We start from the raw sequence: 130944 nt of genomic DNA, 5'->3' as shown, positions 1-130944 counted from the left end.
TGCTTACTACACTGACCTTTTTTGGACATCCCAACACGGCGGCCACTGACCTCAATATTCTACATAAAACTTTAGGAGCATAAAATGGCAGTTAATGATGCATTTTAAATGTGTAATTTTTTGCTAATACTTGTTGCATTGTTGGAAGTATTTAGTGCAAAGAAAAACCAAAATGAGAACTGATCCCATGCCTAAAAAGTATCTTCATTACTCCTCAGCGTGTTTAATTTTATCTGAAGTTGAATAGAGGAAGGTGAATGAAAGAAGGAGGAGTGGGAGCTGTTTTGAATTTTAGATGTGGCAAATTTTCCCAATGCACGACAACTACAAAGTTTGTAGTCTATATATAGCTCCCAAACTTCTTTTTTCCACAATTTCTCTATCTTCCCTTTTCTTTCATCCCTTTCCGTGTGGAATTGATTCTTTGAAGTTAAACCAAAGCATAAACTACAATGTGTGTGAATAATAAAACTGCAGAAAAAGCAGAGAATTACCAAGGTTTGAACGTTATAATAGCATATAAGCGTACTAAACATAATCTATAGTTTACTTGTTTTTTAATGAACTAAGGTCACTAAAAGCGTGGACTCATAAATATACAAGTACAAAATCATGTCTGAAGCAGTGGAAAAATGGTGATTGAAATACCCCAATGTCAGCCGCTGAATGAAGACCAAACAGCTAAGAGTTATTGGGAATGCTGACTTGCAGAAACTCAACCGCTCAGGTTTTAATGAGGAGCATGATGGAAACATTCATTGTAAACAAGATAAAGATTTAGAGGTTAGTTACTTTGGTGACTCAGAAGAGCTAGCAGACATCTGAAACTGGATTGAGCATGCCACTTTTAAATAGTTTTCATTATAAGATTAGGACTTATTAAAAGGCGTTTTAATATATATTGGTTATTTAGGTATTTGAAAAGCTGTATTTATTAGCTATACTTCTTGTAACTAAAGCTGAAGACTAAAAAGCGCTGTCTTAAATTCTTAAATTAGAAAGCCTGTACTTTACAACAGATGCTAATACAGAGCTTTTTTCCAGTACGTTCTCAGCAGCTCTAATAAAAGCCTGGAGCTCTGACAGCCCTGTAAACATCTCAGCCTCTGACATATATTGTGCTGTAAAACAGACATAAGCATTCTCAGCATCCTGCTCTATACATATGTCTGTCCCTGATGCTCTTTTAGATCTGAATATCACAAAAATTAAGAAATGTTGCGTGTGATGGCAGCATACCCTGCCACACCCACAAACAACATGGCGGTAACCTCCCTTCAGCATTGCACACTTTCTTTTTAATTTTATTATTTCAGATTCTTTATTCTTAAATAAATGCACACATTTCTTTGAGTTAAAATATACATTTATTTATTTTCAATAATTTCTAGCACATGGACACTTGTTTAGTTTACTTATTTTGGTTTGTTTATTTAATGTCACCTGTTTTTGAGTTGCCAGTGCTGAGGGGGCTACTGGTCTCTACGGGTGTGGCTGAGGTTCTGCTCCTGGAACTGTGCTGTGAGGACTGGCAAAGGAGGAGCTCAAGTCTTCACAGCCTTTAAATACTCCAGCCAGGCAATTAGGAAGGCACCATCTACTGAAGCCTCCAGGGGAGAAACCAATGGACTTATTTAATGTTTATTTGCTTTGCTTCTGTTGTTCATTATTCATTTTGTTCCACTTTTGATGATTTTTCTCTTCCACTAAGAGGCCAAGTTTTGTGTTTAGTCTTGTCTTTATAGTCTTTGTTAAATGTCTTTTGTAGTCATGTTAGTTCCCCCCCATGTTTCTCAAGTGGTCTGATCAGCCACTATATATGTTCCCCTGTTGTGTCTTTGGTTAGGTCAGTTTGTTTCTGTTACTTGGTCTGTTCAGTTGGTTAAGTTAAAGTTATTGCCTGAGTGAATTATGTTTCTGTTGACCTCTTTTACGGGCCCAGTTTGTTCATCTTTTTACATTTTTTGAGAAAATTAAAATTTTCATTTTTGAGAAACTTCTGTTGTCCTCTTTGGCCGCTCGATCCCTCACATGTGGTGTCAGAAGCGGGATCAGCAATTGAGGACACAGAATGTTTTTTCTCCCCTTTTTTGACACCTGCAGTTTATTGTGGAGTGTACAATGCATCGTGGAGGAAGAGTTGTGAGACCTCAGACAGAGAGCAAGGACATTAATAGTGGACTTGGAGACCGTGAAGAGGAAGAACATGAGGCTGGAGCTACAGGGGTTGCACCAGGTACTGAGGGTGGAGACACACATGAGCCAACATTGAAAAATCTGACTGATATTCTCCAAGCTTTCATGGGAAAACAGGAAGCCAGAGACCTGCAACTTCAGGAGGAAGCTAAACAGCAAGAACATCGTCTAAAATCTCTGCAGCACCAGTTTCAGCTTCTTCAGATGGAGGTGCAGGCCCGCACTTCTCCTATCCCAGAACTCACTTCATCAGCACCTGATCCTTCAGATGTGTCAAACTTTGAAAATCAATCTTCACAACCAACATCTGCTCCAGAATGTGAACCACCAGCACCTAGTCGACCTAATTTTTCTAGAGAGCCAAGGTTGGAAAAACTCACAGAAAATGATGATGTTGAACATTTCCTTGTAACATTTGAAAGAATTGCTACAGCTTGCAAGTGGATCAGATCTGACTGGGTTTTCCACCTTATTCCACTGCTCACTGGTAAGGCTAGGAGTGCTTATGTTGGCATGGATTTTGATGACTCACAGGATTATGACAAAGTGAAAACTGCCATTCTGCACAAATATGACATCAACCCTGAGTCTTACAGGCAACGGTTTTGCTCCTTGGAAGTTGGACCTGAGGAGACTCCCAAGGAGCTGTATGCCAGACTGAAAGAGCTGTATGACAAGTGGATTCAGCCTAAAGGTAAAACAACAAAAGAAATTGCTGAAATAATAATCATGGAACAATATTTAAGAATGGTGTCACCTGAGCTTCAGATTTGGATAAAGGAACATGGTCCTAACTCTAGCTGAAGTGGCCTCCCTGGCAGAGGTTTTTGTGGCTGCTCGAAAGAAAAACCTTCCATGGAGCAACATTGCATGGCAGGCCTCCAAAGACACTCGAAGGTCAGCAAACCGTCAATACCATCAGAGGTCTGCCCCAGGTACGAATAGAACTCCTTTGGGGGAAGAAAAACAGACAAGACCGGCAAAGCCTTCCAGTAAAACACCAATCTGTTATTTGTGTGGGCAGGAAGGACACATTAAACCATTATGTCCGAAAAATCCAGTGAAGCTCACTCAAATGTGTCTTGTTCCATACCAAAGTCTTCCCCCAGAAACCCAAGAAGATGAAGCCATGAAACTGACCACTGTACGAATTAATGGGAAGAGTCATAAGGCTCTTGTGGATACTGGCAGCACACAGACTCTCGTGCAGAGACGGCATGTACCAGCTAATATCATTTGTACCCATGAGACCATCTCAATCTGCTGTGTTCATGGAGATAGGAAAATATACCCCACTGCTGAACTTTATATTGAAGTCCAAGGTCAGACATATTTGTTAAATGTTGGCGTTGTGGATGATCTGCCTTTTCCAGTGGTCCTAGGTCATGACCTTCCTGTTCTTTTTGACTTGTTGGAGACAAAAGGAAATAGCAATGTTGCGGTTACAAGGGCACAGACTCAACTTGAGGAGGCGCAATCCCAACTTCTCAGTGCTTTGCCGTTCTATGATGCTGAGCTAGAGACAAACCCGGGAAAGTCTCGCAAGCCACGTAGTCAACGGAGGCAAGAGAAATTTAAGCACACAGCTGTAAAGCCAACAACTGAAGCAACTCCAGACAGTGCTTTGGGTTTTGAGTTGCCCAATGACATCAGTAAAATGCAGCATGATGATCCAACTCTGTCCTTCTGCTTTCTGAAAGCTAAAGAGTCGACTGAGTTCAAGAAAAGGAGGGAGTTTTTTCTGAATGATGGTGTTCTATATCATCAGCGTGGTCAAACAAAGCAGCTAGTGGTCCCTCAGAGTGTCCGAGATGTAATACTCAACTTGGGCCACTCTATTCCCTGGGCTGGCCACTTGGGGAAGCACAAGACTACTGCTCGCATTGTTAAACACTTTTATTGGCCTGGCTTGCATGCAGATGTTGACCAATACTGTAAGAGTTGCCCTCAGTGCCAGAAGACATCCATGAAAAGTTCAGTGAAAGCTCCGCTCCAGCCTCTTCCAATAATTGGGACTCCTTTCGAACGTTTGGGCATGGATGTTGTTGGCCCTGTAGAAAGAAGCAGAACTGGAAATCGTTACATGCTGGTGATTACAGATTATGCTACAAAATACCCAGAAGTCTTTGCTTTGAAATGTGTCAAGGCAAAAGCTGTTGCATTCTCTCTGGTGCAGTTTTTCTCAAGAGTGGGTTTCCCTAAAGAAATCTTAACAGACCGGGGGACTAACTTTATGTCTACACTGCTTAAACAGGTTTACCAGCTCCTGGGCATAAAGAGTATTCGAACAACCCCCTATCATCCACAGACGGACGGACTGACTGAGCGGTTTAACTTAACACTCAAGCAGATGCTCCGTAAGTTTGTCAATGATACTGGTTCTGACTGGGATCAGTGGCTTCCTTACCTCCTTTTTGCCTACAGGGAGGTTCCTCAGGCCTCAACTGGGTTTTCCCCATTTGAACTTCTATATGGTTTTGAAGTAAGGGGACCTTTGACCTTGCTGAGGGAGACCTGGGACAAAGATCAGGGGAGGGAGGGGCCTGTTAATGTAGTTTTCTATGTCCTACAGATGAGAGAAAAACTGCAGAAGATGAGTGAGCTGGCTCAAGACCAGATGGCTGATGCTCAGCGGTACCAGAAGACCTGGTATGACAGGAAAGCGCGACACAGAAGCTTCCTCCCAGGTCAGAAGGTTCTTGTGATGCTCCCAACAAGCGACAGTAAACTGCTGGCCAAATGGCAAGGTCCTTTTGTGGTGCACAAAAAACTTGGAGCCACGACTTACCAGGTGTCTACTCCAGGTCATACACGTTCCAGCAGAGTGCTTCATGTGAATCTTTTAAAGGAATGGTTCCCAAGAGCTGAGGAGGAGGCCAAGGTGCTGCTCATCCAGAATGTAAAGGAGGAGGAGGTTGAATTTCTGCCAACATCAACTGCCACCACTCCGGATTTAAGCCATCTACCTTCAAACCAGCAATCTCAGGTGAAAGCACTAATAAATCCTGAGGTATTTCAGGAGTGCCCAGGACGCACCAGTCTTGTGGAACATGACATTGTGCTGAAAGACCATGCCGCTGTAAGGCGGATGAGCTACAGGATCCCAGAGCGTCTCTTGGTTCCATTAAAAAAGGAGGTGGACTTCATGCTGTCTCTTGGGATTATCCAGCCTTCAAAAAGTGAGTGGTGTAATCCGGTGGTTTTGGTTCCAAAGAAAGATGGGTCGATTCGATTTTGCATTGATTTTAGATACCTGAATGCAATGTCAAAATTCGACTCGTATCCCACTCCTCGCATTGACGATCTCATCGAGCGTCTGGGTAAAGCAAAGTACTTGACCACCATTGACCTCTGCAAAGGTTATTGGCAGGTACCCCTTACTGCTCGGTCACAAGAGTACACAGCTTTCCGGACGCCCTGGGGCTTTTTTGAGTTCACTGTTCTACCGTTTGGATTACATGGTGCCCCAGCAACTTTCCAGAGACTCATGGACCAGGTACTCGGTGGGCTTGATGGCTTTGCATGTGCATATCTGGATGACATTGTTGTTTACAGCACAACATGGGACGAACATTTGGAAGATCTTAAGAAAGTTCTGGAGTGTCTACATTCAGTGGGACTGACAGTCAATCCAGCCAAGTGTGTTCTTGCCCAGACTGAAACGGAGTACCTGGGTTTTACTATTGGAGGGGGGTTGATAAGACCACAGGTTAACAAAATTCAAGCAATTGAGTCCTGTCCTCTTCCCAAAACCAGGAAGCAGCTGAGGTCATTTCTTGGCATGGCGGGCTTTTACCACCGGTTTATTCCAAACTTCTCAGCCCGAGCTGCTCCACTGACAGACCTGACTGGCTCAAAATCTCCAAATCAGATTCGATGGACCACCAGGGCTGAGGCGGCCTTTCGGGACATACAGCGTTCATTAAGTACCAACCCAGTACTTCACAGCCCAGACTTTGACAAACCTTTTACTCTGCAAACGGATGCATCTGAGAGGGGCATTGGAGCTGTGCTTCTCCAGGGAGCTCCAGGAGACCAACATCCAGTGGCTTACATAAGTCGGAAGCTGATGCCCAGAGAAACTCGCTATTCAACCGTCGAGAAGGAAGCGTTGGCGATTAAGTGGGCCATGGACTCGTTCAAATATTACCTTTTAGGGAGAGAGTTTACCCTGGAGACTGACCACAAGGCGTTGTCCTGGCTGGAAAGGATGAAGGATACCAATGGACGGATCACAAGATGGTATCTTGCCATGCAGCCCTTCTGCTATAAAGTGAAGTACATCCCGGGCAAGGACAACGCCACGGCGGACTACCTCTCTCGTTCTACCGGCGAGAGTTTGGAAGGGGAGGGGAGTGTGATGGCAGCATACCCTGCCACACCCACAAACAACATGGCGGTAACCTCCCTTCAGCATTGCACACTTTCTTTTTAATTTTATTATTTCAGATTCTTTATTCTTAAATAAATGCACACATTTCTTTGAGTTAAAATATACATTTATTTATTTTCAATAATTTCTAGCACATGGACACTTGTTTAGTTTACTTATTTTGGTTTGTTTATTTAATGTCACCTGTTTTTGAGTTGCCAGTGCTGAGGGGGCTACTGGTCTCTACGGGTGTGGCTGAGGTTCTGCTCCTGGAGCTGTGCTGTGAGGACTGGCAAAGGAGGAGCTCAAGTCTTCACAGCCTTTAAATACTCCAGCCAGGCAATTAGGAAGGCACCATCTACTGAAGCCTCCAGGGGAGAAACCAATGGACTTATTTAATGTTTATTTGCTTTGCTTCTGTTGTTCATTATTCATTTTGTTCCACTTTTGATGATTTTTCTCTTCCACTAAGAGGCCAAGTTTTGTGTTTAGTCTTGTCTTTATAGTCTTTGTTAAATGTCTTTTGTAGTCATGTTAGTTCCCCCCCATGTTTCTCAAGTGGTCTGATCAGCCACTATATATGTTCCCCTGTTGTGTCTTTGATAGATAGATAGATAGATATATCTAGATGTTGTGTCTATCTATCTATCTCTCAATGAATAAATGTTTTCATAAACAGTAAAAACAAGATTTGAAACATTGAATTAAGACCTTCTTTTTCCAGTTTATGACTTTTCTTAAAGAAAATGTATGAACACTAAAAAAAGTTACGAATCTAAAGCAAGTGCAACATCCACTTATTAAAAAAATGTTTAGCCATTTTAACAACCTGTCTCTCTGTAACATTGTTGTGTGTTTTTTTTGCGTTTTCTGTCCTGTCAGAGCTCAATTCAGATGCAGACGTCCTGCCAGCAGAAGTAACATCTCGCCTCTGATTCCAAAAAAAAGGGCGAAAAAAACACCCTGCAGGCACAGCACATTTTCCTGTCCAAGAGGGAAAAGTAAAGAGGGTGGCAAAACGCAAGGAGAAGAGATGAAAGGGGAAAAAAGGAAAGACTTGAAAAGCAGCTGAGGACAGGAGGAATCAGAAGAGGAGCATGGTGGGCACATGAAGTGAAGGGGATAAAGGAGATGCTATTAAACTACAGACGCTGATAAGAGGCCTTTCTATGTTTTATGATTCTATTACAGGACGACAGCCAGACACATTCGTCAGTGTGGGTGTCCTCATTCGACCTCATAAAAAGAGGATGAAGGTCTGCAGGTTTGGATAGTCATCACTGCATTATTCTGAGGTTCTCACAAGGATATCACTAAATCCAGTTCATTCTTTTTGAGGTTTCCTGGGCCGGAGCCAAGTCTGGGAGTCACCGAGTGCAGCCTGGATCTGATCCAAGGCCGATCACAGATGAACAACCACAGATTCAGCCAAGAAACTCATTAGTTAGTCTGATTTAATCATTTCTTTATGCAATAAAATGTTAAAAGGATTCTTTAGAGTAAAAAAATCTGATTGAAAAAAAAAAAACTGTTATTTATGCTTGTTAGCTCAATAATAAAATTCTTTGACATTTTCTGAGATATTTCTTCTCACTGCCCTTGCTCCCCTCATCAAGTTTCTGTTTTTTCTCCTCATGGTACCTCCCTCCATGAGTGGAGCCAACGCCCAGTTGCTGCAGTGCAGCTCCCTTCTCTGTCTCCCTCTGTGTCTCTCTGCAGTGAAGCAGAAAGACAGGGGGGGGGGGGGGGCATGTTTTACAGTTACTTGGTGAAGGTCTTATCATTTGAAAACAGCATTATTGTGATTTTCTGCAGGTGGGCGTTTACACATTGAATTTACATGTTTACACATGAATAAAGATATGGAAGGAAGTTGATCAAGGGTTTCAACTTTTTCTGGGACTTCAGGTTCTAAAGCTACAGACTCACCGGACATGTGACACGTATTCGAGGACGCGCTAAACACAGGTTCTTAAAGGTGCTATTCGCATATGGAGTTGACACAGGAAAGCAGGGAGGGGCTTCTTTTTCTTTTTCTACTCTTTACAAGTGCATGTCCGCCACCTACAGTTAAAAAAAAGTTAGTGCGAAATGCAAATCTCATAAATCTTGCTCCAGACTTTTTCTTTCAAAGCTGTATTCTGATATATGAAAGACTGGAAACAAATGTAATTATTATTCTCATCTTCATGATCAATTTTCAAACAGTTGGCACAAAAGGAATGCCATGCATACTTCACTACCAATTCCGAGTCTCTGATTGGTCCAAGCTCGACCTGTCATAAAAAACTGCGTAACCACGTGTGGCGTGAAGCTATGTCTACACACCGAGCAGGTAATGTGGGTTCAACAACACTCTACTTCCGTTTTGTGAAAAGGACGCCATACAAATGTCACTACCAATTCCGACCCCTTGATGGGTCAAACTGGTTTAAGACTTGACGCGTATTCACGCATAGTGTACGTAGACTCAAAAACGGACTTCTAAATTTCGGTTTTTGGGTCTATGTATAACATGCCAGAAAGGTGCAATCAGACTTTATTTGTAGTTGCTTAAAAACACATTTCCGATCTGGATGTGAACGTAGCATGAGAGTTTTGAACGCGGAAGCCCCAAATCTGCATTTCACTTGTGTTTCCATAGCCTTTCCTTTGGAAGTGGTTGCTGGAACGCACGTTGCTGAGGGGTTGTAAACGTGGCATCAAGCACGCCCAGAACTTCCGAAACACTTCCTCTGACATTTCATCTGATGTTCCAAAATGCAATATTTTCAGTACTTCACATTTGCTCCTAATTTTGGCACTTAGAATCAAAGTGGAGCAGCTGCAGCCAAATCTAACCAAAAAAAAACAAATCTTCTTAGGTATCTGAGCAACTAGAATGAAAGATCTAAGTCAAATTCATGAGGTAGATGAATCGAGCATTTCTTTTTAAGTACCCTGTCCTCAATGCAAGCTGTTTATCAGAGGGTTTCTGCAACAACTGTCAATTTTTGCCCAGAAACTCTGCGTTAGATGATTCCCTTAAAAGAAACACTGCAGAGGGCAATAAAATGTTTTTTTTTTTTTTTAACTTGTTCTGTCCAACAGCTGAGCAAACAGATTAGAGCTGAAGGCTTTTTGTGTTGGACAGGTTTTACTATCACAAAAAGAGGTTATATAGCTTCAAGAAACTAGAGTGTAGATTTGTATAAACCCCTTTTTGTCGTATTATTTTTTATTTATTTGTTACATTTAGTGTGTGTGGGGAGGGAGAGGGGAAGAATGTGAGGGGAGGGTGGAAGAGAGTAAAAGGAAGAAAGGTGAAAAGGTGGGGGATACAAGCACTGATTTGACTAAGTTATTAATTTAAGCTGTAACAATTATACCAGATCTGCTGGAAAGACGAATGTTACATTTTATTACAGGGCAATAAAATGTTACTTGCAGCACTCCTTCCTGCCTGCTGGACTCGATCCCTGCTGCTGTTAAACTCAATGACCCCAAACAGACTTATGTGACTGTTCAAGATGAGGGTTTCAGTGTCTTCTTTTTTTTACTATTCTATATTAGAGAGATGTGAGTCAGTGTTGAGCATGTGGGAATAACAGAAAGGAGGCTTAAAGCAGACTTAGACATTCTTCTTTCAGAAGGGTTTTAAGAAGGTGCATCAATAAGTGAAAAGCGACTTTTTCAGAAAAAAAGGGGGGGGATGGTTCTTCATCTTGAATTTTAAACCAGTTCCTACAGATTGCTGTGTTTTTATTTATTTAATCCATCATTAATAAATGTTGTCAGACTACTGTCCATCTTTAAAACCTGATATGTGCATCTATAATTCATGGATCCAAATGTTTGTATGCAGATTAGTCAGATCTAAAAACAGATTTATTTTTATCTGATAAATCTTTAATATTGATCATTTTATAAATCGATTGACTAAGGATTTTGGGAATGATACCCTCAGGTTCAAATTACCAGTTCTTCTGACCACAAGATGTGAGTTTACAACCACTAATAGTGTAGAATGACAACAATTGATCTTTAAAGGCTATAAAATTAAGCTATTAAAAATACAGTCCGAAACATAAAATTGTAATTGTGCTACATTTTCAGGAAATTGTAACATTTTCCTTTAAATAAAACAATAAAGCTTTGCGGGTTTTTTGTGTTTGCTTTTGGAACAAAACGTGTCTAAATTCAAAACCATCCACACATCATTACCTAGGGACAATTTTAGAAACACAAAATAACCTATGAAGCCTGTTTTTGGACTGGCGGAGACGCATGCATGGGGAGAACATGCAACTCCAACCAGAAAGGTCCCAGCTGAGATTTGAAGCTGGGTCGTCTCATGATGAGGCAACTAACCACTGCACGGTAAACCAAAACCATTTTTTTCAAATCCAAAGGTGCAATTTTTACATTTATACTGTACACACAGCGGTTTAATATCCTTTATTTTCTTATTCCCTCAGTAAATGTTCACTTTTTTATGAGTGATTTTTGTGTTGCTTTTAGTTTGCTTTATTTTTTTAACAGAGTGAATATTTTCTTCCTATGTTTGCTTCTACTTTGTTTGAAGTCAGAGTAAATTTGAAAAATATATACACCTGAGCTTATAGCTTATATTCATAGAGCAGCTGGTTCAAATATTTATTCAGTAGCTAAACTATATGCCTTGACTATTTATAATGATTGGACCTGATTGCTTAAGTTTTGGTTGAGTGAAGAGACAAACAACTTGACATGGGGGTGGCAGGACAAACCACTCCTCTGGGAGCCAGGGGGGAGGGGGGTGGACCACAGTCACAACAAAGACAATGTAAACCAGCTGACGGTTGTGGGACGGACTCCCTGCACAGCAGAGATGCACCGCTGACGGACCAGTGTACATCCAGGTTAAAGCACGTTCAAGAGTGTCAGTTTAACGTGTTCCTGAACACGCATCCCATGCCCGGTGTGTATGTAACATAACATGAGCTATACCTCTGATGGTTTCATTCCTAATTCTATTTGGTCAATCACTTCTGCTACTCTTTTCCTTAACCTCATTGAGTGATTGATCCGCTTTATTTTAATGAGGAGAGATCCTAGGAATGTAAATAAAGATTTATTTGAGATACAAAAATGTGCATGAAACAGTCTGTAGTCTTTTGCTGCTTAGGCTCTGAGTCGATGACGTCTTTGTCCCGGTGGGATAAGCTCGGACCATATGGATTAACCCCAGAGCCTAAACGCTGATGTTGGTAGAGACCAGTCCTTTCCACTTTTTATCCTCACTTCATTCATACAGATTTTTGCTATATCTAGCTCCACAACAGCCACCTCTTCTGTTCTGTAGTCTCTAACATTTTCCTCATTCATCAGTTCTACAAAGTTCTCCATCCATCTTTCCATCACACTGTGATGGAGCCACGATAGTGGCTAAGGCGGTTGAGTGGGTCGTCCAATGATCGAAGGGTCGGCGGTTCGATCCCTGCTCCCACCAGCCAAAATGTCGTTGTGTCCTTGGGCAAGACAATTCACCCTCCTTGCCTCCAGTGTGGCTCCACTGGTGTATGAATGTGTATGAAAGATCACGGTGATGGTCAGAGGGGCCATAGGTGCGAAATGGCAGCCACGCCTCTGTCAGTCTGCCCCAGGGCAGCTGTGGCTACATCAGTAGCTACCATCACCAAGTATGAATGAGGAGTGAATGAATAATGGACACACTGTAAGCGCTTTGAGCGTCTGGAAAAGCACAGAAAAATCCAATCCATTATTATTATTATTACTTGTGGAACCTGTCGACACATTTTTTATCCCTGTACTTTAATCACCTTAACCTGCTGCACATCCTTTCCTTTCATGTTTTTGATGTCCTTCTTGTTGTAAAGATTTTAAAACAAAAAAATTGATTTATAAAGCAAAGAACGTGTTCAGATACAGAATTTTAGTTTCAAGGCCCATAATTTGGTGCTTAGTGTAGTAGCACGGCCTTTGTTTCATGCATTAAAAACGACTAAACAGCAAAAAGGAAAGCCAGGCTTTCACGTCCAGAACGCTATGCAATCTTTCATGTCTAGTCGCGGGATCTATGTATGCTGCTAGATTGCGACAATGCTGAACTATGAGCAATCAGGGACTCAGATCTGGTGGTGACGTGTATGCAGCATCCTTTTCAAAACTCGGAAGTGCCAACCATTGTAAACAAGATCAACAATAATTCCGCTTATTCTCCCCTGCCAGAATTTTATGCCACCAGGTCTTTCTTATATCAGAATAGAGATTTTAAAGAAAAAGCCTGGAGCAAGATTTATGAGATTTGCAAAGCTTCAACATTTCGCTCCAAGCCGTTTTCAACTGTAGATGGTGGACAAGTGCTAGTGAACAGTAAACAAACAAGAAAAGAAGAACCCCCTCCCTGCTTGTCTATGGTTTAGCGCATCTCCGTCACTTACAGTTTGAAAAGGCTTGTTGAGAAATATTGAAGCTGTGCAAATCTCGCATATATTGCTCCAGGCACAACCGCAGAAACTTGCGTAGCCACACGTGAACATGAGAATTTTTAACATAGAAGCCCAAAACACACATTTATGCGCGCATACATAGACTTTTCATTGAAAGTGGCCGTTTGAATGCCGTTGAAAGTAGAGAACATAGTTTGATGCATTTTGAAAGTAATGAGTGTGAAATCACTACAATACAGTGTCAGTAAAACCCATCTCTTAATCCTAAAGACATTCTTTATTTAATCCCTGCTGCAATCTTTGGAATATTTACGAATGTGGTGAAAATATGGGATAATAACTTTTTTAAGGGCCAAGATTTTTGTGACCCACCACTTAGTGGTCTGATCAGCCTCCCTGAGGGCAGAGCAGGCATCTGCTGTCTTGTTCTACCGACAACCTCCAAAAGAAAACCCGCCAGCTACAGTACGAGTCAGCTGTACCCCCTAATCTATGGAACAAGCTATTTGGCTTCCCAATTTGGAGAAACACTGCAAGGCAAACACATTTACTGTAATGTAACTCTTTTTTGAAAAAAAAAAAAGGAAGAAGAGGGAGCACAAGATAAGACACGATCGATGAGTATTGACTTGGAGCAGTGCAGATTTCTTTCTCCACTGCTCCTGAGGTGCTCCTCCAGGCTTGCCGGGTAATTCAAGCCTCAGAGGTCAGCAAATTTCCCGGCAAGTCGAGAGAGGCGTGGCTGCAGCCCTGGGGATAGAACGGACGCAGGTACGGGGCCACAGCTTCAAAGTTCATGCTTAACAAGCACCTTCTCTGCATCCGGCTCCTCTTCAGAGGGTCTGCGTTTTCAAAGCAGCACCAATAAAGCTGATTAGCATGCGTGCTGCACTATCATCGGAAACCCACGGAAAAGGCTTTGACAATGAAAAAGGAGCCTGTATTATAACCAAAGAAGAAATGCAGTGTCTGCAACTCTCCACATGAGCAATCCAGGCGGGAAGAGAGAAAGTTCCCATTATTCTTCCCCTGGAAGGGAAGATGGTCCGCAGTGCTGTGGTGTCATGGCTTTCAGCAGGGGTGACTCTCCCATCATTTTTTATTTTGGGTGTCTGCCACTGCCTTTCATCCTCCAGCACTGTGATTGTATTGACTCATCAAATCAGGAGAAGGAGAACGTGTCACCGCTGTCAATGTCTCATTTTTTTCTGCCACAGACTTTGGGATTTTCAAATGCATCCCAACACACAGACATTATTTGACACACTAAGTTTTGAAACTCTCATTCAATCTGTTTTTGTGAGCACCTTGAACATTTTTATCCTCCTTATAGCAGAGTTTTCTGTATACGTGGAGTTTTGACAATATTTCTTGGGAAGCCTTTTGAGTATTTGTGTTATTTTCATTTTTCTTTTTTTAAATATTCATGTGTGATGGAATAAAATATTACAGATCTAGAAAATGCCTTACTTCCGGCTCCAGTGAAATTAAGCCAATTCAGTTGCCATTTTTCTGTGATACGGACGTCGCCATGTTGGGGCCAGACAATTTAACCTTGTGCTATCTTAGATGACCCCACCCTTACTTTGACATGTTCTCCCTACCATGACAAAGGTGGATTAAGGTGGAAAGATTTCATGTAATCCATGGTCACCAGTGAAGATCACAAATCATTGAAGAAAAAAGGTTCAGCGCACTGTCTAGTGGGTCTAGATGACCCAACTCCCAATGTTAAAGTGCCTAGGATAGCACAAGGGTTACATTGGTTGGTCTGTTTCTATGGCAACTACTTGTTCTAAGTCCACACCCCTTTCACTGGAAGCTGGCTCAGGAGAATCTGTCAAACATTTTGAACGTTCAAGGTGGGGCACAGAGGGCAAAACATACTTTTACTGAGGCATCTGATTGGTCAGTTTATCACTTGAATAACTTGCAATAAAGAAATAAAAGTGGGGAAAATAGATTATTATGAAAAACATGTCAAAGAAGGCATCAGAGCAAGAATGGTAATTCTGACAAATGACTGAGTAAAAGCTGTTCATTTCTCTATAGATGTCTATGTGATTATGGTTTCTTGGAAACAGTGGGTACTTACTATTTGGAACGAGAGGGGGGAGAGATCACTCGGTGCAGTTGTCTTATACAGTCAATGATAGCTCTCTATCTAGCTATAGAGCTAACTAGCTTTTTAAAATTTCATATTACACTACTGTTTTAGTGTGTACATTTAGTTTTATTTTTTAGATTCAGTTAGACAATTGTATAGGACTAGTCGACTCGCTGTAGCCTGCTTTCAAAAATTCATTCTCTAAAAATAAAATGAACATATATCTTACAACAGTGTAGTAAAAAAAAAAAGTAAAAATACAAAAATAAAAATAACTTGTCTATTATGTGTCTGTTGGTGCCATTTTATGTTTACACCCCACTAATGCTAATAAAAATGTGTTTTAAAAGTTCTTACAATTGGTTGATGGTTTCCTTAGTGGCCAAAAAACTCTGTAACACCAAACAAGCATCCTGCTGTTCTGCGGTGCAGCACTCAAATGCTGAAGTAGGTAAAAAATATTTATTGCACCATATATCTGCATTAATGCACACATACCGGTGAACTATTTGTCCCTAGTACGCATTATTAAATAGAGCCCCAGGTATAGTTCTAGAATCAGCAGTATTGTAGTTGATGCAGGGATTTGGCTGATTAGAGCTCACAGTGTTTTAGAGACTTTGACAAAAAAGTTAACAAAGAAATAGGAGCATTTATAAAAGTTAAGTCGTTTTAATTCAGGCAATAATTTTTAAAGATTTTTTTTATGTGTGTAATTTTTTGTTACTTCTGTCCTCTCAATATCCTATGGTTGGCACATTGCTGCCATCTACATGTTAAAGTGTGTAAGTGTTTGGTTGCAGCATCACAATTAACCGAAAGCTGTCCAACCATCCAATGCAACCTTTTTTGCATGAATCCTTACACATTTCACGGCGACATGATGCACATCTGTGCAGGAATGTTCTAACATTAAAGCTCTCAGTTTAATTCATGGGAAAACATTCTCCAACCTGCTCAAACATCTTGTTTTTGTGTTCTAAGAAACACGCGTGAGGAGCCCTTTTATGATGAGGAGGAGAATGTCAAACCTGAACAAACATCACAGCTCTGGATGAGCTGCCAGCTTTTTGCTGAGGTAAGTGCAAGCCAGAGTCAAGGGCACAGGGAGCACGGTACACGGTATGTTTTGGAGTTTGGCCAGATGGCATGTGACACAACTGGAAAGTCATTGTGAAGGATATTTAGGGGATTTCAGGGAAACGAAATACACTCAATAGGTTTATTGTTATGCAATATTTATTAGTTTTGTTACTTTTTATCCTTTGAAGAATCCAAACCGAAGTTATTATTGATGAAAATGTGAGGTGAATCAACATTTCATGTACAAAACTGAAAAACATCAACAAATAATGTATATGTGATGCTTTAGACTTTTATAAATAACATTATAACCCATTAACCTATGAATATAGTTTTGAGATACACTTTTCATTACATTATGAACCAAAGCCTTTTATGGAAATGAGGTTTTAAAGCAATACCAGTCTGTAACCACCTGGTGGTGCTATTAAACAGACAATGGTAGCTGACTCACAGCAGGGTGATCTAGTTTGAGTTATGGCAGGATTGTAAATCAGGAAGAGCCCTTCACTTGAAAGACTCCATTCTGAGATGTAAAGTGTAACTTGGAGGCAATAAATACTACACTCCCTGACTGCTCCATGTTAAATACACACGGCACGATTTAAAAAGCACACACACATCCTCATTCTACAACAGAAGTTTTTGTCTTGCGAGGAAATACGACAAATTTTCTGCGTTCTAATTATCAATTTCCATTGCATTCATTTCCATTACAAGCTGCATGCGTTCATGAGGGCGCGACACGGTCGCTCGCTGGAGCATTTGTTTTTTTGTGGTGGGGGGGGGTTATTACTGTTCTCATTCACTCCGTAACACCAAACATGAACGCGCAATGTTAGATTTTGATGAAAATCACTACATGTTTTGTCTGGGAACTATTTTGTGCGGCGCAAAATTACATGTCAGTATAAATAAAGGCGGAGCCTCCTGCCCCGTGTTCTTCATGGGTGTCAGGCTCCATGGCTACCAGAAAGGTGACATAGTGTCTGCAGTCTGTTTATTACTGGGCAATATATAATATTCTGAGAAGATGTCTGTACCAGAGAGCACAGGTGAAGCCTTGCGTGCAGCTCGAGAGCGGTCTGCAGCAGAAGAATCAACATGTACCCCCAACACACTAGTGTGCACTCCTTCCTACACACGCAGCGCGGTGACACACATACACATACTCATTCTGCAACACCTATATGGTTAGTTCATTAATAATAATAATAGTAATGCATTGGATTTATCTGCGCTTTTCCAGACGCTCAAAGCGCTTCCATTGTGTCCATTATTCATTCACTCCTCATTTATATTTGGTGATGGTAGAGGCGTGGCTGCCAGTTCACGCCTACGGTCCCTCTGACCATCACCGGGATCATTCATGCACATTCATGCTGGCAGGTAGTAGCGTTACAGGTCTTGCCCAGGAAACCCCACTGGGTGATGTTTATTGATCGCCATTGATATGGTAAATGCCCCCAGTACCATTGTTTATTCCCCTCCGGGAATCGATTCCTGCGTGGCAGCCCTTTACCTTACCAACTGAGCCACCCAGCCGCATTACTTAGATAGTTTTTACTGTTATCAGTTAATAAAGAATACTACATTGTAATTGTATTTATTTGCGAAGCAGCCGGGGGATTTTCTGTTTTTTTTTTTGGTTTTGTTTTGTTTGGGGGGGGGGGGGGGGTGTTAACTACGCCCCTGCTGGTTGATGTGATCAGAAATCCCACACTGTCACAGCTCAACGCCACTATCAGTTTCCTATTATCTGTTATATCAGAGTTTGTAACAGCCTGAAACTGTGAACTGCCGTCCCTGTAGCTGCTCCTGTCTCCTGTCACACGCGGCTCGCGTGTGTGAGAAGGAGAGGGGAGGGGTAGTGGGCTCAGGCTGCCAGGTGGAACGGCGCACACTGAGCGCTAACTCTGTTGCACAACACCAGGATCATCTCGTGCCTTTAGATTCCTCAGCTCATGCTAATAATGTCATTCTTTATTAACTATTGTAGACATTTTAGTGACGTGTCCTTTATTTTCCATAAATGTATTCTTTGTCTGCCTGTCATTTAGTTGGTGTCAGTTTTTGACATAAAGACAGCAGGTAATGCAGGAAAACAACTGCACTTTATGAGATCATAAATAAACAATCCGTCATTTAGAAAAAAAATCAGCTCAATGTTTTTATCTATTTCTTCAGACTAAAAACCTTAAATATATTGGTGCTGCTGTGTTAATATTTCAGATCAATTTACATTTAACATTATCTATTGACTGAATTATTTTTGTTAGCATCAAATGGTTCAGTTGGTCAAAAATGTTTCTAGATTAAATAAGGAATGACAGATTTTCTTTTTCCTAGGGGGGCCTTGCAAAAAATAATTGAGAAGCACTGGGCTACAGGAACTTCAGAGTCTTCGGGCCAAACAAGAGGAACAGATTTATTTGTTTCTGTCATTCAAACCACGGAAGTTTGTACTTTTGAAGAAAATAACTATTCTGTTCACTTGACTTATAGTGAGGATTTAATAGAGAATAATATATAACGTTTTAAATGAACACGGATTTAATATTAAAAAAAAAAATCTAAACAGACTTTTTCTTAACTTTATTTCTGGTCTTCAAATCAGATTTTCACAGTAGATTTGGTAAAAACGTATATGTAATATATAAATTTAAATATGTTTATGCTCTGTGGGAAGAGAAAAAAAGTATACTACTGCAACCAAGAAAAAAAAGAACAAGGTCATTAGCATTTAATGTTATAATAAGGGTTAAAAAAAATGCAGGCTGAATGTTTGGCCCTCTAAATAATGTTTTCACCTCATCAAATCTGGCTAGCAGCTGTCTTTTGAATTTATTTATCTTTGGATGAATTTAGTGTTTCTTTTAATAAGCAAATCTTACAGTGAAAAGTGTGTACTTGTTCAAATTTTTATTATTATTGCCTTTTTTTGTACTTCCAATACAAGGCTTACTAATTTTAAAATTATTATTTTAGGTTTTATGTTTTTTACTAAGTTGTAGATTTCTTGTTTGCATGCTAAATTACCATTTTTAATCATAAAAAAATACTTAACATTTAAACAATGATTATTTGATTTTTTTTTTGTCATTTTTAATTTAACCCCTGAAGTGTGAACACAAAGACAAGCTGTCTCATTTCTATCACATTTCCCTCCCATCAGTAATTTATTCATATATTTGTGGAAATAATTGACCAATACATAATTGATCTGTATTATTGTTTGTTTAAATAAACCTATTTTTATGTTTGCGTCTATTATGTCTGCCCTTTCCTCTATTTTTTGTCTTAAATTATTCCAGGGATCATTTCTGCTTTTGAAAGTTTTAACTTGCTGGTTTCTTCTAAAGATGGAGTCGCCATGGAGACCACAATAGTAATGCATCGAGGTATACAGGTATAATAACAGATAAACAGGTATAATAAGACTTTCCTCCTCACTGTAACTCTTATAGTAGCTGTTGATGTGTGGTATTTCAGACTCTCACAACCATCTTGGACTTATTTGTGGACTCTATGAGAGGATTCCCAACAAGGATCTAAAACTGTCCAATTCTGGAAAATTATGCATCAAATTTTAAAATTGTGATACAAACCTGATAGTGAGATGAGAAGTGTTCGTCTTCATGCTGAACTGCAGCATCAGATGTGCGGGAAAAGTCTCTTGACGTGGTGGAATGAAAGGGGGAAGAGAAAACATGCAGTTTTAATGAGGAATGGTGTTTTTGTTCCTTTTCTGCATCACTCTAAAAATGGGAGAGTGATGAGGGTTGCTGATGATATAGGACATCTTTTTTTGGCTTGGATATGATAGTTTATATGAATTATCCCCCTTTCTTTTTATTTTGCACGTCTGGCTTTCTCCTCGTCTGCTTGTAAAAGAGGGAGGTGCCGTGGAGAAGCCACGCTTAGAGACGAGAAAGACATCAGAAGAAAAGCAAGTTGACAGCCTCCTTCCTTTGTGCATCATTTATGCAACAACAGCCATTGTGGGATGAATGCCATCCACTGAGAAGTAAAGTAGAAGAAAAGACTTCGGCAGAGAGGGAAGCTCTGCAGCAGATCCCTCACTGTGCTAAAGACAGAACTGCGTGACTCGGCTCGACAATCAGAGAGGGGAAAGAAGGAGGCAGGAGAGGAGGGAGGAAGGAGGCAAAGAAAGAAGGGGGAGGGGAGGCAGTCCATCGCAGCGCTAGCTCAGTGGATGAGCAGCAGCCGTGGCTCAGGCGGTGGCAGCATCAGCACCATCCGCTGCAGCATCTCTCTTCGCGGATGCTGCGGGGGCCGTGATCTGCACACGCACAGGTATCCGGACGGCGGGACCTCGCTTGCTTTTGCGCACACATGTGGCCATCAGAGAGGAGGCGTTAGGAGACGGGGCTCGGGGGAAAGAGGGAGACGGGGTGGGGTGGGTTTGGGGGGTGGGGGGACAGAGGAAACAGGGACAGCTGGTGGTATAGCGCAAAAGAGCGGAGGGCTGGAGCAACGGTGACTGGAGCAGCAGAAGCACCATGGCGCAAGCCGCCAAGCAGCTCCGCAAGACCAAGGACCTCGCGGAGGCCGCCGCCCAGGAGCAGAGGGAGAAGGAGGAGGAGAAGTTAAAAAAAAGGAATCGTTCCAGGGACCGCAGGCGCAAGGTACGGCTCAGGAGACAAATAGGGGTGGGGGGGTGGGGGGTGGACGACGACTATTCTAACATCATCATCTCCATCTGCCTTCTCTTCTGCCTCCTTCACGTCAGAGATCATGCATGGTTAGTCAAAACGCAATCACACACACATAATTACACAGTTTGTCTTGTGTGTGTGCAGTCTAGTGAATCCACTGTGGTACAGGTTGTGTTTGCTCTGACAGATATTTGGCCCCTGGGGGAGCAGAGGAAACAGAGCCTTATGACGACTGTTAATACAGCTGGGAGTGTGAGAAATTTACACTGTTAGTTAAACAAGAGGGGGTGTCATTTACTCTAAAGGCAAAGCCTTCAGTGGGTGCACTAAGTTAGCATTATGCGTACATTTGAACTTGGAAGAGGCTTTGCATGCTCCCCTTGCACTCAACAAGCTGCCTTGTCCTTATAGCTTTAGTGTCTCCCCCCATACTCCTTTTTCCCCTCATTTGGGAGCTGTAAAATGGAGGGGGGAAATGGAGGTACACTAATAATAGATGCATTTGTGTTTCTTTGTGTTTTGTGTTTTATAATATCTGGGCATGTCGTGCCATATGTTAGGGGAAAAAATTGCTAGCTTTTGTCTAATTCAGATAATTTAAAACTGCTGTTATGATGTAAAGCAAAGATGGAATCGTGTAGTGAGAAAGGAAGCACCTTATTCACCCACATATTGCATGTTTTGTGACACACTGCTGCTCTGGCTAAGCCATTGGGTGCAGATATTGTTGGGGTGGTGCTGCTGCCTTGCACCCATGCTTTGATGCATGGAATTGATTTAGGGAAGTACAAGTTGGGCTGTGAAAGATGAAGAAGCTGCTTTGGGTTGAGTTGCACCATTTGTAGACGATGGACAATGTTGTGGTCTTCATAAATGTGTTAGCTGTGTGAGGTAACAGTTGTGTTTTGGTTAAAGAAGACATAACTATTATATACTATTATTATAAAAATAAAGGAGTGAGTAGACTCTGACATTACAAAATTGCTGGAACATGACCTGTTGACCCCAAAAGGAATATGGTAGGTTGAGAAAATGGATGGATGGATGGGTGGATGGTACAAAACTATGAAAAAGACTACTTACTGTCACAAAAACATTGTAAAGTATTTTTATGTCTTTGTTCATTTCAGTGTATCAGGTTTCATTGTGGAAATGGAACCTTGTTTCTCTAACTGTAACACACTAACATTTAGACTGTGTTGAACCAACTAAAGGGAGGTATACATTCCAATAAGACCAGTTTCCCTTATAATAGCATCCATTTTCTGAATCCCTTTTGGGGGTCTCTGGGTTTCTACTGTTGAGTGAAGACGGGGTACACCCTGTACAGAACGCCAATCCGTTGCGAAGTGTCAAAATACCAAGCATTAAAGTTTAGGTTATGGCAAATGTGGCAGATCAGTGCGGGACGCTTTTTTACAGTGGGGCCAAAAAGTATTTAGTTTAGATTTTTATAGGTAGAATATTAGAAAATCTGAACTTGTATATGATGACATTTCCACACATTCTTCTACCAGGTTAGTACAATCAGCATCAATTGATAACATTAACAATCAAATAGATTAGACAACAGAATTTGGTGTGGAAATTTGCCTTAAGACCTAATCAGAGGTGAGTTATTTTAGGAAAACTGTAAGCTACAGTGTGGCTTTGTTGGTGTGATAGTAAAACATTACTAATTAGAGACATATGAGGAATTAAAAAAAAGCTTTACTTTTATCATTACAGTATTTTCTCCATTTATATATAGATTCATTCTGATTGTTTACTGATGTCTAAGCGATTTTGAGAGCTACACGGCGATCTGTAAAAATGAATGGTTGCGTGTTATTGTGAATACTCTAATGTGACTCATGTGTGGTGGTGTTGGACTGCGTTTTTTTGGCATTACTTACAAGGCTGGGAGTGAACATAGTCACAGTACTGTTTGTTGTATCAGTCTGTTTTTAAATGTGTTGCAAAGTTAGAGGCATTGTGAGTACAATGCTTCATGACCGAAAGAACAAGGTCCCAAATGCAAGTGGATGAAATGAGCTTCCTCTGTAGGGTTGGTAGAGATCAGAGATAGGGTGAGAAACTGAGAAGTTGAGGTGGCTCGGGCATCTGGTCTTTTCAATGGCTCCTTGTGGAGGTGTTCCAGGCATGTCCCACTTAGCGGTGGTCCAGAAGAGGACCTGGGACACGGTGGAGTGACTACTTTTCTAAATGGTCTGGGAACACTTTAGAATCCCCCAGAGGAGCTGGAGCTGCAGTGGCTGGGGAGAAGGGCGTCTGGGTATCTTTGCTTAGACTGCTGCCCCCATGACCTGGTTGGATAGTAATATAATATAATATAATATAATATAATATAATATAATATAATATAATATAATATAATATAATATAATATAATATAATATAATATAATATAATATAATATAATATAATATAATATAATATAATATAATATAATATAATATAATATAATATAATATAATATAATAATAATAATGGATGGATAAATGGATGAATAAAACCATTTTGATTGGGAAAATCCCCCAAAAATATAATTAAACTTAATTATTCCCTACAAAGTTAACATTTTTGGGACACGTCAGACTTCAAACTTTGTAAAGAGAGTTTGTTTTTCTAAACTCTTGTGGACTACGTGCTGCAAGGCCACATTCCGTGTCATCTGGACTGACTTTTGTGATAAACAGTTTAATTCTGGAATATAAGAAAAGAATTCTATGAATAAATAATAAATGCACTTAGACCAAATCCCTTTCTGTTCTTCGCATATCTCCCATTCTTAATTGGAAACTTTCTGAAAGCAGCTTCTTGTAGTCTGATTTCACGCACCAGTGGTGAAAAGCTCACTGCAAAAACGATTTTTGCCTCGCAGCATTTGACTGATGGGCTGATCTCCTCCACCCTCATATCATCAGCCATTCTTTTTCACAGTGTGAAACTGCCTTTCTTCGACAGAGGATTATTGCTTTGCTCCGAGATGTAGTGCACAAGCAGGTCAGAAAGACGGAGAGGGGACCAGAAGGCCTTCTCAGGTCCTGAAACTCAGGGATTTTAATTGGTTACACTTGGTGTAAATCTAACTCGGCAGCATGGAATCTCTCTTTCCTTCTTCCCTCTAAAGGTTACTCACTACATCGCCAGCACAGATCTTGTAATAGCTGTGGACAGGCTGGACAGTCGTGTAGTTTGGGATTATGGAGGGAAATGTAGGTCTTCTGGCTAAACTCTACCTAGCAGCTGCATGTATAGCTTTAACTGCAAAAAGAGGTGGCCTAAAAATAGGAAAAGAACACTAATCTAAAGAAGAAACCCACAAAAGTAAAATTATCTGTTCATGCAGCAAGTATTTTTACTTAACAAGAAATCTTTTAAAGTATTAAAATTTTGAAACAAGGAGTTTGACGGAAGCATTAAAAAAAGGTCAAAAAGGGTTTAAAGCTGACTGTCAGATAGAATGACTTCAAATTGAATGTGATACAGCCCAATAATAGGTATTTGTTTGCTAGTTCTAACCAAGGTCGGTATTTTGGGAGTTTTTATGCACCTAATTGTAGTTTACTTTGATTTGATACAGTGACAGAAAACTAGTGTAACAAGCAGAAAATGACTAATTTTAGGACAAAATGTGAACAAAATGAGAATAGGAACTTTGTACAAGCTGGCCCATCTTAATATATCCTCATAGAATCTAAAATTAGCTTGTATTTGTGGAACATAAATCTGACCTTTTGTTTCCAAAATAATGACAATGAATGCCAGGCTTACATTTATTAAACTTTAAAATAACATCCTTAATTTGAATTAAAAAATTACAGTTTGATTTGAGTTTTTTTAGTCTTAAATCAAGTTTTTCTATTGTCAAGAGTCTGGAGCGAAATCATTTAGAAATTGACCTTTTTCCCATAATTTGCTCCATTTAGTAAAGGTTTAGAAAACACAAATGCATGATCTGGAGAATAATGACACATTTAGCATGTTTAACTCTGTTTTTATCAGACATGTTACAATTGTTATTGTGGTTATTAATCAATCAGGTTCTTAACATTTTAATCTCAATGGTTGTTTTGTACTTGTAATACTGATTCTATTTGACTTTCAGCTAGATGGCCTGATGATTTATTATGAATCTACAGAGTAAAACTACATTCACACTGGGCATGTGTGGCGTGTTCAAGAACGTCGTGTTTTTTATGCGTTTTTCGCATAAGGTGTTCACACAGGTTTCTCACTACCTCATACTAGTGCATGTGCTGACAGTTGGAAGAGCCTTGGTGGGAAAAGTCGAAGAGGGGCAGATCTGGTGAATCTTGCTACAGCTCTTTCACAGCTCTAATCAGATACATGAAAGACTTGATGTCATAGAATTCCAGCCTGGCACAAACCGCATTTATTATTTTCTAGTCCATGATCAATTTTTAAAGGTTTACACTTGCGTGTTTTGAAACGGATGCTAATCATCGTTATTTCCAAATCTGAGTCCCTGATTGGTCAAAGTTCAACTAGTATAAGTCTCATTGGCTGCATGTTTTGTACGTAGAGCCCGCAAACTGACTTTTATCTCTGGACTATAGTCAGCTGTTTTTCAGTTTACTAAACAATAATGTGTAATGAGACAATAAGCTGGTACAAACTCTGTCCATCAGAAAGTTTCCCTTCAAACTGCACCTGTTGTGACTTAGACCTGTTCAGGAGTGGAACATTTCACTCTAATGTTTTTAGCATTAAGCTCTGTGGGCTCCTGCATTTTGCCGTTTCCTGCAGGCTTGCACTTTCTACAATGATGGATTTAAGAGGTCTCCTAATGGACGCTGCAAGCTCGATCTGCATTTGTGTGTTGCAATTATGTTTATGTTCTAAAAACTGCTTTTCCTTTGTACCAAACATGGAGTCATTTTTGCTGAAAGTATCTAGTCTGTGTTGAATTGGATGTTTGGTATATAGAAATTTTGTCTGCAAAATGAGAGTTATCATATGGTTGTGTTTTTTTTTTTTCTCTAACTCTGAACAGATAGATAACAGAATGGGACAAGGTCGAGGGGAGCAAAGCAGCACTTCCTAGCCCAGAGCCACCATGGGCTATATTTACCTGACTGCCTTGAATTACACTGCAGTTGAGACCTAGAGTCTACACACTACTATTGCCCGCCAGCCGAGCACCTCCCCTGACATTGTATGTGATGTGTTCCTTGATCTGTATACCTGCAAACACGACATAGAGCCTTCCAGAGAGGGACAAGGATGATCAATGAATCTTAGGTTAGTTTGGGTTGTCAAACCACTTAGAAAATCAGAAATGTCTTTTCTTTTTTATTAAATTGATACTTCTGGTATAATATTTGGTGTTTTACCATTTTCTTGTAGCATTTTTTTGATGATAGAGGACTTATTTAGAGAAAATTAAGCTCAAAATTGCATTTTTCATTGCTTTTTAGTTTAAAGTGTAAGTCAAGAGCAGAGAAAAAATACAGTTTGAAAAAGTGCCTATTTGTGACATAGAAAATATGCTGGGCAGACCTGCAAGCTCCCTGCCCCACCCCATTCTGATGCATCCACTTGTAGATGACTAGATTCATGTACGTCTTCATTTTCCTCATCTGAGCTGGTGTCTGGCTCAAAACTGTAGCTTTGATGTTGCTCGCCATTTTTGTTGCACCCATGAGAGGATTGTGCCAACAAAGGCATCCAAAAAAAACCTGAAGCAAAATCATTTAATGAATGATTTGTTTGGTGACCCTTAAAGGGAGCAGCTAAAAGGAAAAGAAGGAGAAGAACTTGCTGACAGCAAATCTTTTGTGTGTACAAGCCTTGTTTATGAAGCATCTTGTTACACAGATGAGTATCTAGACACGTAATCCATGAGTCAGCTTGTTTCTTTCCATGTTTTCCCACTTTGACTACTGCTGGATTACAGGACACAAATAAACATCCTATGAGATTGTTTGATCTAAATCAGCAAGACACCATGACTCAAACATGATATCCTCTGGTAGTTCCTCTTTACGAAAAAGCATTTACACTTAACACAAAACACTTAAAAATATTTCTTTACATAAACACCTATGTTTGGAAATACCTGCAGCAATGATGCACTGAATAGATCAGAGCTCATCAGGAAAATAATAGCAGGACTGTTAATGCCAAAGAAGGTGAAAATGATGCAAACTGGCACAATTTCTAAAATCCTGGTATGCAGACACACTGTGTAGCAGAGAGCCTTATGTAATGGAATTAGAGTCCTGATGATCTGTAAAGATCATGTGGCCTGCAGGATCCTGCTAATGCGTTTACTCTGCCTCTCTCAGTCCCACCCCGACTCCATCAAAGCATCTTTACTGGCCTAAACACCTTTCATAGTGCAAGGGCTGTCTGATGGGGTGTTGGCTTATCAACAGTTCAAATTTTCATATCAGGAGTTTCTATCAAAACCTTTAACTTTTTAACCCTTGTGCTATCCTAGGCACGTTAACATTGGGAGTTGGGTCATTTAGACCCACTAGACAGTGCTTTGAACCTTTTTTCTTCAATGATTTGTGAACCTCACTGGTGTCCATGGATTACATGAAATCTTTCCACCTTTGTCCACCTTTGTCATGGTAGGGAGAACACGTCAATGTAAGGGTGGGGTCATCTAAGATAGCACAAGGGTTAAAGGGACAAAACTGCATGTCGGGTAGCTATTTATTTATCAAGGGGCCAACCTTCTGCTCCCTAAATACCTGGATCAGGTGTGTTTAGAGGGCAGAGGAGAGTCTGTCAATTAAAGGCTTTGAACATTCAACGTGAGACCACATACTTTTATTAAGGCATCTGATTGGCCAGTTTATAACTTGAAAAACTTGAACTACAGAAAAGATTTCATGAAGAAATTTAGAATTAGCAAAAACATGTTGAAACAGTGAATTCTGACAAATTGACTAAGCCATAGCTGTTTATTTCTCAATAGAAGTCGAGGGGGCGGGATCTCGCTGTCCAGTTCTCATAGACAATCAAGGGTACACCCTAGTACAGTTTGGTGTTCTGCAAAGCCTGGTGACGTACAGTCTCATTGTTGTTTTGGAAACCCTAGTATGTCATTATGTGCAAGACATATATGTTTCAGAGAAAAGAAATGCATGTTATTAACAGCAGAGCATGTTTTCCTGCTCCAGCCCTCCATGCAATTTACAGATCTGTACAAGCAGGGAGTTAAAAAATCCAGACTGTAAATGTAGAAATGCTTCATTGCTAATTCAGTTTGAAAAACAAGATGGATGATGGGAAAGCTTACTGCATGTTCTTCCATGAAGCTGTTAGCTTTTTTCTTTCAGAATCTGCTCACTTTTCTGCCTGTTGATGTGTCTTACTGCATCTTTTCCATTCATAGACTCCTTCAAATTTTCTCTTGTCCTGATATGCTTTAATACTCAGCATTAACAGATTTTTTCTTTTAATTATTTAGCTTAAAAATAAGATTGTTTGTTTTTTCAAATTTTTTGTTGCTTATTCTAGGCATGAGAAGCATTTGTGTAACTTTTCATTCTCTCAGCTTGAATGTCTTTTTAAAGATGTTTCTGCAGTAGGGCTGACAGTCATGAGCATGAACCATAATTCATCAGTCCAGTTTTTCTGCAGCATAGTGTTGTGTGAGAAAGAAAATCTGCCCAAAAACCAGGAACATCCACTTCACTTCCTGAGAGGATATTTTATTGGGACAAAAATCTTCTAGTTTCATCTATGTTTAATGTTTGTACATGTCATTTGTGGGCATCTCCAGAAGAAAATTTAGGGGCAGATCATATACCTTAGATCTTGATTCGAGTTTATTTGGATTCGTGTTTTGATGATTGACTGACTGCACCTCCAAAGAGCTCGACTTACTCTAGTCTTGCTGCTGCTGCTACCTTAGGGGCCCAGACACTGTCTTGTCTCTACACCCTGCATAGAGATGCCATAGTGGTAAGCTGGAAATGCACCAAGCCACTTCTTGGCAAAGAAGGTGGTGAGTTGCTCCAACTTTTCAACCTTGTAGAGCAGGATGGGGTATATTGTCAGTGGGCACATCAGACACTTGATAAATGGAGGCACTGAAGCTTAAATCTCCTAAGTACATGGGTCTCATTAGAGACATTTCAGCCACTTTTGGTATCCTCCCTAATTTGGTCCAACTGTACTGTGTCTTTAAGGGTTGCATTGAACCCTGGTCCAGTGTTCTTGATCGTCCTCTCTGCCACTGTTTTACCTCAGTGAGGTAAAAGCGGTGCTCTGCTGGGTTCCTTTTTACGTCTGACCACTCCTGGGTTTGCTGGGATTTATTTTCATCCAGATGGTCTTGTAGCTTGTCCAAACATCACCTGGTGCAAGCTTTGGTGGTTTTAAGAGTGTTCAGGTCATCCTTGTATGCACTTATGGGAGGCAGCCTGAGGCCAGATTTTGTAAGCACTCATCCGACCACCCATGGAGAGGTAAGGATGATAACCTCCATAGCCATCTACTTAAAAGGGTGAATGCAGGTGAAGACAGCTAAACACAAGTGACAGGATGTGCATCTTTGGGTTCCTCCCTGGTTTGTTGGAATGTCAAGAGATTCACCTTTGCTTTGCACTTTCTCATTCAGACATAAAAATAAGTCATGGCTGCACATTTTCTTACCAGTCTGATCAATGAGGAAAATAGAATTAAAATACAAAAACGAATTTTGGTCATTCTACCTGTGCCAACTGCTGCTGTTAATTTAAAATCATGGTTCCACCATACTATACAGACTATCTCTAGCTAGTTCCAGTTGAAGCCAAAACAAGCAAGTGTTGCTCATTTACCCCAATAAAGAAAATGTGACATTTTTGCTCAAATAACCGATGTCTCTGATGTAATGGAAATATTTCTTACTGAAAATGTTGCCTTCTTGTCTGGTCTTCTACCTCCTTTTCCACTCAAGTCTAGCAATTTAACCTTTAAAAGATGTATTTCCTGGAAATACATCTGTTTATCTTTCTAGGTATATTTTTCTAAATAGTTTGAAGATTCCATTACTCCTCCCAGTTTTGGAGATGCCAGCAGTTGTCCCTTCAGAAGTCATTGTCTTTTCTTTCCACTTTGGTAAACATAAGTCGACCCCGAAAACATTCATTTATCAAATTTAAGCTTCTTACCACTTTGATATTTTTCTTAATGAATGGATAGAGTGTCCTGGTTTGTGAAATCTGTGTGATAAACAATCACATTATGGTCATCTACTGTTTTTCTAAGGTTGGATTCATCTCCCACATTTTCTTCACTATAGGGGGCCCCGAATTATAAGGTGCACCCTCAAAGAATGCTCTATTTTCAAACGTCAATTATAAAAAAGGGCACCAAACTATAACGCACTTTAACCAAGACAAAATAATTAGAAAAGTTTGTCAGTCAGACTTTATTAACTGGGTTCACAGTGATTCTAGAAGTTGATTGTGACAGGCTACACATTAGCCCCATTATAGAAGCGTTAGCGTATTGACAACACCTGTAACCCCAACCTTGTTTGTTACCTTTATCTCCTGTAGTTTTGAGAATTATGGTATTTAGATAGTAAAAAATGAAAATTTAGAGTCTCAGGAACCTTGTATATGACTGAATATTGTGATGAGTATTTAGAATGAAGAACCTCACTCGACCAGAAAAGTAAAACACTATTTTTCCAAATGGAAAAGGATTTAAACAAGGTCTACACAGTAAGAGCCTACCTTTAAAACTGTGGATTTTGGGGATGCAGGAGCACACAGTATGCTCACATGTTTAATGTGCAGAACAGACAAATAAGTGTCAGCAACTGTTGAGGGATGATTGATGGTGCTCTGAAAGAAGTGCAGCTTTCTGCAAATGCAGTGTGTCAGCTTGTCTATCCCATATTTTTAGTCCTCCCTGGTGCATAGGGTTTATTATAGCCTAAGCTCTGAAAGAGCTCAGTGTTGTCTCATTTTGACAAAATGTCACACAGTCATGCATTGTATCGATGTTCTGGATTAGCTTAAAATATGTTCATTTTTTATGTTTATCGACTGTGTTTCACTTTAGGCTGAAGGGTGAAACTGTCAGACTCTTTGGTTTGGAAGTGTTTTCTAAATCAGTCCAAACGAGAAGCAAATACTTTGAAGAAAAACACTTTAAAGAAGCTTCTGCATTCACCCCATTGCAGTGTTAGTTGAGCTAATGTTAGCTTGTGATGTTAAGCTACTGTATGAGCCAGAATGCCCTTCATGTCATGCAGCTGCACAGAATGCTGAATCATGGCGAGTTCTTAGTATTGACTGATTTGAGGAAAGGTCACTGTCCCTTGAAGTCTGTCATTGACATTCATCTTTGTCATGATAATTAACCACTTCAGGAATTTAGCAAACATTTGTGCTGCAGTCATGGAAACTTTATCAGCAAATCTTTGATTTTTCAAAATCAAAGATCAATTTATAATTGATCGTTCAATTGATCATACTCGCATAAACAACACTTAAATCAGTCATCATCACTCGAGGAGAAGGTTGACGCATCTACAACTACACAGGCAGTTTAGTGATCCTACAGTTGTCAATTTCATCAGTAATCAGATGAGGATGACCTCCTACACAGTTACAGCATGATGCATGAGAAGGGCAGGATGAATGACTGAGTGTCACTCTGGATTTGGGCTTTGATAATTACAAAAACTGTGTTTTCTTGTAATAACGAGACCAACTTGTTATTACAAGAAAACAACAGCAGAAAAGTAGGGTAGGCCAATTTTGCCTTCTGTATATTAGGGCCACCCAGAAAAAAAACACGAATAAGAATATAAATAAAGATATAAGATTATGAGGGAAAAAACTGATTCAAAATTAAAGAGGATAAAATTGATGCAACTATATTCATCAGGGCTGGGAATCACTGGGTACCTCACGATACGATTTGCGATACATTGCTCACGATAACGATACTATCATGATATGGCGATAATGTGATAATCAATATATATATATATATATATATATCGTCTCTAACAACTCACGATATATCAAACTTTAAAAGGAAGAACTTGAAAAACTGTTTTTTGGAAAATATTTCCCCATTTATTTTTAAGTTTTTAAACACAATGATAATGAACAACCTCTGTCCTATTTGGTGTAATGAATAACAGACTTTTGTGTAACATTGCTGAAATCAGTAATACTCTGTCTTTGACAAACAATGACAATTTTTATTTAGAACAGGATAAAAAAGGAATAAGTCATGTAGCTGCCAGGCATATTGTACCAGTGGATGATTAAAATAACGTTTTACAGGGTCTTCAAATGTAAATAAAAGGTCGATACTTGATGAAGACGCATCGAGAATCAATCACGGGACTAAACATCGCAATATTTCACCATATCGATATTTTGGCACACCTCTAATATTCATTTCTTTGGTGGCCCTAATACCCTGTTGTGTGTTTATAGATTATTGTTATCAGTCTGTAATTATTTTTGTATTTTAGCAAAACCCAATAACTAGTAATTTATTGTCTCCTAAAAGCATACAAAGGTAACAAACCTATCTATCTAAGTTCTTTGTGTTTCATTTTGATGATTGTAAAAGGTCCTTTTTAAATAAGAGTCTAACACTACTCAAAGGGATGCTTTTTCCCATTTGGCCAGAATTCTGCAGAACCCGGGAGGCGCCGTTTGTGCTCTGTCATGGTCACAAACATTGTCACGTGCAGCAGGTTTTCCTGTGTGTGTGTTGGAATCCTTGTCCTGTACAGCATATGTCATCTTCTATGACCATTTGTTTTTGCTGCAGGGTTGATGTAGCATGTTATATTGCATGTATGTGCATGTTAGCATTCAGTGTGACTGTAGATATGGATTTTTTGGGAGCACATAAGTGTATAAAACATTCCAGTCATTGTGCTTCAGTGAGTTAATACAGTTTGGAATAGAATCTAAATTTCTTCAAGTTTTATTTATGATATAGGTTATCATAGTCGGGTGTCCTTTGTGGGCTACACTGCAATGAAAACTATTAAACGTAGGTTTCAATTAAAGTTTTCAAACTCTACAGGATTTTTCTTTAGATGGTAGTCCTTTGCAGCAGTTGATAGTTGCTGTTTATTTACCAGGTCTTTACCCAATAGACAAAACTATTCGGTATTAATGCATACAGGGCATTATTAAAGTTGCCTAATTCCATAAATTTGCATTAAGCACAATTTAACTATGTTAGTAAATTTATTAGTAAAGCTTTGATAATGAAGTGGTCCTTTACTATTGTTATTCGTTTGGAGTTAGGAAACAGTAAGTACGGTGTTCCTTAGCGTTTTCTTTGCCAAACATAACCCATAATAAATGTTGAAGACTCACAAGCAGGACTTTAGCATCACTCTACTAGTAATATGAATTGATTATGAAAGGAATCTTATTGTAAAGGGTGAACAACTATCACGTTGGAAACCTTTAACAAATTTGAACAACCTCGGTTAATCATTATAAAAAATTTGTATTTAATTTTTTTTAAAAAGGGTTACATAAGCCTTACTTATTCACTATCACTTCTATCAATCACAAATCAAACATTTAACACGTTTTATTTAACTTTCATTATTACATTTAGTGGGGCAAAGTAATGCATATAGTCAAATGTTAATTAATGCTTAACTATGCATTAACTAACATTATACCATGGTCCGGGTGAATACTCGATTCTGATTGGCTGCTGGGTGTGCGTTAAAACCTGATAACTGCAAGGTGAAAAAGAAGTTCCGGTCACCTAGCTTAAATGTTTTGTATCACTGCGCCGGCTTCTTTAAAACAACCTTTTGCTTCATCTTTGGACAAAAACAAGCGGTAAGAGGTGACCTTTCTCTCTGAACTGATGCTTTATTCAACCCATCGGAAAGATCAGCATATATATATCGCTGAATCTTGACTGCGGCGGTGGTGCGGCGCGATGCTGACTATTTGTTACGTGATGCGGCGCATCGCGCCAAATAGTCCGCTTTTTGTGAGAAAAGCGATCCAAATTGGAAAAAAACAAGAATTAAGGACTAAAAACTGGTTAGCAACCGTCCGACGTGAAGCTTCAGGCTTCCACAGCGTGCGTAAAAAAGAAATAACGCACAATTCGTCGGCCATAAACCCTTACTGAATGAAGGGAACCTCTTTGTAGTGTTAACAAAAGGTTTTTAAGCATGTTTTTTAAAGCTTTTATTGGTTTTTCCCTTCAATAAATCTAAATGTTTTAAAAAATACTCGTGGTTTTGTGTCAGAAAAGAGACAACAAAGCATTTTTAACAACTTAGTTGTCATATCAGAATAAAATACGAAATGGTAAATTATGTAAAATCCTATAATAAACGTGTGATTAATGTTTCTGCTTTGTTATGCAGAGGTTTCGTATTAGTGTTGTAAATGTGCAACATTCTTGAATTGGAGCCCCAACAGATGACTGAAATGAAAACTGCAGTTTCTCCTACTGACTTGTAAAAAATAGAACAATGTAGTGCAAACATTAAAAAATAGTCACTTTCTGAGTTGAACTATGTGCACTTTAATATTTTAGTTTTTGTTCCTATCAAGTGAAAGTATCTTAAGCCCTCTTTTAGATATTTACTTGTGATTGAAGTGACTCAGCCTGTTACTCGTCTTTCTAGTGTTCAAAAAATATTTAGATTTTTTAATATATCAACTGCAATGTTTACATTTTCATACAGCAACAAGGTAAAGGATAACAGAGCATCTGAACTAAATTTAATCCAGAAATGCTTGTAATTTTCTACCAACAGGGTAAGAAATATTACAGTGCACGTAGTAAAATGAGTGTTATAAATTTGTTTTAGTGTTCCCAGAAATATGATGTGACATACTTGCCAAGGCCCCGAGCAGTGGCATTGACCCCGGTCTTGGCCTGAAATTTCCTTAAAATGAAAAGCTGGTAGATTGATGGTAACCATTGAAACCGTGCTGGAAACCAGAAGTTATAGTCGCGCGTCCTCTGCTGAGATTTAGCAGCTTATTGAAGCTTGTCCCTTCGACAGGCAGCAATTTCAAGGAGCATAACAAACAGAACTTTATCTGCTCTGTGCTTTAAATCTGATTTGAAAGCTTTTCCTTGTAAAACTTCAACATGTAAAAAAAAAATACACCAAAGGTAGTTATGATTGAAAAAAGATTGTATGATTACATGCTGGTAAAATAATCCAAACCAATATCCTTTGCTCTACAAGACTATAAAGAGAATGATTACATATTGTATAATCCTGATAAGACACCAAACAATTTTGGCTTTAAGTTAAAAATCGTTTCTGTGTAGATTCTCCTTCATTCAGGTTGATTCTATTGGAGTTGATAACATACAAGCAGAATTCATAGATACCCTTGGAGAAATCTCTTCAAAAATAAAAGATACCGTATTTTCAACATTGAGGCATACATAAGCCTTAATTTTTTCAAAAGTGCGCCTTATAAATGGAATACTTCTAGTTGTGTTTACTGAAGTGATTTAAAGCAATTTAAAGAAGTACACGGCGCTCTGTCAAAATGTTTGATTGGGTGGTATTGTGTAGCGATGTCAGACTTTTTTCATTTTCTTTTTAAGTGTTATAAATAAGTTTTCGAGTTACATTTATTGTGAATACACTAACATGGCCATGACTAATGTGTAGCGATGTCTGACTGTTTTTTCTAGGCGTTACAAGCAAGGTTGGGAGTTAGAGTAGTCACAGTAACTTTTGTTTTAGTGGTATCAGTCTTTTTTTTATATGTTGCACACAAAGTTGGAAGTTACAGATATTGTGAGTGGACTAATGAGGCTAACATGTAGTGAGTTACAAATAAATTTTAGAGTTATGTAAACGCAGTTAAAAATGGTTGTGTCCAAATTCCTTCACTATTTAGTGCACTTTATTGTGCGTACCATTTTTAAGGGATATTAAAATCTGCAATTTCAAAACTGAGTGCCGTAGAAATTCTCCCGAATTCTCTGTGAAAAAACAGAGAATTGTACATATCTATATATATATATATATGTATATATATATATACAGCATATGACTTGTGCTGTGCACTCTATAGTGGGAAAAATATGGAAACAGTTGACAGTTTTTTTCACCTCATTGATCAGAGTTAAGAATGTAATTTTTTTGCTGCTTCATGGTCTTATCCCCCCTACCGTCCTATTATCACCCTCCTACCCCCCTCTCTCTCTAACATCCCTCCATTTTCTTCCCTTCTTTCCTTTTCCGTCCGGTCCAACACCCAAGATTTTCAAACATGGTTGAAATTAATAAAGTTTGGCCTCAATTACAAAAGGGGTTTATTCAGACATACCTCTGGTTTGTATGAAGATTAATAACCCCTATTGTTAAAGTAAAATATGTCCAACAGAAGAGGCCGTCAGCTCTCATCTGTCTGCCCAGCTGTTGGACAGGACAAGTTAAAAAAAAAAAAAAAAGAATGTAATTTTTTAAACTTAATTCTTTCTTTACATGATCTGGTCTTTATATTTGTGTGTTTGTTAAAGTAGGATAACGTCTTTTTTGCTCACTGCAGCGGAGGCTGCTTCTTAAAGTTTTATAATCTTCCTTTTGTTTTGATTGATTCAAATGTGTTCTTCTTTTCTAAACATAGATTGCATTCACTGTGGAATGACTATGCAGAATTTGAATGTTCTTTTGGGCTGTCCTGCTGCTTCGACATCATTAGAAGACGGCTTGATAAATTTACATCCACAGCAGTATCTACCATGGGTAAATCTTCTCATTGGCATATTTTAGCAGCCGGTCTGACTGATCAAGTTTGAACTAATGTGGCCAAGAGCTGTTATGATTATACAAAAGCTCCCTAATGCTATTTTATTAGGCAACCGCTGACCTTGCTTCAGTTTTCTTGAGCAAGACACTTCATTGAAACCAGCCTCTGGAGGAGCCGCTCCACATCCACACATCCACACAACCGTGACCTCCGACCTCCCCCTGTCAAAATCTTGCAAGTTAGAAGAAAAACCTCTCTCCGGGGTGGCATAGCTCAAAGACCGGTATATCTTCTGTCCCACTCAGATGAGTTACTTTACCACAGCACTAGTATCTCACAGCTCTTGGACACTTTCAAAAATTTCTGTCTGCTTTTGGCTTTTTGAGCATTTTTAGCAGCCAAACCAAATGCTAAAGTTCTGTTCTTGAGAATGGCAGTTTTTTACACACTTAGGATTTTTGATAAAATGTTATACATGTGGTGTCGTGTAGTTTTTACAGCTTCAGGAAAACACTACCTCATTCATTTGGAAAAGAGCACTATAAGAGGAATTTCCGGTCAATTTCTGCACAAGACTTTTAAGCTATTTTCACACTAGAGAATCATGTTTAAGTATACGCTTCTTGAACCACATTTAGCCCGTGGTGTTCACACTGGACTGGACTGATAGCTCAAATCTGTCATCAACTTATCATACTCAATAGTTAATAGCCTGTAATCTATGTTAGCGTGTAGCTGCCAGCGCTCAGAAGATGCATAATAACATTGGTTTTACTACTTTAAAAAGTCAAGCAAAAACAAAAAAATGTTGTTCTTCAGAGTACACCCACGTGAGGAAATGGGTTTCTTCTCCGCGCCACAAGCAGGACACGGATCACCCTACTGGCAGAGTGATAGCCAGCCCCAAGTCGCTACGACTTCTCCTTAAAAAAAACCAAACACCTTTGGACACCACAGCTCCAAATACCCCTACAATTAGAGCAATAGGGAGGAGCCTGAAGGGTAGGGAAGCAATTAGGAGTCAGCCTTGGTGTTATTTAATTCCGTCTGGAATCAAACCGCAAATATGAATTTCTGCTTCATGGTCAATTTTAAAATAGATGAAAAGGGAATGCCTTCCATTTGGCACTTCCAAATCTAAGTCCCTGATTGGTCAGAGTTTGACGTGGTTTAACTTTCAACGCAAGTTCAATGGCCCTGCGTTTTGTGCCTAAGGCCCAAAAACATTGTGAAAATTTGCGTTGCTGCACGTGAACACGGGAGTTTTAAATGCGGAAGTCCAATACACGCATTTACGTGCATCTATGCAGAGGTTGGTGTGAGCGTAGCTCTGGGTCTTTTCCACCATCTTTAATCCTGTCTCTGTTTAACTCTCATATTACCCCCCCTGTCTGCTTCATGCCTGCCTTTAGCGGTGCTTCACAGGGACAGACTCTCAGCCCTTCCTGTCTTCCTCTTTCCTATTATCCATCCCCTCTGCTCCTCTCTTTGCTGACTGCCTGTCTCCTACATATTTGCTTGATGGGAAGTTGTGCAGTCAATGGTCATGTGCAGCTGACTGCTTCATGTTAATGACGCACACAACTTTCCGACAAAACGGCTCCCAGTTTGCGAACGTCTCTCTGCTATATTGTTTCTGCATGTTTCAATGCAAATTGTACTACTTATAGTTGTGAGGGCATTTATTCTGTCATTAATTGTTAAAAAGTCTCACACTTTCCACTCCTTTTTTATAAAAATATTTTATAACATTTAATTAATTTATGTTAAAACAGAAAGAAATCCTCATAGAATCGCACTGAGCACAAAACCAGTTATGTTTTTCCTCATCCATGTTTCCATCCATATGTTTGTTCAGAGGAAAGATGCTTGAGCAGATTTACGACGGAATGGTCAGGAGAGGAGCACAGGACCACAGATGGCGCGCGTCATGATGATTTATTATCCAGATGTCATTTGATAACATAAAAGATTTCGAGATCCAGTGAGAATTTTGTGCCCAAATGGAGCATTTCTTTCAAACCTTAAAACTTTATTTGAAGAGGCACAAAAGAAAGATCTTCAGCTTTACGCATGAATATGGCACGTTATAAAACCAAAATATCAAACCCACCATGATACCATGATAAACAATGTAAGTGAACGTAAATGTATATAGTAACTCTAAAAAATCTTACTGCCTTAATTTTCCTAGAACAATTCAGGCATTGTTTAATATTAGTTCTTGTGCGGGACCTCATCTGTTCATTCATGAGTAAAACAATTCTGTGCAAGTTACTCTATAAAGACTTTAAAGACCCACTCTGATGAAAATCATGTTTTTGGTGTTTTTTGCATGTTCTTGTGGCATTCTCATGATGGAGGATCTGTTGCTCAAAATTTCATTTCTGAGTATTTCTATATTCAATGAATGAACAAGTAAAAATGCAGTGGCCTGCAGTGAATAAAACATGGCCCACTTCCTGAAAACCTCCGATTAGTTGTTAGTTCTGTGTGTTTTTCAGCTAATCTTGAATGAGCTGACAGCCTTCTCCCTGTGTGTCTCTTAAAATGTGCCTTTCTAACATCAGCAGTGCTGGCAGTGTAGCCAAATTTCACCCAAAATACTAAAACGAGGCAAAGAGCCAAGAACATTAACAGTCCGATGACGTCAGGAACAGACTGAGAAACAGCTTTACCCAGCATGCTTTGCTGATAGCTTTCTGCTTATAAATATTGAAACATGAGAAGAGAGAAAGTGGGGGCACAACAGTGATGGGACGGGGAATCAGACAAAGCTGTACAAAGTCTTTAGAAAGAGGAAGCTAGAAGCCTGGTAAAGATATGTGGAATGGCTTCCTGTTACTGGTTTACAGTTTACAATCTTACACATTTTTTTGCAACTTTTTTTTTTCTCTCTTTTTTGCCATAATTAAGGTTTATAAGAAGAAAATCTACACTGTCCACACTGCTTAATGTGTGTTATTCTTATGTTTACCCAGTTTAATTAACACATAAAGGTGTACATCTGTCTCGTCATACACATAAAGAATTCACCCAAAATAAACAAATATTTTACCAAGCCCCAGACAGGCGGCCCACCACCACCCAGGAGTCTTGAGCATCCCCCGCCCCAGCCCCAAGCAGGGCAACTATAAAAAAGGGTGATTTGCTCAGTTAACCAGAGCAACTCTGATGCATTTGCACATTTATTTTTGTAACAGAAATTACGCCTTTTTTATTATTAGAGAAATGTTCCATCTTCATTAATCTAAAGGATTTTATTTTTATTTTCAAAAAATGTTAGCTTCTGAATCATTTTTTTGATCATCTATCTTTGAAAACATCCATATGTTTATAAATAAAATAAATAAATGTGATTATAAATGATAAATAAAAAAGAAATAACAAAAAAATCAATAAAAATCTCAACTTTTCCATTGTGCAATTTTTATCTCAGTACATAAAAAAAATACTTTTGAAGTGCAGGTAATTATGCAAGAAAGTACTTTGCAACAACAAACACTAAAAAAGAACATTTTTTTCTCTCTAGTATGTCTGTCTTTCCTCATCCCTCAAACTTTTTTTAAACCATATAATTAAATAAGAAAATAAATGTAAACTCAACCCAATTATAAACCATAAAAAACTGAATTATGAATTTCTTTGATGCTACACGTTATGTATTAGTCAGTAACAACATGACTGCGTGCATACATTTGTGACATTCCCTGGGATAGTCTTTTTTTTTAAACACACTTACATAATCTTATATTGGATTCAGCAGTGGTGTGCTCATTTCCTCCTATAATTTACTGTATGTGTGTAGATTTAGGATATTTTGCTACTTTCTATTGTCACAGGAGGAGTGCTTGAGTGTGTGAGATGTTCATGTTTTTGGCCATTCCTGTAAAAAGGCTGAGGAAAAGCATCCTTTGATTGTAATGGGCTGCAAAAGCAGGGGCCTGACAGAAGCTATAAATATTTTAGAAGCTCTGTTTTAGTGCAGGAATAGAGAAGACAACAGGAAGTCTCTGGTTTTGATGTGTCTTATCATTTAACTGTGAAGGATTTTTGTATTTCTGCATAGCAATAACATTATTTAAAGCATTAATCACTCTTGAACTTTTATTTTGAAGGGAAATAGATAATAATTATTTTATGATTATTTACATTTTAAGAAAACAGAAAACTACAACTGGCTGAATCTAGCCACAGGGGTTGCAAGCCAGTAACTTCTGTGCCGGTCCCAAGCCCGGATAAATAGAGAGGGTTGCGTCAGGAAGGGCATCCGGCGTAAAAATTGCCAAAATAACCATGCGAATCATCCACAACACTTTAGAAAACTACAACTGGCTGCATTTGTCATCAGAGAAATGTGCTGCAAGAAAGACAATATACAGCAAAAGCTGGATATACGTTAATGAGAATGATATTCCTTGTTGCTGCTGGCAGTGTAACGCTCACAGAAACCTTTAATTACATGTTCACAACCATGTTGCGTGTATAATGCACACAAATCTGCCTGTTTTTAGTGTTAGCTCTGAGTAATAAGTGCAGGATGACCTGCATCTGTCTGCAATGAAAAGGCTGATTAAAGCTAAAATGTCTAAAAAAAATGACATTTTGAATAATAGGAACGTAGAAAGTCAAGTGATGGACAAACTGGATTTCAGTGCGAGTGAAACACCGATTTGACAGAGAATGAATCTGTAACAAAAATGTCTTATCCAAATTCAAGATCTGCACACTCCACAGTTTCATTGTTGTCTCTTGAGAAGAGCTGTCTAAATTCAAAGCAATCCTTGACCGTGACTCCATCGGATGTCCATCACATCCTATTATAAGATGAGTGTGGTCCTGGAATTTGGACTCTGACAGAAAATCAATGCCAAAAATCTTGAAATAAACTAAGAAAACGCAGAGACATGCTGTCAGGCAGATGGTAGGACAAAAAACTTCTTAAACATGCAATTTATTTATTTATTTATTTATTTAGAAGAGAACCTCAGGTGCAAAAAAAAAAACCCACTTGGACTCTTTTATACTGGGAGCATATTTCATGTGTTTTTTCGATGCGTCTCTCCTAAGTTCCCACTTTTCCTGCTTCATACCATCGTATGAATCACACCAACAAATTATACACTTCAAAAATAGATGAAAGATTACAAATACAATAATAAAAAGCTAAGCAGATAAAAATGTAAGAAATCAAAACATAATCCCAGAAACCAAAAAAAAAAAAAAAAATGGATATATTAAAAAACAAAACACAACAAGAAACCGGAAAAAGTAGGTACAGTGGGACATTGCTGATTTGATGGTAAGGTTTGAGTTTTTTTCAAATGCTTCTTCAATGTCTGCATTCTAAGGAGTTTTATGATTAGTAGGGAGCATATCCAGCATCAGTTCATGCCAAAAAAAAAAAGATCAGTTGAAAAGATAAACACACATCATCCAATCACCGATTTCTAAAAAAATTAGAAATCAAAATGAAATGTAAAATAATGGATATTTATAAATTTAAAAATGTGGTTTCTTATATTTCAGTTTTGATTTTCAAAATGTAATATTTTTTTAATTATTTGTTTTACTTTTTTATTTGTTGTTGCGATCTTTACTATGCATTGAGTGATTTGTTGATGTGAATTGCACTTCAGGGCCACCTCCATGCTCCTGCTTGTTGCAGGGAACAGTTTCACACACTACTGAACTTTTCCTTCACTTTTACTGTATCAACCGACACAGATCCAGGAAGATGTGCCTGCTGTTGATGAAGAAACCTGGTCTGTTAGTGAGCTCACATCCTGGCGGCTCAGATGCCCTGAAATCGTGCCCCTTTGTAGTTATGTAGATACGGTCTGTCATTACCGCCGCTGATTACATCTCAAACCTCAAGTGGGTTCGAATGGAAGAGGGAGGTGAGAGGAAAGCCGAAACGTTTGTGCAGAAGCAGTTTGTTCTGCCTCTGCTCCGGTCTGAAGGGACCTTTAACCCTTGTGCTATCCTAGGCACTTTAACATTGGGAGTTGGGTCATCTAGACCCACTAGACAGTGCTCTGAACCTTTTTTCTTCAATGATTTGTGATCTTCACTGGTGTCCATGATTACATGAAATCTTTCCACCTTTATCCACCTTTGTCATGGTAGGGAGAACACGTCAAAGTAAGGGTGGGGTCATCTAAGATAGCACAAGGGTTAAGGCTACCGAAGCCTTTTGGGTTCATAGACAGAGCAGTACAGTCACTTTGCCTAATGTACCAGTCTCTCGCAACCAATTATCCTTCATGCTGCCCATTGTTGCAGCCAGTCTCCCACTCTCACATCCATCTTGCACTCCTGCAATGTTGTTTATCCATTTATGTATAAGTCTGGGGCAGATTAGGAGCATAAAAAGCTCCCGTCTTTCAGGGCTTGTGCATTCCGCATGTGTGGTATACATGTCCTGCAGATGGTTCATGTTTGTTTCGTTCACAGATTTTCTCCATCTTTCAGTTGAACCTGAAGGAGTTGGGTGTTAAAAAGTACTTTCTTCTGCACTGGATAAGAATGCAAAATACTAATACCATATTTTCCCTTTAGGGCACACTGGATTATAAGGTGCACCGTCAATAAATGGTCTATTTACAAATTGGGTCATAAATAAGGCGCACCCAATTATAAGGTACATTAAGCATCAGTCTGTCAGACAGACTTTTTTAGCTGCATTCAGAGTAACTCTAGAACTTGTTCGGTCGGAGTCAACATTTTTATGGCAACCACTCTTGTCAATCAGTAGTGAGTTTATTGGAAGTCCACTCCTCTACCACTTAAAAACGGGCTTAATCTGTCAATCAAACATTTCAAACGTTTAACATGGGCCCAGCGGGCACAACATGCTTTCATTCAGGCTTCTAATTAACCAGTTTATGACTTGAATAATTTGCACTACAGAAGAAATACCATGAAAAAGCACGGGGATTAGCAAGAACATGTTAAAAAAGGTAGTGGAACAAAAATTGGGATTGGGATATTGAATTTATTTCATTTTTGCATTATTTTAAGTAGTTTGTTTAAGTTGGTCTTTTGCAATTGGAAACTCCATTGTTTGCATTTCATTTCATTTGATATTTCTTGGTCCTTTTCCGTCTTTTTCCTTTGCCTTCCTGCAGTGTTTCTAACTCTTTTGTTTTCCTGTCATTGCCTTTGGTGCAAACGTCCTACACTTTCCTTTCTGCATCAGTGTTTCTCACTGGGAGCTAACATTCCTGTGTCTGTCCCATTATGGGTCTGAGGTTCCTTAGTGTTGCTGTCATCTGTGTTAGTGGACTGTCTTTGTAAAACCATATGAGGGTTTATTAGTGTGATCCATCTTCCCTCCTGATGGTGCCAACCCAAACATACTGTGCGTCAGTGCAGGTATTTTTAGTTTTGAACTGCATGTGTGTTGGTGTGTGTGTGTACGTGTATCATGCTAGTTTTTTTTTTTTTTTTTATCCTTTGTGAATGACTTTTTTGTCATTGCTCTTAGTTACAAAATATTCTTGCTCTCTGTACTCAGGTGTTAGTTGTTACTCACCCAATACCATTCAGAATAAACTCCCCAAAAATTACTTTTTTACTTAAAATATTAAGAACAAAATCATATTTACATGATATTTTCTGGACTGTAAGGGGCACTAAAAAGCCTTAAATGTTTTAAAAAAAAAACGAGGTTGGATGTTGTTATGAATACACTAACGGGGCTAATTTGTACGGAGCCCGTGTCATGACATTAAGATATAAAATATATCTTGTTCCCACAGATTATTATCTCGTTCGCACGAAATACTATTCCGTTCCCACAAGATACTATTGCGTTCCCACAAGATACTATTCCGTTCCCTCAAAATACTATTCCGTTCCCTCTAAATGATTAACTCTTGCGAACGCAATAATTATGTCGTTCGAACGCAATAATTATTCACGTCATAAGTCATTTACGCGGACATGCTCTCTGTACGCCGGCAAAAGCCGCTTTCAGCGGTAACTTCCGTGTCTCTGTGACCCATATTCGTTCAAAAAAGGAACATGAAAAACAAAAATTGTCACTTTATTACTGTCTCAATGAATATAAGAAAAATATCAAAAGATTTATGATAACTAGGCTGCTTTGTCATACGATAGCTCCTGCTAAGCTACTACTAACTCCGCCGCAGAGCTAGTAGTAGCAACTGGCTGGTCGGTTGACAGATAGCTGATATTGTAGTTTAGGGTCGAATAGGAGTAATAATATTCAGGACTTGTCTTTTATTAACTTTAGCAGTCAGTTGCTTTACATTCGAAGGCTGTTAGGCTACATGCTAACTAACTAGCCGATCATTTATCCTGTTATTAATTTACGTCATAGATTTACAGCAGATACCTTCACATTTCTGTATGTGTGTGTCTCATTACATTGCATTGAAGACACGGAGGATGTTTAGAGAACAGATTTATTTATTTTAAAAAGCACAGAAGCATCCATCGTATTCACATTCATTCACATGATGATGATCTGGTACGCCCTCAGTCATCTTGCTGCAAAAGCCGCTTCCTGCCGCTACTTTCATGTCTACATATGTATATATATATATATACATATAAATATATTTAGGGAGAGAGAGAGTCACATACGGTATACATAAATATATATATTTATTACAGCCAAACAACAGGAACATAAGGAAGGTTTGTTTGGCGTTGACTAAGTCATGGTGCTGAAGTGAAGGGCTGCATGTTAAACTTTGAAAAACTGTTCCAGAACTGGAGCAACACGAGGAATCATTTAAACCGCAAGTGACAGAAACTGTCACTTCAATGAGAACTAATATTGAGTTTTGTCAAAAAAGAACCACAGAGCGAATAATTGTCAAAGGATTTCAGGAAAGAGCATTTTTGGTTATTTAAATTGACAGGCCTTTTCGCAAAAATCCAGACAGTGGCTCAATCTACTATCATGCAGTCAGATGCAGACTTTACTCAAACATGTGGTCATTGTGTTTAGCAGCCAGGATTAAACAATGACATTTTTAAAAATGGAAAAAAAAAACAAATGTAAATAAAGTTTTATTAATTAGGTCCGGCTATCATTTCAATCAGAAAACATCCCTTTGGAAGCTTCCTCCATCTGACCTCACACCTCATTGGTCAAATAAATATTTTTGTTTAGAATTATAACCAAAAACATCATTACCACAATAAAAAAAAAGAAAAATTGGACCTGATACTACCACACAAGTCCTTTTATTTATAAGTTTGTACTCAAAGGCCAGGAAAGTGTTTTTTCTTTCCCCAATTTCTGCTAACTGGAGGTGACCCCTGAGGAGTTAGATTCTGACACCCCTTGGTTTTACTAGATCAAACAAATGACAGTCAATAAACCTTCATCTGCTTCGACACTCACACAGACTTCTGTTTGATTTTCTGGGAATTGATTAGTCTTTTCACGTCTGTTACTAAAACTACCTTCCTTGACTGTAATCATTTCCTGGCTTTGATGTCTGATTTTCGTCCACTGCTACAGAAATTACCTTCTCAATTTTTTTTCACTGCACTAATTAATACAGGAAAGAACGATCTGATCTTTTTGAAATGGGAAAAAAAGATTATTTTTTTCTGTGGCAGGGTGCTTCCATCACTTCATCTCTCATTCATGCATACACAAGGCTTTGAGACTAAATCTAAATAATATAGCGACACCATAGATGCTGTGCTGTGATGTGAAAAACTATAGTTTTTTATTTTTTAAAAATCTGGCAAAGTTCTGAATCCTAACCAATAGCCAGATCACTCGAAGTCAGACTGTGAATTAGCTTAGTAATCGATCAAGGTGCCAACATCCAAAGTATGTTAAATTATTCAATAGCACTTGGAACAATATTACAGTTTCATTGCTATTTTTCTCAGTGACTGTCAGCTCAGTTCACTGAAATGGGGAAATTAATAAGAAATATTGAGTAGAAAAGGAATCTACATTAATGAGAGCCCGGTTAGACGAGGATGGCGTCTTTGCAGTGCTGAGTGTGCATGAAGGAGTTTGAGTTATTTTATTATTTGCTGCAACTGAAAGTATAAATATAGTAGACGAGCAGAAAGAGGAATAAAAAATAAGTATAAAAAAAAGACTGCAGTTTAACAGCAACACGGATGAGAATCATGGAGTTAGCTTCCAGAATTTGATGCCAGAATTCTCACTCCCTGCCTAATTTTGACACAAAGCAAGCCTCATAAAATACTGCCGAACAAATATCTGACAAATTCAGGAACATAAAAGCGGTTTTAAGATGCATTGGTATTGAGTCGTGAGGAAAAGGATGAACACAGAGAGACTTTGTAAAAAGGAGTGCAGCACAGGGAAAACAATGGGGAAAACAGTTGAAGAGTTACCTGGGGAGACGTTCGGATGCCTAATTAAACTTAAAACTCATATCATGTAACATAAACATAGATTTATTTGAATGATTAAAAAATGCAACATTGAATTAAACACTTAGCATTCACTTTTGATGTCTTTAAATACAGGACAGACAAGTGTGAATTTGTTGTTGTAAACATTTCCTATGAAAGGTTTATTGTATTTTTATTTAGATTGACTGATTTTATAGTAATCTTGCTTTTTTGAAAATTTGGTGCCCCCATTTCTTTTTATTTCCTTTAACTTTTTCTGGTGTCTTTCAGTGGCTGAAAACTCAAGTTCTGCAGAACTTCACCAATGTTCTTTGGACACTGGCCGCCTTATTTTCAGAAATGTGCACTTCTATTGGTTTGCTTTTGGTGCTGGCATATAACACTAGTTTAACCCCATTGACTGTATATGAAAACCAAATGAGTGCGACTTCACCCATAGAAAATGGTTTACTTCCTGTTCCAATCAAAGGAACCCATTCATTTGCCGTTTTTTGAAATATGGAAGCCGCCATATTGGAGCCAGGCATCCTCAGTACATTTTTACGGAAATCACTCTCGCCAATCAGGAGTGAGCTTGTTGGAAGTCAATTAAATGTTTTCGAACATGAGACATGAGGCCACATACTAGCACTAGAGAACCAATATCATTAAAACATGAGGATGAGCAAGAACATGCTAAAAAAAAGGTATTAGAGCAATAATGGTTACTCTGACAAATAAAATAACTGAGATAGAGCTGTTTATTTCTCAATATTAGTCTAAAGGATTTTGGCTTTTTTGGAGCCAGCAGGTACTTCCTGTTTGGAATGAGAGGGATGGGGGCTTGCTCAAACCAGTAACCACATACAGTCAATGTATTTGGTCAGTTTATGTATTTGTCTTATTGCTATTTATTAATTTGTTACTCAGTACTTACTTAATGAATAAGCTATCAGCAGCAACAAAAACAAAACAAAAAACACTTGCAAAACGAAAAAAAATTATGAGCAGACAAGTAAATGAGTTTAGCTTTGGTTTTGGGAAAACAACCTAGGCATAAAACAATATTTATAAAAAAGGAAGAAAATGCAATACAAAAAAAGTGTATAAAGAATTTCAGAGCACAATATATGTAATGAGTTATCAAGGAGAATTGTTCATTGTGTTATGTAAAAGATCATTATGCAAATATAATCAAATACACATATAGATGTAAATTTTAGGTGTCAGTTTAAAAAAAACAGTTACATATAATATAATAAATGATATTATGCATTGTAGTTTATTACAAAATTATAAGAAAAATCTTATGACAGAGATGTTTTTTTGTTTTTTTTAAATGCGTATCTTTCCATATAAATCCTCTTATTCACAGTATTCTTAATAGATGCATCCATTTTTCTTGATTTTACAACTGTCTGGACTGAAATATTTGTTTTGGGGTCAACGGTGAGCAGGTGGCTGACAGAAGTAACCTCATTTGTTTGTCATGTTAAATCGAATTCAGGGCAGCGATCACAACATCTGGACCAGGGGGCATCCCCCCACGAAAAACTGGAATCTTGAATGAAAATCAGAGGCATGAGAAGTGTCCGTCATTTAAAATGGCAGAGGATATGTTTCAGCTATTCAGCATAATTAAGGCACTAGGGAATGGCAGCTCAAGCAGATCCATCATCATCCTTGTTACAGGGCTGCTCGGAGGGTCAGGAGAACGGCACGGTGCGTGTTATCGCCCCCCCTTGGGCATTTAATAAATCTCATTGTTGAGGTCAGCGTATTTCCATCTTTGGGGAATGAATGGATTGCAATGTGGGCGTGCGAATGCTGACACACGCCGACATGCAGACCAAAGAAACATCCCGTCTGAGCTCAGACAGACAGCGAGCTTTGTGGCGGAGTTTGCTCTGAAAGCTTGCCAGACTGATGGTGTGGGCGAAAATGTGCAGCAAGGAGTCATTTTTCTGACTCTTGCTAGTGGAAGAGGAGCTGTGGATCCACAGTAGTATTATATTTCCGCCACATCTCTTGTTGTACAGCCTCAAAGCAATGTATAATCATTGCAACTGTTTCAATAAATAAAGTAATGAGGCTTTTAGCCAGACTTTCGGGTTTTGAGAGCATGTATGATTTGCAGTGTTCTTTCAAATCCCCTATTGTTTATTAGTCCTTCATAAAATGTATTCATTTTAAATAAAAAATAAAAATAAAAAACATATTCTCTGAGTTACTTTGCAAAACTGTTTGTTTTTTTTTGTCCTGAGCTTTAATTCTCCATCCTTCATGATGAAACATCAGCGTCCTAAACTTTGTGCACCTTTGTGCACTCGATGTTTTTTCTCTTTCTGCAGGCCGATGCAGCCACCAGCTTCCTGCGAGCAGCTCGTTCGGGGAACTTGGACAAGGCCCTGGACCACATCAAGAATGGAATCAACATCAACATAGCAAATCAAGTAAGATGCCTTTCATCACCTACCCAGAATAAAAGAAACAGTTTTAGTTCATATCAGGCTGCCAGGATTAAATGGTTCAATAGCTGCTTACTTTGATATAAGTTATAGGTTTTATTTTAGAAACAATTCACATTTTGAGCATTCAATTTATCTCGACTGGTGCAGACTTTACTCTGATTTGAAAACCATTTTAACAAAATCCCAAACATTATAAAAAAAAAAATATATATATATAAATATATTTACCTTGCTTAACTTGTTCAGTAAAGCTGCAGACTATGGGCAACACCCTCACTGCAGAGGTTTTCTCCAGAAATGTTAACATTATTTTATTTTCCCTCCATTTTCATCCATCTATCCCAGACTAAGGCCGTCTTTAGATGGTTAGTTTAAATTGTACATGTTTTATTTTGTCTGTCTTCTTGTTTTTAACTGTACAGCAGTGTGGCATGAAAATTATTTTTAACAGATTAAGTTGAAATTGATTTGATTTGTAACTTTGCTCAGTAGCAAAGCTAGGGAAAATTATTTCTTTTTTTAGTCAGATCAAAAAAAAATAATTCAACTTAAATTTTTCCATGAGAAAATGATCATATTAAGACCATATGAATAAAATCAATAGAAAAATTGAAACTTTGGACTAAATGACCTGAGGTAATGAACAACAGCTGTGTTGACTGCAGACTTAAACCAGGTGTTCCGTCCCTCTTCAGAGGAGGGAGAAATGTGCAACATAAAAAAAATAATGATTACCGGGTGGGGATAGGGTTGGCCACACAGCCGTTTATTTGGTGACACATAAAAATCAAAGGGAACTAAAGGAAAATAGCCAACAAAACCCCAAAGGGGGAATAAATAATGGTATAACTTAAATTCTCAGGCTTTATAGCAAGACACCAAAGACAGAAATACAAAACTTCAAATTACTCAAGATGCAAACAAAAGCCCACAAAAGTAAAGTAAAAAAAGAACAAAACCAGAATCAAACTAAGGGGGGAAACCAGAGGCTTTCACAAGGAAAGGCCAGGCAGACAGCAGGGGCAGGCTGAAGAACGAACTCCCACTCAGGAATGCAGCCGCCACTGGAGCAGAGGATCCTGGGAGCTTTTAAAGCTTCCCTCCAAGCCAGGCGATTGGTAGCAGCCTCAATCAGCACTGCAGAGGGGGCGGAGTCAGCAGCTGTGCAGGAGCTGGACTTCTGCAGGAGCTAGAAGACAAACACATACACACACCCAGAACAAGCAGACACTACCAGGGGTCGTAACGCCAGGTGTGATGGAGACCCGAGGGCGGAGCAGAACAGAACGCTCAAAACAATTTTACCGTGCTACCAAAAATTACATAAAATAAAATTATTCATCCATCTTCTAAACCCATTTTGTTTCCTTTCGGAAAAATTATATTAATAATATGAATAATGTTTGGTTGGTTGTTTTTCTAAAGTTCATGTGTGTTTTCCGAGTCCAACGGTCTCTTTTCTGATCACAAACACCACGTTAACCCTCCATCTGCCTAAGTTTGGGTTTTTCATTGAGGGACATCAATCTATCTGTGCAATTGCAACTAAAATGAGAATAAAAGCCACAGTTTTGAAATAAATGTTTAGTTTTAAAATGTTTATATTAATTTTTCATCAAAATAAAAGCATGTTTTCATTCCGATTCCTTGTTATTTCTTTCTCCTATAACTTCGATTAACAAAACAATCCACTCATTTGCTCCTGGTCCGGCCCTTCTGTCAATTTCTAGAACCCTTTGTGGCCCATTAATTAAAGTTTACCCACCCCAGGGCTAAATAATGGCTTTTTTGGATTGAAAAACTCTACCATTTTTGTAGATATTGTTCCATAATTGGTCAGATTAAAGTTATTAAATGAACAAAGCACATTGTAATAATATTTGCAATTTAGGTCATAAATTATGTAACAGTGAAAAAAATTCAGTTTATTTTATTATTAAACCTATCAGTTAAAGTTATAGCAGCAAACTTCTATTCATGATCCTCTGAGAGTTGATTTATGTTTCAAATCCTGGATATTTGGCTTGTTTTCTCTAGAGATGCCAGCTTTTTATAGTAGAAATAAATACAAACATTCTTTCATAAGTGCATGCATTTGTTTACCCACCACACCGAGTGAAAGGAGAAGATGTGCCTTGGAAGGAACACCATAAAAACTCAAAACAAGGATAAAAGAGCTGATTGCACGGAACTATCTAGTGCCCTAAACTTTTGCGCAATTTGGACACATGCTCCTTTTTTTTTGTTTTTTGTTTTTTTGTTTAAACACTGAATAAAGTGTCTCACATTTGCTTAAGTAAAAACCTAATAAACATGATCATTTTATAAAGACTTTTTATGAGTATATTGTGTTCTGATGATGTTTTATAAAAAAGAATGAACTTACATTTGTTTTTAAATGAAAGTTTGTTCTAACACAATGCATTGTGGTAAATACTCACTAATCTAGGGAGCATTATCGCAAAGACTTTTGGAAAATTTCTAGCGCACTGGATTTTAAAAACTAAGACCCCCCCAAAAGATGGTGAATACCCTATATGGTGCAGTGAGTAGCGAGCGGTGTGGGACTTCAGATATATCCTTAGTCTTTATATAAATACACACATTTTCTCAGTGGAAAGCTTATTTTTAGGACGATTTAACTACGTGGAGCAAAAAAAGAAAGAAAATGAAACATCTATGACAGTTAAATCCCTTTTTGATTTTGTTTAAAATAGTATACATTAATAATTAACCATATTAGATTGAAGTCTTCGGTCCAGCTTGTCAGGAGGGTCGTAGAGTAGGGGGGTGGGGGGGTGATCGCTGCCATTGTGATGAAAGTCCCAGACACTGCTGCTAATGTGGGAGAGAATGTTATTTTCATATTTCTGCATCAGTATTTAGGGTGCAACCATAGAAAAAATCAAACTCAAAAGAAACTGTGTATAAGTTACAGCTTCCTACAACTCCCACAACCTTACATCACGAATGACCTCATCGTTTTGTTTATGAGCGTGAAGGCCATCATGACATTTACTGTGTTTGTTGTTGGGACCTCATATTTCTGCAGTCAGAGCAAAGGTGTTTGTATTATTATGCACATAGAGGATGACACCACCACCTCATTTACATCTCATATTCCCCTATTTACACATCACCAACCTCTTCAGCTTTTAACCACGTTTATTTGCTTAAATACATAGTATTGCTAACAAAAAAGTAAAATAAACTGAGTTTTGGGAAGTTGTATTGATGATGATCTTTCATAGAAATTTCATTCAGTACATTAAAAGAAACAAATGTTAATTTGATACCAATACATGGTGTTTATAATATACCTCCTTAATTTTTGCATACCTGCCTTATTGCATTAACATTTTGGCAAACACAATAAGAACCCATAAATTCAGTTTATACAAAAAAATAATAAGAATAGTCACTGGAAGTAACAACAGGAAGCCATCTGTTTCTTTTTTTTTTTCATAAAATACATTAAAATGAACCGATTTAGTAAACTATAGTATTTTTGAATTAATGTATAAACTGCATTGTAAATGTTTACCTCAAAATATAAAACTAAGTTTGAAAAAAAGAGTAATTACAATTTAAAAGGTCGTGCAAGTTAAAAAAAAAAAACTTGACTTAGTTGAGTTTCAACTCAGGATATCAGGTTATGGAATAATCTTCAACTAAAAAACAAAATCAATTAACACTTATTTTTAAAATGAAATACTTTAAAAACATGAACAATAAAAACTGTTTTGTCGATGTCGAATCCACATTAGCTGGTGCTCGCTATAAGTTGTATTTTTTTTCCAGACCACCCAGGTGGATTAAAGCAGGAGGCGGAGCCTCTGTGTGCACGCGCTGCAGTCACCTGAGCATACAGTGCACCTTTGAGAAAGCCTTCACACATCACTGATGCACAGCATGTTTACCATTACTGAGTACATGCTCACAGAGAGACAGCGCAGCCCACTTGAACTGAGTGACACTGCAGTATAAAGAAAAGCCTGAGAACATGACGGATCACTCTGACCCCCTGTGGTCATATTGGATACTGCAGGCAGGTTGCAGCCAAAGCTGCAGCAAACATCTGCACACATGACATTAGATTAGCCTCAAATAAACCAGTCTTTATGTTGTGAAACAGGGTGGACGCTTAAATAAATAAGTTCCCTAGCAGAAAGCAAATGTACTTTATATCTAAGGTCAAAGGTCATGAGAGTCTTTGGTGACACAACACTGTAAGGCAGAGAAGAATAAACCCCAAAGAGACAAATATATATATATATATATATATATATATATATATATATATATATATATATATATATATATATTATTTTACAATTTTCTATTTTTTAAAATGTATTATTGAGTTAATGCAGCATTTGTTTCTTTGTTTCAAATGTTTCACTTTTTTTTGTTCAAAATCTTTTTCTTTTTTTTTGAATAAACTATGTTTTCTTCGTCAGAATGGTCTAAACGGGTTGCATCTGGCCTCCAAAGAAGGTCATGTCAAAATGGTTTTGGAGCTTCTTCACTCTGGCATCGAGCTGGAAGCAACCACCAAGGTAAGCTGCTCTCTGTGTTCATCTGCAGCTCCACCAAAGGGCAAAGGTTCCTATGTTTGAATATATTTGATTAAAAGAAAAAGTTGTTTGGCAACTGTTTTACTATTTTCATTCTTTTACATGTTTAATAAAGAATTTGTGAAGGTTGTGTCATAATCACACTTTTACTACATGGAAAGAAAAAGATCTTTGCTGCATCTACTGGAACAAATCGGCATAAATCTTTTCTGTTTGACTCCAGAAAGGGAACACTGCCCTTCATATCGCAGCTCTGGCTGGACAGGAGAAAGTGGTGGCTGAGCTCGTCAACTATGGTGCCAATGTCAATGCCCAGTCCCACGTGAGCCTCCACAGCCAGTGTGCCTGACTGTGTATCTAATGGGATGATATGGCTGCTAAAAAAGAACAAAATTATCTTTACGTGTTTGCAGCAGCAGCAATGCATGTCTGAATGGTTATCGAGTTATTTTTAAAACTGCACCACAGCTACATTTTCTTTCAGGATAATTAATATAACAAAATGAAATAGCGTGTGATTATTATGCCCAAACAGAAAGGTTTTAGCCCGCTCTACATGGCTGCACAAGAGAACCATTTGGAGGTGGTCAAGTTCCTGCTTGAGAATGGCGCCAACCAGAGTCTCCCAACTGAGGTATGTGGGTTCTTGAAACCAGGAATTGTATTTAAACAGCTTTCAAGGCTTTCCCACTCCAATGAAAATTGTGTTTTTAACATGTTGTCGTGGCATTTTTCTCATGATATAGAACATATAAAAAGAAAATTATGATTAAAATATCATATCTAAGTATTTCTTTATTCAAACCGTTGTGAATCAGGAGCAGATGATAAAGGCTTTTAGATGTTTCGCTATCGGCAAGTCACAAGTCTCTGCTCTGCTTCATTTAGATGCATCCTTGTAGACAAATAGATCCATGTACGTCTTTGTTTTCCTCATCTGAGCTGGCATCTGGCTCAAAAACTGTTCGGCTGGATTGCTTCGATATTGCTCACCATTTTAGTGGAAGAGTGTGTGAACAGAGAGCTCAAATTGTGGGTGATGGGAAGGGGGTGTGGGGTTGCTCCACAACGTAAGTACTGCCGCTCTGCAAAAACTGTATCCTAGAAAATGACACAGTATTTTTTATTTTCTTTTTTTGGGAGGGAAGGGTTACGCTAAAAATGCCATACTTATAATTAAAAGACCACTGGAAAGGCTTTAAAAGATGGTCAGGGTGGGTCTTTAAAGACTTAAAAGACTAAAAAATAGAAAAAAAATGTACATTCACTTTTCCTTTAAACCAGAGATCCAATTTCTTTAAACACAATTTCTTTTATTCATTTTTCATTAGTAACATTTACAGCTTATTTACACTTTGCCATGTGTAATTTTTTTTTTTTTTTAAACAAAGTCTAACACAATTTTGACTTATACTGTTCCCTTGCTCAGTTTTAACTGCTACTAGAATTGCCAAAGTCTTCATTTGGTTGCTTTGACTTTTCTGCAGATGCCAGTTTCTCTTCATTTATGCCAAATAAATATTTGTTAATTCAGCTGAATTTAATCTTTGTTTTTGAAAAATTCAATGTTTTTTTATGACAATAGCACAAAAAATAAAACATTTCACAACAACTTTGATCAATATTGTCTGTAAGTCTCTGTCAGGAAGTCCATGGTTAACACTCCTCCTCTGCTTTGTGGCTGTCTGTTGTTGCCCTGCATCAGGATGGCTTCACGCCTCTTGCCGTGGCTCTCCAGCAGGGCCATGAGAATGTTGTGGCCCTGCTCATCAACTACGGCACCAAGGGCAAAGTCCGCCTCCCCGCTCTACACATCGCTGCACGAAACGACGACACACGCACAGCCGCCGTTCTCCTGCAGAACGACCCCAACCCTGATGTTCTCAGCAAGGTAGAGCCGCACTCAATGAGATCATGTGTGTCATCTTCGGGGTCTCTCTGTAATAAAGAGGTGTTTAAGGAACTCTGGGTAATCTGTAACTGTCTTCACAGACTGGTTTCACTCCTCTTCACATAGCAGCACACTATGAGAACATGAGTGTAGCTCAGCTGCTGCTCAACAGAGGAGCCAATGTGAACTTCACCCCTAAGGTTGGCTTGTCTTATGGTTAAAACTCACATTTTGAGGTGGAGAAGTCAACATACTTCTTATAAGATTTTGAAAACTGTCACTTTGTTTGCAGAATGGCATCACACCCCTTCATATAGCTTCCAGAAGAGGCAACGTTATGATGGTCAGACTACTGCTGGACAGAGGAGCACAGATTGATGCCCAAACCAAGGTAAGATACTGACACATCCCCTATCATTGTGTCTGCTCTCTTAAAAAAATTGGGTTATTTCATTAACCCAATTCTTGAGTTGTTCATGTTTTTTTTGGGTGACATCAATTTTTAGCGAGGGACCTGGCTGCAGACAAGATGGGTCCTGACATCATCAGCCAGAAGCCGGAAAAACTGTGACCCTAACCCAAAAGTGTTCCAAATTGTTGAATAAACTTTTACTAAGGTTTAAAACTTTAACTGTTTGTGTTGCTAGTTTACTTTTGGTTGAGAACTTCTGGTTCTGGACATTGACGTCTGCAGCTGGGTCCTCTTGAGCTATGTCCGAATTCACGCCTTATCCCTAACTAACTACTAAAACGGCTATTTATGAATCCACTGTGTTCTGACGATGAAAAAGTTGATAGTTTTTTTTATTTTTTAAACACGTATGATCATAGCAAAACATTTTTCAAATGTAATGCATTGTGGTCTATATTCCCCAATCTAGTTTTTCCTGAGCCCCCCCCAATCAGCCATAAGAAGTTGGGTTAAAAATTCATAAACAAACAGTGTGTGGATTGCAGAGTATGGGGCTTTGGTATACAATGATATATAAACATTCTACTGCACAGCAAAAACTACATGTATTTTTAGCTTAATTTTTTTGTCAAATTAAATCATTTTACTCCACTGAATCTAAAATATAAGAGGATAATTTATTTGCTTAATTACTTTTTAGAATGCTGGTAGATTTTTTTTAAATAAAAAGTGATTTAGGATTTATTTCCTGAGTCATTTCATCTCATTCCACTATTTTAATACATTTTACTACAAATTAGACACATATTATTCTAAGTCAGTATTTTTTACTAAATTCCTGTGCCTGAGCTGATTTCCAAATGTTCTTGTCATCTGCTCCTCTGTTCTTCCTTCATTTCTTCCCAGGATGAGCTGACTCCTCTCCACTGTGCAGCCAGGAATGGTCATGTTCGCATTATTGAGATCCTGTTGGAACACGGTGCTCCTATCCAGGCTAAAACAAAGGTTAGTGTCATTTTCCTGCTGTACTACTACACCAGTAGCTTTACTGTTAAATGTTAATTCTAATGTTCCTGCTGTTAAAAACGGTATCTTTCTCTGTAATAAAGCTTTATTTAAATTTCTGTGCACATAGAACGGGTTATCCCCAATCCACATGGCAGCTCAAGGGGATCACATGGACTGTGTCAGGCAGCTACTGCAATACAACGCTGAGATCGACGATATCACGCTGGACCACCTAACCCCGCTTCATGTAGCAGCCCACTGTGGTCACCACCGCATGGCCAAAGTTCTCCTGGACAAGGGAGCTAAAGCCAATGCTCGTGCTTTGGTGAGTCCCTGATCCACAAAGTGCTGCGTGTTTCTGTCAAAGTAAAACGCTAAATAGTTATAGTCCCTTCCAGTGGTAGAGCTAGAACATGTGTTTTTTTATGATTATCTTTATTTGAATTGTCATTTTTGCAAATTTAAGAGGCTTGTGTTGATGATTTCTTAATCTTTGTCAATAATGACACAAACATTGACTCCAAAATTGTGGGGCAAGTAAGGGGACAAATCTTTTTGCTGGAAGGGGCACTGCCCCCTTTGCGTCCCCCAGAGCTCCGCCCCTGGTTCCTTTAGTTTTGACATAAGAGAACAGGAAGGTTCTCTTCCTTAATGTACACATGAACTGTTGGTGCTTGTTCCCCCAGAATGGCTTCACGCCTCTTCACATCGCCTGCAAGAAGAACCACATGCGGTCCATGGACCTGCTCCTAAAGCACTCTGCTTCATTAGAAGCCGTCACTGAGGTGAGTGACGATGCAAACAATGTCATAAAAACAAAAAAAAAAACTTTTCAACCAAAAACAGGTTTATGTGTCCAATAAGTAATGATGGAAAAAAGGAGAATTTTTTTTTTTTTTGCGATGCCATCCATCCTTGTACTTTTTTTTTTTTTTACATTCAAGCAATAGTTAATTACTTCTAAGTCATAAAATCTTTTTAAAAAAATCTTGCAGTAACCCTGATTGAAAAATCCCTAAGTTCCGTGTTGATTCCTTGCTCTGTGTGTGTGCAGTCTGGTCTCACTCCTCTTCATGTAGCAGCATTCATGGGTCATCTGAATATTGTCAAGAATCTCCTCCAACGGGGAGCTTCACCTAATGCTTCCAATGTGGTAAGCAACTTTTTTTTTTCCCAGCAAAACTTTCTCTTTTGATGTCACAAGCCATTTTTTCCTATAAATACTTTTTTTTTTCAATTAAAAATGTGTTCTAAATGTTTTGTTGAATTTTTAAATTCATGTGAAGAAACAGTGGATTCAGCAGAATGTATAACAACATGCTTCAAAAGAGATGTTTTTAGCTGTTATTATGTAAAAAATAATTCTGTATCTATCCATTTTGTTCACACACTGGTTCCAATAGTGTAAAAAAAACATTTCCTGTTGTTATCTGCATCAGAAAGTGGAGACTCCCCTCCATATGGCCTCCAGAGCAGGACACTGTGAAGTCGCTCAGTTCTTGCTGCAGAACGCAGCGCAGGTGGATGCAAGGGCGAAGGTATAAAGCACCATTTCCCCCAAAAAACTCTGTTTTCAATGGTGCATTTTTTAGTTGCTGTTTTGCAGACACACTCAGCTTTAGTGTTCTCACCCCTCAATTTCCCAAACTCTTTCCGTGGTGCTGTTTTGCAGGACGACCAGACGCCCCTACACTGTGCCGCTCGAATGGGCCACAAGGAGCTTGTCAAGCTGCTCCTGGACCACAAGGCCAACCCAGACTCAGCCACAACTGCAGGACACACGCCCTTACACATTGCTGCTCGCGAGGGACACATCCACACCATCCGAATTCTGCTAGACGCCGGAGCACAGCAGGTCAAAATGACAAAGGTTAGTTCTAAAGCTACCCAAGCTATCCAATCCAGGGGTCTGGAATCGTTTACTCTTAAAGGTCCATTCAGGTCAATTTCTCCCTGAACACAACCAGGAGCCAAAAACTCTTACTTTACCCAAATGCCTTTATGCCATTGACATTATTATTATTGTTATTTCGGCATAAATAAAATATAAAAAGAAAATTGCCTTTTTTCAAAATATGAAATAGTTTATCACTTTTGGGATGACTTCCTTTCAAAATAAAAGCCACTCTGTTCCACTCATTTCAATGCATCAAATGTATTACAGGTAGTAGATATTGGAAAGATTGACAGAAATAATAATAATAATAATGAAAAAACTTCTAGTAAAAACAATTTTTTTTACCATTTGTGGAGTAGCTAAATAAGACAATCGTAAACATAACTTCTTAAATCAGAGCTGATTAAGTGACCTTTACCACATTTTCTGAACCATAAAGCTGCGTTCACACCTGACCCGAAATCAAGAATGTGTGTTTTGCGTGTTCTGGAACCTTCATCACATGCCCCCTGTTTGCCCATGGTATTTACACTGGACTGTTGCTATTCGGTAAAAGCACGTGTCCACGACCTACAGTTAGAAGAGGCATGGGATGAAATGTCAAACCAAATCTTGTCTTGCTCCTTTTTTTTCTATTCCAATATAGAAAAAAATTGGTGTCATATAATTCCAACAGCAAGTGTTAATTTCTCCTCCATGTTCAATTTTCAAAGGTTTGGCACGTCTGTGAATTGAAAGGGACGCCATCCATATGTCACTACCAAATCCAAGTCTCTGACTGGTCAAAGTTTGACCTGATTAAGTTTTTTATGCGCATTCAAAGGCCATGCATTGTGTACATAGAGCCTGAAAACCATCGTAGAAACTTGCATAGTGACGCATGAGAGTTTTGAACACGGAAGCCTGAAACGCGCCTTTATCTAAACGTGCATTTAAATAAAGTTTTCATTGAAAGTGGTTGTTTAAATACACGTTGCCGATGGCGGTGTGAAGGTAGCTTCAGGAACACCTAAAATCCTTGAGTTTGTTCAAAAATAAAACGTGCGCCTTGTAATCCAGTGCGCTCTGAGTATGAATGCTGGTTGTCCTTACTAACCAAAAATTTAATTTTTGTGCTACAAGAAGTTCGAAAACTTTTCCAAATGTAGTTTAACTTTGTCAAATTACGAAGCCGAACTGGTTGATGGATTGTTGGAGCATCACGGGTAGTGCAGTCAGGTGCCTCGCAGAGTAATATGTACTGTGTTTCAACTATTTGTGAATGAGATGAATTAAGTTTAATTTAGTTCACCTTATTTCTATTTTTTTTTTACTAAATACTTTTACTTTACAGTTACTTTTCAAGCCAAAATCTATTTTTTTTTCCTTAACCAGAGAGCTACAATGGAAGGGTAAAAGAGCCACATGTGACTCCGGAGTCTGAGGCTGCAGGCCCCTGATCTAATCTGTTTATTTTAACATAATTTGCTTTTCTTTAGGGTGACTTTTTCACCTTTCCTCATTTTAACATTGATTGTAGTTTTGTGCGTGTCATATTTTTAGTGTTTTGAGGTGTGTGTTTTGTTTCGAGCAGAAAGGTTTCACTCCTCTCCATGTGGCCTCTAAATACGGAAAGGTGGATGTGGCAGAGCTCCTTCTGGAAAGAGGAGCCAACCCCAACGCAGCCGGAAAGGTTTGTCGATCGCTGCTCCTGCACATCAGGAGTGAGGAGCAGCTGCAAGCTTCCTTCCATTCCAATCACTTCTTTTTATCAGCTGATTGCTTTCTGACCATAGTTTGTGATTCATATATACATGTTTCTGTGTGGGTTTGTCTTTGGATTTATAAATGTCCGTGTGTGGTCGACAGAACGGCCTGACACCGCTTCATGTGGCCGTCCATCACAACAACCTGGATGTTGTTAAACTCCTGGTCAGCAAAGGAGGATCAGCACACAGCACTGCCCGAGTAAGAGGCTCACATATGTGTGCACGCACTGCAGGAGCACAAACGTGCTACGTGCCATCACCTATGCAGCTATGCTAAATTCAAGTTGTGGGTGTTTTTGAAAGAGCGCCGTGCATCCCTGTTTGCTTGCTTGTCTTTCTCCACACAGAACGGTTACACGCCTCTCCACATAGCTGCCAAGCAGAACCAAATCGAGGTGGCCAGTGTTCTGCTCCAGAATGGAGCCTCTCCAAACTGCGAATCCCTCCAAGGCATTACGCCACTGCACCTGGCTTCACAGGAGGGACGGCCAGACATGGTTGCCATGCTCATCTCCAAGCAGGCCAACGTGAATCTAGGAAACAAGGTGCGTTGGAATGAGACTACTCATTTATCTCTCGAAGAGCTGTAGTATACATTTTTTAGTGTTTGCTAAAAGTGATTCTACATTCTGGGAAGAAAGTACGGGAAATGCTCTTAAAAAGAATGTTGTTTTTTTTTGTGCTTCTGTTTTGTCATTTTTCAGAATGGACTGACTCCTCTTCATCTCGTAGCTCAGGAGGGTCATGTGGGAATCGCAGACACGCTGGTCAAACAAGGGGCTTCTGTTTATGCTGCCTCGCGGGTTAGTCACATCACAACCACTGGCACTCTGGTCTTTTGAAGTCAATTTAGAGGCAGAAACACTGCCAATTTTGGTTTCAAAAAAAGCTGTTGGGTTTTGAAAACCTTCTGCCGTGAAAGTTTGAACACTAGGGACATAAAAGTTAGAGATATGTATGCAAAAATTGATTAAACACAGGGGGTCAAAGCAAAAAGATGTTTTTTTTTAAAACCCTATGATGAAATCCAGAAAAAAATGATATTTTTAATGAGAAATATATATATATATATATATATATATATATATATATATACATATATACATACTGCATATAAAATCAGTTATGACAATATTAAGTAACGTTGCTCACACTGATGTTAGTTCAAAATAAAAAAAATATTGACATGAGTATTCAGTGTTCAAATTGATCTACACATTTCAACATGGTGTCGCTGTATCATAAAGAATAAATCATCAACTAATTTAGCATTTTTCAATGCAGCAAGTAGTCATTTAAAAATCTCAACAATAGATGAGTTATTCTCTCAATAAACGTTTGAAAACTGCTAAAATTTTTCTCGAGATTTCATCGAAGCAGCCATTTTGAAATGAGCAGGAAAAGCCTTTCTGCTCTGTGCATCGATGCTCACTAGATCATGAAATGATAAGGTGAATATAGACCACAATGCATTGCGTTCAAAAAATTTTTGCAAACAAAATGTACTTGAATCTGGGACGTCATATTCTCCATTAAAACAAAAAAAAGTAGTGAGCATGGTTTTCAAACTGCTTTTAAAATCCAGGGCTCTAGATAGTCTCACACTAGATAGGTTTTTTAGTAGTTAGTGATTAAGGTGGGAATTCGGACATAGCCCAAGCCATATAGAATAGGTTTATAAGGAATTTTCCATGCTAATGAGATAGGGGTCTCAGAAATGCCTGTATCAAAAACGATACCAGTGGTTTTAGTGTTAAATAAAAAGTGCCACAGAAAAACAAAATGTATTTGTTAAAAGGCATTTTAATTTACAGTTTTAATACCAATTGAATATTGTATCCAGTAAGGTAAAATAATCGGACTATATCGCCTTGCCACAAAGTTAGTTGAATCTTTTATGTATCAGTTTGTGGACTTTTTATTGAGATCGAATCATGTGAGAGGAAAATATATACACCCCTAATAACTGGACGCCAGAAAGACCAAGCAGCTCAATCTGCACTTCTCTTTTTGTCTTAGATGGGCTACACACCTCTTCACGTGGCCTGTCACTATGGCAACATCAAAATGGTGAAGTTCCTTTTGCAGCAGCAGGCTCATGTGAACGCCAAGACGAGGGTAAAACCACCATGTTTCTCATCCTATTACTGACTAAAGTGCTGCTGTGTGCCTGACTGGACTCTCTTTGCATCCATACAGATGGGTTACACCCCCCTTCACCAGGCGGCTCAGCAGGGCCACACTGACATCGTCACCCTGTTGCTGAAACATGGAGCACTTCCAAATGAGATTACTTCAGTGAGACATATACTTTTTAACAGTTTTTTTTACAGTCCATTATGTTCACACTGCACGAGCAGGGAGGGGCTTCGTTTTCCATTCACTAGCACATGTCTGACATTTACAGTTAGAAGGGGGCTTGGTGCGAAATGTCACAGTGGTGCACATCTCACAAATTTTGCTCCAGGCTTTTTCTTTCACTGGTCTATGCGGATATATGAAAGACTTGGTGTGGTACATTCCGTCTGGTCACAAACCGCGATGATTAATTTTTCCTCTCATCAATTTTGAACAGTTGGATTTTCCGTGAATTAAAAGAGATGCCATCCATACGTCACTGTAAAAACACTGATTTTCCCTGATTGGTAAAAGTTCAACTTGGTTTAGCTTGCATCGCATGTTCAATAGTCCTGCGTTTTGTACATAAATCCCGAAAACAATCGTAGAAACTGGTGTAGCGACGCATGATCGCGCACGTTTGCGCGGCTTAGCGCTTTTCTGTGCATCTGAATGCTGGGTTATAAAAATAGCTTAAAAGTAACTTGGAACAATTCTGCCTGGATTGTGAGACCTGTAACTTTTGCTTGGCTTACTTATGAGCTAATCTAAGATTTATAAATAATAAAAATAAAACTCATCTTCTTCTTAATTCCTCACTTTTTGACTCATATAGGTTAACACATTTTTTTCCCTCTAACAGTCTTCCTTAAAACTAATACATCTTTAAAACTGGCATGTCATCTTTTCTTTTAATTATAAGAGTAAAGCAGAATTTGTTAGAAAAGCTGAAAGTTTCAATTCTGAAGTGTTAACATGTTTTCTGTATAGAATGGGACATCCCCCCTGGGCATTGCTAAGCGGCTAGGATACATATCTGTGATTGACGTCCTGAAGCTGGTTACGGAAGAGTCTGTTTCCACGGTGAGCTGCACATCATGCTTCATTTTTTGCTAAAAGACAAAGCTCCAATGTCTCAAAAATCAATTTATTTGTTTTAAATTAGTCTGTTTTATTCTTTTTATTGTCATGCTTTTGTGTATCTGTACTTTACTTATTTTCCCTATAATTTTTTTCTTTATAGATCACTACGGAAAAGCATCGGATGAGCTTTCCAGAGACCGTCGATGAGATTTTGGATGTTTCTGAAGACGAAGGTGGGCTATAGAGTTCTATTATTAAACTTTTAAAGCCCAATAAAAGATTCACAGAAAATACACATTTTGGGGGAATTAATATGTTTTTAAACCATTTTAAACCAGTAAAAAATTGCAATACATTTTTGACATGAGGATTCAGGAAAAAAGTATGTTATTTACCCACTGTTTCAAATTTGATCCACACATTTTTAACACAGTGACACTATATCAAAAAGAAACAAATATCAACAAATGTTAAACTCTTTCAATACATGTATTAGTCATTTAAAAAAAAGAATAACACTAGAAGAGTCATTAACACCACAAAGTTTTTGTAAATTAGCTAAACTGTTTCCTGCCAAAAGTGTTTTTGAGATTTCACAGAGGCAGCCATTTGGAAATAAGCAGAAAAAGCTCTTCTACTGCCCCCAGTGGAATGATGATGCACTACAGGGTTGAAAACAGACCAAGTTTTATATGATGGATTCTTAAGGAAGGGTATGATCGTGCTATTAGATAGAGGTCTCAGAAATGTGTAAGATATTATACAAATGGTGATATAGTTTAAAACACTACAGTTAAAGTTTTGTTTATTTATTTCAGCTGATTTTATGCAAGAGGACTTCATTGGAGAACACCAAATATCAAAGTTTTTCCTTAAATGTTGACCTTTTAATAAATGACTGGATATAACACCTTTTCCATTTGTTTTGTAGGGGTTGCACAACTAACGTTAGGTAGGAATGAGTCTGTATTTTCCCTTGTCCAGTCCAGTGGCTGGTGAACTTGTTTCTTCATTCTAAATTGAACTAAATTGCCATTTTATCTGTTTGCCACTAAATATTTTTCAAAATATATATATGTTTCCTACTTCAGCTCTGTCAGCTTCTCTGTCCTTCTTATGTCCCCCATTGTTTTTTTTTCCTTTCATCTGTCTTGTCCTGTCCGGGAACTTGATTTTCAAATTTTTACATCAGCATAACAACACTTTTTCTTTTTTCACAACATGAACATCTGCTTTTGGGAATTTTTGACAGGATTCCAGTTGTTTTGTATATAAAAGTAAAGTTGTTTCTTTCTAATTAAACACTGATGTTCCTCCTGCTTTTTACAGCCCAATTCATCCATTCACTGATTAAAAAGACGCCATGTAGCAGATGTGAAACCGCCTGCAATCTAAGCGAGGCAGCTGCCTAATGCAGCCCTTCCTCTCTTTTAAACAGCTTCTGTGGGTTTTTTTAAATTGTTTTGGTGGCATTGTTACACCCAAGCTGAATTAAAAATATGTTTCTTTCCCCTTTTTACTTGTCTCATTGTTTCATTTGTTCCTTCTTTATTAATGTTTTTTTTTTCATTTCCTGAACAGCTTGTACTGATGGATGTTAGCACACCTGTGAACATCTCTGTCTTGTTCTGTGGTATTATATGTTTATTTGTTGTTTTAATCTCTAATCTCAGTCCTCTTTATTAATTGAGATATTTTCTCCTACACAGAAAACAGCCATCACCCCATGTGATCTCATCCTTCATCTGTGGGCATGCTCACTAAAATAAAATAACGCTGTCACCAGGTGCCTTGCAGTTTGCCCTCCATGCAGTGTCCTGAACTGTGTTCATTGTTTTCCAGTCCTCCCCTTTGGTTCCTCATTAGCTTTGTTGTTGGTTTACCTCCATTGCTTACAGCGAAACACGTGCAGTTGCTTTGTGGTCGTTCTTTCTGTGGTTATTTGAAGGCGAAGGGATGAAGATGGAGGTGTAACAATTACTGTTATCACCTGGGAGTCAAGTCAAGTACATTTCGAGAAATTCAAATAAGGAACTTGAATGTCTTAAAAATGATTGAAGAACATCCAATCATTTGAGAACTTGCTGATTATTTTCTCTTTTCTGGAAAAGGTGCGAGTATTTCAAAGTTGAGATCACTCCCCACAATCTCATCCTTTTTTCTCCTAAATTTTCCTTTTTTTGCTACCTGCATTCTCCGTCTCTTGGTAACTTGTATTCTCCTTAAGCCCTATTTTTAAACTTTCACATTTCACCCACAGGCGACGAGCTTCTAGGTTTGGATGGAGCACGATACTTTAAACTCGATGACTTCAAGGACCAGGATGATGACTTTCTCTCACCTAAAAAGACTCTTAGAGATTTTGAGGGGGGTGTTGGAACCACGTAAGTCATTTTATCCCTTTTATTTTTTTTGCAAGAAGAAGCTGAATTATTAGATTTTGTGCTGCAGAATATTTTGTGTCATGCCCTACATTTCTCTCATCTCTTCTGCCACAGGCCATATTCTCCTGCTATTCCAAGGATCCCCTGTGTGTCTCCAGAGACGGTTCAGCTGGACCAGGTGTGCTTCGATTATGTGGACACATTAGTTATTTTCTCCTACTACAAAAAAAGCAATGTTAAAAAGCCACTTTTTCACAAGCGACCTGGTTTTTGTTTGCTATCTAATACTGTAGTTTTTCTTTATTTCTTAAAGTTTTCTCAATACCAGGGTTTAGCACTTGGATTGTTTTAATTTTGATGCTTCCTCAATGCCCAATACGTACATACTGAGCACGAGTGGATCGTTCAAGAACGTGGGATTTTCTACGCGCTTTTAGCATATAGTGTTCAAATTGGTCTGTCGCTACCTGAAACTAGCGCATGTACCTACATTTACAAAAGGCTTGGTGTGAATTTTATCTGCGCAGATCTCGCAGATGTTGCTCCAGGCTTTTTCTTTCACAGCTCTATTCTGATATATAAAAGACTGGGTGTCTTATAATTTAACCAGACACAGACCTCAATTATTAATTTCTCCTCCATGAACAATTTTCAAATGGTTGGTACTTCTGTGAATTAGAAGGAACACCACCCATGCATCACTATCAAACCTGAGTCCCTGATTGGTCAAAATTCAATTGGTTTAACCTTCCGTGTATGTTCAGTTGCTGTATGTTTTGTACGCAGAGTCGAAAAACAGACTTGAATATTGCTTGAGAATGCGAGAGTTTTGACCACGGAAGCCCGAATCGCACATAGACATAGACTTTTTATTGGAAGCTTTCACTCAATAGCCATAGCTGAACATAGGATCAGGTTTTTAAATTATTTTTCTGCTTCTCTGACCCCAGCACACCCCCATCCCTTTGCCAAAAGAGTATGACGAAGACTCGCTGATCCCCAGCAGTCCAGCCACAGAGACTTCAGACAACGTCAGCCCCGTGGCCAGCCCCATTCACACAGGGTGAGCCAATCAGACATCAACTGCATTATAACCCTGTCGTTTCTCTGACTTGTCATATCTCGTGGGGTCATCATTACTGGAATTGGCAGCACAGCTTTGGAACTGAGAAAAAGGTCATAACTCAAGAAAGAACCACTTAAGCCTTAACAACTCTTAGAGCTAAAGCTTTCTGCTAAGAAAACATACCAATAACAGTAATTGACAGATCAGGTGATAAGAGCCAATTCAAAGTCGGAAAGCTTTTGTGCATAAAAAACAGTAAAACTGTAGTCAAGCTCAAGAATGTCATAACAGAGGTTAGCATTCATCTTCTTCTGCTGTAATCCTGATAAATGTGCTGTAAAATAATCACCGTCAGCAATTTAATTAAGTATGCAATTTCTTTTCCGTGATTGTTAGCTTCCTAGTGAGTTTTATGGTGGATGCTCGGGGAGGCTCCATGCGAGGCAGCAGACACCACGGCCTGCGGGTCATCATCCCTCCTCGCACCTGTGCAGCACCGACCCGCATCACCTGCCGCCTTGTCAAGCCGCAGAAACTCACCACACCTCCTCCACTGGTGGAAGGGGAAGGTCTCGCTAGTCGGATCATCTCCTTGGGTCCGTCCAGTATGCAGTTCCTGGGGTGAGTCCAACTTGTTCTTGATAAACTATTGATAGCACTTAGTTGTTATTTTGTGATTTTTAAATCTCGACAGTATCTGTTAGAAGTTCATCTGAAGTTCATTTCTCCCGTAATTTGACCTTTGCATAATGAAACTCCATAATAAAACAAAATAAAAAGCATCTTTCTTTGAACATTATGTCACATGACACAACAGTAAAATGTGGATGGGATGCCGTAGTCAGAACTAATTGAGATCAATTGCTAAACAGAAACCAGGAAGGGATTTTGGTTTAATTTAGGATAATAACTCGGGGAGCATTTAAAATATTATAAAACTAGTACTAGTATATTTTTTATTTAACAGATGTTTAATCTTCACCTTTTAGAAATCTTTGATAATTACTTTGCTACATCAATGACCATATAGTGGAATTGAACCATCATTGAACGTTTTTTCTTGAACGTTTACTTTATATTATTCACTTTTATTGTAAATCAAATAGTGACATTACCTTTATAGAGTTATGGATTTACATTTGCTTTTCCTTCAATAGACCTGTGATAGTGGAAATCCCTCACTTTGCCTCATTGGGTCGGGGGGACCGAGAGCTCGTCGTCCTACGCAGCGAAAACGGCTCCGTCTGGAAGGAGCATCGTAATCGCTATGGGGACGAAGTCCTGGAAACAATTCTAAACGGCATGGATGAAGGTCAGTAATAAGTGGCACTTCTACGGATGACACACCCCTAATCTTGTCATCTCTGGGAGGGATTTTGTGTGAAAACTGTCTCAGGAACGTTACACAAAGGCGCCTTTTCCTAACAGCTCCGGATATAGATGCTGGCCGCTTCCTTCATCGTCTTGACTTGTTTTTGGTCTGTCTTCATTTTCTGCAGACTTGGAGAGTCAGGAGGAACTGGAGAAAAAGAGAATCCGCCGGATCATCTCCACAGATTTTCCCCTTTACTTTGCCGTCGTCTCCCGCATTCAACAGGAAAGTGACCTGATTGGTCCAGAAGGCGGCCGGCTGACCAGTAAACTGGTGCCTCATGTGGAGGCCATCTTCCCCGAATCTGCTGTCACTAAGAGAGTTCGGCTGGGACTGCAGGTAACCAACCAATGCAGAAGAAGATAGATCTTTTTTTTTTTTTTGGGGGGGGGGGGGGGGGGGGGGGGGGTCAGATGATAATGTTTTGAATTAAAAACTAAATGTAACTAATATGCCAGCATGCTTATCGGATGGCTGAATTTTTACTTGAATTTTTTACTTTTACTAGTGGTTTTTCACCGTTGCAGAAAATCTCTGAGTCATTGGTTATTTTGATCGTTTTATTTTGCATTTGCATTGATGCGACAGTAAAGAAACCTGCACGAGATGGAAGTTTGATTTGCTTTCTTCTGATCTGCCTGTGTTTTGCTTTTATCCAGCCATTCATCACTCCTCAGTTTCCTGATTTAAGTTGTGAGCCACACTGACTGAGATGCTCTGGGTTGGGTCAGGTGTGAAGTATGAATTTTGTTGCATGCGTGAGTTCTGTTTTTGGTTTCTCACACATTGGCTGTGCCTTTTTGTTTGAGTTCAGGCTGGCTTCGATTGCTGTTTTTTAATCTGTCGTTTCATACGCAGCCTTATTTCTGCCTCTAACCTGACATTTTGCCACATTTGCGATGAGCTCTCCCCTCGACTCTTAAACTTTAGGCTCAACCAATCCCGGATGAACTGCTAACAAGGCAGCTTGGTAACCAGGCAACCTTCAGTCCAGTGGTGACCATTGAACCACGCAGGCGCAAATTCCATCGTCCCATCGGACTGCGTATTCCTTTACCACCGTCCTGGCGGGAAAGTCCTCGTGATGCAGGCGAAGGAGACACCACCAGCTTACGCCTCCTCTGCAGCGTCATAGGTACTACTTCATTACACAAACATTGGGCGAAGTTTCCATTCATGTTGTTCTTTTTCCTGTTTGAAAAAGAAGATCTGATGAGTGTGTAGGATGTCACAGTGTGCTTTTGCTGATTCAGGTGGAACAGCTCCAGCTCAGTGGGAGGACATCACTGGAACCACCAAGCTGATGTATGCTCACAACTGTGCCAGTTTTACCACCAACGTGTCTGCAAGGTGAACTCGTTTTTTTTTAAACATTTCATATTCTGCTGTGCATTCTTCTGATTTAAAGTTTTCCACAGTATTTACAAGCATCTGAAGTTACAAAAAAAGTAATGAAAAGATTAGTGAATAAAACTGCATTTACATGATAAAAGTAGCTGAAAAAAATGGAGGTGAATAAAACAATAGTTTATTAAATATACTGGTAAGCTTTAAAGTCCCACTCTGATCATCTTTTGATCTAAAAGTGTTTCCAGTGATCTTTTAATTATGATATGGATTATACTGTTTTGGTCAACATCAAAATGCTTGTGTCATTTTCCGGGACACAGTTTCTGCTGCGCTGCAGTAGTTCATCAGAGATTTGATTCTGAGTTGTGGATGGGACTGTTGACGGAACAACCCCGCCTTCACTTCCCATCACCCGTCACTCTCTCCTGCTAGCATACACCCCCTCACAACTTCAACTTAACATTACTGGTGCAACAAAAATGGTGATCAATATTGGAGCTATCCAGCCGTGCAGTTTTAGCCAGATGCAGTTCAGACCAGGAAAACAAAGACGTGAAATGATGTAGTCGTCTACAAGTGGGTGCATCAGAATAGAGCGGAGCTGGAAGCTTGTGCCCCCAATTATCTGAGAAAAATGCCACAAGAACATGTTAAAAACACCAAAAACATAATTTTCATTTGAATTGGTCTCTAAGGTGGTTATTCTTATTTTTCTAATTATCTTCATTATTATCATTTTACCTAACAATTGATTACCCATGATTTACCTACTCCAATTTGCACAGCAACTTTTATCATTTGCTATTTTCTCACTTAGTTTGCTCAACTTTCACTGTTTCTGCCTTCTCACAGATTTTGGTTGGCAGACTGTCCGCGCACGGCAGAAGCAGTGACTTTTGCTAATTTGCTGTACAAGGAGCTGATGGCCATTCCATACATGGCCAAGTTTGTTATTTTTGCAAAGATGAATGAAGCACGTGAAGGCCGATTGCGATGTTACTGCATGACAGACGACAAGATGGACAAAACTCTGGAGCTGCATGAAAACTTCAGCGAAGTGGCACGCAGTCGAGATATTGAGGTTAGCAGAGGACACAATACTGACAAAAAAAAGTTTCTATAGTTTTATATCAGAATGTTGATCTTTTTTCTGAGTAGTTCATACAAAAAGCAAAGTACTCAAAGATGATCATTTTTTCCTCAGCTTATGGAAGGGATGCCGCTTCACCTGGAGTGTTCTGGGAATTTGGTGCCCATCCGAAAGGCAACCCAACAGCCTCGTAGCTTCAGCTTCCAGGCCTTCAGAGATAACAGATTGCCAGTGTCTGTCAAGGTATGTGTCTGAATCCCTGTTCCTGTGCTTGTTTCTGTCCCAAAAGTCTGGTTTCATCCTCCTCTCTGTTTTTAAAATTCTCTAGCTGGAGACCAAGTAACTTGTTAATCTAAACATTTACATGTTGATTTTTGTTACACCTTGCTTTTTACCACCCTAGGCTGGTGTTCAAGACAATATGCTAGCTAAATACTTTACAGCAAACCATCACAACAATGCAAAAGGAAGAAAAGTAATCTGTTTATTTCTTAACGGCCTTTTAGTGCACCTTAACAGTCCTCAGAACAACGATGAGTTGGGCGAAGTACTGACTACATTCAGGTTTTTGTTTGCTGTCCAGCAGCGATCATTAGAGATCATCTGTCCAGAGTAGATATATCTATGGTTTTAGCTGCAATACCTTTAGAAATATCAGTGTTTGTACAGATTAAATATAAAAGAGAATATTTAAAACGCCTCAAACATACTACTGTACTTACACATCAGCTCCGGCGAGTCTTTTCCAGCAAAAAACTGGGATTTTAATAAGTGTTTGCAGGTTTCAAATGACTTTGTTCGGATAAATAAAGTCACAATGTAAAACAAAAAAATCTAAATATCCTATTACCCCCAACTACAGCGTTGTGTATTTTGATGTCAAGTGTTAAGCTAAGTACTCACCGGGCATTTGACATGCGTTCAGCCCGCGGTGGTCACACGTCATCAGGCCCGTTGTCATGTTTGGGTTTACCATTTACACCAAATTTCGCTACCAAATCCCTGATTGGTCTGAGTTCAACCTGGTTTAACTGGCCATGCATTTTGTACACAGAGCCCAGAAACAGTTATGAAAACGTGCGTTAGTATGCGTGAACGTGAGCGTTTTAAATGCGGAAACCTGAAATGCACTTATCCACACACTTTTCATTGGAAGTGGCCGCTTGAATGTGCGTTGAACGTAGTTCAAAGGAGCACATCTATAAAAATCTTTGGACAGTCTTGGTCCAGTTTATAACCAGAGAAAACATCCTTCAAAGAAGAACATTTACTATGTCAGAGTCCACAGAAAATTATCTGCAAAGTGTGCAAAAGTGCCAGTACGATGTTCCATGAGGCTTCTGGGTAAAATCTGAGGGAACGTGATGCCACAGAAGTGCAGAAATATAACCTGACAAAGGATGAATCAAAACAGATCAGACTTAACATTTCTGTAAATTGACATTTGTCTCTTCTGGACCAAACTGGAAAAAGATCAGCACACTACTTTTAAAGGGACTGAATCTAAAATTCAGCAGAACCAAACAGCTCTTCTTAGTAAAAAATGTCCTTTTCAAAACAAATTCAGAGTATAAGATGTTTTTCTCTAATTATAAGTGAAATAATCTGCCAGTGGAACTAGTAGATTTTGTTTTTGGTAAGATTTTTTTTTTTAATTTCTTGCCCTTTTAAAACAAAATTGAATTATAAATTGGGCTGAAAACATCAACATTTAGGTGTATTGCTCTGGTAAGTAAAAACTGACTTAAAATACTGTGAGCTCTTTTTGCTCAAAAAGAGTTTCATATCTTTGAAGTTGATATACAGCATTCATACCCCCCCCCCCCCCTAAATATATCCTATTTTGAGTTGTAAAACAGCTTAACTATCCTTTTTCTAAACATCCTAAAGATAAATCTGTCATAAAAAATAGACCTAAATGTATGTTTAATAACAAACCTCTGTCCTGCTGTTGCTAAATTCATTTGTTCTTTGTTGGTAAATTTCCGGTTTCCCTAAATTGAGCTAACCTTTCTCTGGAAAATTAAACTTCTGTCTAAGACATATTATGTAAAGTAAAAGCAACTTGTTTCTATAGAAACTTTGCTTAAAATACCATATTTTCAAGATCAAATGACTCAACTAGATATTCAAATATACTTTTTCTTAAACTAGTCGTTAAATACGAAGTAATAGTTTTTGCAAAACTGTTGTCTGTCTTTAAATAAATGTATTACTTGTAATAAGAGATTTGCCTGTCTGTAAAAAATTTTCTTAACTGTAGAAAAGATTGTCCGTCCGTAAAAATACTTTGTTGTATGTGAATCTTCACATGCGCAAACGACCATGAGCATTGATCCAAGTAACAAAACCTACGTTACAAGTACAAGTTCTTTTGCTTCGCAATAAATCAACCAATCAGCAGGCTTTTACTGTCACCCAATTAGTGCGTGCTTGGACATTTCAAACACGGACAAAGCATTTTTACGAACAGACAATTTTTTCCTACGTTTATGAAACACTTTTACAGACGCACAATTTTCTTATTACAAGTACAAAACCTTTTTATGGATGGACAACACTTTTGCAACAAATCTAAAAGTTAAACCTCAATGAAAAGTTTCTTGTAATCAAACATTTTTGTGTTTTTGCAATGTGACTCCACACTGTCACTGCATGCATAGAAGCTTCTGTCTGTGACCGTGTTATTCTGTTTTTAATGCGCCGTTTGTATTATTTCCCTGTCTTTCTGTCTGTACATTCATTTGTATGTCAGTGTGACGTAAAGGGCCGTTGAATATCAGCGAGTTGTATTCTTGTAGCCATGCAACAGACAAGTTACCTTATCTTTATGATGACCCCCAGTGGTAACTGTTTGCATGTCCTTGTGACGCCCTCACTTTCTTCGCTTGCCCTCCTATCTTGCGGCCTTGCCTCTCTGTACGTGTCTGTCTCACTGTCTTTCTTTCTTTCTCTCACGGTCAATCTGTAACTGTTTGGTCTGACAGATCTCCAGGTAAAATGTGCAGGTAAATCTCTCCCTCTTGCCTGCCTGTGGACTGCTTCCATCCCTTTCCCCCTGCTTTTTGTCCTCATGCTCGAGACGCCATGGAGGAGGTCTAACGCTTTTCCTGATCTATTTTTTTCTTTTGCTCCTCTTTTCTTTTTCTATGTTTCTGCCTCCTCTTGTACGCATTCTTTTATTTGATCTGCATTTGTCAGGTCAGAGACAGCAACAAGGAAGCCACAGGGTTTTTGTCTTTTCTACGAAAGTGCACCAAGTATGAGGACGCCCAGCATGTGCTATGTAACCTCAACATAACTATGCCACCTTGTGTCAAGGTGAGAACTTACATTGACATTTACATTTAGTCATTAGGTGCAAAGATTTGGCTGCAAACATCTGAACTATCTATGCTGGAACTTTTTAAGCTTTCTGTGTAAAAAAAGCAAAACCTGACTTTGTGAAATTCAGTGAACAGTAAATCTTGAAGTTGAGCTCATTCTTATTAAATCAAACAATAATACACACATAGTAAATTTTATGCACTGAAATGTATTGCACGACTGTCTGTCGGTATGAGGATAAAGATAAAAAGTTAAGTGACTGAGTAGAAAAGAATATACAATAAATACATAACAATCTAGTTGCACAAGGTCACAAAGTTCCCGTGTGCTGCAAGTGGTGATAGTATAAAGTGGCATTGCTTTGTAGAAATTGCGCAAAATTATGACAGTTTCCTGTTTAGAATGTTATTAGTTATTAAAATGTTATAAATATTTTATCAGTCACTTGACTGGTCTTTTAAAATAATCCTTGAATTTTATCATTTAAAATCTTCTTTCTTTCTCTTTCGGCTTTTCCCATCAGGGGTCGCCACAGCGAATCATCCTTTTCCACCTCACTCTATCATGAACATCTTCTACCCTAACATTAGCCAACTTCATGTCCTCTGTTAAGATATCCATATATCTCCTCTTTGGCCGTCCTCTTGCCCTCCTGCCAGGCAGCTCCATATCCAACATCCTTCTACCAATATATCCACTATCCCTCCTCTGAACATGTCCAAACCATCTCAGTCTGGCTTCTTTTAAAATAAACATTAAAAAGAACATTGTGCATGCAACAGTTAAGTCTTGGAGTTTTTTGGGGGGCGCCATACTTATTGACTGTGTATGACAACTGGATAGAGTCTCTCCTCCCCTCTCACATTCCAAATAAGAAGTACCCAATGGTTTCAAAAAGCCGAAATCCTGAAAAGTTCTACAAAGAAAAAAACAGCTATTACTGAGTTATTATATTTGTCAGAATAACCATTATTTCTCTGCTACTTTTTTTAACACGTTCTTGGTAATCCTCATTTTTTACAAAACAAAATGTTCTGTAGATCAAGTTATTCAAGTTATACAGTAAAATGGCAAATCAAATGTCTCATTAAAAGTATGTGGTCTCCTGTTGAACATTCAAAACGTTTGATTGACAGATTCACCCAGGCCTGCTTTCAAGTGACAGGGCCTTCCAACAATCTCACTCCTGATTGGTGAGAGTGGTTGCCATAGAAATCCTCAATCAGACCAATGGACATTTTCTGATTCCAACATGTCAACGTGCACCTACCACAAAAAAAGGGCGATTGAATTAAGTTCATTTAGTTGGAGCCAGAAGAAAGCCTTTTTCTGTGGGTGACGTCAGACTTACTCAGTCCAGTTACCGTATACAGTCAATCCCCTAAAAAAGGGGTCAAGTCCTATAATTGAGCTTTTTTCTTTCCATGGAATAACTGTCGCTTGAAATTTGTTTATTTCTAGAAATAAAAATAAAAAAACTAAAAAAGACAAAGAAATACATATATATATATATATATATATATATATATATATATATATATATATATATATATATATATATATATATACATAGATACAATAAACTTTGGACATTTTGTCATGAATAATTGGAAATTAAAGACATTTAAAAGTAAACACATTTTTAATTTTGTCTAATATTAAATACCCGTTCCAATCAAAATTGAGTGTTTGGTGCTTTTAATATGTTCTTGTGGCAGTAATGATGAGGGACATATATGAAGAAAATTGGGCTCAAAATTGCATTTTTGAGCATATCTGTATCCAAATTGTTGTGACTCAGGAGCAGACGAAAAAATTACATTTGAATAAGAGCTAATTTGTCACGTAGAAAATACATTAGTTAGGCCACAAACTCCCTGCCCTGAGCTCTCAGCAACAGGAAGGGAAAAGGGGGCGGGGTTACTTCACGCCAATAGTCCCCCACAGAACTCAGAGGTGAATTTCTTGTGACTTAAAGTCCCATTATCAGTCACACACCTAGGTGTCCGCATTTGACCCATCCCCTGGGGGAGCGGTGAGCTGCAGACACAGGAACCACTTGGTGGTTCAACCCCCCAATCCAACCCCTTAATGCTGTGTGTCAAGCAGGGAGGCATTGGGTCCCATTTTTAGAGTCTTTGGTATCTACCACTGCTCTGTAGAAACTATTTCCTAAACTCTAGTCTAAAAACGGCGTATTCTTACTTAAAAGACCACCAGGAACGCTTTTAAAATAGATCAAAAGATGATCGTAGTGGAACTTTAATGCACTTTTATAAAACAGTATTTCACATCTTCTAAAGGTTAAGCTGTTCAAATGGTGTATACATTTTTTTAAGAAGTTCTATGTTCGAGACAATAACCAACATTTTCATCTTTTCTTAGGTTGCTGGAAGTGAGGAGCGCAGGAGAACTTTAACCCCTCTTGCCCTAAGAGAGCGTTACAGTGCACTGAACGATCCCGCTGCAGGTGAGTCCCACCTGCTCGACCTTTAGCTCTCTCCATACCTGTAAATATCATGAAGTGGAAGAGAGCACAGAATGTTGCACTTTACGCCAAACCCTGCTTCCTACTCTGCCCCGTGTATTTTCCCTCCTTTTATCTCATGTGCAAGCATGGCACAAAGACTGAGCCTTGGATGCAGTGCGCTGCTCTGCAGTATGGCCCGACATTATCCACAGTGCTCACAGAAAAACCCAAATGAATGCGCAGCCAAAAGAAGGTCAGCAGTGTCAAAAGTGACAACAATGGCTCCATGGCATCTGGCGGGTTAATTCTTCTGCCCAGTGTCCTGTAGCTATGACAGTTGGTGAATGACTGGTTTTTGCATGGCGCTGGTGTCTCCACTGCGATTTCCAAAGGCATGGCAGCAGATACTCTTAGCTTTAGAACTGTAGCTTAGCACTGAGAATGGGCAGGAGCTCGCAGTGGAGTTAGACAGAGGAGCCCTTATATTTGCCTGTTTTGTGACTGAAGGGAAGAGAAAAGGTCTTTTCTGTCTACAAAGTACTCGGCGCTGCTACCCTGCACCTCAGTTTACCTGTAATGTTTACTGAATGCTACTACGGTGCACCTGAATGAACTCAAGAGTATGACCTCACCTGTTCACATGGTGTCCTAACCCTGAGGATTATATGAGTAAAGTTGTGGGTGTTACTTTTCCCTCTACAACAGAGACAAAGGTAAGAATTGCCATCAACAATTTTAATAGCAATTAAATCCAAGTCAAATTTCAAAAATTAGTTGTTGACTAAATCTAGTTTATTGAATCAAAGGGCAAATTGTGTTGTTAAAAAATGTGCCTAGCTTGTCATGTACTTTGTAATTTAAGGTAAATACATTTTTTTGTCATTTGCAGTATCCTGTCTTTAGGAAATATTTGTTGTGTTTAAACTTATTGCATTTTTTTATTTTTCAGTAACAGTGAACGCCATGGAGAGGACGGAGATCAAAATCAACATAATATCTGAACAGCTGGGGTTGAGCTGGGCAGGTAAGCAATCCAAAACAGTAATTTCCCATACAAAGATTTCTGTTATAGAATATCATCTAAATGTTCACTGAACACTTTTTGTTTTTGCTCCCATTTGTCATGAGACGAACTCAAACATTCAAAATAACAATTTCTCTCAAATATTCTTCTGAAATCTGTCTAAATCTGTGATAGTGGCACTTCTCCTTTGAGGAGAAGTATAATTATTACACAGGTGTGACTTAGAGAAAAGGCCACTCTGAAATGTGCCACTTTGTTTTATTGTGTGAATCTCCTTCAAAGTTCATATAGCTGACACACAGTTATAACGGACGCTACCCATACGAGTGCCTGATTGGTCAAAGTTCAACCTGGTTTAACTTTCATTTTGTACAAAAAGCCCAAAAAAATGACTTTTACACTTGTGTAGCAATGCATAAATGCGAGAGTTTTGAACGAAACACGCTTGCATGCACGTATACATACAAAAGATAATTTCTTTATTGATAAAAGGTCAAAGTCCTAAACATAACTAGTGCTAATGTCCTCTTTCCCTATACTGGCCTTTAATTGATTCTTTTTTTTTTCTTTTCTTGCTGTCAGAGTTGGCCAGAGAGCTTCAGTTTGGTGTGGATGACATAAACAGGATCCGTGTCGAGAATCCAAACTCCCTGCTGGACCAAAGCTCCACTCTGCTCAACCTGTGGGCCAGCCGAGAGGGCAAGAAGGCCAAGAGTAAGTCCAACCCCTCCACCCATTTACATCACCATGAAGACAATCATAAGTTTGTTTAAAACAACTACTGTATTTTCCACTCTATTGGGCACAACCAGATTATAAGACGCACCATCAATAAATTCTATTTTAGAACTTATGTCATAAAAAAGACGCACTATGAGGTGCATTAAGCGAGACAAGAGCCAGAAATAAGTCCATCACAATATCTGCAATTCTCAAACTTGTTTGCAATAGGTAAAAACCAGAATGATCAGTAAAACAAATGGTACTGTAACTACACTACTGTAACTCCAAACCTTGTGAGCAACACGGAAAAAAAAAAACATTCTGACACTGCTACACATTAGCCATGTTAGGGTATTTACAATAACACCCAACCTTGTTTCCAACTCGTCAAAAAAACAGACCAATATTATGACAAAGCGCTGTGCACCTCTTAAATTTGCTTCAAAATCAGTAAACACAACCAGAATCCATCAATTTGGCATTATACAGCTTTTTTTGATTTCTTTTGGAAGAAATCTAAGGCTTTTAAGTGCAGAAAATACTTTTTGCTGATAACCCATGTTGGCACACACCCTCTCTCTCTCTCTCTCTCTGTTGATTCCTGGTCGGTCTTCTTACCAGTGGAGAGCCTTTACACTGCTCTGAGGAACATCGACCGTGCAGACATTGTAGCTTCGCTGGAGGGTCAGCCCCCACCAGCGGGACCAGAGTCTTTGGAGGAAGGCGCTTGCCGCCTCAGCGACCGTGACTCCACCTTGCTCTCCCCCAGTGTCATTAATGGTAAGACACACAAACACGCCCAACATCATGGATATGAAAATCACAAGTACTTCTGCTTTTTATTTGTATTTCTCAGTTCTGAAAGTCATCTGTGGCACAGAACACTGTTACAAATATCTACTCATTTAAATGTGTAAGTTTCTTTAGAGACCCACTTCAATCATCTTTTGATCTATTTTAAAAGGGTTTTATTTATATATTATTATAATAAGGCTTTTTTGAGCCAATATTTTTAAAAACTGTTGTTTTCTAGGACATAGTTTCTACAGAGCGGCAGTAGCTCATTAGAAATTCACCTATTAGTAGTGGGCTGAACTGTTAGCACGGAGCAACCCTGCCCCCCCCCCCCCCCCCCCCCCCCCCCCCCCCCCCCCCATAACTGAGAGTTATGGGTTTCTGTTTACAAGTTCTCTAGCTAGCTTACAGCTCCTCAAACCCCCAGCCTAAAATTACTGGTGCAAGAAAAATGGCGAGGAATATCGGAGCTATTCAGCGGTGCAGTTCGGAGCGATATTCCAGCTCAGACAAGGAAAACAAAGACGTACATGAATCTATTTGTCAACAAGCAGATGCATTAGAAAGGAGCAGAGCAGGCACATGCACATGTACTCATAGGGCTAAAGGGAGGCTTTTTCTTTCTGTATTAAGATTAATACATTTCTATTATAGAAGCAAGAAGAAATGTGACTACAAACACCCCCCCCCCCGGCATTCTATCAGACCTATTTTCTTGTAATACGTGGTTCTGAGCTGCCGTTTCTGTCTCTGTGGCTTCGCTCGGACTCAGAACCACCAGAGAGAGTTAGGGAGAGCGAGAGAAGCTGCTGCCCCACAGAGAACTGAAGTGAAGTAGCTTGAACCTGAGAGTTCCAGTCTAACTAGTCATCGTCCACTGATTTAACTATCCTAAATTTGGATTATATTTTAGAAAAACGTTCTATATTAGTCAAGGAGTCACTTTTTACTTTAGCCAGAACACTGCACATCAATTCAACACAGTGCAGATTGTGCAGGGACCCACTAAGTTCAAAATAAAATACTGGAAAATTTCATGATAAATCAACAGTATTTATGGTGAGTTCATAGCTTCCTCACTACAGGTCTGACAATAAATGTATCTGTTTAACCTAATATCTGATTAGAATTGTCTGCTGTAAACTGTATCATTCAGTTTCACAAACTTTTGTATTAAAATCTCACCAATCACAACAAAAGCCCCTGTTAAGAGGCAAAACAGAGTTTATCTGGCTGTGAATTCCAACATAGAACTAGAGTCACATTGGATACAGCTGTAAGGAACTAGAGGTGTGGAAGCCAAAACGCAGGAAACTGGGTTTGGTGGCAGAACCGTAAACATTTAATAAATAAAGCTACACAGGACAAAATCCATGGAGAAACAAAAAGCAGATGAAGCGGATGACCGGACAATGTAGAACTGAAAACCAGACACTTCTGCTCACTGAAGACAAGGAACTGAAGACAAGGAACAGAAATGAGGACAGCTGGGGATGATTAACATGAACCTGGACTGACTGACATTAAAGAACACGACCAAAAACATCACTGAAAAACTGAACTACAGTAAACCCTTGTTTTTCGCGGGGGTTACGTTCCAAAAAGAACCCGTGATAGGCAAAATCCGTGAAGTAGAAACCTCTATTTTTGTTTTTTACAATTATTATACAATTAAATTCTCTATTATACATTGAAAAGAAAGAACAAACCATTTTACAGGCTCAAGCATTTGTTTCACAAATAAAGGTACTTTAGCAACTTTTTTTCAACAAATAACTTGTACTGTACTGTCAAATAATAATTTGAATCATCAATGTGAACAGAAGGCTTCAAATCGCGGAGATTAGCTCCGCCCACCGCGACCCGAGTTTTGGATTAAACGGGAGAAAATGTAAAATGATTATAAAACAAATACAAAGTACAGTTGGACAAATAGTGACTCAGGTGTATTTCACTGCTGTTCATACTGAGCCGCTGCATCCTGACTCCGCTCTGCAGTGTTTTCTCCCTTTGAAGCCCGCGGTGCAGGTCTGTTTGTTCGGGGGAAGAACATAGTGATAGGCAGTTGTTGTCGCTCTTTTTCTATGGATTTTAGAGAAACTCGAAATGGCAAAATGATTTGCACGTACGTGTTGTAAATTTGGCAAGCTGTTTTACGTACATGTACATATTAAACTGCAACATTATTGACGCACAGGTAGAGAAGAATCTGAGTGACTTTTTAGCCAATCAGAATGCAGAACACAATACATGATGCAAATCCGTGAAGTAGCGAAACCGCGAAAAGTAAACCGCGTTATAGCGAGGGATCACTGTAAACCACAAAATCCTCACAGCAACAGTATGATATCATTAATTATGAATATTTTCAGCATTCTGGGGATAAAAGTTGTAGGATATGTGTCTAAAATATTATCATCTGTATTAAACTTGATTATTATTGATTCTGCCTGCAGCACATTGTGCCAACACAAATAGCCTCCAAGTCTATGTTAAGGTGAATGAACTCGTGTTGACAAGTTGTTTACATGAAAGAAATGAGAATTTTATCACTTTCACCTACAGTATCTGAGTATTTATCTATTAGTAGTTTAATTTGAATTTTTACTTAATTTCCGTATTGTTTAAAGGACAAAAATAAAGGTGTTTTTGCTGCCCTTTTCTGACATTGAGTTCCTGCCCCTCTAAAATCCTGTGCACGTCCCTGGACGAAGCTTGAGGCCCATCCAGTGTATTTTCTACGTAAAAAATACCAACTTTTTCAAACAGCATTTTTTTGTCTGCTCCTTCTTCACAGCTATTTGAATAAAGAAATACTCAAAAATGCTGTTTTAAGGTTTAATTTTCTTTAGTCCTCCATCATCAGAAAAATGTGACTAGGACAAGTTAAAAACACCAAAAGGATTTTCATTGGAGTGGGTCTTTAAAGGGTAGTTATTACAGAACTTTTGTGAAATGATCAAATCACTAATTTAAATGTCTATGGGATAAGGTTTATTTAGTAAATTGGAAGGATTGTGACTTAAGGAATAGTTCCTAAAAGATTGAGAGTAAGACGGGCTCTAATTTTGTCCCCACTGTAAAAAATTCCATTTTTTACAAAATGTATTTTAAAAAGTGGACTGATGTTCCGATGAATGCTCCACTTGTGAAACCTCCCCTACGATCTTTGAATGTGGGTAACGGCCATTTCACCTTGTTTCTGTTGCCCCGCAAGAGAACACGGACACAAGGCCATCGTGCCTCGTGCACAAGCCACGAGTTATTAGAGCCCCGTTTTTCAGAAGGGGTAAGTTCAGCGGAACTGGGGCTGCATGGTGGTTTGTTGACATGAGCATACTGAGGATGATGAGTCTCAAATGATGTCTCTGAGGTCTGTGGACCCCATGTTCCACCGTGAACCCAGCCATCATCAGCATGCACTAACACCGCCTCTGTGCTTTCCTTACTGGGGCACAAATTGTTTTATTTAAGCCGCACTTTTTTCACTCTTGGAACTTCAGCTTTGAACGTAAGAATCAGGACATTCCCAGCTTTTATCACAGGATTATTTCATTTTTTAAGGAAACAGTTAATGTGATCATCAATCTTTAATATTTTCCTCGGATGACTACAGTCAGATAACATGTGGGAATATGTGCAGTGGTCTATGTGTACACACACAAACACAGGTGTGTGTGTGTTTGTGCACATACCTGTGTGTGTCTGGGATGGATACAGGTGTCCAAAGGTAGACAGATGATGGTGTGTTCTGGGCCTTCATACCTTGTGCTCTACTTCTTTCTCTCTAGCTTTCTTTCTGTGTCGTTCTTCTTGAGAACAAGAGAAAATTTCACATACCTGGTTTGACTGACAGCAGGCGTTGTTGGGTACCTACAATGTTCCAGCCGTCTGGAAATTTTCTCTTAATTCTCTGGTTTCTCTCCAGCTTTCTGTCTTTTTCCTCCAAACTTGTGCCACATCATATCTGCTGCCCAGCCTACCTGCTCCTCCTCCTCCTCCCCCTCCCCCCTTGCTCTTCTTCCTCACAGCTCTTCCTGTCCGACCTCTGACCTCATAAGACCTCATGTTGACCTCTGGGCCTCCTCTTCTCTTGTCATCTTGTTTCCCTGCGCTCCTCCCTCATTCAATGGAGTGGGAACCCTCTCCTCCTCTTTAAATCCAGCTCAGTTTGTGTTTTACTGTTTGTGCACATGCATGTTGCATGCTTTGCTGTTATTGGATCTGTTTGGTTGTGTGCTCAAATGTGTACATCGCGCCCGAGACTCAGAAAAATCTGAAAAGTGTATAGTTACTATCATAAAAAAGTGAATCTTTTTATCTCTACCGTACAAAAAAGTGTCAAATATCCACCCAGGATAGTATTGTGTGAATGAAGTTTTTTTTTTTGTTGTTTTTTTTTATGAGGAAACGACAAATGAGGCTTGCCAGTTATTAATATGTGCATGGCATGCTTAAAAAATTTCAATTTCTCTTCACAGTGTACAAATGTTCTGTGGGTGGATTTGAGTTCTGTGTTTTAAGCTCTATTAACAAACATGTGTTTTATCTTCTGCTCCTGTGAAGTAAATGTTTTTAATACCACATTGTAACCCACGTTCTGCTGAGTCACAGGTAAAGTTCAGTGTGGGGCTGCTGGGATGTCAATCATTCAGAGGTTAAATCCTGGATCTAAAGATGATCTGTTTGCCTTTTTATTTTTTTTTATTTTTTACAAATCTTTTTAAAAATTTAAAGTCCCAGTCCAACCCTCTGTTTCTGCAGAGCAGCAGTACATCATTACAAATCCGCCTCTAAATTTTGGGCGGGACGGTTGGTGCAAAGCAAGCCAACCCCCTACTTCCACTCATTGTTGCTGAGAGCTCTCTGTTTACACATTCTCTTGCTAGTTTACAGCCCCTCATCAGAGTCGGTCTTTGAATGACCTCATAGCTCATTGAGACAGACTCACGGCCAGGGTCTGAACTTTATCTGCCAGCAGTGATATTGCTGTGAGGTGTGTTTGTGTATTAGTTTGGGTGTTTCATTTTTCTACATTTGTGTGTTGTTGTGGAGGTGATAGTGTGTGGGTGTGTGTCTGTGTACTGTGTTAAAAAGTGTGATTGTTTTTTTTTCTTTCTGATTTTGTGGACTTAGTATATGGTTCACCATGTGATGTGACTTTGACACCCATGTGTGTTTGTGTGTGGTGTTCTGTTAAGAAAACATAGGAGTTGAACTTTTTAAAACAGGGGAAGAATTTACCCAGACTCAACAAACCCCATTCAGACTCTCACCCTGCCTCATCCTCATCCCATCCTGTTCGCCTCATTCCAACAACACCTCACCATCCATTCCCTGTACCATCCCAGAAACACACACACTTGCTTTACCACACAGAAAAACTCTCAAACTCAATGGAATTGCAAAGTAAAGAGATATTTCATCCACATGGGGATTCTGAGTCATGGATAAAAAGGTTCAGTGTGGAGATGTTGACAGACAATTTCAAAATTCAAGATTTGAAAGTGTTTTGAAAGGGGTGCAATTACCAACAATTCGATTCACATCATAACCTTCGGTTGCCAATTTGATTTATCTATATTGGTTCTTTTCAAACAATCCGATTTGATCCGATTCACTGACCTGAAATCGATCCTTTAACCACTGTGATGCAGAGATCAATGGGTACTGAACAGTGCAGGTGGAGTTTTGCAGATTTCTTGGATTGCTTCAAGATAATGAACTGTAAATTAAATATGTGTACAATCAAACAAGTAAACCAGAATTAATACATTTCAGTTTCCTAAATTTCAGCCCACTGTTGTTTTTCCCCATTAAAATAACCCGTTAGTAGAACATTCTACCACACTGTATGGTCACATGTCTTTGCTAAATTTAAAGTGGTTCCACACATTGGCCTGAAATGATGGATTGATCAGTTTTTGCTCCATCACATGTGTGGTATCAGCTCTGATAGACTTGATCTTAGGAATATAAATCAATTCATTGATTAATTGCTACACCCCCACAGTTTATCATATGAATGCAAAAGTTATTACTGACCTCAGATTGATCAGATTGTTACAGTAAAAGGTTTCTATCTTGTAAGAGCATGTTAGTTTATCTAAGGTTTATTTAAATTACCTACCAGCCTGTGCCTCGCGTCTCTTGTTTCTCTATTAGTTAATGACTGATGAAAGCAAAAATGTGAAAAATGTGTACTGCATTTTCCTCACTATAGGGCGCACCAGTTTATAAGGCCCATTAAGCGAGAGCAAAGACTCAGAGACAAGTCAGTCAGCCAGTAACTCTAAAACTCGTTTGTGACATGCTACACCTTAGCTACATTAGAAGCTTTAGCGTAGTCACAAAACGTATAACTCCCAAACTCGTTTGCAACACGTGAAAAAACAGACTGATACTGCTAAAACAAAAGGTTGTGAGTTATGCCAACTCACAACCTTGTTAGTAACACGTTACAAAAACACAATCTGACATCACTAGACATTTACAATGACACCCAATCTTGTTTGCTACAGCACAACCAGAAGTTGCCTTCGGCCACAAGTGGCCGTGATAAGCTCCGGCAGACACAGAGTCCAAAGAAGTCACCAACTTTATGCACGCCAATTGCTACAGAGCTCCAAACTTCATGTGACCTTCAGATTAGTCTAAGTACAGAACGCAGAGAGCTTCATGGAATGGGTTTCCATGACCGAGCAGCTGCATTCAAGCCACACATCACCAAGTGCAATGTAAAGTGTCGGATCCAGTGGTGTAAAGCACGCCGCCACTGGACTCTAGAGCAGTGGAGACTGAAAATGATTTTGTTGTGGAAATCAGACAATGTTGACTGTTCCCTATAAGAAAAAATATATTTTAAATTACCAAAATAAAAGCACCATGAATTTGCTTGGGTAAAAATAACATATACGGTCTATACCCCCAGGCTACCGGGCGACTGGCGTCCGGTGAGACTTGTTACAGACGCCCACCAGCCAGAGACATTTACACATCGTTCAATCAGAGGTGCTGCAGGACGACCAGCTGTCGGCCGATTTCGGCCTGGTTGATGGCCATTCATGATCACTCCAAGGATTTTCAAAAAAATCAGTTGCATGAAATCTCGAAGATTTTGCAGATGCCTCCCCATCGCCCGGTAGTAGTTGTATATGTGACCATAGCTTAAGCTACAGTTGACCATCTGTTACATGGAACCACATAAGATCCTTTGCACTCATCGCTGACAACTTAAATCTTTCAGTTTCTGTTGGTGATTTGAATGAGTGATCTATATTGACAATCTCTGTCTACATCTTCCACTAAATTGATTTTGGGAAAGATCCATGAATTCCTCCTTTTGTGGCTGTCAACTTTTACGCTAAGGCACGGTAGCACAGAATATTATGGTGTATCGTGAAGGTTTGTCCCAAAACATAAAGGGACAAAGGGGCTTAGAGGGGGTACAGACAGACAATCTAAAAAGAGTTTTACTTTTATTTGCTAAACAAAATTATTTTCCTTCTGCTAAACTAGTAGAAACACTTCTTTGCATTTTACAGTGTCTGAAGTTTGGGTCACTATTTAGATTTCATCTAGCAATAAACAAAGGTGCATTCTGTCATAATTTCCTCTAACAGAAATGCAAATATTACACATAGTGTCTCATAAACAAACGAAATGTGTAATAGATTTGCTTTTTTGGCTTGGAGATTTTTTACACCATAACTTTTTAACATGTCTATGCTGACACTGCTATGTAATTTCATTGTGTCTTCAATACAGTTTTATAGCCACAAAGAGGGCTTCTGTCTTCAGATGTCATCCTGAGTAACTTATATTATCAATCTTTCAGTTATCACAGCCCTGAACATTATTCCTAATTCATCAAATTTAAAAATTGGTGACAAAATGTAAATTTTCTTACTATTTTAATATAATAGTTCATGTTCATATGCATTTGTAACATTTATGGATGCTCTTCAACATTATAAGATAATAATAGTATTACATTTTATTTTTATAACATCAAGTCCTACAAATGATATATAACTGTGTTTCCTTTTTTTTTTTTTTTGGGGGGGAGGAGGGATATCTTGTGAAAATGTCACTTTTTTAAGTAGTAGTCAACAGATCCCTGCATCGTTCCCTTCACAAAAAGTATGACGCACCTCTATTCCTTCACAGTACACATGCCGTGTCCCAAAAAAAAGACCTATATTTTATTCTTTGCATCAATGATCATGCAGTGAGAAATGTGTCAAAATGACAAAGGATATTAGTTCATTTACAGGAGTTTTAGAAAAAATCAATTTAATTATTTCTGTTCAGATTAAAAATTACAGTACATTTAAATGAAAAATTCCAGTCCTCAGCATCTTATAAAGTGAAATCTTGTAAAGCTGTATGTTTAAATCCCTTAATATTCAGAATTGATCTAAACATCCATTCTAATTATCTTTTGATCCATTTTAAAAGCGTTCCCAGTGGTATTTTAATTATGAAAACAGTGTTTGCACATTTATCATTTATCTAAAAATAACCCGCAATAAAAGAAATTGGTAAAATAGGATTAAGGATTTTAAGGCAGTAAAACTCCTCACAACAAAATTTATGCATTTTTCTTAGACAGACATGAAAACGTTTCTCTCTTGTTTAAACTCAAACAGTTCAAACATTTGTTGAAAAATATGTATAGATTTATTGAGTGAAAAAAAAGATCCCGATGCGAAGAAGGGTTTATGAAGGTTTGGAGATCTGTACAGATTTGCACAGGAGGCACGGCTCATAGGAGATTGATTGAAAAGGTCCCAGCCAATCAGAACACAGAGCACTGTTAAAAAAAAACATACACACGTATACAATTTTACTGAAAAACATTAAGACCATAAAAGGTGAACCGCGTTGAAACCTGTTTTGTTTTTTAGGACAGGGTTTCTGCAGGGCAGAAAGTTCATTAGAAATTTGCCTCAAGAGTTGTGGATAGAGTTGGTGCAGAGCAACCCTGCCTCCTCTTCCCATCACCCATAACTGAGAGTTCTCTGCAAGCTTAGAGCCCTACACAACTTGACGAGTAAAACAAAGACGCACATGGATCTAGTCTTCTACAAGCGAGTGCATCAGAAGGGAGCAGAGCGTTGTAGCCTGCCAAGCGTATTTTCTATGTCACAAATATGCTCTTTTTAAACGGCATTTTTTGACACCATTTTCATCAGAGTCTTTAAGAACAGATAATCTGTGTTTCCATTTGCAGTTCTGTTTACAGTTGGCTTTTCCTGATAATGTTGGCCGCACCATCACGAGATGTAAAGAAGCCTTAATATTGACTGTCAAAATATTATCTTAACATGTCAGAAGTAAATTCCACCTTTAAAACTCCTGTTGTCCAAACTTTCAGTTCATCACAATGTGTGATGCACTAAACTTAAAGTATTTTTCCTACCCTTAAAGAAATGAATGAACCAAATAGTTGGTGTCTTTGTTTATTGGGACATGGCTGATTCCCACTGTTTCCTTGTAGGCAGCCCCCTTCCTCCCCATGGCTGTGCTTGCTTGTTGTTAGTTTTTTCTCCTCTCTTGCCCCTCTTTTCCCTGCAGGTTATGGGCTGGTACAGGAGGAGCTTCTTTCTCCCGCTTCCCTGCAGTACAGTTTGCAGTCTCCACTGGGCGTGGAGCCCTATTGGCAGGAAGTCTCCAGCCTGGAGTGTGCGCCCATCGCCACCACAGAGGAGGACACTTTGATGGAGATGTCTGATGTTCAGGTGTGGCCAGCAGGGGTCAGCCCTTCACTAGTGACTGTGGAGGACTCTTCTCTGGAGGGCAGCAGTCGGGCGGATGACTCAGAGGGGGCCACGCTCTCCCTACCCTGCAGCCTGGGCCGCCCAAGCAGTGGTGCTAGCGGTGCCAGCGGTTCCATTATGGAGTTGGAAGAAGAGGAGGAGGAGGAGGAGGATGAAGGGGAGGTTGAGGAGGAGGAGGCACCACATGAGCCAGCGAGCGCACTGGCAGAAAGGGACAGAGCGAGGGCCAGTGGCGCCGTGCCCAAGGTCAATCAAAATGGGCAGCTGGGAGGTCAGAGGTCGGACGCCAGGAGAGGGGAGGCGGTGGGAGCAGGACGAAAAGGAACTCAGGGACCAGGGCTGGGCTCAGTGGACAGGGTTTCTCTTGTTTCAGGCCAACAGGTGTACACCCACGGAAGTGAGATGAGTGGTCCAAGTCTGTCAACAGAACACAATGGAGACAACCGGTACGAGTGCTTGAAACGGGTTCAAATCCAATGTTTTTCCCTTTCCCACACTTTACTTTTTCTCCTCTCTGTTGAAGGTTGGTGGGAGGAGGAGCATTTCAGCCCTACTTACCTGACACGGACTCCCTGCAGGGCTGGATGGGCTCGGTATCAGCTGAACGTGAAAGCAGCATTCCAGGCTTGCACGCGGCCCAAGAGGCGCTGTTGACCCCGGTGTGTGACACGGGTTACTTTTACGCGCTGCCTAGACGCCTCCTGCGGGGCACACAGCCTTTTGACAGGGGGCAGGGCTTCTCTCATCAGGAAGCAGGCCAGCGAGCTTGGGAGCAGGAACAGAGGCGGGACCAGGTCAGGTTGCAGCCTGTCGCTTCCTGCACCTGGAGGGACAACATCTTTATCCATTCCGTTTATCTTTTCACAGTGATCAAATTGGAACCTCGAAACGTTCAATTTGATTGATCAGCAACAGTTTCAGAGTCACTTAACAGATTAACAATCATCAGAAAGATGATTGATTGTTTGGATCAAGCCACAGACCCAGACAGATTGATTTTTTTTGTTGAGCATTTTAGATCACAGACTTGTTGATGAGTTCAAACATCTTTTTGAGTCTTCATGTGATCTCTCTTTCTCTCACAGAGAGAGTTGAAGGAGGACTTTTCTGCTGAGGTTCAGTTTGCTGAAGAGCGTGGGAATGCTCTGTCTAAAAAGGTGCGTCAGGTGTGTTTATGTTATGTTTTCTGAGTCCACCCACAATATAAACACATGCACTCTGTTTTTAACTCCAGATATGACAACAAACCAACTATGACTCAGACAAAATCTGCAGTCTTATGCTACATACACACCGGGCATGTGCGCTGTGTTCAAGAACGCGCTTCAGCGTCTGGTGTTCACACAGGCCTAATGCTACCAGACACTAGCGCCTGTACTCACAGTTGGAAGAGGCCAGGTGCGAAATGTCAAAGCAGTGTAAATCTGGTGAATCTTGCTCCAGGGTTTTTGTTTCACAGCTCTATTCCGATAAATGAAAGACTAGGTGTCTTGTAATTTGGCTGGGCACAAACCGCAATTACTAATTTCTCCTCCAAAATCAATTTTAAATGGTTGGCCTTTTTAGTAGACTTTCATTGGAAGTGGTCACTTGAACATGTGTTGCAGAGGGCGGTGTGAACGTAGCTTAAGAAAACTAAAATGTTACAAAAGACATCAAACCTAACACGTTAGCTCTTGATTTGATTGGCCACTAAATTTTGAGATTAAGCAATCTGTAAGTGAGCCATAGTTAGTTTCCTGCTCTAAATCCATTTAATCAGTTAACTGGTCCAAGTGTTGTTTCCTTCCCTCCTGCTGCCCTCCTTGCTCCAGGTGGGGGTGGATGTGAGAAAGGGTGTTCAGTCAGTGCAGCGCTCCAGTCTGCGGAGAGTTAAACACTGAAACACACATACCACCCAGTCTTTCAGGTATGGGACACACAACAAGCACTGTGCTACCAGTGCTTGGGTAGATCCCTGTGTGGTGACCTATTGGACCCTTGAAGAGCCTAATGTTCACTTACAAGCTCCTCTGCTTCAATTTGTCCTAAAAAAAAAAAAAACATTTTTACAACCCTGTTTGCAAAAAGGTTGGTTGCTGTGTGAAATGGTATAAAACAAATTGCTTTGAAGAATTTTAAATACTTTTTTTGTAAGTAAATATAAAAAAATACTGTTTTACTTATTTCCCTTACTTTTCTTTCTGAAAATTAGGTCATTTAGGGATTTTAATTTAGCAACGTCCTAAAGAAAAAGTAAAACTGCAATTTTAAATCATAATGGATCAGAAGCTGGCATCTGGTTCAAAACTGAGTGAGCGGCTGTAAGCTAGTAAAAATTATGAAATATCAGTGGAGGGTTATATCCGGGCCAATTTCTAATGAACTCCTGCCGCTTTGCAGAAAATATGTCCTAAAAAGACGACTATGGATTTTGGCTAAAAAAAAGGCATAATCATAACTAAAAGTCTACTGGGAAAACTTTTAGAATAGATCAAATAATAGTTAAAGTGAGCAAAGTCCTCTGGTCTTCCTGCAGATGTTCTTTCCATACTTTGTATACTTTCATTATTCATTGAACATGCTTTTATGGCATATTCAAATGGTTGGCACTTCTATACATTGAAAAGGGACGCCATCCAAACCTCACTACCAAATCTGTGTCCCTGATTTGTCAAAGTTCAACCTGGTTAAACTTTCAATGCGTGTTCAATTGCCGTGCAATTGGTATGTGAAGCCTGAAAATGGTCTTTCAAATGTGCATATATACGCAAAAACGCAAGAGTTGTGAATGTGGAAGTCCAAAACGCGCATCGATGCACGTTTACATAGACTTTTCATTGAAAGTGGTCGCTTGAACGCCCGTTGCCGAATTCGGTGTGAATGTAGCTTTAAGACTGGTACCCTTTAAAAATATTATTTTCCATGATTTCCTCCCTCCACATTTTACACAGCGGCACAACGTTTTCTGGAAGCATGGTTAATTCTTCTTTTTTTTTTTTTCATTTTCACTTTTAGAATAAAGAAATGTGGACTTTGTTAGGATTTCAGCGTTGTTTTCCCTCTGTTTTGTAGGACAAGAAAGCCACTGCCAAACCCTCCTCCACAAAAACACGACCAGACAGGAGAGGAAAATGACCGGCGGGGTGATGAAGATGACGGAGAAGACCCTGATCGGAAAAAAAAACCCAAACAGAATCATCCTTGGCCTGTGACCGTGGAGCGTTACAAAAAAAAAAGATGACAAAAAAAACAAGAAAAGTTCAACTTGTAGTTTTATAATATTTGTAAAGAAAAAAGTATAAAGTGAACTAAGGCATGATTTGTTTTTATATAAAAAAAATTATAATGTTGGTACAACAACAAAAAAAAGCAACAAAGTGCTTCCTGTGAACAGTAATCGCATGATAACTGCTGGTGCATGCCCTTTGACCTTTTGAAATGTCATTATCTACAAACTGAAGTATGAAAGCTGGCCACAAGTCTTTTTTAAGGACCCCCCTCCCCCGGTGGAGTGGTCAGTCCTATAACCCTACAGCCAAAAATAATCCCACAGAGGATGGTTCCGTTAAGAGCAAGGCCGCCGCTGAGCTTTCCAATGCTTCTTTCTCTGGACCTTTTCCTTATATTCTTAATGTGATATATGCACTCTATGCTATTTGGACATGTATCAGTGTGTGTGTGTGTGCGTAAATCTCTACCGCATGTGTTTCCTGCTTCTGGCTTTGAGCCCCGCCCCATGATTGGCTTGCTGTCCATGTGATGTCACGGCCTGCTCAGCACCAGAATGAGAAAGCCACTGCGCTCCTCGCTTAAAAATTCTCATCTACGTGTTCAACTGTTTGGTTTGTTTGACTTTTTTTTTCCCCCAGTGTGCCAGCTCGCTTCTTGTTTGTTTGTGTCTTCAGACCTGTCCACTTCGGTTTTTGAACTTCTTCCGACTCTAGGGAATCTCTGTCACCCCTCTTGTGTTCAGGAGGAAATGTGTTTTCAAGATTTTGGGAATGTTTTTCTACGCTAAAGCTACTTCGATTGTGTTAAGCTGCAGCTCTTTGACACAAATCCCGTATTTTGTTGTACGTAATTGAGACCTTTCAAAGTTCTTCCCTTCTTTTCTCTCCAGTAGCCTAGAGCCACCACCACCTCCAACACTGGATTCTGCTGCTTTTGTGTTCTTCGCAGCTCCTCACTGTCCAATTTTTGGTCGTACTTTAAGGGAAAAGAGAAAAAAGACAAGTAGGTGGAGAAAACATGAAGAATTGAGTTTGAAGGAGACATCGGAAGATTTCTGACTTGTAGGAAGCACTGTGATTGTCTCATCAACACTGACCCCAGACTCGTGAACTGGCTGGACAAACATATTATATATAGATATATAACCATGGATAAATGACCATTTCCTTATCCGATAGTTGAGTGGCAGCAATAAACAAAAAGATGGCATGAAAGTTGGGGTTTAGGCTGTGTAAAGACTTGAAAAATCAATGTTGTGAAGGAATAAACTCATCCATAAAGACAGATGGTCCATCTGGAGGCACGTTGGCCAATTCTTCAGCTGATGCAAGACCAAATGATTTTGCTGTAGCACGAAAAGTCCGGACATTTTGCTGTTGTTTCCTATTCCTTTTCTCAGCACTTACGTAGCAAAAATATTAAAAAAAAAACAAACATAATTATGTTCATTTAAAGCTATATATTGTGCATTAAGAAGTTTCAGCGCTGTCCTTGACGTGAAACCATCCGAAATACATTTTTTTCAAAAGTTTTTTTCTCACATTTTAAAAACCCATTTCTGTGAAGCTTTCACTATCAACACTTTATGCAGGAACCTGACGGCAGCATTTTGTACAGGTTGTATCACAGTAGCACACAAACATCCCATGAGTACTGTAAATGCTGTTACCTAAACGAGTAACGCTAACTGAACGAACACAGCAGTTAGAAACGAATGCACACATTTTGTCTGTGCGCATCATCCGATAAAAGCACATGGCTTTTTGACATCACATTCTCCACTCAGGTTTTCAGTTCTGCTCTGTCAGAAACAAAAATAGGCTTGACTTTGAAGAACGGTGTGGCACATGTCTCAGAGGGGGGGCTTTACAGTGTGGCATCAGGGGTGGGGGTGCATGAGTGACTCTGTGTGTTTGGGCTCTGATTCAGAAAAGACCTATAAGGTGCAGAGTGTGCCAGGAGCCTCCTGCTGTTTCTTGCTCTTGTGTCAAATTTATTCTGATTAATTAAAGAAAAAAGATTCATTGTCTTTCAGTGTGTTCTAAAAGATTTCTGTCATTTTTGAAAGTTTTATTTTGAAAGTTCCTCTTTCGTTTTATGGATTTATTTTGACTCACTCTTACCTAATCATCTGTGCTGCTGACGTGAATGTCCGGTTTACAAAGCCTTGAGATGAGATGCGGAACAGATACTGACCTAGTTTACCAAACTGTGTACGTTTAGGACATTTTAGTCAAGTAATAATCCTTAAGACAGTTATAATCAGTTTTCAATAATGGAAATTATGCTCAAGAATATGGCATCACCTACCCACAGCAATGTTTTTGGCAGCAAACATTTAGAGATTATCTAAATATTTTCATCAGATCATGTGATTTTGAGATTAGATAAACTTTATTCATCCCACAATTAGGGACATTGTCTTATCTTCAGCAGCAAAAAAAAAGACATTCACAAATACAAACCGCAAAAGAATTGGCATACCCAGGGTATTTGACATTTGTAAATGATCAAACAAAATCCACAGTGACCTGTTTTGTGACCTCAACCTGATTTGGAACTGCTTCCCTTATCTGTGGGAGCACAACAGTGAAATTGGAGGATAAAAATGATAAAATCCTAATAAAGTTTTTTTTGAAGATGCTGCAAACATCTGGATTCAAATTCTAGACTTTTACAATTTGATTGCAAAGTCTGACTCTTAGGACGTGTTTCCGGAATCAGATTTGAGTTGTTTCCCTGATGTCCAAAGCATCCTCTGATAAGCAACACTGTTGCTATGGTAATGAATCTTAAATTGCCATAGCTGATGCTTAGCAATGAAGAAAAAAAACCTGTTTTGTCAACTTTATGGGAAAAATAAAAGATAACACTATATCAAAAAGAATCTATTCTCACTAGATTGATAAAGTTTTATTATATAATGTTTTTTTACTATTGAATATTTTGGTTATCATCAATTTTGCAACTTTTAGGATCATAACTTTGATTTTACATTGTTTTCTCCTTACTTAGCAGGAAGATTAGGTTTACCTAGAAGTTTGATAGTCAACCATGAATTTAAAAAAGAAATAACCCTAAAAATCAGTTTCCAGCATTTATAAACACCGTCTGTGAAATCGGGTTTAGATGTGTGCGTGCATGAGTATGTTTGGTTCCAAACCTCGTCAGATCAGAAAGAAGGAGAGCAGATGTTCTACCAAGCATGAGACTGAAGAAAAAGGGGAAATCGACGATCTCGTATTTTAAAGAGTATTGTACAATTAAACCTGTTACAAAGAATAAAGATCACCTATACTCCTTTAGAATGGATACATGACAATGTAAACGCAATATCATATTACTCTATCCTAAGGAATGCAACTGCGCACATGCACAAAAAATGTTTTTATTAAAAAAATATGTATAATATGACAAAATATATTTATTTAGAATGCTATGCACCCTCATAGAGTCGTTATGGATGTTCTTAAATGATTATCTAGCATAGGCTGACGCCCACATCATGGGGAATGTAGAGGCTTTGTATCTATGACCATTTGTTTTTCTTTTCCTTTGTATTGTCCTGGAAAGAGGATAAACAAACGTGAAAATGTATATGAGCCTTTTAAACAGAATTGTTCTGAAATGAAGATATGTATAGATCATCATACCCTGTACACCAGCTCTAACCATTTACAAGACTTAATAAACAAAGATGTGAGATTCCGTCTGTAGCATTTTTTTTTAATGGGCACAAGTGTCTTTCTCATTTAAGCTGAAAATAAAGCTTCCACAGTTTTAGTTTAATTTTTTTATCTTTATTGTTATGTAGACTGCAAAAACATGCCCCCCACAAAAAGTAAAAAAATTCTTAAAAAGAAAATGTTTTAAAATATGCAAAAATTCTGCCAATGGGGTAAGAGAAATAGCCTTAAGAGTTCTAATTGTAAGAAGAAAATTGTAAGACATGATTTCTTAAACTAGACCTAAATGTGTAATTGTTGTTCACCTTCAAGATATGCCTGTAACTCTTGTGCTTTCCTAGGCACTTTAACATTGGGAGTTGGGTCATCTAGACCCACTAGACAGTGTGCTGAACCTTTTTTCTTCAATGATTTGTGATCTTCACTGGTGTCCATGGATTACATGAAATCTTTCCACCTTTATCCACCTTTGTCATGGTAGGGAGAACACGTCAATGTAAGGGTGGGGTCAACTATGATAGCACAAGGGTTAAGAGGTCACCACAGCGAATCAGTTTTCACCAATATGCACAGGTGGCTTGGCAGGGATTTTTAAGCTGGGTGCCCTGACACAACCCTGTATTTTATCTGGGCTGGCGACCGGCACAGGGAGACCCAGAGTTGGGCCTCCCTGTGGCTTCTTAGTTATAAACCCTGGTTACCTTTTCTATTTTTCATTAACTATTGTGTCAGTTACGTTTTTTGTGCATTTCCTCTCATACACACTAATCCAAGTCATCAACGCTGTGACAACGGGAATGTAGATCCAGCAACGAAAAAGTAGTTTGATCCATATTTGCATCAATAGATGTCCAGGGGTTAACAGCAGGTGAGATAAGTGTTTGGCATTCAAGAAAGATGGTAGATCTGAATAACTAACAATAATGAGGTTTGGAAGACAGTAAGGCAGGGGTCGGGAACCTATGGCTCGCGAGCCATATATGGCTCTTTTGATGGTCACATGTGGCTCGCAGACAAATCTTTAATTATACTTTTTTTTTTTTTCATTAGACCAGTCCTTGTCTGGCGCGATGCGATGCCAGAGGCGCGCAGTAGTAGTGGTGCTTGGAGAACAAAATCTACTCCAGCACTATCAGTTACTATTTTCTATTATTTCACAGAGTCTGTACCAGCCGGAAACCTGTGAATTGACGTGCCTAAAACTGTGCGCTCCCGTCTCTGAGAAAGAGCGCGCAGTTGCGGGGACGGGATGTTAGAGGAAGAAAGCCGGGGGGAGGCACGGCCAGTAAGGTGAGTGAATCGCGCAGGGATTGTAATAACGTAAAACCCGCTGCCCGTCACTCACTGCAGCGTGTGAGTGTGTGTTTGGCTCCCCGTCTTTATGTGAGCAGTCTTTGTCACATCTACAGAACATTCAGACCTACGATCACGTTTAAAGTCTCAACGCCTGCATGAAGCAGAAACTCACCACGTATCAACCAGACTAGACCATCAGCAAAACTACTACGAGAAATACTCATCATTTATTAGCAACAGCATAATGATTTTATTAAAAAGAACCCACAGACTTATTGTACTTTAAAAATGTAGAAATTACATCAAATGCACATATTCATTTGTATATTTAGTTTTAAACATATTGTTGCGGACTGAGTTTAACTTGGCTGTCGGGCCGCGTTATAAGTTCTGGAGTTCATTAAACGCATCAAGCAGAGATCTGATTGGCTCTCAGTTCTGTCGCTCAGGTGGTTGTTAGGTAGTTTGGACCAATGGGGTTCACCTATGGGCCGAATAAGGGAAATGGGAGGGCTGATGCGGCAGGAGCGAATATAAAGTTGGGAGAAGCGCTCTCGCCTCGGCGGGAGATATTCAGGAGTTGATGAATTAATTGTACGGCGTTCGTTGCGGTCTGCAGTAACCAGAATAAAGAACCTTAAAAGAGGTTAAGTCTCCGTGCCTCAGTGTGGGAAAGGGACGCAACATTATTGTATGGCTCTTTCAAAATTACATTTAAAAATATGTGGCGTTTATGGCTCTCTTGACCAAAAAGGTTCCCGACCCCTGCAGTAAGGGAAGGACAGTATTTCCATGTTTTGGATTTTCCTAATTCTATGGAGGATTTGACAGCTGCTATGGGTCATGTGTCTACAGGTATGTCTCCAGGGCTGGACAAACAATCAGCTGATGTTCATGAATGTGTTGCGAAATGTTTGTGTGCAGATAATTTCTTGCAAGGCACTGGCAGAGGAGCTTAACTGTTTTTTTGCTCTCCATGAATCTTCAGGTCAGCACTCACCTGTTACAGCCCCACCCTCACCTGGGTTCTGCACAACTCTTCTCACTGTACAGGAGCACAATGTTAGGTGGGTTACTGGCATTGAACCCCAAGAAGGTTGCAGGTCCAAACAGAGAACCAGACAAGCTGCTGAGCATGCACCCACCAGTTGGCCGCCACCCTAACCACAATCTACATCCATCCTGCCTGAAATGACAAAAGGGCCAAAGAACTCCTCATAATTCCTCACCAGCTTTAATGATTAACAAACAGTAGCTTGATCTCCAAAGGGTGAGGAGTTGGACTACATGGAGGAGGTCCTGAAGCTGGCAACCTGGTCAGAAAACAATCTCACTCTTAATACCAGGAATCATCGACTTGAAGAAGAATGGCACCAACCCAGCCCCTGTTTCTTCGAATGGCGAACGTGGAGAGAGGTCCACACACTCAGGTTTCTTGATGTTCTCATTTCTGCTGACATCTTTTGGTCAGCAAACTTAAAAACAATCACCAAAAAAGCTTAGCAGCGGCAACACGTCCTGTGAGTCCTCAAAACTATCTGAATGCCAACCTGCCACTGACTTTCTATCGTCCTGCTGCTTTTTTTTACCGTTTTCTTGTGATAAGAAGATGGTGGATCTCGTTATCACAAAAAAATAGTCCAAAATATTTGGGCAGGTCATTTTCAGCTTCCGTAAATAATGACAGGAAGGTTTGTCTTTGATTGTTCACGGATCACAACAGGTCTGCTATTCTTCTGCTCTTTGCTGAACATGCATCACTGTAACATAAATTTCACTGGGGATTCCATATTAGTGTCAAATGACGTCATTTTCTTCAGAGTGAACAGTTTGATTCCTTAACAAAATGAACTTTTTACACAAAGATTTGAAGAACATTTTTTTTTTTTGACTTATCTTAACCTAATAAAATTATGAACTAACAAGGTAATCCCTAAATTCTGAGGTTTCATCTCAGGTGTGTCAATCAAAATGTGAGTCCAGCTGATCTGAGGAGAAAGACAATCAGCTGTAATGAACAGCAGCTGTGTTTCCAGCAGGAGGAACTTTTTTAAGCTGCTCTTGTTTGTTGGCTTCTCATTCAGAGTCTGGAAAGATGGGAGCTGAGTCGTTTGTGGCCCTTTGTGTTTTGGCTGTTTTCCTTAGCAAAGGTTTGTAGGTTTATTTGAAGGATTTGTGTTAAACTGCAGATTATAATTTGTTTTTCATAAACCAATAGAGCAAACATTTAACTGTCTTTTAAACTGTCATTCTCTGTAGGTTTAAGTTTACCTTTTGCTAGAGAAACCCAGGATGCAGACCATAAAAAGATGGGAAGAAAAGCTGGTGAGAATTAATGCTAAGAAATATGTACTGAAAATTATTAGTGGATGTTTACTACGTCCTCTCTGTTTCCTCCCCCAAAAGATTTGGCTTTAGAGCGTGGCCTTGATCTTCAACAGTCATTGGATTCCAGGTTGGAAAATCTGGTTAAAGAAGGTGAGTTGGAGAATAAACATGTGGTTTGGTTTCTCTATTAAATATACCAGCGCAAACAAATATTAATACTATAATAAAAAAAACTGTAAAAATTCTAAAGTCCAATTTCATTTTGTTAGTACAACTGGAAACCAATGAGGTGGAAGCTGTGGCTCTCGTTGCCAGAGCAACGTGTATAGTACTGTCCGCCAGCAACCAGACTGTGTCCGACGCCGCCAGCAACCAGACTGTGTCCGACGCCGCCAGCAACCAGACTGTGTCCGACGCCGCCAGCAACCAGACTGTGTCCGACGCCGCCAGCAACCAGACTGTGTCCGACGCCGCCAGCAACCAGACTGTGTCCGACGCCGCCAGCAACCAGACTGTGTCCGACGCCGCCAGCAACCAGACTGTGTCCGACGCCGCCAGCAACCAGACTGTGTCCGACGCCGCCAGCAACCAGACTGTGTCCGACGCCGCCAGCAACCAGACTGTGTCCGACGCCGCCAGCAACCAGACTGTGTCCGACGCCGCCAGCAACCAGACTGTGTCCGACGCCGCCAGCAACCAGACTGTGTCCGACGCCGCCAGCAACCAGACTGTGTCCGACGCCGCCAGCAACCAGACTGTGTCCGACGCCGCCAGCAACCAGACTGTGTCCGACGCCGCCAGCAACCAGACTGTGTCCGACGCCGCCAGCAACCAGACTGTGTCCGACGCCGCCAGCAACCAGACTGTGTCCGACGCCGCCAGCAACCAGACTGTGTCCGACGCCGCCAGCAACCAGACTGTGTCCGACGCCGCCAGCAACCAGACTGTGTCCGACGCCGCCAGCAACCAGACTGTGTCCGACGCCGCCAGCAACCAGACTGTGTCCGACGCCGCCAGCAACCAGACTGTGTCCGACGCCGCCAGCAACCAGACTGTGTCCGACGCCGCCAGCAACCAGACTGTGTCCGACGCCGCCAGCAACCAGACTGTGTCCGACGCCGCCAGCAACCAGACTGTGTCCGACGCCGCCAGCAACCAGACTGTGTCCGACGCCGCCAGCAACCAGACTGTGTCCGACGCCGCCAGCAACCAGACTGTGTCCGACGCCGCCAGCAACCAGACTGTGTCCGACGCCGCCAGCAACCAGACTGTGTCCGACGCCGCCAGCAACCAGACTGTGTCCGACGCCGCCAGCAACCAGACTGTGTCCGACGCCGCCAGCAACCAGACTGTGTCCGACGCCGCCAGCAACCAGACTGTGTCCGACGCCGCCAGCAACCAGACTGTGTCCGACGCCGCCAGCAACCAGACTGTGTCCGACGCCGCCAGCAACCAGACTGTGTCCGACGCCGCCAGCAACCAGACTGTGTCCGACGCCGCCAGCAACCAGACTGTGTCCGACGCCGCCAGCAACCAGACTGTGTCCGACGCCGCCAGCAACCAGACTGTGTCCGACGCCGCCAGCAACCAGACTGTGTCCGACGCCGCCAGCAACCAGACTGTGTCCGACGCCGCCAGCAACCAGACTGTGTCCGACGCCGCCAGCAACCAGACTGTGTCCGACGCCGCCAGCAACCAGACTGTGTCCGACGCCGCCAGCAACCAGACTGTGTCCGACGCCGCCAGCAACCAGACTGTGTCCGACGCCGCCAGCAACCAGACTGTGTCCGACGCCGCCAGCAACCAGACTGTGTCCGACGCCGCCAGCAACCAGACTGTGTCCGACGCCGCCAGCAACCAGACTGTGTCCGACGCCGCCAGCAACCAGACTGTGTCCGACGCCGCCAGCAACCAGACTGTGTCCGACGCCGCCAGCAACCAGACTGTGTCCGACGCCGCCAGCAACCAGACTGTGTCCGACGCCGCCAGCAACCAGACTGTGTCCGACGCCGCCAGCAACCAGACTGTGTCCGACGCCGCCAGCAACCAGACTGTGTCCGACGCCGCCAGCAACCAGACTGTGTCCGACGCCGCCAGCAACCAGACTGTGTCCGACGCCGCCAGCAACCAGACTGTGTCCGACGCCGCCAGCAACCAGACTGTGTCCGACGCCGCCAGCAACCAGACTGTGTCCGACGCCGCCAGCAACCAGACTGTGTCCGACGCCGCCAGCAACCAGACTGTGTCCGACGCCGCCAGCAACCAGACTGTGTCCGACGCCGCCAGCAACCAGACTGTGTCCGACGCCGCCAGCAACCAGACTGTGTCCGACGCCGCCAGCAACCAGACTGTGTCCGACGCCGCCAGCAACCAGACTGTGTCCGACGCCGCCAGCAACCAGACTGTGTCCGACGCCGCCAGCAACCAGACTGTGTCCGACGCCGCCAGCAACCAGACTGTGTCCGACGCCGCCAGCAACCAGACTGTGTCCGACGCCGCCAGCAACCAGACTGTGTCCGACGCCGCCAGCAACCAGACTGTGTCCGACGCCGCCAGCAACCAGACTGTGTCCGACGCCGCCAGCAACCAGACTGTGTCCGACGCCGCCAGCAACCAGACTGTGTCCGACGCCGCCAGCAACCAGACTGTGTCCGACGCCGCCAGCAACCAGACTGTGTCCGACGCCGCCAGCAACCAGACTGTGTCCGACGCCGCCAGCAACCAGACTGTGTCCGACGCCGCCAGCAACCAGACTGTGTCCGACGCCGCCAGCAACCAGACTGTGTCCGACGCCGCCAGCAACCAGACTGTGTCCGACGCCGCCAGCAACCAGACTGTGTCCGACGCCGCCAGCAACCAGACTGTGTCCGACGCCGCCAGCAACCAGACTGTGTCCGACGCCGCCAGCAACCAGACTGTGTCCGACGCCGCCAGCAACCAGACTGTGTCCGACGCCGCCAGCAACCAGACTGTGTCCGACGCCGCCAGCAACCAGACTGTGTCCGACGCCGCCAGCAACCAGACTGTGTCCGACGCCGCCAGCAACCAGACTGTGTCCGACGCCGCCAGCAACCAGACTGTGTCCGACGCCGCCAGCAACCAGACTGTGTCCGACGCCGCCAGCAACCAGACTGTGTCCGACGCCGCCAGCAACCAGACTGTGTCCGACGCCGCCAGCAACCAGACTGTGTCCGACGCCGCCAGCAACCAGACTGTGTCCGACGCCGCCAGCAACCAGACTGTGTCCGACGCCGCCAGCAACCAGACTGTGTCCGACGCCGCCAGCAACCAGACTGTGTCCGACGCCGCCAGCAACCAGACTGTGTCCGACGCCGCCAGCAACCAGACTGTGTCCGACGCCGCCAGCAACCAGACTGTGTCCGACGCCGCCAGCAACCAGACTGTGTCCGACGCCGCCAGCAACCAGACTGTGTCCGACGCCGCCAGCAACCAGACTGTGTCCGACGCCGCCAGCAACCAGACTGTGTCCGACGCCGCCAGCAACCAGACTGTGTCCGACGCCGCCAGCAACCAGACTGTGTCCGACGCCGCCAGCAACCAGACTGTGTCCTTCAGCCTTCTTCAATAAATCTGATTCTTATAGCTTTAGAATTTTTGTCTTTTCCTGCAATTGCTGGGGAAGACCATCCCCAAATGTACTCAAAACTTGCGCAAACAAAAGGCTACTGCTCAAAATTAACGGTAGAGCTGATTACTTTGGAACAAGAGGAGCCAGTATTTGAGGCTGAAACGGAAGATTCTGAATATAACAATGTGCAACTTAATGTGAACTGGTGTGATTCTAATGTGGAAGCTAGATATTGGAAGTGGATATTTTGCAGTTGAGGGGGAAAAACTGCAAAAAGTAAAATGGTTTTAAGTAATATCTGCAAATATAGAACAATGTAGATCCATAACTTAGTTGCTCACAAAGGTGAGGCTGCTAGGTTGAGGGAAAGGCTCACCTTGTCTGATCGCTCTTCCCTGCTGAGACATGCTTCAATAAGGAACCATACACTAACCACAAACCTGCCCAATTGTCCACTCACCCCAAGCAATTTTTGCCCAAAAGTTGACAAAACTATTCAGATGAAGGAGACATTGCCTAATAAGTGTTTGGCAAGGCAGCTGACATGCATTTTGGGATCTGTAGTTAATGTTACCAGTACAGACCACTACATATTACCGCGACATTAACAAAAAATAATCTCGCCGTCCGGAAATAATTACTCATTAGGCCGGATGTGGCTCCTTGAGTTTGACACATTTGCTGCATGGTCACATGTCTTACACAGGCTTACACATATTGGACTGTAAGGATGGTTGGATCATTTTGTTGCCATCACGTGTTGTCTGCTGTGATAGTCATTTTTATGTTTTAGTAAAATAAACATACTGTACCTGCATCCAAATTGTATTTTGCAAGATCAATAAGCAATTTATCTCACTTTTAAATAATTTTTATGGTATAGGTTAATCTGACTAAAACTTGTCTTACTCAGATCAATCTGGTTGGATTGTAGGAATAGATATTGATTCATTGATTAAACGTTACACCCCTAAAACATTATCATCCATTGGATTTTGAAGGTGAACATGGAGTCTGAAATGGGAGGGGCATGTTCACAAGAGTTTACTCCGCCCACCTGAAGAATGGCTAAAAAGGCGGGATTAAGAAAAGGGGGTGCATTTTTTTTCTACACACAGATTCATATAAAAAATGTATTTATTTATACAAAAAATTAATAATTAAAAAGCTTTAATAAAATAAATAACCCCTACACAGAAATAAAAACGGCTAAAACTGCATAATTATAAGTAAAAGACCACTGTGGGAACACTTTTAAATTAGATCAAAAGATGATCAGAGTGGGACTTTAATCAATGGATGCAGTGCAGTGGGAGATGTCTAGTGCAGTGTTTTTCAACCAGTGTTAGTGTGCCGCGGCACACTAGTGTGCCGTGAGAGATGGTTAAGTGTGCCGTGGGAAATTGCCCTCATTAACTGATCTAAAAACATTTTCCATCTCCATGATTTCAGCTCTCTGTTCATCCAAACAGGCCCTGATAAAACACTGAGGAGTTAGGAATAAAAAAGATCATAAAATACTTTTTCTTTGCGTTTATTTTATTTTATTAAAGACATTTTGATAAGGTACCGCGATTCAGCTGCACCTTCGGCTGTATTTTGGAAACGTCCCGTCCCTTTAACTGTCTCCACCAATCATTCTTGAAGGCTTAATCACATGTCATCAGTCTGACCAATCAGAAGTGGTTAAAGTCTTCACTTTCTTGTCCCGATTTAGCTCGTAAAGTCGCTCAGTTCTAAAAGAAATTGCAGCTAAAGCTCGTCTTTAGCGGTGTAGCTTCCCACAGAATCCGGTATCAGACCGTGGAACAAGTGAACAAAACAATGAAGCTCCGAAAACCGATCTCCGGCCGTTTTATGCACTACATCTCCCATGATGCATTGGGTTGTAAGAGTGACAGCGCATACGGAGATCTGTTGTTAAACGTCTTGAAACCAACGAACACACATCAAACTGTTTTTAAATCTTCTAACTTATCTTTTATTGCATCTTTTAGAAAAAAAACAGCTGAAGTTTCCAGCTTTTTCTGCAACAATTATCTCAAAAATGCATGTGAGATTGCGGAGGGGCTGTAGATCAATACAGACTATGAGTTTCTCCTTTTTTTTTTTTTTTTTGGATGCTGGTGTGCCGCGGGATTTTTTTTAAGGTTAAGGTGTGCCGTGGCTCAGAAAAGGTTGAAAACACTGGTCTAGTGATGCAACAAGGAAGCTTCAACAACATGTCAAGCCCCGTAGCTGCACACTATTTAGACAGCCTGCTATAGTACAGGAGCTTAGAGACTGAATTTGAAGAACTATCTTCAAACAGCTGCTACGTCAAGATTGCTCTCATTTTTCTAGATCTCCTGCTCTGTTCAGAAAGGTCTTGAGTGATTCCATTTTTTAGTCGACATACTCAAGTCTACAACTGTGGACTGACTTTTTACTTGGACTTATTGAATGACTTAAAGTCCTGTTTCGATTATCTTTTCAATTGCAAAAGCGTTTCCAGTCGTCTTTAATTATGATTATGTTGTCTTTTACCAAAATCAAAAAACCTGTGTTGTTTTCAGAGTTTCTGCAGAGCGGCAGGAGTTCAATAGAAATTCAGTTGTGGAAGTCGGTGTGGAAGTACGCCCGCCACCCCTCCTGTCATCCATTTGTTTACAATCTCCTACTAGTTTACAGCTCCTCACAACTCCAAGCTAACATTAACGGTGCAACAAAAACGGCGAGCAATATTGGAGCTATCCAGCCACGCAGTTTTGAGACAGATACCAGCTCAGAGAAGGAAATTCAAGACATTAGTGGATCTATATGTCTGCAAGTGCATGCATCAGAATTGGAGCAGAACAGACAAACTTTGGCCCGTCCATGGCAGCTCCAGCGTTACAACTGTACGCTTTTTCAAATGGCGAGTTTCTTCTGCTCCTGATAATCAATCATAAAGACATACTCAAAAAAACAGTTTAATCTTACATTATTTTGCTTATGTATATATTTTGTACATGTCTTTAATTATGAGTAAAATGTTTGTTGGTAAGAACACCAAAAACGTGATTTCCTTTGGAGCGGGTCTTTAACTTTGTTGATAAAACCATGATGAATAAATGTGGTCAGTCAAATCACCCATAATTGTTTAGACCAGGGGTCTGCAACCTGAGACTCCGGAGCCACATGAGACTCCTTGACTCCTTTGTGGCTCTCTAACTGATAAAAGATTAAAAAAAAGTATTTAATTCTGAAAATTTACCCATTTTTAGACTGTGCAGCAACAAAACAAAACAGACAAGTCAAACTTTGTTCATCTTAACCACAAACAGTTGAAGCAAAGTCCATCTTGCTATGCCAGGCACCTGACTACAGTACCTGTAATGCTTCAATAATCCATCAAGCGGTGTAGCTTGGTATTTTACCAAATTTCAGCATTTTGGACAAATTATTAAACACTGCCAATGTACCACAAAAAATCAATTTGAGGTCAGTACGCACATTTTAGAGGTCATATATTATGCTTCTCTTAAGCCTTTCGTTTATAAATTCCGCACTGTTTAGTGTATTCTGTTCAGGCATGTCTGTGGACAAGCGGGGTCTTACGGAAACAGAGGGAGGGGGGTGAGACATGCTACATGTTGCAAAGCAAAGCAAAGCAAAGCACTTCAGTGATGTCTCACTTTCTGAGCCAGCTTCAAGGCTAGTGACATACACTAAGTCCAAAGTCCCCGTGCTAGGCTGTTTCTCAGCTACAGTGAAGCATGCTAATGCTAAAGTACCAGCTACACTGTATGTGGTGAAAACAGGCACGGCTTTGCTAGGATTGGACTTGTTTAGAGCGATGAGGCTCACCATTGACAACAATGCAGTACTTCCTGAAGCAGCTTCTTCACCGACAGTGACTTCATCTACAGCTCCAATAGCCGAGGTTAAAACTGGACCAGCAGCTGAAAAGCTGGGTCTTGCAAAAGGTTTTATTCATAAAGTGAAGATCAGAGAGGATGTTCAACCTGTCCAACAAAAGCTCAGAAGGATTCCGGTCTCAGTCAGACAAGCTGTCTCTTGTGAAATTGAGAGGCTGTTGGAGATGGAAGTCATAGAGAGGATTGATGCCTCTCCCTGGATGTCTCCCATTGTAGTGACACTAAGAAAAAATGGGAAAGTGAGAATGTGTGTGGATTATCGTGAGCCAAATAAGGCAATAGTGATGGACAGTCATCCTCTTCCACATATGGATGATATTTTTTCAAACATGTATGGAGCTACAATCTTCTTCACTATTGACTTGGCAAATGCTTATCATCAGGTGTTGCTGGCAGAAGAGAGCCGTGACATAACTGCTTTCATAACACATGAAGGACTGTTCTGGTTTCCTCAAGTCCCTTATGGGCTGTGTTCAGCCCCAAGTGAATTCTCCAAGCTCATGTCCCTGGTGCTGAAAGGCTTAAAAGGAGTCCAGAACTACCTGGATGACGTGATTGTTTATGACAGGGACCAGCAAGAACATGATCGCAACCTCCAAGCAGTTCTAGCTGCACTTAATGAAGCTCGTCTCCATCTTAATATGGAGAAATGCCATTTTAACCAGAAGAGCTTGCAGTTCCTTGGGCATGTCATTTCAGCCAAAGGTTTGCTGCCTAATGAGGATCACCTGAAGGCTATTGCAGAAGCTCCAGCACCGAGTGACGCCACTACTCTGCGCTCATTCCTGGGACTTATTGCGTGGTATGCAAAATTTGTGAAAAAATTATGCATCCTTGGTGGAGCCTATGAGAGCATGCCTGCACACTGACACATTCAAGTGGACTTCAGAGGCACAGGCTAGTTTTGATTCAGTGAAGACTCGCATCATCAACAGTTCTGCATTGGCAGTTTTTGAGCCCAGCCTCCCAACTATTGTGGCTACAGATGCTTCAGATTATGGATTGGGAGCTATTCTAATACAGCTTCATCCTGACAAAACAGAGCGAACAGTTGCTTTCGCTCCCTCACTCCCGCAGAAAGGAAATACTCCATTGTCGAGAAAGAGGCCTTGGCCTGTGTTTGGGCCGTTGCAAAGTGGAGAACTTTTCTGTGGGGGACTAGATTCACTTTGCGCACGGATCACCAAGCCTTGACCACTCTCCTAGCTACAAAAGGACTGGGACGGGCGGGGATGCGCATTGAGCGATGGTCAGCTAGACTTTTGTGTTTCACATATGATGTGGAATATCGAGCTGTTGCACAAAATTATGCTGCTGACTGTCTCTCCAGATTGCCTCTTCCTTCAGTCGAGAATGCAGAACCAGTGGTGGAGCCTGAGCTGGTGGCTCTCCTGGATACAGAACTGAAAGCCCTCACAGTGAAAGACTTTACTGCAGCGTGTCAGGTATGTCCAGAACTGACCGCCCTGAGAGAGCAGATGAAGCAAGGATGGCCTAAAACAGCACAATCATTACCTGCTATGCTCCAACGTTACTTTGCTGTTCGAGATGAACTGTCCGTGGAAGAGATAATAGTTTACAGAGGTCCTTACCACCGGTTAGTTTCTGTAGCAGTGAGAAAGCAGATTATTAATCTGGCACATGAAACCCACCAGGGCGTCGTCCGCACCAAGCAGAGGCTGCGAGACCTGTACTGGTGGCCACATATGGACTTGTGTGTGGAGGAGACCATAAAGGCATGTGTGACATGCCAGCTGAATGATAAAAGTGCCAAAATACATCCTGCACCGCTTCACCCAATTCCATTTCCAGATGCTCCATGGCAGAAAGTGGGGATTGACATCGTCGGTCCATTTGACTCTGCAGCTGGGGACTGCCGCTATGCAATAACACTGATCGACTACTACACCAAATGGCCAGAGGTGGCATTTACTCCTTCCATCACAACCAGTGCAATCACCACATTCCTGTCTACAATATTTTCCAGGTTTGGTAATCCTACAGAACTGATTAGTGACAATGGGACACAATTTACCTCCACCGAGTTTGCAGACTTCCTAGCAGTGAGAGACATCAAACACAGGAAGGTGTCTTTATATTACCCTCAAGCAAACGGAGCAATAAAGGAACCGCGTTCTAAAAGAAACACTCCTTACAGCAGAGCAGGAGAGGAAGCAGTGGAAGCCCTTCATACAGAATCCTGATCACTTACCGTGCTACTCCACACAGCACCACAGGAGTGTCACCGTATGAACTCATGTTCAACAGGAAGATGCGCACAAAAATGGACATAGGACCGGCAAGTACTTCTCCTTTTCCATCAGAGAAAAAACTACGTATCCGTGTTACCTCAAAACAGAGAGCATCAAAAGCCTACATTGATCACTGTAAGAAGATGGAAGATGGACGCACGTGGAATGCGTCTCACCTGTCTCTGGTTCCAGAAAGTGCATAAGACACAGGCACTGGCGCTGCGGATGCAATCCCTGAGCCAGTGGTCACACCACCGCTGGATGATAGGATGCCCAGACCCGCAAGGGTTAGAAAGAAGCCTGCATGGCTTAATGATTATGAACATTAGTCATGTCTTATGATTAGTGAAAAAAAAAGAAAAAAAGTGGGGGTGAGAAGAAGTGTTACTTGATGCAGATTTCTTGAGTTATGGTTATTTAAAGGTTTGTTAGAGAATATCTGAGTTAGAGGTAATGTGGAGACAAACGCACAAAGAAAATTCTTATTCTGTTTGAAAGTTTAAATTTTCCATTACAGGTCTGTTAAGCTCTTAAACAAGGGGGAAAATATGTTGTGTATTCAATTGCGCCACCACAACACTAGAGGGCGCGTTGTATGACTGACTGAGTTCTGTATGTTACGTTGTGAAGAGGAAGCATTAAATAAATATAGCGGGAAAGGATTCTGAGTCACGTCCTGATTTCTGTGCAAATCTGAGGATTACTTCTACAAGAATACAACAGAGGGATCCTCCCCAGGACGGAAAGCGATGCACCATAACTTTTAGAGAAGATTCTGTGTATCTAACGCTACAACTGCATGCTTAAATAGTCCAGCAGATGGGCTTCACCCAGATGAGTTGGGGTATGGCAGAGACGAGATGAGCCAGAGGTGGGGTCCACAACCAAGTGTAGGAGCAGGGATGAGCCAAAGACGAGGTACACACGAGGTACACAGTCAGGTACAAGAGCATGGACGAGCCAACTGGAATATGGAATCACAAAGAGGGAAAATGCATGAATCGCACTGCACCAAACAGAGGCATGGAGAACTGAATGATAAATAAATTATCAAGAACAGACGAGAGGAGGAGAGAATAAGTAGATGGGAATAGAGGACAGAACCCTGGTGCACCATACTAGGAGGAGGGGTAGGTGGGTGATAATAGGAGGGGGGGATAAGACCATGAAGCAGCATAAAGCAACAAGTTTACTAGTTGTTTATCATTACGGTAAGGTTCAAATGTAGTACAAAAAGGGCAGGGCCTGTCCACACACACACTCAAATGTTATCAACACACCTGCTAGCTGCGAAAATGTCCACATGTCAACATGTACACAAAACAGATCGTGTTCACATACGCATACTTATGCCTTTAAACCAACTAGTGTGAGATATTTCATTCAATCACGCAAACTATTAGTGCAAAGGTGAGCTAACACCTGTGCTCAGGTTTTTTATGCTATTGTTTTTATTTTATTTTTTGCTAACATTATTGAACTTCTGTTAGAGAAAAAATGTCGGTACAAAAACCCCATAGTATTCTTTCATACCCATTTTCTTATAACACGGGGTTCTGAGCTGCTGCCTCTGTCTTTGTGGCTCCACTCAGAATCTGAGCCGCCAGAGACTGAGAGAGGAGCTGCTGCCCCACGAAGATCTGAACACATGTGACAGTGAATCTACTTGAACCTTCAGTGGTCTCTAACCCTGATCCTCGTGAGGCCCTGTTTGTTTTGCAGGGCTAACCCGCTGCTGTAATTGCTGGTCACCTGGATCAGGTGTGTTCAGTCAATCAGAAACTATGCTTACTTAATCTAATAAGTAATTGAGGAGGCCTTTAGTCATTACTTAAATATTAAAATTGTTGTGAAAAAAAATTTAGTCCACAAATGCTGTTAGACTTTTTCATTGGATTAGTTATTATATTGGGCTAGGCTAGAGTGACACACAACTTGTGTCTTCTGATTCAATATTTTAGATCATTACTTGTCTGATTTTAAAATAATCAGTTAATCAAAAAAAAGAATCAATTTCTAAGTTCTGTTGATGTAAAATACAACTTGATGACATGAAGTGAGCTGGCACTTTCCCTCCTCTTTTCAAACGGACCAGACATCTCATCTACTTCTTGTGATGTGGGCATGTGGGAAACAGTTTGACTTGTGAACTTCAAAAGGAGGAAGCCAATGTAGGCTTGTGAATTGATCACATCCAAGTCTTTCCAACTATTCATGCCTCCTTTCAAGTACAACATTTTCAATTGATGGTTATATAAAGAGCTCAAATAATGACTTTGTCTTCAACATGGCTGACTGTGTGTCTGGTGGGATTCACTCCTAGCAACATTTCTACCTTGTAGTTGAAGTGAGTAGAGGGACCCTAATTTTCCATTTTTGGTGCTAACGTGACATGGGGGAGGGGGAAACAATATTCTCAATAACGTAAGTAAAAGAGAAAAAACTCTCTAACTCTGCAGCTGCTGGTCTCAAGAACGGATAACAAAAGAGGAGGGTTTATAGTATAGAGTTTATAGAGTTTATAGTTTATAGAGACTTTATATTCACTAACCATAAATATGTCACAAAAAAGGAGAAAAAAACAAGTCAATAAATATGTTCATAAGAGGAAAGGGGGGGTCACCAACATCAGTCAATAGGCTTCATTCAGTGAGAGTCATGAATGTGCACCCCAAACAACTAAACATAGTGCGACCTTCATAGATAATATTTTCACAAACTGCCTAGAAAACAGAATAAAAAGTGGATTGCTGATGACTGTGTTAGGATCCTGGTCTTCCCCCACACCTACCAAAGAATCCTCATCACACCTGCCACCCATCACCTCATCAGCCTGCAGCCTTCTTATGGACTCCTCACCCATCAGCCGACGTCAGTCCGTCTGCTTCATGCGGAATCACCATCAGCTACGCCTCCAGTCTTTGATCACCATTTGTCACTCTTCTGGACTCCAAGCAAGGTTCAATTCCGACAGCTTGTCACAGCCGCAAAACATCCAAGCCTGAAGCCTCCACCACCTCTGGGACTCAATAAATATCACTTATTCAGCCACCCTCTGTTTCTCTCCTGCTTCTGGGTCCAGCCACGCTCATCATAACAGAACGGACTGACCATTATGGACCCAGCAGGTTCAGATCCCTTCAACCAGACTCTGTCTACCCATGCCACCACCCTGGACCAACAGGGACAGATGATCTACGCACTGTCGAACAATCAACAGACCACCTTGCAGCAATTAGCCCAACTCCAGTCCCTGCTCCAAACCATCGCTGATGGCGCAACGCACCTACCTTCATCATCAGCTGCTCCTCCTTATCAGCCGCCTCATGTGAGTTCCTCTTCTCCCGCCCATGAAGCTCTTATTCCTAACCTGGATCCATATTCCGGAACCACCGGTCACTGTCGTGGTTTCCTTCTCCAATTTTCTCTGGTCTTCTCACAACAGTCCGCCATGTACTCCTCGGATAACGCCAAGATAGCCTTTGTCGTCGTACTATTACGCGGTCGAGCTCTGGAGTGGGCCGAGGCCTTTTTGGCTAATCAGAGCACCGAATCATTATCTTTTCAAACCTTTCTGGGACACTTCAAACAAGTGTTCGAAACGCCAGAAAGAGACCATGACGCCTCCCGGAAGCTGCTCAGTCTTCGACAGGGCAGACGCTCCGTGGCTGAGTACTCCGTTGACTTATGCATCCCAGCTACGGAAGCAGGTTGGAACACGAGAGCCCTACAGGAAGTTTTCTACAATGGACTAAGTGACTCAATCAAAGATGAACTGTTACACTATGAAAAACCGGCCTCACTCGATGCTTTTATTACGCTCTGCATAAGAATTGATAATCGCTTCCGTGAGCGCCGCTGTTCAGAGAACTACAAGCCCCAACCGGCCTTTCGAGACCCACAACACGTCTGGCCACGCCCCCCTCCGATCTCCCCCCTGCCGAATTTGCTGCCCATCCATTAACCTCTGAGGAACCAATGCTGCAAGGAAGGAGGCATTTATCACTCAAGGAAAGACAGGAGCGTTGGACTAAGGGAGAATGTTTCTATTGTGGCAGTAAGAATCATCAGTGGCTGTCTGCCCCCTCAAGCCAAAAAGAGAGGGTTCTTCAGTTGTCATGGGGACACTAAAGGGCACGAGGTCTGACACCCGGACCCCAGCAAGAACTGAATTTCTGGCATTTCTTTCATCCGGCTCCTGGTCACGTTCAATATCTGCCCTCATCGACTCGGGGGCTGAGGGGAACTTCATTAATAAAGACTTGGCCATGGAAGCTGGACTGACTCTCATTCCCCTGGACCCCTGCTTAAAGGTCAGTGCTGCTAACGGGCAACCTCTCACTTTAATCCAGCAACAAACTGCTCCCATGACTCTATGTTTTTCTGGCAACCATTGTGAATCCCTCCAGTTCTATGTTTTTCAGGCCTCTTCCTGCCAGGTCGTCCTTGACTTATTTTCCATAATCCTCACATAGACTGGCAGTCTAATTACATATTAAGCTGGAGCTCTTATTGTCATTTCACCTGTCTCTGCTCCGTTCTCTCTGATCTGCAGACTGCTAGTTTACCACCTGATTCCCCAGACCTGTTTGGGGTTCCTCCCATGTACCATGACCTTGCAGCAGTTTTCAGTAAACAAAAGGCTTCTGCCCTTCCCCCTCATAGACCCTATGACATCGCTATTGATCTGCTCCCGGGCGCCACCCTACCCACATCAAAACTGTACAGTGTCTCCAAACCAGAGCTGACTGCCATGGAACAGTATATCAAAGAGTCCCTAGCAGCAGGCATTATCAGACCATCCTCTTCCGGACGATATTCTGATTTATTCTCCTTTACTTGAATCTCATGTCCAACATGTTCATCAGGTCCTCCAACGTCTCCTTGAAAATAAACTTTATGTCAAGGCTGAAAAGTGCGACTTTCATGCCCCCAAGATCTCATTCCTTGGCTTCATTGTTGAAAAAGGTCAGGTTAACATGGATCTAGCCAAAGTCGCTGCCATTAAGGAATGGCCTAGACCAACCTCACGTAAAGATCTACAACCTTTCCTTGGTTTCGCCAATTTTTATCGTCGTTTCATGCGTAACTTCAGCAGTATTGTACGCCCCCTAACTGGCCTAACATCTCCCAAAACCCCTTTTCTGTGGAGCCCAGAGGCCGAGGATACCTTTAACCTCCTTAAGGACCGGTTCACCTCTGCACCAGTCTTAGCCCAAGCTGATCCTTCCCGACAGTTTGTGGTAGAGGTTGACGCCTCCGACACTGGGGTGGGGGCGATCCTCTCCCAACGCACTGAGGACGGGAAGCTTAACCCATGTGCATTCTTCTCATGCCGGCTGTCTCCCCCCGAACGTAATTATGACGTTGGAAATAGGGAATTGTTGGCCATCAAATTGGCCCTGGAAGAATGGCACCATTGGCTGGAGGGTGCTGAACATCCTTTTATAGTCTGGACTGATCACAAACATCTAGAATAGTTCAGCTAAAAGACTCAATCCTCGTCAGGCCCGTTGGGCTTTGTTTTTCAGCAGATTTAATTTTATGTTTTTTTTCGCCCTGGGTCGCGCAACGTCAAGCCTGATGCACTTGCCCGCCTATATACCTCAGAAGACCCTGACACCTCGAGTCCTATTCTTCCTCGCTCCTGTGTTCTAGCTAGTCTCTCCTGGGAGATCGAGACTGCCACACAGCATGGTCTGGCCACTGATCCAGACCCCGGAAACGGACCTCCAAACCGCCAATATGTTCCAGCTTTGGTCCGGTTACAAGTGTTGACCTGGGTCCATGCATCTCAGTTCTCTTGCCATCCGGGTTTCCGTCGGACACTGCTCCAAGTCCAACGTCACTTCTGGTGGCCCTCCATTTTCTCTGACACTAGGTTTTATGTCGCAGCCTGCACAATTTGCGCCACCAGTAAATCAGCCCATCAAGCTCCTCCTGGCCTTCTAAATCCACTACCAAGGACCTTGGACTCACATCGCAGTGGATTTTGTGACCGGACTTCCTGCTTCTAAAGGCAACACAGTTATCCTGACCATCGTGGATCGCTTCTCTAAAGCTGCCCACTTTGTGGCTTTGCCCAAGCTGCCCACTGCTACAGAGACTGCCAGAAACCTCATTGACAATGTATTTCATCTTCATGGCATTCCCTCAGACATCGTTTCCCCAGTTTGCATCCCAGGTCTGGAAGTCTTTTTGCCAGGGGTTGGGTGCTACTGCCAGCTTATCCTCGGGTTTCCACCCTCAGACAAATGGCCAGAGCGAACGCACAAATCAAGACTTGGAGTCTGCTCTTCGTTGCGTGTGCTCCCATAACCCCACCTCGTGGCAAGGCAAGGCAAGTCTATTTGTATAGCACAATTCGTACACAAAGTAATTCAAGGTGCTTCACAAAACAGAAAAATGCATTAAAATCACAATACATCATAGAAATAATCAACGTAAAATTTACTTTAAAAGAAAAGAAAAAATTTGAAAATTGATTTAAAAATAAAGGAAGGAAAGGAAAGAAAAGTGTAGATAGGACCAGATAGGACCTTTCAGTCATATACACGGCTAAACAGAAATGTTTTAAGTCTAGATTTGAACATGAACACAGAAGAGGCCTGTCTTACGCCTTCAGGGAGGCTGTTCCAGATTTTAGCTGCAGAATATTGAAACGCTGATTCCCCTTGTTTAGTTTTGACTCTGGGAATCAACAGGAGGCCGGCCCCTGAGGTCCTCAAAGTACGAGATGGTTCATATGGCACTAACATGTCAGAGATGTACTTTGGTGCTCGGCCATGGAGAGACTTGTACACAAGCAGAGCTGCTTTGAAGTCTATTCTTTGAGGTACAGGGAGCCAGTGCAGAGACCTGAGCACAGGACTAATGTGATCATACTTCCTGGTTCTGGTCAGCACTGGAGCAGCAGCATTCTGGATGTACTGAAGCTGTTTTACAGCTCGTTTGGAGAGGCCGGTGAGCAGGCCGTTACAGTAGTCTAACCTACTGGAGACAAATGCATGAATAAGTATCTCCAGGTCTGGCTTTGACACTATGTTTTTGATTTTGGCAATGTTTTTCAGATGGTAAAATGCCACTGATGTTACTGACTTGATATGGCTGTTAAAGTTCATGTCAGAGTCCATGATTACCCCTAGATTTCTGACTTGATTTGAGGGTTTAAGAGACAGAGAATGAAGGTAGCTACTGACTCTTTCTCTTTGTTTCTGTGGGCCAAAAATAATAACTTCGGTCTTGTTTGAGTTTAGCTGGAGAAAGTTGTTCTGCATCCACGCACTGATCTGTTGGAGGCAGTGGCTGAGTGAATCCACCGGCCCATATTCACCTGCTGTCAGTGACACATAGATCTGAGTATCATCTGCATAGTTGTGATAAGATATGTTATTACTGCGTATTAACTGCCCTAGTGGCAGCATGTAGAACAGGCTGTAGAACAGGCTGTTGTTCTGTAGGTGGCAGTAAAGCTGCTTAACTACAACTCTTTCTAGGATTTTAGAAATAAATGGGAGGTTTGATGTTGGTCTATAGTTGGCCAAGTTGCTAGGATCCAAACTGGGCTTTTTAGAAGAGGTTTAAATATGCAGTTGTTAGGGGACAGGCTCCAGCATCCTAACAACTGAATATTTAAAAGACTGTGGCACGTAACCCGTTTCCATAAAGATATTTATCATCATTAATATGGAAGCATTAATTAGGGGAAAAGTTTCTTTAAAAAGTCTAGTGGGAATTGGGTTTAACAGACAAGTTGAGGATTTGGAGGACATAATAATTGATGCTATTTCCGCTTGATCGACAATAGTGAAGCAGTCTAATGTTACAGAGGTTTCTATGGATGCCTCCACTTCTACCGCTTCAGCATGCTCTGGGCTGATAGTAGGAATAACTTGATTCAACTTATGTCTAATATTTGAGATTTTACTATCGAAAAATGTAAGAAAATCATCAGAGATGAGAGAAATAGGAACATATGGTTCTACTGAGCTCTGACTGCGAGTTAATTTAGCAATAGTGCTAAAAAGAAATCTTGGATTATTTCCATTCTCCGATATTAAGGTTGAATAGTACTGGGTTCTAGCTCTACGCAGAACTTTTTTGTAATTTAATAGGCTATGTTTCCAGAGATTCAGAGACTGCTCTGAACCGGAGCGACGCCATTCTCTTTCCAACTTACGGGTTTCTTGTTTAAGAGAACGTGTAAATGCATGGACAGCAATGTCCATGCATCTACATATTAAATGAAAAACTGATAATAACAATTTTAATTCATTTTTTATGCTTTGGTCTGAAACAGCACGGTCATCTGGAAGCAGTTTGTTCTGCAGGTAAAGGAAAAATACGAGGATAAAACATTAACTTAAGGACTAATCTTGGAATTTAGCAGATTTAGTGACAGAGCACACAGAAATATCAACCACTACAAATTACACCAACTAGGTTTACAAATGTTCAGAAATGTCTGTGAGAAGATTCTGTTTGAACCAGGAGCTGTGAGGAAACAGGTGTCATTTTTTTATTCAACATTTGCAGAATACAATACAAAAATACAAATACAATTATTGAACTGGTGTTCAATAATAACCAAATAAAGCAATCACAAGAGGAAATAACTAACTAACAATAAAAATAGAAATAAAAGGGGGAAAAAAATAAAACTTAGAAATGCGAGAGTTACCTTATGTCACTAATCCAAAAAATTTACAGATGTTAATGGTTTATTGTATTTTTTAAAGAAAAAATTCATTTTAAAAGAATTCAGGTTTTTTTATGTGAATATGGAATTTAGCCAAGAATAACAACATATTTATAAAAAAGAAAGCATCACAGCCTTTCTGTTCAAAACAATGAAAACCAAATATTATGTTTTTATAAGAAAGTTCTCAGACAGATGTACTAGCAGCATAGCTGTCAGGTAAACTGCAGCAGTTTGTGTCTCAGAAAAACTAACCACAATTATTAATGCTAATAATCACACTTATTAAGATCTGTGACTTTAGAGTGTGTCTTTGCACAGAAACATGAGACAGTAAATGGATGTGAACATCATCAGACGTGTCACTAATGGTAGGAAAGTCTGTAGGTTCTTTTTTTTTTCTGATATTTTATTTATCCCTCAATGGGGAAATTCTTCTCCGCATTTGACCCATCCCCTGGGGGAGCGGTGACGTGCAGCTGAACTGCGCTGGGGAGACGGTAGCGTTAAAGGGGTCTTGCATAAGGACCCTCACTGAGTGATGTTAACTGCTCGCCATTGACATGGTAATTGCCCCCAGTACCATTGTTTCTTCCCCTCCAGGGAATCGAACCCTGGATTCCTGCATGGTAGCCTCTCACCTCAGCCTTCTGTTATATCTGCAGCATGTCAAAGAGTCACATAGCACTAAAAAAATCATTTTAGATTTTCAGGCAGAGGAGGAATATCAATGTGTTATACAATGTATTTTTACAAGACTGAAAGAATGTATTTTAATCTCAGTTTGGTGTTTTGACCCCTCCCTAATGAATTTCTGGTAGAACCTGTTTTCTGCTCATTTTGATGAACTTTTTCCTGAATGACAGACCAGCAGAAGCTGATGGTTTTCTGTCGGGGATTTTTTCTTTCTTTCAGGGATTTCAGTGGAGCTGGAGTCCAGTGCTGAGAAAGCTGCAAGCATGTATGAGCAGAAACTGGGGTCCCTTACCCGGGAATCTTCCTCTGAAGTGGATCTGTTCTCAACAGATCACGACAGACGTGATGCTGAGCAGTGATGTGGACAGACTTTCTCTGACATTACCCTTTTTGATACAGTTGTTAACCATAAACAGACTTTTCCAAAATGCTTTGATTCATCTAATAAATGTGACTGACAGGTATGCTGGCTAAATGCTGAATTGAATGTTACATTTGATTGATTGCATGAAGAAGCCCATAAAGTAAAATCCACAACTGTTTCTTTGTTTCTGTTGTTGAAAACGGTATTCATGTTAAGTTTATAATAAATATACCGCATTGCCATGAAACTATTTTGCTTATTTTCACAAAAAAAGCTTTGAAAATGTCAGCATCAAACTTTGTTAAGAACTCTTTAAAGCTTAAAATGGGAAACATGGAACCACTAAAGACCAACCCTTAAATAAAGCAAATCTAATATGAACATTTTAAACTGCAGTTTGGATTAAATGAACATTCATGTTTGGAGTTGTACAAGTGTTTGATGCAATTCCTTATAGATGTGGTTTTCCAGATCATAAGCCTGACTTGAGGCAGGAATCATGGCTACTCTTTCACTCCCCAAGACATCCTTTACAACCAATCCAGCTTCAGCAGCAGGTCCAGAAAAAATACTTTTTTTCTAAAGGACTGGTTGCTGGCAGCAACCTAAAGGACTTAGAGATCAAGGTCAAATAATATTTTATAATTACATTGGGCATAGAACTATGAAATCCATCATGGTGATTTGACTATATACTGCATGGTAAAATGCCTTTAGTCTTTAGGGGATTTAATCTAAACTATTCTTTTCAAATTGTTTGCATTTTCTTGATATTTTACCCACATTTTCAAATTTACAATCAATCATATGTGAATAGATTTTACAAAGTTGTACAGATCTGTTATAATGTGACTTAATGTCCTAAAATGTGAAAAATCTGCCTCATATAATTGGTTTTAATCTCCACTAGAGGGCGCTCACATGTAAATTGTAATCTTCATTGTAAACTTCATACTGACAGGAACTTTTCTAACATTCAACAAAGATGTGATGGTTTTAGGTGAATAAAAGTTTGATCTTTAGTCTTTGAGGACAAAGGAGTTTGGAATGACAGGAAGGTTTGTCTTTGACTGTCTGCTCACGGATCACAACAGTTCGGCTCTTTTTATGATCTTTGCTGAACATGCATCACTGTAACACAAAGGTTCTGGAACAGAGGCTGTTAGAATTCTGAGATTTATATAAAAATGAAGACCAAATGTTCTACAAACAAATTCTGAGGAGCTTCAATGTCCTTATTTCACAGGAGTTTTCATATTAGTGTCAAATGACATCATTTTCTTCCGAGTAAACAGTTTGATTCCTTAACAAAGTGAACTTTTTAAACAAAGATTTGGGGAACATCTTTTTTATTTTTGTTGACTTGATGCGACATTACCAAGCTTTTATCTTAACCTAATAAAATTATGAACTAACAAGGTAATCCCTAAATTCTGAGGTTTCATCTCAGGTGTGTCAATCAAAATGTGAGTCCAGCTGATCTGAGGAGAAAGACAATCAGCTGTAATGAACAGCAGCTGTGTTTCCTGCAGGAGGAACTTTTTTAAGCTCCTCTTGTTTGTTGGCTTCTCATTCAGAGTCTGGAAAGATGGGAGCTGAGTCGTTTGTGGCCCTTTGTGTTTTGGCTGTTTTCTTTAGCAAAGGTTTGTAGCTTTATTTGAAGGATTTGTTATACTGCAGATTGAAATTTGTCTTTCAAAAATCATCAGAACAAACATTTAACCTTCTTTAAACTGTCATTCTCTGTAGGTTTAAGTTTACCTTTTGCTAGAGAAACCCAGGATGCAGACCATAAAAAGATGGGAAGAAAAGCTGGTGAGAATTAATGCTAAGAAATATGTACTGAAAATTATTAGTGGATGTTTACTACGTCCTCTCTGTTTCCTCCCCCAAAAGATTTGGCTTTAGAGCGTGGCCTTGATCTTCAACAGTCATTGGATTCCAGGTTGGAAAATCTGGTTAAAGAAGGTGAGTTGGAGAATAAACATGTGGTTTGGTTTCTCTATTAAATATACCAGAGCAAACAAATATTAATACTATAATAAAAAAAACTGTAAAAAATTCTAAAGTCCAATTTCATTTTGTTAGTACAACTGGAAACCAATGAAGTGGAAGCTGTGGCTCTCGTTGCCAGAGCAACGTGTATAGTACTGTCCGCCAGCAACCAGACTGTGTCCGACGCCGCCAGCAGCAACCAGACTGTGTCCGACGCCGCCAGCAGCAACCAGACTGTGTCCGACGCCGCCAGCAGCAACCAGACTGTGTCCGACGCCGCCAGCAGCAACCAGACTGTGTCCGACGCCGCCAGCAGCAACCAGACTGTGTCCGACGCCGCCAGCAGCAACCAGACTGTGTCCGACGCCGCCAGCAGCAACCAGACTGTGTCCGACGCCGCCAGCAGCAACCAGACTGTGTCCGACGCCGCCAGCAGCAACCAGACTGTGTCCGACGCCGCCAGCAGCAACCAGACTGTGTCCGACGCCGCCAGCAGCAACCAGACTGTGTCCGACGCCGCCAGCAGCAACCAGACTGTGTCCGACGCCGCCAGCAGCAACCAGACTGTGTCCGACGCCGCCAGCAGCAACCAGACTGTGTCCGACGCCGCCAGCAGCAACCAGACTGTGTCCGACGCCGCCAGCAGCAACCAGACTGTGTCCGACGCCGCCAGCAGCAACCAGACTGTGTCCGACGCCGCCAGCAGCAACCAGACTGTGTCCGACGCCGCCAGCAGCAACCAGACTGTGTCCGACGCCGCCAGCAGCAACCAGACTGTGTCCGACGCCGCCAGCAGCAACCAGACTGTGTCCGACGCCGCCAGCAGCAACCAGACTGTGTCCGACGCCGCCAGCAGCAACCAGACTGTGTCCGACGCCGCCAGCAGCAACCAGACTGTGTCCGACGCCGCCAGCAGCAACCAGACTGTGTCCGACGCCGCCAGCAGCAACCAGACTGTGTCCGACGCCGCCAGCAGCAACCAGACTGTGTCCGACGCCGCCAGCAGCAACCAGACTGTGTCCGACGCCGCCAGCAGCAACCAGACTGTGTCCGACGCCGCCAGCAGCAACCAGACTGTGTCCGACGCCGCCAGCAGCAACCAGACTGTGTCCGACGCCGCCAGCAGCAACCAGACTGTGTCCGACGCCGCCAGCAGCAACCAGACTGTGTCCGACGCCGCCAGCAGCAACCAGACTGTGTCCGACGCCGCCAGCAGCAACCAGACTGTGTCCGACGCCGCCAGCAGCAACCAGACTGTGTCCGACGCCGCCAGCAGCAACCAGACTGTGTCCGACGCCGCCAGCAGCAACCAGACTGTGTCCGACGCCGCCAGCAGCAACCAGACTGTGTCCGACGCCGCCAGCAGCAACCAGACTGTGTCCGACGCCGCCAGCAGCAACCAGACTGTGTCCGACGCCGCCAGCAGCAACCAGACTGTGTCCGACGCCGCCAGCAGCAACCAGACTGTGTCCGACGCCGCCAGCAGCAACCAGACTGTGTCCGACGCCGCCAGCAGCAACCAGACTGTGTCCGACGCCGCCAGCAGCAACCAGACTGTGTCCGACGCCGCCAGCAGCAACCAGACTGTGTCCGACGCCGCCAGCAGCAACCAGACTGTGTCCGACGCCGCCAGCAGCAACCAGACTGTGTCCGACGCCGCCAGCAGCAACCAGACTGTGTCCGACGCCGCCAGCAGCAACCAGACTGTGTCCGACGCCGCCAGCAGCAACCAGACTGTGTCCGACGCCGCCAGCAGCAACCAGACTGTGTCCGACGCCGCCAGCAGCAACCAGACTGTGTCCGACGCCGCCAGCAGCAACCAGACTGTGTCCGACGCCGCCAGCAGCAACCAGACTGTGTCCGACGCCGCCAGCAGCAACCAGACTGTGTCCGACGCCGCCAGCAGCAACCAGACTGTGTCCGACGCCGCCAGCAGCAACCAGACTGTGTCCGACGCCGCCAGCAGCAACCAGACTGTGTCCGACGCCGCCAGCAGCAACCAGACTGTGTCCGACGCCGCCAGCAGCAACCAGACTGTGTCCGACGCCGCCAGCAGCAACCAGACTGTGTCCGACGCCGCCAGCAGCAACCAGACTGTGTCCGACGCCGCCAGCAGCAACCAGACTGTGTCCGACGCCGCCAGCAGCAACCAGACTGTGTCCGACGCCGCCAGCAGCAACCAGACTGTGTCCGACGCCGCCAGCAGCAACCAGACTGTGTCCGACGCCGCCAGCAGCAACCAGACTGTGTCCGACGCCGCCAGCAGCAACCAGACTGTGTCCGACGCCGCCAGCAGCAACCAGACTGTGTCCGACGCCGCCAGCAGCAACCAGACTGTGTCCGACGCCGCCAGCAGCAACCAGACTGTGTCCGACGCCGCCAGCAGCAACCAGACTGTGTCCGACGCCGCCAGCAGCAACCAGACTGTGTCCGACGCCGCCAGCAGCAACCAGACTGTGTCCGACGCCGCCAGCAGCAACCAGACTGTGTCCGACGCCGCCAGCAGCAACCAGACTGTGTCCGACGCCGCCAGCAGCAACCAGACTGTGTCCGACGCCGCCAGCAGCAACCAGACTGTGTCCGACGCCGCCAGCAGCAACCAGACTGTGTCCGACGCCGCCAGCAGCAACCAGACTGTGTCCGACGCCGCCAGCAGCAACCAGACTGTGTCCGACGCCGCCAGCAGCAACCAGACTGTGTCCGACGCCGCCAGCAGCAACCAGACTGTGTCCGACGCCGCCAGCAGCAACCAGACTGTGTCCGACGCCGCCAGCAGCAACCAGACTGTGTCCGACGCCGCCAGCAGCAACCAGACTGTGTCCGACGCCGCCAGCAGCAACCAGACTGTGTCCGACGCCGCCAGCAGCAACCAGACTGTGTCCGACGCCGCCAGCAGCAACCAGACTGTGTCCGACGCCGCCAGCAGCAACCAGACTGTGTCCGACGCCGCCAGCAGCAACCAGACTGTGTCCGACGCCGCCAGCAGCAACCAGACTGTGTCCGACGCCGCCAGCAGCAACCAGACTGTGTCCGACGCCGCCAGCAGCAACCAGACTGTGTCCGACGCCGCCAGCAGCAACCAGACTGTGTCCGACGCCGCCAGCAGCAACCAGACTGTGTCCGACGCCGCCAGCAGCAACCAGACTGTGTCCGACGCCGCCAGCAGCAACCAGACTGTGTCCGACGCCGCCAGCAGCAACCAGACTGTGTCCGACGCCGCCAGCAGCAACCAGACTGTGTCCGACGCCGCCAGCAGCAACCAGACTGTGTCCGACGCCGCCAGCAGCAACCAGACTGTGTCCGACGCCGCCAGCAGCAACCAGACTGTGTCCGACGCCGCCAGCAGCAACCAGACTGTGTCCGACGCCGCCAGCAGCAACCAGACTGTGTCCGACGCCGCCAGCAGCAACCAGACTGTGTCCGACGCCGCCAGCAGCAACCAGACTGTGTCCTTCAGCCTTCTTCAATAAATCTGATTCTTATAGCTTTAGAATTTTTTCTTTTCCTGCAATTGCTGGGGAAGACCATCCCCAAATGTACTCAAAACTTGCGCAAACAAAAGGCTACTGCTCAAAATTAACGGTAGAGCTGATTACTTTGGAACAAAAGGAGGAACCAGTATTTGAGGCTGAAACGGAAGATTCTAAATATAACAACTTGCAACTTAATGTGAACTAGTTTGACTCTAATGTGGAAGCTAGATGTTGGAAGTGGATATTTTGCAGTTGAGGGGGAAAAACTGATGTAAAATGGATTAATATCTGCAAATATAGAACAATAACGTAGATCCCTAACTTAGTTGCTGACAAAGGTGAGGCTGCTAGGTTGAGGGAAAGGCTCACCTTGTCTGATCGCTCTTCCCTGCTGAGACTTACTTCAATAAGTAACCATACACTAACCACAAAGCTGCCCAAATTGTCCACTCACCCAAAGCAATTTTTGCCCAATAGTTGACAAAACTATTCAGATGGAGACACTGCCTAACAAGTGTTTGGCAAGGCAGCTGACATGCATTTTGGGATCTGTAGTTAATGTTACCAGTACAGACCACTACATATTACCGCGACATTGACAAAAAATAATCTCGCCGACTGGAAATAATTACTCGTTAGGCTGGATGTGGCTCCTTGAGTTTGACACATTTGCTGCATGGTCACATGTCTTAGCAAAATTCTAAGTGTTTACACATATTGGACTGTAAGGATGGTTGGATCATTTTATGTTGCCATCACGTGTTGTCTGCTGTGATAGTCATTTTTATGTTTTAGTAAAATAAACATACTGTACCTGGATCCAAATTGTATTTTGCAAGATCAATAAGCAATTTATCTCACTTTCAAATAATTTTTTTTATGGTATAGGTTAATCTGACTAAAACTTGTCTTACTCAGATCGATCTGGTTGGATAGTAGGAATAGATATTGATTCATTGATTAAACGTTGATTGATTCGTTCATTGATTAAAAATAAATAACCCCTACACAGAAATAAAAACGGCTAAAACTGCATAATTATAAGTAAAAGACCACTGTAGGAACACTTTTAAATTAGATTAAAAGATGATCAGAGTGGGACTTTAATCAATGGATACAGTGCAGTGGGAGATGTCTAGTGATGCAACAAGGAAGCTTCAACAACACGTCAAGCCCCGTAGCTGCACACTATTTAGACAGCCTGCTATAGTACAGGAGCTTAGAGACTGAATCTGAAGAACCCTCTTCAAACAGCTGCTACGTCAAGATTGATCTCATTTTTCTAGATCTCCTGCTCTGTTCAGAAAGGTCCTGAGTGATTCCATTTTTTAGTCGACATACTCAAGTCTACAACTGTGGACTGACTTTTTACTTGGACTTATAGAATGACTTAAAGTCCTGTTTCGATTATCTTTTCAATTGCAAAAGCGTTTCCAGTCATCTTTAATTATGATTATGTTGACTTTTACCAAAATCAAAAAACCTGTGCTGTTTTCAGAGTTTCTGCAGAGCGGCAGGAGTTCAATAGAAATTCAGTTGTGGAAGTCGGTGTGGAAGTACGCCCGCCACCCCTCCTGTCATCCATTTGTTTACAATCTCCTACTAGTTTACAGCTCCTCACAGCTCCAAGCTAACATTAACGGTGCAACAAAAACGGCGAGCAATATTGGAGCTATCCAGCCACGCAGTTTTGAGGCAGATACCAGCTCAGAGAAAGAAATTCAAGACATTAAGGGATCTTTTTGTCTGCAAGTGCATGCATCAGAATTGGAGCAGAGCAGAAAAACTTTGGCCCGTCCATGGCAGCTCCAGCGTTACAACTGTACGCTTTTTTAAACGGCGAGTTTCTTCTGCTCCTGATCAATCAATCATAAAGACATACTCAAAAAACAGTTTTAGTCTTACATTATTTTGCTTATGTATATATTTTGTACATGTCTTTAATTATGAGTAAAATGTTTGTTGGTAAAAACACCAAAAACGTGATTTCCTTTGGAGCGGGTCTTTAACTTTGTTGATAAAACCATGATGAATAAATGTGGTCAGTCAAATCACCCATAATTGTTTAGACTAGGGGTCTGCAACCTGAGACTCCTTGAATCCTTTGTGGTTCTCTAACTGATAAAAGATAAAAAAAGTATTTAATTCTGAGAATTTACCCATTTTTAGACTGTGCAGCAACAAAACAAAACAGACAAGTCAAACTTTGTTCATCTTAACCACAAACAGTTGAATCAAAGTCCATCTTGCTATGCCAGGCACCTGACTACAGTACCTGTAATGCTTCAATAATCCATCAAGCGGTGTAGCTTGGTATTTTACCAAATTTCAGCATTTTGGACAAATTATTAAACACTGCCAATGTACCACAAAAAATCAATTTGAGGTCAGTACGCACATTTTAGAGGTCATATATTATGCTTCTCTTAAGCCTTTCGTTTATAAATTCCGCACTGTTTAGTGTATTCTGTACAGGCATGTCTGTGGACAAGCGGGGTCTTACGGAAACAGAGGGAGGGAGGGTGAGACATGCTACATGTCGCAAAGCTGTGAGCTCTGTAAAACCGAAGAAAACACCAGATAAAAAGCTCAAACCATTTCTCTTGTCCTGTGCTCTCTGGTCGGAGTCCTGACGCAGATGTAGTGGTCCCAGTCTGAGGAATGTAGTGCCTTCTTTATTTAACCCTTGTGCTATCCTAGGCACTTTGACATTGGGAGTTGGGTCATCTAGACCCCACAAGACAGTGCACTGAACCTTTTTTCTTCAATGATTTGTGATCTTCACTGGTGTCCATGGATTACATGAAATTCTCTCCATCTTTATCCACCTTTGTCATGGTAGGGAGAACACGTCAATGTAAGGGTGGGGTCATAGGATAGCACAAGGGTTAACACTTTCAGAGTAAACTATGTTCATATATATTCATTCATTCATTCATTCATTCATTCATTCATTCATTCATTCATGCATGCATTCATTCATTCATTCATTCATTCATTTTCTACCGTTTTATCCCTTTTGGGGTCACGGGTCTGCCAGAGCCTATCCTGGCCACTTGTGGGCGAACAGTCCAGGTTGTACCCTGGACTGTTCGCCAGTCTGTCGCAGGACCTCAATCACACACCCATTCACTCTCACACTCACACCTAGGGACAATTTAAAGTTGCCAATTGACCTATGAAACATAGGTCAATTCATATATATATTCAATTAAATTCAACTCAATTTTATTTATATAGCACAATATTACAACAATAGTCATCTCAATGGGCTTCACACTGGTAATTATATAAGAAACATGTAATCATAAAGAACATGAAGTCATAGATTTCAGTAGCTAATGGCTAAACTCAGCTGAACAGACTAAGCTAAACTGGGCATCCCTGCCCTTAGACCAGTGCTTCTCAATTAGTGGGGTGATGCGATGCCAGGGGGGGCACGCAGTAGTAGCGGTTTTAGGCACAGGTAATACGGGCAATTGCTCTGGGCGCAAAAGGGAGCCTGTGGGGCTCAGTGCTTGGAAAAAGAATCTGCGCCACTGCTATTATCTGTTATATCACAGAGTTTGTAACAGCTTGAAACTGTGAACTGCCGTCCCTGCAGCTGCTCCTGTCACACGCGGCTCGCATGTGTGAGAAGGAGAGGGGAGGGATAGTGGGCTCAGGCTGCCAGGTTGAACGGCGCATGCGGAGCGCTGCCTCTGCCTCTGTTTCACAACACCAGGATCATCACCTGCCTTTAGATTATTCAGCTCATGCTAATAATGTCATTCTTTATTAACTATTGTAGACATTTTGATGACGTGTCTTTATTTTCCCTAAATGTATTCTTTGTCTGCCTGTCATTTAGTTGGTGTCAGTTTTTGACATAAAGACAGCAGGTAATGCTGCAAACAGCTGCACTTTATGAGATCATAAAGTGATGAGATAAGTAGGGGTGGGATTATATAAACTTGCTTCTTCCCACTCCTTTTCAAGCAATAAATCAAGCTTTACTTATACTTTAGTTAATGATCAGTATATTTAACTAAGCAAATGTGATTTAAGTGACGTTTTTGTTTTGTTTTATTTTCTGTCTTTTTAATCTATGCATTTCATCATTTCTGCAATGAGTTTGATAAATATGTGTAAATGTTGTATTGCTTTGACTACAATGCTTGAAATAAATCAAATTAAATCAAATAAATAATCGATCATTTAGAAAAAAATTCTGCTCAATCTTTTTTAGCTATTTCTTCAGACTAAAAACGTTAAATATGTTGGTGCTGCTGTGTTAATATTTCAGATCAATTTACATTTAATATTATTTATTGATTGAATTATTTTTCTCAGCATCAAGTGGTTCAGTTGGTCAAAATGTTTCTAGTTTAAATAAGGAATGACAAATTTTTTATTTCAGGCACTTTAAGCTTCTTTTCTGTTTTAGACCATAACGGGGGTTTTTCTGGAAAAAATAAAAGAAGAAACCTCAGGGGTGTCCACATGAAGGAGGGTGTTGTGTATTCAATTGCTCCACCACAACACTAGAGGGCGCGTTGTGTGACTGACTGAGTTCTGTATGTTACGTTGTGAAGAGGAAGCATTAAAGAATATAGCGGGAAAGGATTCTGAGTCACGTCCTGATTTCTGTGCAAATCTGAGGATTACTTCTACAAGAATACAACAAATTGGCGACGAGGATGGCGAATCTTGTCCCCTGCCCTGCGTTGTTTCTACAGTCCGCCGGACAACATGCGATTCCATTCGAGATGTGGATGAAAATGTTTTCCAACTACCTGCTTGCTATCGGCGCAGAGGGGGATGAGTGGCCCGACAAGCGTAAACGCGCGCTGCTTCTACATTGCCTGGGAACGGAAGGACAACGCATCTTCTACACGCTGAAGGACGGAGGTGCAAGTTTTGACTCAGCCGTAGCTGCATTGAAAAAACACTTCACACCAGCAATCAACGTGGTGGTGGAGCGACACAAGTTCAGACACCGGCTGCAGAGACCGCATGAGACTGTTGCTGAATATGTGGGCGCACTGCGTGAGCTGGCGACGACATGTGAGTTTGCTGAAAATACGGACGAGATGATACGGGATCAGCTCATGGAGCATGCTAGTTGTCCGAGAATACGGGAGAAATTGTTGGTGAAAACGGAGGGAACGCTTACACTGGACATGGCAGTAAAGATGGCGTCTCAAGTGGAGTCGGCAATAGGACACGCACAGACTCTCGCATCACCGCCGGAGGCTCCGGTGCACGTCATGACTGCAAAGCCAAAACACCCACCCAAAGTAAGGAGCAATAAACCAAACGAGCCTGGAGCAGCATCTAAACGGGACCGGTGTTGTTTTAGATGTGGCTCTTCAGCTCATCTTGTCAACGCTCCAGACTGCCCTGCACGCAAAGTGACCTGCCGAAACTGCTGCAAAACTGGACATTTTGCCCGTGTGTGTAAGTCCACAGCTACAGCTAAGGTGGGAGAAGTGGTTGTTCTTGAAATGAATACAGTACTGATGTTACAAGATGAGCTAGTCGATCAAAAGATTACCTGTACAGTGACCATAAGTACACAGTCAGCTTCATGCTCTGCTGCATTAGTAGTGGACACAGGTTCTGCTGTATCAATTATCCCTGAGCATCTCTACAGAGAGCACTTCAGTGATGTCTCACTTTCTGAGCCAGCTTCAAGGCTAGTGACATACACTAAGTCCAAAGTCCCCGTGATGGGCTGTTTCTCAGCAACAGTGAAGCATGCTAATGCTAAAGTACCAGTTACACTGTATGTGGTGAAAACAGGCACAGCTTTGCTAGGATTGGACTTGTTTAGAGCGCTGAGGCTCACCATTGACAACAATGCAGTACTTCCTGAAGCAGCTTCTTCACAGACAGTGACTTCATCTACAGCTCCAATAGCCGAGATT

The 130944-nt window shown here is 40.9% G+C and overlaps 3 protein-coding genes and 1 long non-coding RNA gene across 26 annotated transcripts; all 4 read left to right on the top strand.

Moving 5' to 3' along the window:
* The first annotated feature begins 7450 nt into the window (after positions 1 to 7450).
* Positions 7451 to 8147, top strand: LOC144996344 (uncharacterized). The gene is made up of 3 exons (XR_013659333.1): positions 7451 to 7668; positions 7760 to 7832; positions 7907 to 8147. It is a non-coding gene; the product is annotated as an uncharacterized LOC144996344 (long non-coding RNA).
* Positions 8148 to 20615: 12468 nt separating this feature from the next.
* ank1b (ankyrin 1, erythrocytic b) lies at positions 20616 to 96467 on the top strand. Of its 21 annotated transcripts, none has more exons than XM_023960471.2 (45): positions 20616 to 20838; positions 20943 to 20954; positions 49310 to 49411; positions 53890 to 53988; positions 54230 to 54328; positions 54542 to 54640; positions 55712 to 55897; positions 55999 to 56097; positions 56190 to 56288; positions 57216 to 57314; positions 57445 to 57642; positions 58004 to 58102; positions 58372 to 58470; positions 58757 to 58855; positions 58990 to 59187; positions 60788 to 60886; positions 61063 to 61161; positions 61310 to 61507; positions 61667 to 61765; positions 62982 to 63080; positions 63162 to 63260; positions 64071 to 64163; positions 64324 to 64396; positions 65095 to 65115; positions 66424 to 66547; positions 66662 to 66725; positions 67498 to 67610; positions 68010 to 68234; positions 68771 to 68925; positions 69113 to 69324; positions 69916 to 70120; positions 70239 to 70335; positions 71188 to 71416; positions 71540 to 71668; positions 74627 to 74746; positions 77138 to 77222; positions 78172 to 78246; positions 78829 to 78960; positions 79591 to 79749; positions 82982 to 83053; positions 89344 to 89992; positions 90070 to 90205; positions 90632 to 90703; positions 91361 to 91455; positions 92601 to 92660. In XM_023960471.2, the coding sequence occupies exons 1-44, from the start codon at positions 20713 to 20715 to the stop codon at positions 91427 to 91429; spliced, it is 5715 nt and encodes a 1904-aa protein (XP_023816239.1). In that variant the 5' UTR covers positions 20616 to 20712; the 3' UTR covers positions 91430 to 91455; positions 92601 to 92660. The 21 variants fall into 21 exon arrangements, with proteins under 21 accessions (XP_023816239.1, XP_023816237.1, XP_078811859.1 ...); XM_023960469.2 differs by having other exon boundaries at positions 90632 to 90712; XM_078955733.1 differs by having other exon boundaries at positions 90070 to 90340.
* A 3293-nt stretch (positions 96468 to 99760) lies between these two features.
* LOC144996579 (uncharacterized) lies at positions 99761 to 103672 on the top strand. Of its 2 annotated transcripts, none has more exons than XM_078956183.1 (4): positions 99761 to 99891; positions 100001 to 100066; positions 100160 to 100219; positions 100339 to 103672. In XM_078956183.1, the coding sequence occupies exons 1-4, from the start codon at positions 99837 to 99839 to the stop codon at positions 103656 to 103658; spliced, it is 3501 nt and encodes a 1166-aa protein (XP_078812309.1). In that variant the 5' UTR covers positions 99761 to 99836; the 3' UTR covers positions 103659 to 103672. The 2 variants fall into 2 exon arrangements, with proteins under 2 accessions (XP_078812309.1, XP_078812308.1); XM_078956182.1 differs by having other exon boundaries at positions 100148 to 100219.
* Positions 103673 to 121049: 17377 nt separating this feature from the next.
* Positions 121050 to 125046, top strand: LOC144996578 (uncharacterized). 2 transcript variants are annotated; one of them, XM_078956181.1, is made up of 4 exons: positions 121050 to 121210; positions 121317 to 121382; positions 121476 to 121535; positions 121656 to 125046. In XM_078956181.1, exons 1-4 carry the CDS (start codon positions 121156 to 121158, stop codon positions 125030 to 125032), a joined length of 3558 nt encoding a protein of 1185 aa, XP_078812307.1. In that variant the 5' UTR covers positions 121050 to 121155; the 3' UTR covers positions 125033 to 125046. The 2 variants fall into 2 exon arrangements, with proteins under 2 accessions (XP_078812307.1, XP_078812306.1); XM_078956180.1 differs by having other exon boundaries at positions 121066 to 121210; positions 121464 to 121535.
* The last annotated feature ends 5898 nt before the right edge of the window (positions 125047 to 130944 follow it).

This window comes from Oryzias latipes, chromosome 12, assembly GCF_053564925.1.
Source record: "Oryzias latipes strain Hd-rR chromosome 12, Olatipes_Hd-rR_3.1".
Classification (NCBI taxonomy): domain Eukaryota; kingdom Metazoa; phylum Chordata; class Actinopteri; order Beloniformes; family Adrianichthyidae; genus Oryzias; species Oryzias latipes.
This window is presented reverse-complemented; position numbering and strand designations above follow the sequence as displayed.

Excerpts from the sequence above, each read along its gene's own strand:
- ank1b (XM_078955731.1), top strand. The coding sequence starts at position 20,713 with ATGGCGCAAGCCGCCAAGCAGCTCCGCAAGACCAAGGACCTCGCGGAG. Across the intron at positions 64,164-64,323 it reads CGGAAGAGTCTGTTTCCACG|ATCACTACGGAAAAGCATCG; the intron begins GTGAGCTGCACA and ends TTTTCTTTATAG. Across the intron at positions 68,235-68,770 it reads TCCAGTATGCAGTTCCTGGG|ACCTGTGATAGTGGAAATCC; the intron begins GTGAGTCCAACT and ends TTCCTTCAATAG.
- LOC144996579 (XM_078956182.1), top strand. The coding sequence starts at position 99,837 with ATGGGAGCTGAGTCGTTTGTGGCCCTTTGTGTTTTGGCTGTTTTCCTT. Across the intron at positions 99,892-100,000 it reads GGCTGTTTTCCTTAGCAAAG|GTTTAAGTTTACCTTTTGCT; the intron begins GTTTGTAGGTTT and ends CATTCTCTGTAG. Across the intron at positions 100,220-100,338 it reads GGAAAATCTGGTTAAAGAAG|TACAACTGGAAACCAATGAG; the intron begins GTGAGTTGGAGA and ends TCATTTTGTTAG.
- LOC144996578 (XM_078956180.1), top strand. The coding sequence starts at position 121,156 with ATGGGAGCTGAGTCGTTTGTGGCCCTTTGTGTTTTGGCTGTTTTCTTT. Across the intron at positions 121,211-121,316 it reads GGCTGTTTTCTTTAGCAAAG|GTTTAAGTTTACCTTTTGCT; the intron begins GTTTGTAGCTTT and ends CATTCTCTGTAG. Across the intron at positions 121,383-121,463 it reads AAAGATGGGAAGAAAAGCTG|ATTTGGCTTTAGAGCGTGGC; the intron begins GTGAGAATTAAT and ends CTCCCCCAAAAG.